Source organism: Marmota monax, unplaced genomic scaffold, assembly GCF_021218885.2.
Source record: "Marmota monax isolate L192 unplaced genomic scaffold, Marmota_monax_Labrador192_F-V1.1 WCK01_AAM20220418_F8-fsc00170, whole genome shotgun sequence".
NCBI classification, from domain to species: Eukaryota; Metazoa; Chordata; class Mammalia; order Rodentia; family Sciuridae; genus Marmota; species Marmota monax.
In genome coordinates this window covers 3611778-3755956 of record NW_026692395.1, presented here as the reverse complement: position 1 = coordinate 3755956, position 144179 = coordinate 3611778, and the positions used below count along the sequence as shown (strand labels likewise).

At 42.1% G+C, this 144179-nt stretch overlaps 3 protein-coding genes across 5 annotated transcripts; 2 read left to right on the top strand and 1 right to left on the bottom strand.

Annotated features, from left to right (window-relative positions):
• Positions 1–77115: 77115 nt before the first annotated feature.
• On the top strand, positions 77116–88374 carry Araf (A-Raf proto-oncogene, serine/threonine kinase). 2 transcript variants are annotated; one of them, XM_046442570.1, is made up of 16 exons: positions 77116–77241; positions 78966–79120; positions 79292–79395; positions 80302–80404; positions 80492–80646; positions 80758–80856; positions 82100–82241; positions 82345–82372; positions 82469–82614; positions 82717–82919; positions 85201–85377; positions 85477–85523; positions 86026–86144; positions 86369–86500; positions 87460–87594; positions 87796–88374. In XM_046442570.1, exons 2-16 carry the CDS (start codon positions 79025–79027, stop codon positions 87928–87930), a joined length of 1821 nt encoding a protein of 606 aa, XP_046298526.1. In that variant the 5' UTR covers positions 77116–77241; positions 78966–79024; the 3' UTR covers positions 87931–88374. The 2 variants fall into 2 exon arrangements, with proteins under 2 accessions (XP_046298526.1, XP_046298525.1); XM_046442569.1 differs by having other exon boundaries at positions 87727–88374.
• Syn1 (synapsin I) lies at positions 88372–140992 on the bottom strand. 2 transcript variants are annotated; one of them, XM_046442566.2, is made up of 13 exons: positions 140461–140992; positions 131187–131244; positions 130801–130892; positions 129724–129880; positions 129157–129246; positions 94388–94450; positions 93497–93639; positions 93330–93404; positions 93082–93184; positions 91589–91735; positions 91081–91168; positions 90393–90984; positions 88372–89464 (listed from the first exon to the last, which is right to left on the bottom strand). In XM_046442566.2, exons 1-13 carry the CDS (start codon positions 140832–140834, stop codon positions 89329–89331), a joined length of 2118 nt encoding a protein of 705 aa, XP_046298522.1. In that variant the 5' UTR covers positions 140835–140992; the 3' UTR covers positions 88372–89328. The 2 variants fall into 2 exon arrangements, with proteins under 2 accessions (XP_046298522.1, XP_046298523.1); XM_046442567.2 differs by having other exon boundaries at positions 88372–89426; positions 140461–140991.
• Positions 99404–103627, top strand: Timp1 (TIMP metallopeptidase inhibitor 1). The gene is made up of 6 exons (XM_046442571.1): positions 99404–99567; positions 100484–100612; positions 101778–101857; positions 102042–102168; positions 102421–102545; positions 103354–103627. Exons 2-6 carry the CDS (start codon positions 100492–100494, stop codon positions 103522–103524), a joined length of 624 nt encoding a protein of 207 aa, XP_046298527.1. The 5' UTR covers positions 99404–99567; positions 100484–100491; the 3' UTR covers positions 103525–103627.
• Positions 140993–144179: the final 3187 nt, after the last annotated feature.

The window sequence follows — 144179 nt, the reverse complement described above, 5'->3', positions numbered from 1 at the left end:
TAACAGCGGACATGCTTGAAAACAAGGTGTCTGCTGTCCCTGGGAGGACTTGCCTGCAAACGGGATGTTCTGCCAAGTGGGCTAGGAGGGCGCTGAGAAAAATTTTATTATCTGTTCTTAACAAAGAGCAGAGCTCAACATACTCCGGGCCGAGAATAGATTAGCCATGAGAAGCGGGTCACTTCTGATTAGAAAGTAAAACTTCTGTATGCTATGTTTAATTAGCTGAAAGACCTGATTTATTGCTGTTGGAAGGCTGACTTCTTTGTTCACAAGACTATAAAAAAATTGCTCGTACACAATAAAGGACTTTTTTTTCTGCTGCTGCTTTGCTTGCTCTGCTTCTTCTTTCTTTCCCCATGCTGACCTGCAATTACTGCAACAGTACAATGTTTAGAAAACCTGAACCTCCTAAATTAATCCTTTACTGTATGTTGATCTCCCAGGGCTTGCTCTCTGTCTCTTCTAGGACATGTTCCTGCACTAAGGAGAAACTGTTGAGAGTAAAACAAAACTTGAGCAAGATAAGATGCGGGGTGAGGGAGGGAAAAGGAGGGAGAGAGAAGTGCAAACAATTTTTAGCTTCTTTTTATTATGTTTTGTTTATTTGAACTTGGGATAGAACACAGGAGGCACTCAACCACTGAGCCACATCCCCAGCCCTATTTTGTATTTTATTTAGAGACAGGCTCTCACTGAGTTGCTTGGGGCCTCACTTTTTGCTGAGGTTGACTTTGAACTCACAATCCTCTTGCCTCAGCTTCTCAAGCCACTGGGACTACAAGCATGTGCCACCATGCTTGGCCCTAGCCCTTCTATGTATATTATTTTGACATAGTTTCTTGCTAAGTTGCTTAGGGCCTCACTAAGTTGCAGAGGCTGACTTTGAACTCCCAATCCTCCTGCCTCAGCCTCCCAAGCTGCTGAGATTACAGGCATGTTCCACTGCTCCCAGCCCTGTTATTTTTTAACAAAGAAAAATCATAAATATTTACGGTGTTAATAGAGATGGGAGGAAATCAGTAATTTTGGTATTCTCATATGATCAACATAACCCTTCTGACATCAGATTTTCCCAAAAATGACAGCTGTGTGTCCACTAGTTCAATTTCATTATGACACTATCTACCTGGAGATGTTATCTATGGTAGCCTGGGGAGCACGTTGTGTTTCTCAGTTCTTGTAATCTTACAGAAAAAAAAAATTCAGACAAGGCACAAAATGTAGTAAAAGCATACCAAATTTCATTAGGAAAGAAAGCACTCTCTAGAGGGAGTTAGAGAGTAGATCATCTCTAAAAGGAGAGAATGATGATGCACCCCCTCTTCTTTTTTTTTTTTGTACTAGGTATTGAACTCAGGGGCATTTAATCACTAAGTGACATCCTCAGCACCCCCCCCTCCTTTTTTTACATTTTATTTAGAGACAGTGTTTAACTGGGTTGCTTAGGGCCTTGCTAAATTGCTGAGGCTGGCTTTGAACTTGCAATCCACCTGCCTTGCCTAAGCCTCTCAAACTGCTGGGATTACAGGAGTGTGCCACCACGCCTGGCAGTATATCTTTTTGATTTGTTTTTTTTAAGATATACATGACAGTAGAGTGTATTTTGACATACATGGAGTGTGACTTATTCTAATTAGGATTCTATTCTTGTGGTTATACATGATATGGAGTTACACTGGTCATGTATTCATATGTGAACATAGGAAAGTTATGTCCAATTTATTCTACTATCTTTCCTATTCTCATCCTCCTCCCTTCCCTTCATTCCCCTTTGTTTACTCCAATGAACATCAATCCTTCTCCTCCCTATACTCCCTTATTATGGGTTAGTATCCACATATCAGAGAAAACTTTTGGCCATTTTTTGTTTTGTTTTGTTTTGTTTTTTGGGAGGGGGGAACTGGCTTATTTCACTTACCATGATATTCTCCAATTCCATCTGTTTACCGGCAAATGCCATCACTTCATTATTCTTTACAGCTGAGTAATATTCCATTGAGCATATGTACCTCATTTTCTTTATCCATTCATCTGTTGAAGGGCATCCAGATTAGTTCCATAGTTTAGCCATTATGAATTGAGTAGCTATAAACGTTGATGTGGCTGCATCACTGTAGTATGCTGATTTTAACTCCTTTGGGTGTAAACTGAGGAATGGGATAGCTGAATCAAATGGTGGTTCCATTCCAAGTTTTCCAAAGAATCTCCATACTGCTTTCCATAGTGGTTGAACCAATTTTCAGTCCCACCAGCAGTGTTTGAGAGTACCTTTCCCTCCACATCCTCACCAACACTTATTGTTTCTTGTATTCTTGATAATTGCCATTCTGACTAGAGTGAGGTGAAATCTTAGAGTAATTTTGATTTGTATTTCTCTAATTGCTAGAGATGTTGAATATTTTTTCATATATTCATTGATTGATTGTGTATCTTCTGTGAAAGGTCTGTTCAGCTTCTTGACCCATATATTGATTGGGTTATTTGTTTATTTGGGGTTTTTTTTGGTGTTAAGTTTTTGAGTTTCTTATGTATCTTGAAGATTAGTGCTCTATCTGGTGTGCATGTGGTAAAGATTTCTCCCATTCTGTAGAGTCACTCTTCACATTATTATTTCCTTTGCTGAGAAGAAGCTTTTTAGTTTGAATCCATCCCATTTATTGATTCTTGATTTTATTTCTTGTGCTTTAGTACTCATGTTAAGGAAGCCAGATCCTAAGCTGACAGGATGACGATTTGGGCCTGCTTTTTCTTCTATTAGGTGCAGGATCTCTAGTCTGATTCTTAGGTCCTTGATCCACTTTAAGTTGAGTTTTATACAAGGTGAAATATGGGGGTTTAATTTTCTTTTGCTACATATGGATTCCCAGTTTTCCCAGCACCATTGGTTGAAGAGGCTTTCTTTTCTCCAATGTATGTTTTTGGCACCATTGTCTAGTATGAGATAGACCCAGAATAGCCAAAGCAATCCTTAGCAAGAAGAGTGAAGCATGGGGCATCACAATACCAGACCTTAAACTATACTAAAGAGTTATAGTAACAAAAACAGCATGGTATTGGCACCAAAATAGACATGTAGACCAGTGGTACAGAATAGAAGACACAGAGACAAACCCACGTAGATGCAGTTATCCCATACTGGGCAATCTAAGATTTTTCTATCAAATTTTTCAACATTCTTCCAGCATCTATCTATTGTCCAATTACCCTATTTCAAAGCCATTCCTGCATTTTGGGGGTGTTTGTCCTTCTGGTACCAGACTCTGTATTAGTTTCCTATTGCTACTGTAACCAATAACCATGAAATTGGTGGGTCAAAACAACAGAAATTTATTTTATCCCAAGCTTGTTGCCATAAATCCAAAATCAGTATCAAGCGACCAGGATCAATGCGTTGTCAGGGCCACGTTCCCTCCAGGAGCTTGCCCCTTCTAGCTTCTGGTTGCTGCTGGGGTTTCTCTGCTTGTGACCACATCACTGTAATCTCTGCCTCTGGAGCCAGATTTTCTTCTGTTTTTCTATTTGTGTTATCTCCTTTACCTCCCTCACATAAAGACACTTGTGATTGCATTTAAGGCCCATCTGGATAATTCAGGATAACCTTTCATCACACCTGAAAAGTCCTCTTTTGCCACATGGTAATTTTCACATGTTTTAGGGGCTAGAACATAAATTTATTGGGGGTAGGGTTATTATTCAAATTACCTTAGCAAGAGAAGAGAAAGTCCAGATACAAGTAAGAGAACAGAGCCAAGGAAGCTCAGAAATAAACTTCAATAATTTCAGCACTATGCAAAAACAACAGAAGAGGGAGCTCTGACATTTGAGAAGCTACCCTGAATTCCAACCTCCTCCCAAAAGTCCAGAAAAACTAATTTGATATAAAGAAGAGCAACAAAAAATGTACAGAGAGCAAATCCTATATAATATTGATATTAGAATGAAAGAAAGGGGGGGTATAATACCATAGTTAGAGATAACAAAAGCATGGCAGAAACACATGCTTACAGAATAGATCAAAACTATAGCCAGCTCTCTCTCTCTCTTTTTTTTTTTGTACCAAGGATGGAACCCAGGGGCGCTTAACCACTGAGCCACATCCCCAGCCCTTTTTAAAATTTTTCTGTGGAGTACCAGTGATTGAACTCAGGGGCACTAGACCACTGGGCCACATCCCCAGTCCTATTTTGTATTTTATTTAGATACAGAGTCTTACTGACTCACTTAGCACCTTGCTTCTGCTGAGGCTGGCTTTGAATTTGCCATCATCCTGCCGCAGCCTCCCGAGCAGCTGGGACTACAGGCCTGCGCCACCACACCTGGCTCCTTTTTAAAAATATTTTATTATAGACAGTGTCTCGCTGAGTTTCTTAGGGCCTCGCTAAATTACTGAGGCTATGTTTGAACTCATGATCCTACTGCCTCAAGCTCCGGAGTCACTGGGATTACAGGTGTGTGCCACTGAACCTGGCTATTATAGCCAGCTCTTTTGAACAAGACATTAAGAAAATGATACAAGACAATGAAAGAATAATAAAAGTAAGAACTACTAGCTAGTACGGTGATATCTGCCTGTAACCCCAGCGACTCAGGAGGCTGAGGCAGGAAGACTGCAACTTCGTGGCCAACCTGGGCAATTTAGCAAGGCCCTCTCTCAAATGAGAAGTAAACAGGCTGGTAAAGTGTCCCTAGGTTTAATTCCTAGTACTGAAAAAAAAAAATAAAACAGTTCTGGAAAAACTCATAATTGATGATAGGTCACAGAAAATATTCATAAATAAAAGAAAAAATCATTCCAGAAGAGAAGACTAAATTACAAGAAACACAAAACAAATAAACACAACAACATAACACATTATGGCTTAAGAAATAGAAGGCATAGGAGTGAGGATGTGGCTCAGTTGTAGAGTGCCACCCAGCATGCACAAAGCCCTGGGTTTCATTCCCAGCACCACAAAAAAGGGCTGAATGGAGAAGGATTTGAGAGCAAAATAGAAATATCAAAGTTAGAAAAAAGAAGATCCAACTCATATACCATAGGAGTCAAGGACTAAAAGAAGAAAATAAACACCCAAAACTATAATTCAAGAAAACTTTCTGGAATTAAAAAAATAAAATTAAAAGTTGAAAATACATATTGAAAGAGTGCACCAGACTTCCTTCTGCTTTGGGCTAAGACAAAGTAACAGGAGCCAGATTTATCCTCTCACATAAAAAATGATAAAATATATGAAACAATGGTCTTCAAGACATTGAACATCACAAGGAAGAACAGCGATCCTTCAGAAAAGGGAAAAAGGTGAAGTGAGCCCTACAATGCCTCACTCTGAATAGGGATCCCAGAGAGAGCCCAGTGCTTCCTGAGTTAAAGAAGAACTGTGAGAGTCCAAGGAGACCAAGGTAATTGCAGTTCACAGGGTAGGGCACCCGGGAGAAGAGAGCTACATAGAGAATGAAAAGAGCTCCAGAGCTCTGTGTAGGGGCCCACTTGAATATTCAGTAGAGTACTCCCCATTTCATGCATGTGAGGACCCAAGGCTGGACAAAATAATCACCAGAAAGGATTAGACAGAATAATCCTTAGATTACACAGCTGGCTGGAAAGGGTTTCTGTTCCCAATACCTAGAAAAGAAAGCCTCATAATTGACAGGGAATTGAGGAGAGTACATAAAAGTCTTTTACCTCAGTAGTAGGGGAAATTAATGATTGACTGCCAGATGCCATGGTATACATCTGTAATGCTAGCGACTCTGGAAGTTGAGGCAGGAGACTTACAAGTTCAAGGTCAGGCACTGAAACTCAGCTAGATCCTGGCTCAAAATAAAAACAAAAAAGGGCTGGGGATGTAGCTCACTGGTAAAGGGCTTCTGGGTTCATTCTCAAGTACTAAGAAAAAAAGATTACCTCTAGATTAAAAGTTTCTCTGGCCCTGCCTAATAAAACTCAAAAAGCAGCATCTGAAGGGATCAAAATGTTTTCAGATCAATTAACTCTGTCTCAGAATAAAGCATAATGATATTTATAGGAATATCTAAATATCCAGCCCTAAGCAGGATAAAATTCATAATGGTTCATATTCAATCAAAAATAAACAGGCATGCAAAGAACCAGGAAAACCTTACCCAGGATTTGGAGAAAAATTAAAAATTCAAAACTGGCCCAGAAATGACACAGATTTTAGAATTAAGTTGAGAATATTAAAACAGTCATTATAACTCTATTCTGCATATTCAAAGTCTAAGAATATTAAGTTAGGAATATGGATGATTTTTCAAAGGTCCTATGAAATTGCATTGGATGGTATTAATTGCAGATTAGATGCTATAGATGAAAAGATTAGAGAATGTGAAGACATAGTTACAGAAACTATCTCAACTAAAATACAGAAGGAAAAAATGTACAGAGTATCAACTGTGGGACAAATTCAAGCTGCCTAATATGTATGTTGGTAGTTTCTCTGAGGGGTGAGAGAAACAGAAAAATAATTGATAGAGTATACCATATATCTGGGAACATTCGCCTAGAATGACCAAGAAGTCATGTTCTCATAAATTACTTGCAAATTAGATCACTGACAGCCAAGCATGGTGATCCATGCAAGTAATCCCAGTGACTTAAGAGACTAAAGCAGGAGGATCACAAATTCAATCACTATGCCTTAGCATAGTGTAATCCTGTTTCAGAAAAAGCAGACAATCTGAGGAAGCCTCACATGGATTCCTCTAGACTGTACCTTTTTCATTTGCTGATTCTGTTGCATATCCTTTAGCCATTATAAATCTTAGCTATGGATACAAATGTATCCCGAGTTCTAACAGTCCTTATAGAAAGCAAATCACTGAATATGGGGCGGTCTTGGGTTCCAGGGACACAGTGGTGGCAGTGGTACGATTCAAAAGGATGACCCCACCTCACTGAAATATGGCTACATTATTACTTTAAAAAATAAAGAAAAGAAAGAAAGAAGGGTGGGGATGAGAAATTCCTGGTGCTTGGGTGGGTAATCGAGTTACCTATGTTATAAAACAGAAACTAAGCTGTTTTAATCTCTTGTATGAGAGGTAAAAGTTATCTATAGAACTTGGGAGTTCTGGGATTGGTTCTAGCTCTGTTGCCCAGGCTGTCCTTGAACTCCTGGATTCAAGTAATCTTCCTGCTTCAGCACCCCCCAGTAGTTGGGACAACAGGCATACACTGGCCCTTACCTATGGAATTTGAAAATGGTAAACCCAGCAATGAGAGTTGGCCTGCTGGATTCCTTGGCTGCTTTTGGCCATGTTGGCTAATGAGAGAGAAAAATGCAGTTCAAATGATGACTTTGGTTTTTGTTCTCTTATCCAAGTGGAAGGAGAAATAGTCCAAATGTTCCTTCGACTTCCTATGAGCTAATAACAGTAAAATGATGAACCCAGCCTAATTCCCTCTTAAGATTGGGAGCCATTTCGCCACAAAGGCATGAAAAGTTAATTTTGGCTTTACTATAAATTACTGTGATTTCTAAACTTGCTTGGAATGCCTGCCCGTGCCTTGAACTCATCCATGCCTGGCTTTCCCTGACCAGATAGTAACCCTCTCTGAAACTTCAGTGGCACCTCATAAATCTGGCTTTCCCTGGCCAGATAATGACCCTCTCTGAAGCTCTAATGGCGCCTCATAAATTCTGATGTTGGGATCTAAATTTACTCCCTAAGTGCTGAACCATTTAGACCATCAACCAGCCTTTGTGTTATGCTTGTCAAAATTCTGTTATCTGTAAGTTCTCAAGACCCCCCTCCCTTTTTTGCAACTTTCTCTGCTATAAAGCTGCATTCTTAGAGAGCTGCAGGGCTGTCTTCTATTCCCATTGGTTTCAGGAGAGTCAGCCCCAGCTGGTTGGAATTACAGGCTTGCTTTAATTTGATTTCAATGGGAGTCGGTGGTATTTTTTTTGCATCATGGTTTAACAAAAAATGTGATTATAGTTGCTCTCTTCTCCTGGTTGGAGGGGAAAATGTAAAAAATTCCTGAAGGAGGGCTTTGGATGGAGCAAAAATGTTAAAAGCTTATTTATGTTGCTCTTCCCTCTAAGGGAAATAAAAAAATAGGGTAATCTCTTCCCAGGACTGAAGAAAGACTTCGGAAAAAAATTGGAGGAATTTTTTAAAAGGGGTGGGCAAACCATCAAAAATCAAAAACCTATTTATTGAACGAAGTGGCCAGCTGCTGTCGAAATCCTGGGTGCTGGTCAGTTATCCTAAGACACGAGGGACTGTCATCCTGTTCTCTAATTTGAAGGGGGCATCCCGGGCTGGGTAGGGGCGGTGAAGACACCTCTGGGGGACCAGGACCCTGCTCAGGTCTGTGGGTGCCTGCCATCAAAAGCTTCCTCTGCCTCCCCTCCCACTCTCTGGGGGACCCTTTTAAATATTCGATGCACTGAGGCAGTCCAGGGAAGGTCAAAGTTCTGAGTAGACTTGGCTCACATCCTGAGTGCCCAGGACACTGTTCAGAGCAAGCTGAGCCACATGGGCAGGTGGCCTGATTATCTGAAAATGTGTGCAGTAGCCATTCCCTTAACACTTAACAATCTTACAGACAAACAATTATAAAAGGAATGTAACCAAACACAATGCATTGGCCCCTTGGGAGTTATGAACCAGTAATCACAATCAGAAGATCTGAGAGTCAAGGACAGGCTATTTACAGCAGGCTGTCTGATCTTACTTTGGAGATTGGTATCAATGTTTATTTCCCTTTCAGAGTAGGCCTTCTTCCTATCTTATATTTTTTTGAAGGGGGTACAGGGGATTGAACTGGGCCACTGGACCACGGAGCCACACCCTCAGCCATATTTTGTATTTTATTTAGACAGAGTCTCACTGAGTTATTTAGTGCCTCACTTTTGCTGAGGCTGGCTTTGAACTCTCAAACATCCTGCCTCAGCCTCCCAAACCCATGTGCCACCATGCCCAGCTTCTTCCTGTCTTTGACCTGATGGTGGGCCCCAGACCCACCATGACTTTCCAACTTCACATCCTCAACTCAGGGAGTCACCTGGGCTCCACTTGGACTTCTCCTCCCTCCTCTGCAAAATGGAAACTTTCTCCAGGAAGTAAACTATGACAGTCCTAGGTTCACAGCCATAGTCATGCCATGAAACACTTCATTACCATTATTCTGAAAAGCTTTCTTTGCCCCTTTGCAGCCAATCCTGGTCTTTGGCAGCCATTGGTCTGCTATCACTATAGTTTTGTCTTCTGTGGAATTTCTATGAATGAAAATTTTGTACAGTATTTGATTATATTGTATCTGGGTTCTATCCTTCAGCATAAGGCTTTTGAGATTTACCTCTCTTTATCAGTAGTTTCTTTCTTTCTTTTTGCTTAGTATCCATTGCATGGATACATTGAAATTTGTTTATCTATTTGATGGACATTTGAGTCATTTCCATTTTGGGCTGCACTGGATATATTCATGCATGAAAGTCTTATGGATAAACGCCTAGAAAAAGAATTGCTTGGTTATACAGTGTTTGTTGAACCTTTTAAGAAATTGCTTAAGTTTTCCAAAGTAGTTATTCTATTTGTATTCCCACTAGCAGTGTCTAAGGGTTCTGGTGTTCCATATCCTTGCCAATACAGACATATCTTGTATTGCACTTTAGTGTATTTCATTTTGCACAAATTGAAGGTTTGTGGCAAGTTGAGCAAGTTGCTAGGTTGAACAAGTCTATCAGTACCATTTTTTCCCAACAATTAATATGATTGTTAGCATTTCTTAGCAATAAATTATTTTTAAATTAAGATACAATTTTTTAACTTAATACTGTCACACAGTTAATAGATTGCAATAGTTTTAACTTTCTTATGCACTGGAAAACAAAAAAAAAAAATCGTGTGACTCACATTATCGACATGTTTGTTTTATTGCAGAGATCTGCAACCAAACCCACAATATCTCTGATGTATACCTCAATTTGATATTGTCAGGCTTTTAAAATTTAACCATTCTAATTTGTAGTACTGGAGACTGAACCCAGGGTCACTCTGTCACTGGGCTACACCACTAGCCCTTTTTAATTTTTTTTTTTAATGTGGGACAAGGTCTGGATAAGTTGCCTAGTTTGGGTGAGCAAGTTGAGCCACATGGGCAGGTGGCCTGACTATCTGAAAATGCATGCAGTAGCCATTCCCCTAACACTTAACAATCTTACTGACAAACAAAAAGTATTATAAAAGGAATGTAACCAAACACAATGCATTGGCCCCTTGGGGATTGTGAACCAGTAAACACAATCAGAAGATCTGAGAGTGAAGGACAGGTTATTTACAACAGCTGTCTGAGTAAGTAGCAATCCTCCTACTTCAGCCTCCCCAGTAGCTGGATTAGAGGCATGTGCCACTGCATCTGGGTAAGTATTTTATTTTGATGAAGTCCAGTGTATCATTTTTTTTCTTGTAATGGTTTGTGTTCTTTGTGTCCTAAGAAATCTTTGCTTACCCAGATGTTGCAAAGGTAGGTCATTATGTCTTCCTCTAAAAAGTTTATAGTTTTTACTTTTATACTTTTATGTTAATGGTACATCTTGAGTTAACTTTGGTATACGGTATCAGTTAAGGATTGGAGTTCTTTTTTTCTCCCATATAGATATCAAGTTATTCTAGCACCATTGTTGGAAGACTAAATGCCTGGGCACTTTTGTTAAAACTCAGTTGCCCATATGTGTGTGGACCTATTTCTAGACCCTCAATTCTATTTCATAGGTCCATATGTCTATCCTTATGCCAATATCACATTGTCATGATTAGTGTAGCTACAGAGGAAATATTAAAATCAATAAGTGAAAATCCTCCAACTTAGTTTCTATTTTACAGAATTGTTTTGGCTTTTTTTCAGTTCTCTGCTTTACTATATAAATTTAAGAATTGTCTTCAATTTATACAAAAAAAAAGTCTGATGGGATTTTGATTGGGATTGCATCAAGTCTTTACATTAATTTGGGAAGAATTTATATTTTAGTATGGAGTCTTCCCAACCCATGAACATGTTATATATCTCCATTTTATTACTTATGTCTCCATTTATTTTCTTCAAGCAGTTTGTTTTTAGCTTTCAGTATGTAAGTCTTGCAAATATTTTTTTTAATTTACCCCTAGGTATTTTTTTTAGTTTTAATGTTATTGAAAATACTTTTTTTGAAATATATATATTTTAGTTTGGGATTAACCTTCATTTTTATTTATTTATATGCAGTACTGAGAATTGAACCCAGCACCTCACACATGCTAGGGAGACACTCTACCACTTAGCCACAACCTCAGTCCTAAAAATACTTTTAATATTCAATTCTTCATTGCTAGTATAGAGAAATCTAATTGTTTTTATTGACTTTATAGCCTGCAACTTGATAAACTCATTTATTAGTTCTAGTAACTTATTTTATAGATTTTAAAGAATTTTTTAACTTATACAATCATATTTTCTTCAAATAAAAACAGTTTTGTTTCTTTCCAAAAAATAAAACACTATATTTTGAATTTGGGGCTGTAGTTCAGAGGAAGAGCACTTGTCTAGCATGCATAAGGCTCTGGTTCAATCTCCAGCTTTGTATAAAACAAAAAACGCTGAGCACGGAAGCACACACCACTAATCCCAGCAACTCAAGAAACTGAGGCCAGAGGATCACAAGTTCAAGGCCAGCTTCAGCAACTCAGCAAAGCCCTGTCTCAAAATAAAAAATATAAAAAGGCTGGGTATGGTGGCCCTGATTTCAATATATGATATATATATCATGGCTGCATTGCAAGTTCAAAGCCAGCCTCAGCAACAGTGAAGCAAAAAGCAACTCAGTGAGACCCTGTCTCTAAATAAAATACAACATAGGGCTGGGGATGTGGCTCAGTGGTTGGTTGCACCTGGGTTAATCCCCAGTAACTCCCCCACACCAAAAAAAAAATATTTTCTACAGCTTGGTAGCTGCCTCTGCAACATGGCAGCCTTTCTTTTACACTGCAGCCTGTATGTCATGGCAGCTTAACATTAACCCTGTACATGCGGATTTTATAGCTAATGTTTGAAGAAAAAAGGAAAAATAATTTAGAGGCTTTGTACTTTGTGGCTATTCCATCTGGGTGTATAAGAAAAACTAATATAAAATGTTACATGCATCATTTCATCAGTGCAAAGTACAAAAGCCAGTATTAGCAGGTCAGAGAGTGTACTTGTTTTTTGGTGTCTGTGAGAAGATTGCAATTTTAACTCTTTGAGGATTGGAAACATAATTAAACTCCATAACTAATTTTTTTTCCATTGGAATCTCTGGGAAAAGGGAGAGAACAGGAAAAGAGAGGCAATCTCCAGGTAGAAATGCAATTTTGGAGTCTTCCAAAACAGCTTTTAGTCTGCTAATGTGCTTTTATTGACATGAATTGCCTGGTCCTGGTCCAGAGGGGCTGATGGTCTTCCAGCCTGTTGTACATCTCTTTTGAGTGCATCTGTTTAGACTCAAACTGACCAAATAAAAAAGGACTTTCTTTAAGAAAGTTTGGCTTGTCACTTGGACTTGGAACATGGCTGTCTGGCTCTTCCTTATCTCAGCTTTGCTTGTTGTTGAAGAAAAGCCACTATTGGTTTTTTTGTTGTTTATTTATTTATTTTGGTTTTTTCACTTATTATTTTTTTTAATGTGGTGCTGAGGATCTAACCGAGGGTCTTACACATGTGAGGCGAGTGCTCTACCACTCAGCCACAACCCCAGCACCTTCTTTTTTGTTTTTTTAAATCTTGAATTTACAGGTCCAATTTCCTGGCCTGAATCAGAGCTGAAGCCTGATACTGTTTTCTGTGCTGTTTCCGCCCCACCATAGGCTGCGGGGAATTGAAAACTCATTTCCAAGAATAGAACTCAGCTTAAGACAGCTCCTTTGGGGCCATAAACAAAGAAAATATGGATGATGACTGGGCTGTCTGGGTCACAGAAAATGCTGAGGCACTTATTCTCAAGAGACCATCTGAAATTGCACTGCTGAATGACTCTAGATTTCTGACACAGGCATAAATTGCATTCCTAATTTGTGATTCCTCATGAATGCTGTGGGTTGGGAGAGGACACATCACAGGGAATGTGAACCCTTCACCCACTCCCTGTGGATGGACCCACGTCCTCTCTTAGAGATGTCTCTTTGCTGATGACTCGTGTTCAGATTTCTGGATTAGTTGCAGTTTGTACTCACAGGCCAACTCTCTTCTGGTGCACACACCTTACTAGGTAGTTCTGTTGTTCAGTGCAGCTGTCCCCAGGAAAGGGTTGAATGTTTTTTCTAGGTTGCTCACTGAGTAAGTGAGCAGGACAAAAGGAATGGGAGGTTATGAAATTCCATTTAAAAAAAAATTCAAGAGTTCAGGATTCTTCCTGACTGATTCCTGAACATGATGTGTCTTTCTGGTTAAATTGCATAAAGACGTTTTCCTGGGAAAATATTTCTTGCTTTCTTGCACGCAACCCTCCCACTCTGATCTGGATGAGAGTAAAAGGATTGAGAAACGTGAAGTTATGATTACCAAATGAGACATGCTGCCTTTATAACAATGGAAAAAGAAGAAAACCCCTGGGAAGGTGCAGGGGGTAGAGAGAGGGCATTGATTACCTTCCCCCCCACCACCCCAGAACTACTTTTGGAAGTTTTCCTTTCTTCCTATAGAAAAATGGTTCATGCTTTCTTTCCATGCTTGTGAGCATTTTGAATTGAAACCAGCTGCTGAGCCTCCAGTCACCCCTGGCAGTGCAGACTAAGATAGCAAAGGTGGTACATGCTCCTTGGAACACAGAACACCTCCAGATGCCACCCACACTCATGAAAGTGATGGACTGGGCTGGGGATGTGGCTCAAGCGGTAGCGCGCTCGCCTGGCGTGCGTGCGGCCCGGGTTCAATCCTTAGCACCACACACAAACAAAGGCGTTGTGTCCGCCGAAAACTAAGAAATAAATAAATACTAAAATTCTCTCTCTCTCTGTTTCTATCTCTCTTTAAAAAAAAAAAAAGAAAGTGATGGACTGATGTTTTTGGATAATCCAAACTCATGGAACCCAATCACTTTCAGGTAGTCCCTCTGAAACCAAGAACCAAACTGAATTATTTGGATTGGACTGGGCAGGAGGCTCCACTGTGGTCCCTGTTAATCTGCACTGCCTAATCAATGTACATCCTGTGCAGGGTGTCCAAACAATTGTAAATTATTTATTTCCAGGGGTGTCACATGTGCCCTCTGAGGTTGCCCTTCAGTGTGAACCTGCATGTCCTAACCCAACCTCATCCTCCAAAGGCATTCAGGTCAGCTTCAACTTACTGGCCAGAGTTGGTCAGAGCCTGAATTGATGCTATGGGCCAATCCAAAAAGGGCTTAGTACAGAAATTTAAAGAGGAAGTCACCTGGCTTTCTAAGACAAACTTTTGTAGTTAATGGGATTTGTTTTCACTGGCTAAAGCCAGGACCCCTGGAGGGTATAACTGAGTTCAACACTGTAGGTTGGTCTCACCCTACTGCTGGGGGCTTACATATATTTTGCTGTAAAAATGCTTTGGCCTGGGCTGGGGATGTAGCTCAGTGGTAGAGTGCTTGCATCACACATGTGAGGTCCTGGGTTCAATCCTCAGCACCACATAACAATAGGTAAAATAAAGATATTGTGTTCATCTACAACTAATATATATATATATATATATATATATATATATATATATATATATATATATATTTTTTTTTTTTTTTTTAAAGATGCTTTGGCCTTCCGAGTGTAGTGGAGCCAGCCTGTAGTTGCAGCGACCTGGGAGGCTGAGGCAGTAGGATCATTTGAGCCTAGGAGTTCAAGGCCAGCCTGGGCAACATAGCAAAACCTCCCTACCCCTGCTACAAAAAAAAAAAAAAAAATGGTGCATTGGCCAGCGGCTAAGGCGTGGACTGTATAGAGGGGAACTAACAGCAGTCCTGTAATGGCTATCCTTTGCAAAGTCAGCCCTTAGCTGGCAGCTGGGATTTTGGATTTAGGGACTATTTTCAGCATCCTTTCACTGATAAGGATGACTCATTCTGTCTGAACTATGCAAAATGGTGGTTTATGCTGATCATCAGTTTTAATTCTGGGAATCTAAAATTTTGGTAAACACTAAGCAGAGGGTGCCTAGGGGCCAGACCCCAGTGAAACACTTGTGCACTGAACTATAATGGGAGTCCCTGGCATGAAGCACCATGTTGTTGCATTGTCATTGCTAGAAGAGTGCTCTGTGAGCCCTTCTGGGAGGGAGACAGCAGGAGGAAGCCTGTGTGGGCATCTCAAGACTCTGCCTGCACCTTTTTCCATATCATTTTGCCATAATAATCCTTAGCTATGAGTACAACTATACACTTAATGCTGTGAGTCCTAGAGAGTCACCAAAGGAGGTGTTCTTGCAAGCCCTGGACAAAATTGGATAATGTAAATGGGTAATTATGAGATACTCCAATCTTATCATGCCTAGTATCTTTCTTTTTCTCATTACTAGGAATTGTATCCCAGGGGTGCTCTATCACTAAGCTACATCCCCAGCCCTTTATTGTTATATATTTGAAACAGGGTCTCACTAAGTTGCCAATACTGTCCTTGAACTTGTGCCCAGCCCCCAACATCCTTGAGAACTGTCAGGGGCCATCATGAACAAGAATTGAGCACGAAGGAGCTCAGCATGTACCCTTAGCCTTAAGCAATGGAGGTGTGGAACTGGCTTGGCTCTCAATGCGAAAGCAGGTGGACCTCACCTTCCTTCAGCAAGGAATTACAGCCCTGGGAGTGGGCGTCCCCCAATAGGACTGGGCTACACCTCCATGAAACCCAATCCCTTGCCTCATTTGGGTGGAACTTTCTCGAGTGTCTTCCCTCCAATAAATAGGGCTTCAGGCATGCTCTCTTTTTTGCCAGCCTCCCTTGTTTCCCTTGTGGGAGCTAGGGCAGAGGAGCCATCACTGAACCCCACGAAAATGGTATTTTCTCTGTCTCTATGTGATCATTTGGTGCCAGCCCAATTCACCTGGAGTGACCCTGACTGATTTAGTCACATGTCATGGCAGAGAACCTATTTTTGGTGTGGAAGAAAGGAAATACAGATTCAGTTCACAGAATAGTGTAAGTTTTTTTAAAAAAAGAAAACTCACCAGATGTGGTGGTGCATAACTATAATCCCGACTACTTGGGAGGCTAAGGTAGGAGAATCATAAACTTCAAGGTTAGCTTGGGCAATTTAGTGAGTCTCTATCTCAAAATAAGAATTTTAATAAGGATGTGGATGTAGCTCAGTGGTAAAACACTTGCCTAGCATGTTTAAGATCCTAGGTACAATCCCAAGTACCACAAAAAGAAAAGAAAAACCCTACATTCCTCAATTTGAGTTGGAAATAACAGTATGAGCTCATGAAATAGTGTGTGTGTGTGTATGTGTGTGCACGCACTGCACATGCTCATGCATTTTCTAGCATTGTCTGCTGAAGAGGCCTAAAACAATGACTGACCAGATGGTAATTAACCCTGGCAACAAGATCATGACCTTGAAATACCATCTCCCACGGAAAAAAAATATGTTTCCTGGAGAAATGGCTGATTGGGGTCAGGGACTTGAAATATACAAGATGATCCTGGAATATCATAATAGCAGATTGAGAGGAAGCTGTCAAAACCTGCTAGGGTCATGTCAAAGCAACTCAGGAGCCAAATCTTGGAGTTTCTCACTGATTCTAAAAGAGAAAATTTGAGCTTCAAGAGGGTAATAATTGCAATTAGACCTAAACTCATCTAATATGTTTAAATACAATGATTTTTTTAAGCTAGTACCAGTTATTGAACCCAAGAGTGCTTAATCACTGAGCCACATCCCCAGCCCTTTTTATTTTTTATTTTGAGACAGGATCTCACTAGGTTGCTTAGAGCCTCACTAGGTTGCTTAGAGCCTCACTAAGTTGCTGAGGCTGGCTTTGAACCTGTAATCTTCCTGCCTCAGCTTTTCAAGCTGCTAAGATTACAGGCGTTTGCCACCATGCCCACCCACAATTATCTTTTTTAAAAATATATATTTATTTTGTTTATTTATTTTATGTGATGCTGAGGATCAAACTCAGTGCCTCACATGTGCAAAACAAGTGCTGTGCCACTGAGCCACAAGTCCAGCCCCCACAATGATCATTTAAGAAGTATTTACCTGAGCTGGGGTTGTAGCTCAATGGCAGAGCACTTGCCTAGTACATGTGAGGCACTGGGTTCAATCCTCAGCGCCACATAAAAATAAATAAAATAAAGGTATTGTGTCCATCTACAACTAAAAACAAATTTTATAAAAAGATGTTGTTACCTTTGGAGGATGATAGGGAACCAAACCATTTTCTTCAAAACTATTAAACAAAGGAAAAAGAATAAAACATTTATCCTGCCTTTCCTAAATGAACTGTAGCTTCAGTAACCAAATGATAGATGAACAAAAGCATCTTTATAAAAAGTGTTGTAATTAATTACTGAATAAGAATAATTAGAAATCATATATCACCATTTTGCAACCACCGATGGATTTAATGGATTTTCTAGGCATTGGATATCTCCACTTCTCATATCACAAAGAGTGATAATCAGACATTCTGTGCGCCCTGAGGAGAGGATATGCCACCACCTTTAGTCTTGATGAAGTAGTCAAGACTGAACTAGATCTGGCCTCTAAATCTAGTTGCCAATTTGCAGAAAACACAACAGAGTAGAGAGAAATACATTGCCCTGCACCACATACATGCAACCACCCAAATCCAGGCTGGAGGAAATCCAGACCTGAGTGACAATCTTGAAAGTAAGAGATTTAAAAACAAAAAAATTTGGGGGGGGGTGGTACTGGGAATTGAACTTGGGGGTGATTTACCACTGAGCCACATCCCCAACCCTTTTTTAAAATTTTGAGACAGGGCCTTACTAAATTGCTTAAGTCCTCACTAAATTGCTGAAGCTGGTCTTGAACTTGCAATCTTCTTGTCTCAGTCTCCTAAGCTTCTGGGATTTCAGGAGTGTGCCACTGCACCCAGCTGAAACATAACCATTTTTAATGGGCAAGACTTATCCAAAATGTTTAGGAATGCACACTTGAATGATGTAACTTGTAATGGTTAATTTGAATTGTCAACTTGATTGGATTAAGAGATGCCAAAGATTAAGGGGCTTATGCGTGTGTCAATGAGGGTGTGTCTAGGAATGATTGGCATGTGGGATAGACAACTGAAATGGAGACCCTCCCTAAGCAGGGGCAGCACTATCCAATAGGGTGATGGCTTGGATGGAAAAAAAGTTGGAAGAACAAGGAAGCAACAGCAGATGAAAGCTCAATTCTGTTTGAATGTGTTCTTGATTGCTACTCTGATTGTCTGAGGATATCAGACTCTCTCTTCTTCACTCATCCAAAACGGATTCTCCAGAAGCCTTCAGTCTTGGACTAGGGTAGCACTGTTGATACCTTTTGTTCTGGGGCTTCAGCCTCTTGGATTGTGCAGCTACTAGTTCTCCCAGCTCTTCAGTCTGCAGATGGCCATTGTGGACTTATAGCATAAGCCAACCTAACAAATTTCCCTTTTATAATTATAATTCCTGTTCTGTTCCTCTAGAGAACCCTGACTAATACATAAGAAATGCAAGGATAAATTATTATAAAGATAGGGTAATGATTGGTGGGTTGAAATTGGATGAGTACTATGGTTTGAATGTGTCCCTCAAAGTTCTTGTGTTGGAAACTTAATTCCCAACACAAAATTGTTGAGAGGTGAGACAACTAAAAGGTGATTAGGTCATGAAGGGTCTGCCCTCATGAATGAATTAATACCATTATCTCAGATATAAATTAGTTATGCAAGGAGTGTGTTCCTAATTAAAGAATGAGTTCATGGGTCCTCTTTACCCACCCCCACCCTGCTCCTGCTATTGTCCTTCTGCCTTCTACCATGAATGACATAGCAAGAAGGCCATCACCAGATGCTTGGACTTCTGAGTCTCTAAGACTGTGAGAAATAAAATTCTTTTCTTTATAAATTACCCCGTATCTGGCATTCTGTTACAGCAGCAGAAAATGTACTAAGGCAATGGAACTTCTTGGATGGCTGACAAAGTTCTTGATTACAGTGGTTGTTATAAGTGTGCTTGCCTTATAAGAACCTATTAAGCTAGGTTTTGGTATTATGTGGTTTTCTGTAGCTTTGTTTTATTTTACTTTAATAAAAATATTAAAGTCCTGCTGGGCACAGTGGCAAATCCCAACAACAAGGGAGGTTGAGGCAAATTCCTTGCAAATTCAAGGGAGCCTCAGCAATTTAGCAAGGCCCTAAGCAACTTAGGAAGACCCTGTCTCAGAAATAAAAAGGAGGTGGGGCTGGGGATGTAGCTTAGTGTTAAAGTGCCCTGAGTTAAACCCCCAGTAACCCCCCCCAAATAAATATATATATTAAAGTCCTGAGCTATTATTGGTTTTTCCCTCACAGTACAGAATAATTATCTTAAATGCCCAGTCTTCATATGCTTAGATTTAAATTTCATGCACATATTGCAAGAGTCATTGCTTAACACTGTTTTCCTCCTCCGAGATTTTTATTCTAAAATTGTCTCAGGTTCAGAACATCAGGGGTAACATTACATTCTTTTTCCAAAAAATACCTTTGCATTGACCAATAAAAATTTTCATACTTATCTTTAAGATGAGCTAAGTGAAAATGAAGCAACTTCTTCATATTCTCATACCTAAAATAAGAGAACTGGAATTGAAACTGTCCTTAACTTTCCCCAGAATTTCATTGGTATTTCCAGTATTTCATCATGACCGTCAATTCTACTGACCTTTGTATCTGCATTGTTCTGGCACAGTCACTTCTAGATACGTTTGCCAGTTAAATTTTAAAACATTAAGATGTTTTGTTTGTAATAAAAGGCACGTAACATAAAATTTACCATCTTAACCATTTTTAAGCATACAGTCCGGTCCTGTTAAATATTCATCTTGTACACTGAAACTCTATACTCATTCCATAACAAGTGCCATTTCCTTCTCCCCCAGCCCCAGGCAATCACTATTCTTTCTGTCTCTATGAATTTGACTACACTTGGTACTTCATAGAAGTGGAATCGTTTGGTTTTGGTCTTTCAGTGATTGGCTTATTTCACTTAGATTCATTCCAGTAAATGACTTAAAAATCCTTATAAATTGGAAAATTTCAAACATACAAAATAAGAGAGGAGTATAAAAAATTCTTATGAGCTATTACCTGATTCTAACAATGATCAACTTGCCATTTTTGTTTCATATGTTCCATAATTATTTTTTGTTAGGGTTTCCCCCAAAAATTTTACTATGAAAAATTTCAAACATACAGAGAAGCACAAAGAATTTTCCAGTTATTATTCAGTGTACCTGTCACCTCTATAATGAACATTTTGCCATATTTTCTGTCTATATTTTGCTTCATCTGTGTGACATTTTGCTACATTTTCTTACATCTGTCCATCTTTCCATCCCTCTATCCACCAATCCACCTTATTTATTGATGAATTTCAAAGTAAGTTGCAGATATCAGCATACCTTGCCCTTGCTAGAGTATTTCTAAGGAAATTCTTATTATTCTTTTATCATCATCATCATCATCATCATCATCATCATCATAACTGTGGATTGAACCCAGGGATGCTCTACCACTGAGAAATATCCCCAGTTCTCTCTCTCTCTCTCTCTCTCTCTCTCTCTCTCTCTCTCTTTTTTTAATTTTGAGATGGAGTTTTGCTGAATTGACCTCGAACTTGTGATCCTCCTGCCTCAATCTTTTGAGTAACTGGGATTACAGACAGGTGCCACCACACCTGGCCCACATATATTATTTCACTCATAAATACTTTAGTATAAGCTGGGTGGAGGCTGAGGAAGGAGGATCTTGAGTTCAAAGCCAGCCTCAGCAACTTAGTGAAGCTCTAAGCAATTTAGCGAGACGCTGTCTCTAAATAAAATACAAAAAAAAAGGAGGGGGATTGGGGATGTGGCTCAGTGGTTAAGTGCCCCTGGGTTTAATTCCCAGTATCAAAAATAAATAAGTACCTCAGTATATATCTTTAATAGATAAATACTATTTGTTTTAATGTAGCCACCAGCCATTATCACACCTGATAAAGTTAATAATTCCTTGATAATATCTCATATCCAACACATCTTGAATGTTTGTATGATGAGTGCTAAGTGATTAATCATGTGGACACTCGATTTCCAGGTGAGTCTCTGTAGGTTCCCTGGGCTAGACCTCTTAGCAAAAGCTGCAGGATGTTCCTTCTGACTCCAACACCTTTGATTGAGTCCACAGACCCCACCAAATTGGGAGAACCTGGGAAGGTTAGAGTTATTAGCAAGAGAGCTCCAGGGCTGAGGTCCAACATGAAATGGAAGCCAACAGTGACTCTCCCCAGAGATTCCTGGACCCAAAGAAATACAGTGACTCATGGGCAGTGAGGAGGAACCAAGGGGCAGTTCATCCTGGGAAAAGATACCTCTGAAAGGGCAGATGAGTCACAAGAACTGAAGCAGATCCTCTTGCTGGGAGTGAGCAACATGTACCTGCTATCATTTACATGGACAGAAATGAACAAGTTCCTGGTGAATAAGACATCAATGAAGAAATGTGTGCTCAAATTTATTGCTGAATTTCTTAACTGGGTGGATTGTTTTCTAGTTGTTGAGTTGTGAGAATACTTTTTATATATTCCTGAATTCCTCTGTTGCATGGGTGATTTGCAAATATTTTCCTCCAGTCTGCATTTTGTCTTCATTTTCTTTCTTTCTTTCCTTTTTTTGGTCCCAGCTGTGTTTATTGTCCAAGAAGAGCACATCACCATATCACCGTATTTTATTATACAATAAAGGAGGTAAATACATTATCATTTTCTTAAAAATATTATTGAGGTGAAATTTGCATAACAAATTAATCCTTTTAAATGGAACAATTCACTGGCATATAGTACAATCAAAATGTTATATATCCACGAACTTTACAAAACATTTCCATCACTACAAAGTAAACCCTTTACCCATTAAGTAGTTTCTCCTCATTTCTCCCTCTCCCTAGCCTCTGTCAGTTATTTGCATTCTGGTTCAATGGATTTGCTGATTCTGGGTATTTTGCATAAACGGAATCATACAACAGGTGATTATTTATTTATTTATTTATTTATTTTGATACCAGGGATTGAATCCAGGGCACTTTACTACTGAGTCACATCCCCAGGCCTTTATTTTTTTAATTATAGACAGGGTGTTTCACTAAGTTGCTTAAAGCCTTGATAAGTTGCTGCGGCTGGCCTCAAACTTGCAATCCTCCTGCCTCAGCCTCCTGAGCTGCTGGGATTACAGGAATATTCTACTGCATCCAGCAATAGGTGATCTTTTGTTTCTGGTTTATTTTACTTAGCACGATGTTTTTGAGATTCATTCATATTGCAGTGTGTAACAGTGTTTTGTTCCTTTTATAACTGAGTAACATTCCATTGTATAGATATATTACATTTTGTTTATCCATTCCTCTTTGGGTGTACGATTGGATTGCTTCTACTTTCTTGCTCTGGTGATAGTAATGCTATGAACATGCATTCACGTGAATGCCTGCCTTCAATTCCAATAGGTCTATACCTACAAGTAGAATTTTGGAGTCACATAGTAAGTCTGTTCAACATTTTGGGGACCTATCAAATAATTTTCCATAATAGCTAAAACCCCTTGCTATAACTTTTTATTTTCTGTTTTTTTAAAAATTATAGCTATTTGAGTGGGTGTGAAGTTCCACTTCATTGTGATTTGCTTTTCCCTGATGCTGTTGAGCATATTCTCATGTGCTTGTTTATCATTTTCATACCTTCTTTACCCATTTTATATATGTATGTATATGTGCATTTGATGGTACCAAGGATTGAATCTGGGAGCAATTTATCACTGATCTACATCCCCCAGTGTGTTTATTTTGAGAAAGGGTCTCACTAACTTGCTGAGGCCGGCCTCAAACTTGTGATCATTCTGCCTCAGCCTCCTGAGTCATTGGGATTACAGGTGTGTACCACCAAACCCAGTTTCTTTGCCCATTTTTTAAATTGAATTGTTTATAATTTTTATTGTTGAGCTATAAAAGTTCTTCATATATTTGGGGTTCTAGACTCTTATGGATATGATTTTCAAATGCTTTCTCTTATTCTGGAGGTTGTCTTTTAACTTTCTGACAATGTCCTTGATACACAAAAATGTTTAAATTTGTTCAAGTCTAACTTACCTATTTTTGCTTTGTTGCTCATGCTTTTGATGTCATATCTAAGAATTCATTGTCAAATCCAAATTCAAGAAGATTTACTCCTCTATTTTCTTCTAAGAATTTTATAGTTTTACATAAAGTTCCTGGAAGAAAACAGGGGAATAGCTTCTTGACATTGGTCTCTGCAATAATTTTTTTATGTGACATCAAAAGCACAGGCAACAAAAGCAAAGATAAACAAGTAGACTATATCAAACTAAAAAGCTTCTGCACTGCAAAGAAAATAATCAACAAAATGAAAAGATAATCTATGGAATGGTAAAAATATTTGCAAACCATGTATCTGATATGGGGTTATTTTATTCTTTAATCTATATTATTATTTTATATTAGTATTACTATATTTATATTATATATTATTATTTATGTGCATTTATCCTAAGGGCACTTAACCTCTGAACCACATCCCCAGCCCTTTTTAATATTTTATTTAGAGACAGAGTCTCACTGAGTTACTTGGGGTCCTCACTAAGTTGCTGAGGCTGGCTTTGAACTCAGGATCCTCCTGCCTCAGCCTCCCAAGCTGCTAAGATTACAAGCACTCCCCACCATACCCAGCTAATATAGGGTTAGTATAGAAAATATACAAAGTACTGAAGCAACTCAGTAGAAAAAATAAAATTAATCACCTGACTTTCAAAATGGGCAGGCTGAGGATACAGCTTAGTAATAGAACCCTTGCCTGGCATGCAAGGCACTGGCTTTATCCCAAGGACCGCTAAAAAAAAAAAAAGCAAAAGACCTAAATAGACATTGTTTTACTCAGCTTTTCCACCACTGTGACCAAAAGATCTGACAAGAGCAATTTTAGAGGAGGAAAAGATTATTTGGGGCTTACTGTTTCAGACATGTCAGTCCATAGATGGACAACTCTTGCTTTAGGCGCAAGATGTGGCAGAATATCATGACAGAAAGAAAGCATCTGGGGAGAAGGAACCAGGAAGCAGAGAGAAACAGCTCCACCTTAATTAAGGACAAACTATATACCCCAAAGCACACTTGCTCCTCCAGCCACACCCAACGTGGGTAGTTCCCAGTTAATCCCTATCAGGGGATTTATGTACTGATTAGGTTAAAATTCTCATAATCCAATCAGTTCACCTGTCTTGAGTTATCTCACACCTGAGCTTTGGAGGACATCTCATATCTAAACCATAACATATTTTTAAAAGAAGACATAAAAATGGCTAACATATAGGTAAAAGTGTCCAACATCTTTAATCATCAGGGGAATGCACGTCAAAACCACAATGAGATATCTTACCCCAGTCAGAATGGCTGTTCTCAAAAAGACAAAAATAAAAAAATGCTTTTTGAAAATGAGGAGAAGGGGGAACTCCCGTACATTGTTGGTGGGAATGTAGCCATTATGGAAAAACAGTTTGGAGATTTCTCAATACACTAGAAATATAACTACCATATGATTTAGCATAGAATAATGGAAATAATGTCAAAAAGATACCAGCATGCCTGTGTTTACTGCATCACTATTCACAATAGCCAAGATATGGAATCAACTTAGGCATCCATTGACTGATGAGTGGATAAATGGAAGACTATTCAAACATAAAAGAATGAAAACCTATCATTTGCAGCAACATGGATGGAACTGGAAATTGTTATGTTAAGTAAAAGAAGCCCTTTTTTAAGTAGAAAAAAACAAATAAAGCATGTTCTCACTTATCTGTAAAAGCTTCCAAAATTGATTTCATAGAAGTAGAGAGTAGAAGAGTGGTTACCAGAAGCTGGAAAGGGTGGACTAGATATGCAGAAAGGATGATTAATGGGTGTAGGTGTGCTGTTGAATATGAAGAATAACTTTTAATGTTTGATAGCACAGTAGGGTGACTATGTCTGATAACAATTAATTGCATATTTCAAAATAGCTTGTAGAATGGATTTTTAATATTCCCAACACTGAGGGCTGGGGATGTGGCTCAAGCAGTAGCGCACTCGCCTGGCATGCGTGCGGCCCAGGTTCGATCCTCAGCAACACATACAAACAAAGATGTTGTGTCCGCCAAATAAAAAATAAATATTAAAAAAAGAATATTCCCAACACAATGAAATTTTAAATGTCTGAAGGGATGGATATGCCAATTACTCTGATCTGATCTTTATATATTGTATATATGTGTTTAAATGTCATACTGTATCCCATAAATGTATACAATTATTATGTGGTCAATAAGTATTACTGGGCTGAAATTATGCATTACAGGGCCATACTCTCTCTGGAGTCTTTAAGGCAGAATTCATTTCTGGAATCTTCCAGTGTCTAGTGCCTGCTGACATTCATTAGCTATAACTTTATCACTCCAATCTCTGTCATTATGGTCACATTGCCTTCTCTCTCTCTCTCTCTCTCTCTCTCTCTCTCTCTCTGTGTGTGTGTGTGTGTGGGGGGGGTGTCAGATATTCCTCTGTCCTCTCTTGTAAGACATGAGATTGCATTTAGTGTCCATTCAGATAATACAGGATAATCTCCGAATCTCACGTTTATTAATTGATCCACATCTACAAAATCTTTACAGGGTAACAAATTCTAAGGATTAGATGTTGCTTTTTTCTTTCTGCTGGTACTGGGGATTTAATCCAGGGCATTGAGCATGTTGGGCAAGTGTTCTGCAGCTCAACTACATCCCCAGCCCTTTTTATTTTATTTTTTTATTTTGAGACAAGGTCTCACTAAATTGCTGAGGCTGGCCTCAAACTTGTGAATCAACCTGCCTTAGCTTCCAGAGTAGCTGGGATTACAGGTGTGAGCCACCACTGTTGAGAGCCACAGCAGAAGGGGCCCCAGCAAACTTTCAGACTGCCAGCTGATGATTGGCTCAAAGGGCCCCAGCAACATCTAGCTGATTGGCTCCTCTGCGGTGATGCTCATTGGGCTGTTTCCCCGCCCTTTCAGACTAGGGAGCTGCTCATTGGGGGACTTTTTTTGGCTCCGCCCATGCGACCCAGCCAGTCGGCCTCAAGAGAAGGAGGAGTGGGGGAGGTTGAGTGGCTTGTGGGAAGCCAGTGGTGGCAGTTGGGCTCTGAGGGTTTTTCCTGAGGAGCTGTTTTGTTTGGCATGTGTGGTTCTAAAAATAAAGTTAGTTTCTTTTGACAAGTGGCTCCTGAATTGTGCCCAGCCAGACTGCGGCACACCACACCTGCTCTGCTCTGCTGATAATTTCCAACTTTCCATTCATTTCAAGAATATCCCCTATTGTTCTTTTGGAGCATAAAAGTCTTTGACAAGTCTGACATCTGTGTCCTCTTGGAGTTGGCATCTACTGATTGTTTTCCCATGTAAGATTTTGAGATTTCCTTGGTTCTTCATATGTCAAGTAATTTTGGATTATATCCCCTAGAGTTTGAATTTTATCGGACTCTGGATCTTATTTATATTTTATATAAGATATTGATTTTTTAACTGGGCTATAATCCAATAATTACTAACTATTACTAATGTAAAAATCATCCCAATAATACATGTTAGGTACAGGCTGCCTATGGATGTGCGATGTCAATTCAGTTTTTGAAGCTTTCACAGCACTCTGCAGATGAGCCCTTTGAATGTACCACCCAGTGGCCAGTTCCTGATTTAGGTGGTGATCTACTCCTTAGTTCAAATCTCATACCCTCTGATATAGTCTTTAGTGTTATGTTAGATCCATGCAGATGCAGTTCATGGGTATACATGGGGAGGGGTTACACACAGCTTCATGTGATTGTTTTCCTGAATTCTTTCATTTCTGCAATGTCCCTGGCACTTACCTGCTCATTGTGGTCTGTCTTCTTTTCTTTTGTCACACACTTTTTACAATTTTGCCTTTTAATCAAGTAGTAAGATAATAGAGGGAAAGAGAACTTATAGGGGACCATCCCCATGTTTAGGGAACATAGGTTTCTCCAATCATAGAAAACAGTTAGTTCCAAGGCAGGTGTGGTGGCACATGTCTGTCATCCCATCTACTCAGGAGGCTGGGACAGGAGGATCTCGATTTCAAGTCCAATTTAGGGAGACCCAGTTTCAAAATTATAAAAAGGATGGAGCTCAGTGGTAGAATGGTAGAGTGCCCCCCGTGTTCAATCCCCAGTACCACCACCACCAAAAAAAAAAAAAAAGAACAATTCTCAGTTCCAAATTCTCTTATTTTAGGGACCTCTCCAGCCACTGCTGCTACAGCATGGCTGCAGTATTGCCTGGGTGGAAAACCAAAGCAAACAAAAGCAGGGACAACACAAACATCCCAAAGAATTTCACCTATGTTCTATGATCCATGATGGCCCTCTTTCTGCCCCTTAAAGCTGTGGTAGAGAATTTCTCTTGGAGCTCTTTCTATCTGTCAAGAAGATGTGTGCTCCCAGGACAGGAAAATCTGGGGAGAATAAAAATAGAACTCACAGATAATTTGGTCTCTTTTGTGATTTTGTAAATTTCCCCAACATGCCCACTAGCATTTCCTTTTCGGAGTCCTGAGGTAATTACTTCATTCCTTCTGTTTGGAAGTTTTAGCTGTATTCAGTGGGAGAGAGTAGAGTGTTGTACATGTTAATTGAAACCAGAACGTATCACAGTGGTTTGATACCAATAGGATTTTAACAAATTTTAATTTATAAATTTATAATTTAAAATTTATAGCCAGATAACTGTATCTACGCTGGCATGTTTCTCAGCTCTGCACCCCATTTTAGAGTGAGTGTGTGTGTGTGTGTGTGTGTGTGTTTTGCAGTGCTGGGGAACAAACCCAAGACCAAACCCTTATGCTAGGCAAGCACTCTACCACTGAGCTACACCCCCCAGCCCTCTGGGCTCTCTATTCATCAATCTGTTTATTCTTGATCACTTTAGCTTTGAAGTATAGTCTTGAAATAATGTAGCATCAGTCTTACTTATTCTTCAGCATTTTGTTGGCTATTCTGGGTCTTTTGCTGCTACATATGTATTTTAGAATCAGTCTGTTGATATCTATAAAATGACATTCTGGAATTTTGACTGGGTTTATAGATCGAGTTGGGAAGAACGTACATGTTAATTTTGAACATGAAATCAATAATATTGAACATGTTAACATGAATGTGGAATCCCTCTCCATTTATCTAGTCCTTTGATTTCTTTCATTAGAGTTTCAATTTTCCTCAAAGGAAACTTATACGTATCTTGTTAGGTTTATACCTAAAGTATATCATTTTTGGTGCTAATTTGAATTTTTAATTTCAAATTTCAATTGCTGATGTATAGGAAAGCAACCAATATTTGTATACTAACCTTGTCTCCTGCAAGTGTGCTGTAATTGCTTATTAGTTCCTGGAGTTTTTTTGTCAATTCTTTGGAATTTTGTATATAGAAAGTAATGTCATCCATGACCAAAGAAATACCCCTTTTTTCTATGTGCTGTTTGATTGGACATTTTCTATTTATGTATCTTTGTGTTCACTATTTCTTTCCTCTGTCTTCTCCATTACACTATTGAGTCCATTGAGTGAATTGTTAACTTTGGTTATTGTATTTTTCAGTTCTAAAAATTCCATTTGGTTCTTATCTATATCTTCTATTTATTTGGTGATACTTTTGTTTATCATTGTTGCAAAAGAGTTTGATATTTCTTTTTAAAAAATATTTTTAGTTGTAGATGGACACAATACCTTTATTTTGTTTATTTAGTTTTTTTAAGTGGTGCTGGGGATTGAACCCAGGGCCTCACACTTGCTAGGCAAGTGCTCTACCACTGAGCCACAACCCCAGCCCATGAAATTTCTTTTTTTAATATTTATTTTTAGTTGTAGGTGGACACAACATCTTTATTTTATTTTTATGTGGTGCTGAGGATCGAACCCAGCGCCCCGCACATGCCAGGTGAGCGCGTTACCGCGCCACATCCCCAGCCCCGAAATTTCTTATTTTTATAAGAATTGCTTTAAAGTGTTTGTCAGATAATTCCATCGTCTACAGCGTATTGTTATTGGCATTTGTTGATAGTCTTTTATATTTCAAGGTAATGTTACCATGGTTCTTCTATGGTGAGTAATTTGGGTCGTAATCCTTATCATATTATATAATATTAAAATTTTTATTGGTGCAGTATAATTATACATAATGTGGGATTAATTGTTATATATTTGTACATGCTTGAGTATGATATTATGAGACTCTTATTTCAGTTCTGAGAGATTGTTGGTATTTTTGTTTTAGTAGGCAATCAATGTAATTAGGTTCTGGTTTCAAGCTCCATCCCACCTTCTGTGAGCCACAGGTCCAATCAATGTCAGTTCAGGTTTCACATTCTTTGCAGTTTCCTTCAGAACTTTCTCTGGTGTATACCACTCATTGGTCAATCTGGAACATCGATGGTGGTCTGTCCTAGTCATTTTCAAAAACTTTGATGTAGTAATCAGGAATAATATCAAGCATGTGCAGACGGAAGATGAGCCCTGAAGTTCACAAATAATTTTATGGGGCTCTTTTACCAAGTTCTTCCCTTTTTTAATTATATTTTAAAATTTGTTCTAATTAGTTATCCATGACAGTAGAATGCATTTGGACACATTCAAACATAAATGGAGTGTAACTTCTCATTTGTCTGGTTGTACATGATGTAGTCACATTGGTCATGTAATCATATAGCACATATGGTCATAATGTCCGATTCATTCTACTATCATTCCTACTCCCCATGCCCTCTGCCCTCTTTTCATTCCTCTCTGTATAGTACAAAATACCTCTATTCTTCCCCCCAAGTTCTTCCCTTTAAGCAAGGATGTAGACCTCACCTTCCTGGAACCACAGCTCCAAAAGACTACAGAATATGTTTCTCCTCAGAGTTTTGGCTCCTATGAAGTCTTGTTTGGCCATTATCACTGCTGCCATGAAATTGCTTAAGGGCCTGAACACCAGATAAAATTAAAAAGAAAATAATGAGAGATTTCCATATTCTCTCTGTACATTGGGAGTTTTGTTTCCTTTTGCAGTGCTCGGATGGAATCCAGGGCCTCACATAGGCTAAGCAGGAGCAGATGCTCTACATATCCCCAGCCCCAGGCATTTTCTTTTCCCTCAAACCAGAACTAGAGGTCTTCTCCTGGATATCTCTTCCCCTGCCAACAGTGCTTTGCTTCTGGGTTCCTACCTGCATTAAGTTCAGGTGGAAGTATGGGGGCTGTAGCTCAGTAGTAGAGTGCTTGCCTGGCGTGCATGAGGCCCAGGTTCCATCTCCAGTAACAAACACACACACACACACACACACACACAGGTTCAGGCTGGAGAATATTTCAAGAATGCTACAAATTCTGGTCTTCTTTCCCAGTCCTCCTGCTACTGTATACTTTTTGGGTTTTGGTACTGGAGATTGAACTCAGGGATGCTTTACCCACTGAGCTACATCCTCAGCCCTTTTTCTTTTTTATTTTCAGACAGAGTCTCACTAAGTTGCTGAGGGTCTTGCTAAATTGCTGAAGCTAGCCTTGAACTTTCAATCCTCCTGCCTCAGCCACCGGGTTGCTTAGATTACAGGTAGGGACCATGGTGCCTGGCTGAACACTGGCTTTCTAGGGGTTACTCACTCCATGATTGTACACCTTTGTGCCAGCCTAAGATTTATCAGAGGTTGTGATCTAACATGTCAAGCCATGTTTGACTTGGGAACACAGTCAAACCTCAGGCCTTTTACTTACCACTGGCTTTTATTTATTACTGGGCTTGTTTGTGTCTCCCCTGTTGCATATGCAATTTCAGTAGATCAAGGGTAGCTGGGCACTAATTAGTGTCTGCTGTGATCTCTGCTACCCTTGCACATAGTCTCTAGTTTGCCCAAGATATTGGGAGAATTTATCAAGATCCCTATGGATATCTCACCTCCCAGGTATCTGCATTAAATTATCAGCAGATCAGTCTATCACTTGCCTCAAACAGCTTGCAAGGTCAGGTTAAGGACATTGCTTGCCCTCTGTATGGCTTGTTGCTGAGATAGTAACTGACCATGCTCCAATCATGCTAGCCATCTTCAGCAGCAGCAACAGCAGCAACAGTGAAGCTCATTCTCATGTCTTGTCCTCTCCTGCCATGGTTAAACAATACCACCAACAGAGCAGCAGGAAGGATGTGTTTCCATGCTAGGAACAATGACAACAAAACAAAAAAACAAAAAACAGCACAGACAGCACTGTTCTGAGCCAAAGGTGAGTAATTTTTGATGACTAAAACACTTCTCAGTTTGTAGTATGCATTTGGTGAAATCCCAGGATACTGAAACAGATGCTTTTGGCAGTTGCTTTTGGGGAGAGGTTTTGCCAACCTCATTCCTTCATCATGCCAGAAAGAGAGCTGCTTTGAGTTTTCTACAAGCAAAAATAATAGAAGAATGCAGTTTATCTGCTATCAGCCCCAAACTTCAATTTCAAATCAAGATAGTTTCTCTGTGGAGCCAACCTAGATGCCCTTCAGTAGATGAATGGATAAAAAATGTGGCATATATACATGATGGAATTTTACTCACTAAGCAATAAAAGAGAATAAAATCATGGCATTTGCAGGTAAATGGATGGCGTTGGAGAAGATAATGCTAAGTGAAGTTAGCCAATCCCAAAAAAACAAATACCAAATGTTTTCTCGGATATAAGGGAAGTGACTCATAGTGGAGTAGGGAGGGGGAGCACGGGAGGAATAAACAAACTCTAGATAGGGCAGAGGGGTGGGAGGGGAAGGGAGGGGGTATGGGGTTACAAATGATGGTGGAATGTGATGAACATCATTATCCAAAGTACATGTATGAAGACACAAATTATGAACACCTACAATCAGAGATATGAAAAATTGTGCTGTATATGTGTAAAAAGAATTGTAATGCATTCTGCTGTCATTTATTTTAAAAAATCAATTAAAAATAAAATAAAATCAAGACAGTTTCTGGGTGCAGTAGCACACGCCTGTAATCTCAGCAATTTGGGAGGCTGAGGCAGGAGGATTGCAAGTTCGAGGCCAGCCTCAGCAATTTAGTGACACCCTAAGGAACCCATTAGTAAGACTCTGTCTCAAAATACAAAATAAAAAGGTATGGGAATGTTGCTCAGTGGTAAAGTGCCTCTGGGTTCAATCCCCAGTACCCCCCACCCCTGCCTAAATCAAGACAGTCTGAAGGAGCAGCGTTTCTTGTCTTTTAACAGACATCCACAAAATGAAATCTCTACTGCCTGCTAATGGCATTAAGACTCTACACTTTCCCAGAAACACATACTCTTCCTGAATACCATACTCCACCATTTTTCTTCTTCTACATTCTAGAATTGAATTTCTAATTGAATTTCTATGACCTTCAACCTTTGGAAATCCATTCACTTCCCAAAATTGGGATATGTAGAGCAAAATGAACTACATAACTAGACCTAAAATGCTTTAAAAATCTGATTTTATCATTTTCAACTTCATTTTAAGTGTTTCCATTCTGAACTGTATTTCATTAATATCCCCAGTCTGAGATTCTCTATCATTATCAGATGAATTGAATCATTTATATTATGCATGATGCTTTGGCCTTATTTCTAGAGCAGTGAGTTTTAATAGGTGGCACCCCCTCAGGGATGTTTGGCAATGTCTGGAACATTTTTGGTTTTCACAATGAGAGAATGATGTTGCTGTTGGCATCTAATCAAGAGATCTAGGCCAGGGAGGTTGTTAAACAGCCTTCACTGCACAGTTTGGCCCCCACAAAAAAGAAGTTGTTCTAGTTTTTTTTTTTTTTGAACCCAGGGGCAGTTAACCACTGAGCCACATCCCCAGCCATATTTTGTTTTTTATTTAGAGGCAGGGTGTCTGTAAGTTGCTTAGGGTCTCACTAATTGCAGAGGCTGGCTTTGAACCCATGTTCCTCCTGCCTCAGCCTCCATGCCTCTGGGATTACAGGTGTATGTCACAGCCTGGTGATGTTTGGAAATTTTAAATTCTGTTTCTCAATTACTATCTCCTAGAGGTGCAATCATTGACATTGCTGAGTTGTGAATCACTGACCCACATCACACTCAGTAAATGATCTCCAGAGAGTGCTCTATTTGCTTACTTCCAAAGGCCCCTACTCACTGTATCACTGGCTCAGCAATACTTATTCCAGAATCTGGTGTTGATTAATAAATATCCATCCAGAATAACCACCATCTGTTGTCCTCCAGGAATTCCACTTTCTTGTCCCACAAACCCCTTAATAACTAATGCTTAATCACTAAGAGGCATAGATTTTCATAAAACTAAGGCCATGCTGGGCACCATGGTACACAGCTGTAATCCCAGCCACTTGGGAGACTGAGGCAGGAGGATCGCTAGTTTGAGGCCAGCTTCAGCAACTTAGTGAGACTCTGTCTCAAAATAAAAAATAAAAATGGGTGGAGATGAAGTTCAGTGGTAGTTAGAGTGTTCCTGGTATCAATTCCTAGTATCAGTTAAAAGGAAAAAAAACTAAGGCCATACAAACCACACAGAGCATAAGTCACTCTGCAGTCACTAGTCCCATAGCCCCTAACCACTGACCCTTGGAGCATCCACATCCTAAACACTCACCATCCACTACCTTGCAGCTTGGGACTTGTCACTTGCACTCTCACAATCAGAAAAAATGCTGAGCAAACCAAAAAACAACAACAGAGAATTGAGTTTACAGGACAAATTGATGTCCTGAAAACTGGAAATATGGACAAACACAGAGAATCGCAATTTACCAGGAATGGGTAGGAATAGTTTAACAAATAAACTACTGAAGTCTGAACTGCTCTCACCTGCTGGGCATGGAGTTCCTGGGTCCCCTCATCTCTGTGAAAACTTGGCATGATCCAGCTCTCCAATTTATGATAATCTAATGCATATGAATAATATAACATAGTTGTTTTAAATTGTAGCTCTCTAAATAGTAATGTGTTCAAACATCTTTTCATGTTTCCTAGCATTTCTTGAGAACTGCCTACCATACTTTGTGTCTAGATTACTACCAGAATCTCTATGTTTTTGTTGTGGCTATAGATTTACAAGAGTTCCTTGTATATATTAGATATAGCTCTTCTCCCAGTTTTTCAGGAGTCTATTAATTTTTATGGTTTCCTTAACAGAGCAGGCATCCTTCTATAATGTAGTGCTATTTATAAAAATGTTTGCCTATACTGCGCATTTGTGATTTTTCCTTAGATCCTTCTCCATCATCCCACCCTACCCTTGCCCTTTAAGTAGAGTTTTAAAATATAAATTTAGTTTGAATGTGTGTGGTACACATTAAAGACATATATGGAGCCTCAACATCCTACACCACCTCCCACCCCCATAAAGTCATTTGATGACAATAGTAGAGTCTTCCCCTATGTAGAAAATACCAGGCTTGTAGCAATAGTGGGTAGTCACAGTACAGGCATAATGGGGAATAGTTTTGTAGTGAGAACAGGATCACCATATCCCCTTTGGGCTCATCTCAGTTTGGATGATACACTAAGAAACAGGGATACATCCAGGATCTTCTCAATTCCCTTACATCCTTACCTAATTTTCAATGAGTTTGATTTCCTTTGTCTCTGGAGACAGAACCATGGTAACTTCTCTGTACTGACCTCCACAGATCCAGGACCACAGGGGAAATACCTTTGGAAACTGGGATTTGGATTTAAGGTGTAGCTCAGTGGTAGATCACCTCCCTAGCAGACAGGAGACCCTGAGTTTAATTTCATTTACTTGTTCTGATAATTCAAATAATAAAATGTGATATCTAATCATTGTAAAAGATTAGAAAGGAGAAAAGATCATCTTACAGTCCAATCTCCTTATCACTCTTGATGTTTTTGTGTATATATTTATAGTCGTGATATTCATCTAAAAACCCAACATTGTTCCAAAAATCTCTAGTGTTATTTTGAAGCCTGCTTTTAGAAGTGTTTAATTTTAGCCAGGCATGGTGGCACATGCCTGTAGTTCCAGAAACTCAGAAGGCTCAGACAGAAAGATCACAAGTTTGAGGCTAGCCTAAGCAACTTAGTGAGACTCTGTCTCAAAATTTTTAAAAAGGGCTGGGGTGGTACCTCAGTAGTTGAATACCCCTGGGTTCAATTCTGCCGGGGGAGCAAGAAAAAAGAGGGGAAAAAAGAAAAATATCAAGAAGTCAATGGGAGCCAGGTGCCATAGTTCATGCCTGTAATCCCAAGGACTCAGGAGGCTGAAGCAGGAGGATTCCATGTTCAAGGCCAGCCTGGGCAACTTAGCAAGATCCTTAGCACTTTAGCAACACCCTGTCTCAGAATGAAAAATAAAAGGGCTGGGGATGTGGCTCAGTGGTAGACCACCCCTGGGTTTAATCCCCAGTACCAAAAAAAGAAACAAACAAATAAATGTGGAAGAGCATAACAATGATCAGATATTAGATTCCTTCATTTAAGTAGATGGGCCTCAAAAATACCATTTCTTTCTTATCTTTGACAGTTAGAGAAATACCATGTGTTCCTCGTTCTTAAACACTTATTTCATATCCTAATATATTCTGGATCAGAACTTGATGTACAGTGAAATGGAGTGAAGAGAGAAGTGCTGGAGAGGACTGGGTCAGTGGGGTCAAGAATCAGGGTGGCCTGCGACATAGGGCACACATAGCCACAGACAATTACAGGAAGGAGGGAAAGTGGCAAATGTTGCTCCTATGTCACCACGTTTCCCTCTTCCCAACCACCAGTCTAATTGCTGAAGGCGGGGATCTGACAAGTCTCCTGCCCCGCTGCCAGGAACAGGAAGTAGTAGAGACCCAGCCCCTCCCTTTGGTCCCTGAGTCACTGCCAGATCCTGACTCATCCCTCCACTTAATCTAGTCACAGTGACCAGCGGAAAGAGAAAGGACACGTCAGATGCAGAGAACACAAGAGGACAGCACTTTCCTGGGGTGAAGAAGAGTGGGGGGAATCAAATCAGGAAGGGTAGCTTCCATTTCTGACCTATGGTTTCCCAGTTTATTTTACTGCCAGGTCCATCCCATCCCCAGGGAGCCCAGGTCTCCTCTGATCTCCGGTCCAGCAAGCAAGTGGGGGGAAAGGCTGCTTTCCCACCACCTTCAATGGGGTCAGCCCTGCTGTAGCCAGAGCTGGCTAAATCAAGTTCCTGGCAGAACAAGAGAGCACTCTTTCCCTTCCCCAGTCAGGGTAGAGTCAGTGTACACTTCACATTTGGACAGGAGAGGCCACATCTTCCTCCATATGATGCTGTCTGCCAAGTTTTTCCTTGTGCACCCCTGTGGAGAACATAAGAAAGCAGATCCCTCAATAGCCACTCTGGGCCCAATATAATCAAGTGGAAGTTACCTTCAGAGGCTGTAGCCTGGGTAGTGCCTAAAAGTGACTATAGAGTGTGCTATACACTTCAAAATTAATTGTGGAATTTAAAACTTTCTCTGTCAGTTTGCCAATATTTTCACTTAAACTGGTTGCTTTTTGGGGGGGTGGGTACTGGGGATTGAACCCAGGGCCATTGAGCCACATCTCCAGCCCCCTTTTTATATTTTATGTAAAGACAGGGTCTCACTGAGTTGCTTAGAGCCTCTCTAAATTACAGAGGCTGGCTTTGAACTTGCTATCCTCCTGCCTCAGCCTCCTGAGTAGCTGGGACTCTAGGCATATGACACCATGCCCAGCTAGATGGCAATTTAATGACTATTTCACAAAGATATATTGAGTACCAGACATGTTCATAGCACATGTTATCTGTGTGTCTCTTTATGTAAGTTCCATCTGCAATAACAAAAGCCTCTATCACATGGGTGTTCTTTGCTCCCCATTAGGGCACTTGAACTCCCCTGAGGTACCCAGGAGGATTTGGGAATGGAAAGTTGCCTTGTTTTTCTGATACATATACATTAGGGAAAACTGTAGTTGCTAGGAAATTACTGAGAAATTAGAGCCAAAATTTGCATGCTTCTAATGCATTTATCAATTCATTAAGATATCCAGAGATTCATAATTATTTTGAGTAGAGAAATGTCAGTAGGAGACTATTTCAAGAGGAGTATAGAGTAAGATTTTAGGTTTGGGGTGTTGGGGGGGCAAGGGGTGGGGCTTATTAAGGATAAGGGATTGCTGGACACAAGCAGAAGGGGAGCAGAGATGTATAGGTGTAGGCTGGTGACAGCTGAACATGGCTTTAGTGGGGAGCCCTCTTCAAGGCCTGCCCAGGCTCCCCTTCTCACTGCCACAGCCCAGGATGCAGGTTGCTTCCCTTTATTTGTAAAAAAAAAAAAAAAAAGCTTCACTTTACTTTAGTATGGATTCATGCATACTCTACAAATTGAAAAGATCTGGAAAAACATTTCCATACCTATAGAAAACTATTGTTCATATTTGGGGGTAGTTTTATTGTCATCCTTTTGTGTATGCAGTTGACATTTTTTTTCAAAGAGAGAGAGAGAGAATTTTAATATTTATTTTTTAGTTTTCAGCGAACATAACATCTTTGTTTGTATGTGGTGCTGAGGATCCAACCCGGGCCGCACGCATGCCAGGCGAGCGTGCTACCGCTTGAGCCACATCCCCAGCCCCTGCAGTTGACATTTTTATATGGAGCTCCATGTGTAGCCTGTATTTTCCCCTTTTTAATAGTATATGAAATTCATTTTCCCATGACGTTACAGGGTTGCTAAACAATATTTTAAACCGTTTCATTATATTTTTAGGGAGACTATCTGGGTTTTCTTAATTTCTTAGTTCAGACATTTCCCTTTGTACAAACAACACTTGGATTCAAATGTTTCCTTTTTTTCTTTTTCTTTCTTTTTTTTCTTTTTCTTTTTTCTTTTTTTTTTTCTTTTTTTTTTTTTTTTTTTTTTTTACAAATACTGGTTAGATAAACATCTTTAAACATCTATCTAGGGGCTGGGGTTGTGGATCAGAAGTAGAGCTGTCGCCTACCATGCATGAGGCATGGGTTCCATCTTCAGCACCACATAAAAATAAAGATATTGTGTTCACCTGTAACTAAAAAATAAATATTAAAAACGACCGATAGATCTATCTATCTATCTATCTATCTATCTATCATCTATCTCTCTATCAAGAAAAGTTGAGAATGGAGAACATGGAGGAGACTAGGAAAGACAAGGGAAGGCTACTCCGTCCTGTAGCAAACCCAGTCCCCGGTTGCGCAAATCAGCGACAACCACTGGGACTGTGGAGGAGGTGCGAGCCTGGAAGGGGCCCCGCCCTCGGACTGCGGACCTTGCGGAGGCGCCCTTGCCGCATTGGCGCTTGCCCTTGGCCTCCGGCGGTCTCTGGCGCCCCCTGCCGTTCATGCTGTAAACTGCGCCGATCCGCTTGCTCTTAGTTACCTCTCTGCCGCCGCCTGCTCCATTTTGCTTCTCCCTTCCTCTCCCCTCGCACCTCCCTCCTTTTCTTTTTTCCAGTCCTTCACGTTTTAATTCAGGTGTTCCAGCTCGAGGAGCTCCTTGCAGAACTAGCTGCTGTCGTTAGATCCAGGGGGAATAAGCAGGCGGAGAGGGGGCCCCCTGCGGGCGGGGACAACAGGAAATAGAGGGCCAGCTGGGCTCCAGGCACATCTAGGAGCTGTCGCCCCGCCCCGGCCGAAACTTTTTATTGGAGTTTCTGGTGTCATCCCCTATGGTCCTAGGAGGAAGGGCCAGAAACGATAGAACCTGGGTGCCGGAGGGTCGTGGACCCGCAGTCCCCTGGGGGTAGAGGAAGTGGAACTTGCCCCCTCCCCAGGACCCCAGAAATGCCGAAGAATGGCGCAGTGAGATGGCAGGACAACCGTTCAGGAGCAGAGAGAGAGCCTTGTTGGAACAGGAAGCAGCCACCTCCCCATGTCCTTTGCACCCTTTAGAGGTCTCTAGAGCTTGGGCTGCCTTGGACAGACACCCTGCACTCTCACCTACTTTCCATTGCTTTCCTCCTCTTCAGAATAAACTAAAATCTTATCAGGGTTTCTAGTCCCATAGCCTTCTCTTTGTCCAGTTCCCAGGCAGGATAAATCCAGGGAGCACCTCAGTGATCCTCCACAAACCGGTGCAAGGTCACCACAGTTAGGATCCACTTAGCATTCGACTCACCCACCCCATTTACCGTGCCTCTGCGTACTTCTATTTGCTTGGATCAGCCTGTCTACTCCTGCTGTCCCAGACTAAGAGCTGTCACCAGGGGTATTTTGAAGAAGTCCTGGGGCAACAGGGTCTTTGACAAAGAATTTCTAGATGTTTCAGATATTTTCATATATTTATTTAGGAAACAGAGGAATACACATCCAAGAGAGAATGTGGGTCACCTCAAGAGCAAGAGACATTTTGGAGGTGCTTGGGTTCTTTTAAAGGAAACTTGATGAAAGATGGGTATAGGAAAGTATGTGGGGATGATATCAGTCTGATGGTCACAAGATGGTTTATGGTGGTCTGGCAATTCTCAGGATCTTTAGATTGACATCTGATCAATAGATAACTTTGGGAGAGTGCCCTACATTATACTTTTCTGGGGAAGTACCCTATAATATAGAGTATCACCCTTTGCTCAATCTATTCTAAAAATGCATGTATTCGTAGGCCAATTAACAGTACTCAAGGCAATTTTCATTGGTGGATGAATTTCTAGTAACTTTAAGATGGTGAGTGAAGATCTGTAGGTTTTCCAGAAAGTTGGAATGACAGGCGTGAGAGAGAACTGGCTTGGGGGTGAAGTTATGAGGAGCTTTAGCACAAGGCTTTCTGATTAAAGTTAAGATTCTCCTTGTCCTTCCTTTTATATTTTTAACCTATTTTTTGTTTCTTTTTGCTTCTATATCAGGACTGAATGGCCTGACCCAAGACTTCCAGGAATGGTTTTCAGGCAGATGATGACCTCAACAGCCAGAAGTGAAAGCTAATTCCAGAACCCACCCAGCTGCTGTCCCTGAGACTCTACAGACCTCCAAGTAAAGTCAGTTCACCTGGAGGGCTTCCTGGAGGAGAAGAGAAGCTGGAAACACTGGAGCCAGTGATCCCCACGGGGACACTAATTCATTTCCATAGTTTTTATCTTAGAACCTAGACCACTGACTGAAGCTCTCAAAGTCTCAGGATCCACACACATTTTTCCCATTTATTCTTCTGTGTACATATCCATCATACATGAGCAGAGCTCCCTAGCAGTTGAGATGCAAAAGCTCAGGGGATGTTATGGTTTGGATATGAGGTGTCCCCCACAAACTGTTAATGCAGGCATATTCAGAGGTAACATGATTGGATTGCAAGAGCTGCAACCTAATCAGTCCATTCTAGTTTAAATGGACTGGGCAATAACTGTGGGCAAGTAGGATGTGTCTGAAGGAGGTGGGTCACTGGGGATGTGCCCTGGAAGAGTTCATCTTCCCTGCAGTCCCTTCCCCTCTCTGCTTCCTGGTGCAGTGAGTAGGACAGCTTCCCTCTGCCATACTCTTCCACCATGATGTCCTGCCTCATCTTAGACCCAGAGCAATGGACTTGGCCATCTATGGGCTGAGAAACCATGAGCTCTAAATAAACTTTCCCTTCTCTAAGTTGTTTTTATAAGGCATTTTGGTCACAGCAAAATTGGAGGAAGGAAGGAAGATTTTATTATAGCCAAATGCAGTTAGGGACGACAGGGGGTTGCTGGAATGAACCCTTTTCTACCCATCATAAAGGATTCTGGCCAACATTCCTATAACCAAAGAAAGGTTATTAAGATAAAAGCATAACAGGGGTGAGGATATAGCTCAGTTGGTAGAGTACTTGCCTCGCATGCATAAAGCCCTGGATTAAATCCTCAGCACACACACACACACACACACACAGAGAGAGAGAGAGAGAGAGAGAGAGAGAGAGAGAGAGAGAAGCATAACAGATTTCTTTGATCATAGTTTTACATGACATGGGAGCCTTTGGATTAAACCAATGACTCAGGGTAAATAATTCATTTTTATGCTTAGGTTTGATGAAACATGAACAACCATCCATATAGAAAGGTGATTGGACAGGGGGCTGGGGTTGTGGCTCAGTGTTAGAATGCGCACTTTGTGTGTGTGTGAGGCACTGGGTTCGATCCTCAGCACCACATAAAAATAAATAAAGGTATTGTATCTGTCTACAACTAAAAAATATTTTTAAAAAGAAAGGTTTTTGGACAAAAAAAAAGATATAAGCTAATGCTAATAGACTGATGGGAAACCCCAGCAAAGTTTATTCAAATTTTTCTTTGCTCCTCATTTGTAGCATGGCTTCCTTCTTGGTATGGGGTAGACTCCCTCTTGGATGAAGGTCTTAGTTTCTTTTTGGCCAGCTCCCCAGAAAGGTGAGATGAAATTAAAGTAATAACTCTAGTTTTTGTAGCTGGCTTTGAATAAAAGTGTCTTTAGTTCTTTTTAAATTTTTTTTAAATTTTATTATTTCTTTTAGTTACACATAACAGTAGAATCCTTTTTGATATAATTATACAAGCATGGAATATATCTTATTCTAATTAGGACCCCAGTCTTGTGGATGTACACAATAGTGAGATTTACTGTGGTGTATTCATATATGTATATAGGAAAATTTTGTCGAATTAATTCTTATCCCCCTTCCCTTCCTTTCATTCCCCTTTATCTACTCCACTGAACTTCTAATCTTCTCCTTCCCTCCTTATTGTGGGTTAACTTCCACACATCAAAGAAAACATTTGACCTTTGGCTTTTGGGAATTGGCTAATTTCACTTAGCATAATAGTCTCCAGATCCATCCATTTACTAGCAAATGTCATAGCCATTCTTTTTTATGGCTGAGTAATATCCCATTGTGTATATGTACCACATTTTCTTTATCCATTCATCTGTTGAAGGCCAGCTAGGTTAGCTCCATAGCTTAGCTATTGTGAATTATGCTGCTATAAACATTGATGTGGCTGCGTCATTGTAGTAGGCTGATTTTTAAGCCCTTTGGAAGGATCATTAGTTTCTATGGTCTGCCTTGAGAAAGAAGAATTCTAGTTTCTATGTTTTACCCCAAGGGAAGAATGAGGGGTGCTCTCACCCCTGAGAAGGTCCAGAGAAAGAGAGAAATTTTGCTTCAAAGGCTGCTTCTAGGCCTTCACTTTGGGGTATCATTTTTTGAGCCCCAAAAGAAGCACATGCAGGGGAAACTGGAGGCCCTGGGGAGAATTGACCAAGTCTACCAAAGGGACATTAAGAGGCTAGAAAATGTTGCTGCTAAGAGGTCCTCTTAGAATTTAAGGAGGTAAGGAGGGAATGTATTTGCCAAGAAGAGCTGGATTTTCTTGATAGAGAAAGCAAGTGTGGTTTGAAGTGGCCTCAGAGCATGTCCTAGCTGGTCCAGTCTAAAGCTGTTTCAGAGCAGGGAAGTTGGTAGAGGTGGACAGAAGCCAAGCATGTAGAGCCTCATGAGGATAGAGAAAACATTTACTCAGACTTGTGTTTGGCAGAGTTAACGACTGGCAGTGTGCACGGGGAACCCCAAGGGGAACAAGGTTGGGTTAAGGATAAGGGGACAAGCTGGGCATAGTGGCACACACCTGTAATCCCAGCAGTCGGGAGGCTGAGGCAGGAGGATCACAAGTTCGAAGCCAGCCTCAGCAACTTAGCGAGGCCCTAGACAACTCAGTGAGACCCTGTCTCTAAATTAAAAACAAAAAAGGCTGGGGATGTGTCTCAGTGGTTAAGCACCCCTGGGTTCAATCCCTGGTACCAAAAATAAAAATAAAAACAAATAAAGTTAAGGGGAGAGTTAAGACTACTGTTGGTTGTTGATCCCTCAAACAGAAAGTGATGATCTTTCTGCCTTTAGATGTCTGGTTTTCACCATGTTTCTCCCACAGTGAAATTCCATGACAATTTTTTTTGTACATTTGGCAGTTCTGGGGCTGCAAGCACTCTAGCACTGAGATTAACCACAGTCCCATGAAATTCCTAAATATTCTAGTGCTCCATTAATCTGAGGACGACTCATTTCTTCAAAAGTATTTGTTGGGGTTGTTTGTTTGTTTGTGGTACTGGGGATTAAACCTAGGGGTGCTTTACCACTAATTTACATCCTCAGCCCTTCTTTAAATTTTTTTTAGTTGTAGTTGGATTCAATACTTTTATTTTATTTATTTTTATATGGTGCTGAGGATCAAACCTAGCGCCTCACATGTGCTAGGTGAGCGCTGTACCACTGAGCCACAGCCATAGCCCCCTCAGCCCTTCTTATATTTTGTTTTTTCCTTGATTTGGGCATCTGCAGGTGGGGTAGCTCAGTGGTGGAGTGCTTGCCGAGCATAAGCAAGGCCCTGGGTTTAATTCCCAGTACTACAATACAATATAACAACTATTTACCTAGTATTTATGTTGTATCAGGTATTATAAGTCATCAAGAGATAATTTAAAGTAGACAGGGATGCTTGTGGATTCTATGCAAATGCTATGCATTTTATATAAGGGATTTGAGCATCAGAGAACTTTGACATCTGCAGGTGGGGGAAGATACCAAGGGATAACTGTACCCCCTTATAAACTTCTTGTGAACTTTGAATGAGATAAGCTAGAGAGAAACAGCCACAAGGGAGCTGGCTTAGAATAGGCATTAAATAAGTGTTATGTTGCCACCCTTCCCCTCTCTGAAGCAAGTTTGGTGAAAAAGCAGGCACGTGGGTGTTCTCTATGGAGTTAGGCCAAGATGAAGGCCTTGTTTCAGCTACTAAGACTAAGGCAGAACTGAGTTCATAGCCTAGTGTGGCTCAGAGAAGCCAAGAGGGTTTGACCCCTCTGTCTGCCAGGAACTCCATCATTATAACTCACTCTGGGCCTCCCTGAGCACATTGTGAAAGACCAAAGCCTGGGATAGGCTGGCACTTGAGGCCCTCCTTTCCTCTCACTGTAAAAAATCAGCCTGAAATTGGGCCAGTGTAGCAATGAGAATGGCTTCATTCTTGCCCTCTGTCCCTATTCACCACTCCCCAACCAAAAAGGAATACCCTCTGCACTCAACCCTTGTATATTCCCTGTCCCACTATCTCACATAGAAGGATGTAGGGACATTAATGTGACAATTTAGGTGCTCTAGGTGCTCTCCTAGCTCACAGATGAGACAATTTCACCCCCACACCATCAGCTCTGCAATGGTCACCCTGAATTCATGTTACTCTCTTGCCCCCAGGTCTAGGGTCTCATTGTCCCAGGGCTCAGTCTTCTGGAGCTCTAGAATCAGAGGGAGGGAACAGCATGCTACTCTGTGCCTGAAGGCTGTGTGGCCCAGGCCCAGGCCAAGACATGAATATCCAGTGAAACAGGATTTTGGAGTTGGGCTGGGGGTATGGCTTGGTTATAGAGTGTTTGCCCAGCATAGCAGGGTGCTGGGTTCTATCCCAACACTTGAAAACAATTTTTTTAATGTTAAAAGATTTCTCTATTTTTTCTCCCCCATTCCCAACTTGGCTACATGGATACAGCAGATGGATTACTGGGCCCAAGGGTATGACTCTCCTTAGGGTTTTGTTGTTGTTGTTTAACTGATAAATTTCTTTCTAAGCAAGTCAGTTGTTGTATGCTCCCAATCTGCATTACACTCCATCTTCAGTGCTGAGTGTCATTATTTTAAAAAATATAGCATTGAAGGAATAAGAATTAGTCAGTAGAAGAAAATGCAGGGGAGTTTTACAGCCAGAAAGAACAGCAGGAATCAAGGCCCTAGGACATGAACCAGCACCAGCTACAACAGATCCATGAAAAGGCTGAAAAGGAGTGTATGGCCATGGCATATGCCTGTAATGCCAGCTACTCTGGAGGTTAAGTCAGGAAGATCACAAGTTCCAGGTCAGCCTGAGCAACTTAGTGAGATCCTGTCTCAAAAATGAAAAATATAAAAATGAAAAGGGCTGGTAATGCAGCTCAGTGATAGAATACCATTGAGTTAAATTTACAGTACTGAAAAAGAAAGAAAAAGAAAAAGCTAAAATAGAGAGGGTGAGGCTCAAAAGATTGCCAGTTCAGAGAGGCCAGGAAAGGAACAGCATCAAACTCCACTTAAAGGGCTGGGGATATGGCTCAGTTGGTAGAGTGCTTGCCTCATGTACAAGGTCCTGGGTTCAATTCCCAGCACCACCTAAATAAATAAATAAATAAATAAATAAATAAATAAAACACTTCACTTAAAGAAGTTTAGAACAAAGCTGGGCATGATGGCACATTCATAGAATCCCAACAACTCTGGAGCCTAAGGCAGAAGGATTCCCAAGTTTTACCAATTTAATGAGACCCAGTCTCGAAATTAAAAAAAAAAAAGTGCTGAGGATGTAGCTCAGTGATAAGACCCCTCTGGGTTCAATCCTCAGTACCAAAAAAAAAAAAAAAAAAAAAAGCAGGAAAATCTATTTTGACACTCAGTCTCAGAGATCAGAGGTTACAGTCTGTGGTTGCTTGGCCCTGTTGCTTTGGGCCTGTGGCAATACTACATCATGGTAGGAGCATGTGGCCAAGGAGGCTGCTTGCTTCATGGAGGCTGAGAAGCAAAAGAGAGAGGAAAGGACCAGCATGCCAATATCCCCTTCACTGGCACACCTCCAGTGACCTAACTTCCTCCCAGTGACCTTCACCTCTTAAAGGTTTCACCACCTCTCAATAACACCAAAGACTAGGAACCAGACCTTTAACACATGGGCCTTTGGGGGACACTTCCAAAACTTATCAGCAAGCATGTAGGTAGAAGTTTAGAATACTGAGCAAGGGGGTAGTTGCATAAGGAAAGAAAGTAGAGAGAAGACAGAAGTCCAGGGAACCCCACATGTAAGGACTGTGCTAATATGATAAATTCTTCCAAAGAGAGCCAGGTGCAGTGGCACATGCCTGTAATCCCAGCGGCTCAGGAGGCTGAGGCAAAAGGATCAAGAGTTCAGAGCCAGCCTTAGGAACTTAGTGAGGCCCTAAGCAAATCAATGACACCCTGTCCCTAAATCAAATACAAAAAGGGGTGGAGATGTGGCTCAGTGATTGGGTGCCCCTGAGTTCAATCCTCAGTACCACCCCCCCAAAAAAATTCCAAGAAGGAGCTACATTCCATAGAAATGCTGGACCTATGAGTATAGGAACTCTGTCTAATTTGTTCACTGCTATGTACTCAACCATCTAGAACAGTACCTGGCACAGGCTAATGGTTTAAAAACTCTGATGAATAAAACATCAAATGAGCTACTCAGACAGGAGTGTGGAAAAGACAGGAACTAAATATCTAAGGAATCATGGGAGTGATTCTATCACCTTTACCATGCCTCACATCAAAAGATATCATTCTTGGGGCTGGGGGTGTGCCTCAGGGTCAGAGTTCTTTCCTTGTTTGTCCAAGGCCCTGTATTTGATTGTCAGCACCACAAAACAACAAAAGCAACAAAATATATGCACATATGTGTGTGTCACTCTTATAAACATATAAGAAAACATGTACAGAAAGTCCGTATTTAATAAATGAGCTATTTCACCAGAGGACACAGGAGACAAGAAGAAGGGATGGAAAAGGGGCAGGAGGGAAACTTTTGGAGTGAAATTTATGCTGTCTTGACTGTGGTGATCCCATCACTGAGGCATACATCATCAAACTTATAAAATAGCACATTTTATTTTTATTTAAAAAAAATTTATAACTTTATTTTGTTTATTGAATTGTTTATGTGATGCTAAGGATCAAACCCAGTGCCTCACATATGCAAGGCAATCACTCTACTGCTAAGCCCCAGCCCCAGCCCCAGCCCCACATTTTATTTATTTTTATTATTTTTTAAATTTTTTCTTAGTTGTTGACAGATCTTTATTTTATTTATACATGGTGCTGAGAATCAAACCGAGTGCCTCACACATGCCAGGCAAGTGCATTACCACTGAGCCACAGCAACAGCCCCCCACATTTTAAATATAAAGTAGTTCCCCATTATCTGCAGTTTAGCTTTCTATTGTCCTATCCACACAAAATCTGGTAAGATTGACTTCTTTCACTTAACAATATGCATCTAAGAATCCTTCATATCTTTCCATGAATCAATAGCTCATTTCTTTCTAGTGTTTAATAATATTCCATTGTCCAATTATTTGACATTCTGGGAATGGAAAAAATTTGGAGACAGTAAAAAGATCAGTGGTGGCCTGTGGTTGGGGAGGAGGGAGGGCTAAATAGGAGGGCACAGAGAATTTTAAGACATTGATACTACTTTGTATGGTACTATAATGGTGAATATATATCATTATACATTTATCCAAACACTGAGAGCAATTCCTAATGTAAACTGTGGACTTTGAGGGATAATGATGTGCCCATATAAGTCCATCAATTTTAAAAAAAATGCACCACTCTAGTTAGGGACATTGGCAATGGGGAAGGCTGTGCATGAACAGGGGGTAGATTGTTCTAAGTCAAGGCTGCCCCTCATGTTTCCTCTCTCTGCACACACCTGCTTGCTCTTCTGTACTCTGCCATGAATTGAAGCAGCACAAGGCCCTCACCAGATATGATTGACATATCTTAGACTTCCCAGCCTCCAGAACCATGAGCCAAAATAAACATATTTTTAAAATAAATTACCCAGTCTCAGGTATTCTGTTATCGCAGATCTGGGGGTCTCCTTTGAGTCAGATGGCTGAAAACCCCAGTGCTGGCAACCTCTGATTCCTTGAGAATTTTGTCACTGAAATCCCAGGAGGATCCAGGGGCAATGTGAAGCCATGATAATCTTGCTGGGAACAAAAGGCCTCAGCAACCCAAGCAGGTGCTTTTCTCCCTCCTTCTCTCCCTCAATACCTCCCATTGAGCCAGAGAACCACCTGCTGCATCTTCCAGGTATCCAAGAAAAATCAGTGCTGGACAGAGATTGAATGGAAAAAGAAATTTTTATCCCTTTATTTTATTTATTTATTTTTATGTGGTGCTGAGAATCGAACCCAGGGCCTCACACGTGCAAGGCAAGTGCTCTACCACTGAGCCACAACCCCAGCCCCAGGAAAAAGCATTTTATTCAGGACTACTGCAATAGGAGGAAAGAAACCTTAGTATAGAACTAGGTTAAATTTCAAGTACAACAGAGCAAGTGGGCATTTAGAGTATCAGAGCCCAGAACACAGCACCCCAAAAGTATGGTGCTTGGCACACTGGGTACTTGGAATTAAGGCAGGGGGTTCAGAAGCAAGGTCTTTTTGACCTTCTCCTGCCCTTCTCTCTCTTGCTCCCCTTTTTCCCCAAAATTAGGTCATTGAAATGAGAAGCCCTGTCCTTCAAAGCCAGCCATAAAAACCTAGAAACATCATTGGAATCTTCCTCCACCTTTCTGTATGGGAGCTGGCCATAAATTCTCTGACCTACCTTTGAAAGATAATAAGACCCTCATTCCAGAGGAGTCCTGCCTCATAGTATAGAGAAAGGAGTGCCACAGAATGCCAAGAGCAGCCTGAACAGACAGGCCTTGCTGAATTTCTCTTCTCAGGCCATGACATGAGATCATTCCTCTTTTTTGTACAACCCCATTTCTACAAGACTGTTCATGCTATATCTAACCTATTCATAAAAATGGACAGTTTTTCCTCAGTCTTTGGGTCTTCATTATGGAGGCTCCTATGTCACATAAAATTTTGATCAAGCTTGGGAGACTGAGGCAGGAGGATTGCAAAGTTCAAAGCCAGCTTCAGCAACTTAGCGAGGCCCTAAGCAACCAAACAAGATCCTGTCTCTAAATAAAAAAATATAAAAGGGCTGGAATATAGCTAAACACCCCTGGCAAGTTTTGCTAAAACTTTGATCAAATAAATTAGTATGCTTTCTCCTGTTAATATGTCTTTGTCACTTTTAGTTCAGACTTTATCGGCCCTCCTAGAAGTGTTGAGAAAACTCTTCCTCTTCTAAATTAGCCAAGGAACAGGGTAGGGTGCCTAGAGATAGAAAAATTTTAGAAGGAAACATGAGGAGGTAGGAGGGATTTTTGACTAAATGAACCTGGGTGGTAGTGAAGGATGAGGAACCTGATCAGAAATAGAGTGTTAGCTTTTTGTTGCTGTGACAAAATATCTAAGAAAATTAACTTAGATCTTCCCCCAGATTAACTTAAAGGAGGAAAGATTTATATTGGCTCATAGTTTCCAAGATTTTAGTCCACAGTTTGGTCAGTCACTTTGGGCCCTGTGGTAAGGCAGTACATCATGGCAGTGGGAGCATGTGGTGGAGGACACTGGTCACCTCACAGAGGCCAAGAAGCAAAGTGAGGTGTGGGGGAGGGTCTGGGGTCCCAGTATCTCCTTCAAAGGCACTCCCTCAATGACCTAACTCCCTTCCACTAGGCCCCACCTCCTAAAGGTTCTACCACTTCTCAACAGTGCCACAAACTGGCAACCAAGCCTTTAGCATTGGGGCCTCTTTGGTAACATTTAAGATCCAAACCACATGTGGGAATCAGATATGAAGGACGGAGCATTCTTGCTAGATTAACTAAGGAGGATTCTTTATAAGGAAGTGTACATATGGACTTTAGGAGAAGGTTCAGGAGCCTGACTTTGGTCAAGGGAAGAATCTTTGTCAGGGGCACGCTGTCTACGCACCCAGACCACTCTCCTGAGCTGAGCTTTGCCAGGAACTGCAACTCCTTTAGCCTGTCTCCTCATTTCTAAAATATAGATGATTATATGAGATCTCATGAGAGCTTAAAGGACAGGGCATAGATCCACTGCCCAGATGGTGGCTGGCACTTTCTAAGACTTCAGTACTGTCCTGTTCATGAACTATGAGGTAAGGGCTGACCGGCCCTCCTTGCAGCTCCCCTGATGCTCCAGACAAGCCCAACACCTGTCCCCAAGGGCAAAAGGACCAAGAAGGAAGGCTGTGCTGCCAGATGCACCCCAGGTCTTTCTCTGGGGACAGGTGGCACAAAAAAGAAGCACCCTCTGACTCGATAGGATGGGGACCCAGAGAGAGAAGAGTCTGCTAGAGTGCTGGAAGAAAAGGGCGAGGCTGCAAGAGAAAGGGGCTGGGATGGCGGGGGGCAAGACAGGGAAGGTGGTGGAGGAAAGGAAATTGGTGCCCAGGACGGGTGCAGGTGACAGCAGACCAGCAGGGTTGAGGTGGTGAAGGATCTTGGCTGTTCTAAGACACATCCCTTGGTTCTCCACACCAGGCAGTGACTTGACAGAATAGGAGAGTGTGACCTGTCACAGCAATCACACAAGCAGGCTCCTTGCTCATTAACAGAACTTACGCCTGCCCTGCAGAGCAAACTCAGATGCTCACTTGTTCAGCTCTGAGATCTTTCACAAACCCTCCCACTAGGTCAGCAGTTGGTCAAGTGTAAGCTCACTCCCCCTGGGGTGGGGCACAGGTGCTACAGAGATGAGTTTGCTGTGACTAGAGGTGCATCCAACTGTGTTTTTCATACACTATTAGGAAAAGTTGTGCTGCTTCCTGAGGGGCATGGAGTGAGTATCTGCTAACCCACATCATGATTTCTAAAAACTAGGAAAGATGCAAGGCTCTTCAGAGAAATGATTGATTCCAGGGTTGGAGTAGGGAAAAATAAAAACAAGCCTCAAACTTTTGTGCCAGAAAAGGATGTGCTCTAAAAACTACGGGGACATGTCAAAATGATTGAGGAGCCAGCTGCAAGGGCCTCACCCTGAGCCAAATCTGGACAGTTCAAGCATCAAAATAAACAATACCAAGAATCTGCCTGCACTGTGGCACACACTTGTAATCCCAGAGACTTGGGAGGCTAAGGCAAGAAAATCACAAGTTTGAGGCCAGCCCAGGCAACCTAGCAAGACCCTATCTCTAAAAATAAAAAGGACTGTGGCTGTAGCTCAGGGGTAGAGTACACTGGGTTCAATCTCCAGTACCAACAAATAAACAAACAAACAGAACTTCCCGCCTGGTCAGGATGGAGTAATCCATCTTCCAGACTCCTTCCTCTTACAATGAAAAATCCCTGGGGGCTGGGGATGTAGCTCAGTGGTAGAGCACTTGCCTAGCACGTGTGAAGCACTGGGTTCGATCCTCAGCACCACATAAAAATAAATAAATAAAGGTATTGTGTTCATTTACAACACACACACACACATACACACACACACATATATATGTTGGAACATATATATAATATGGAAACATATAATATAGATACATATATAATGGAAACATATATATACATAAATATGTACATATATGTATATATAAAAATCCCTGTATAGAACACAACCAACCAACATAAGAAGACTCTCTGAAAGGTGGGAAGGAGGAGGCCTGGGAACTTCAGGACTTGAGGAACAGCACAGCAATGAGTTCCTCAGCTCTGATTGCCTCCCTTATATCCTGGAAAAGGGGCTACAGAAGCCTCCAATCTAGAAATGCCCACAGGCACAGAGCAAGGGGGTGAGGAAAAGGTCCAAGGAATGCCTGTTCCATTTAGCCAAAGGGTCAGGAAAAGGCTGGCCTAGCAGAAAACCTTTGGGATAATAACAGCTCTACATTAGCCAAATACCAATGGAAAAATCAAACCCAAACTCACCACTCCATGGTTTTGAGTAGGGGCACAGGGAGCTGTGAGCTGAACATCCACCCCCATCAGGCATCAACAGACAACAAGGCAGTGTGAGTGTGTCTAATCAGTTTCCACATTCCTCTCACTTACATGTTCATGGATTGGAAGACAACATGGAAAACATGTTAGTTCTCCCCCCAGATTAATCTATAGGTTTAAATGCAATTCATGTGTGTGTGAGTGTGTGTGTGCGTGCTTGCACGGCTGGAAATTGAATCCATTACCTTATAATGAGACTAAGCACATAGCCTACCACTGAGCTGCACATCCCCAGCCCTAATGAAATTCTTATTAAAATGCCTGTAAAATATTTTGCATATTGGCTTTTTCTAAACTTTATATGGAAAGGCACAGGTCTTAAAATAACTAAAACAATCTTAAAAAAAAACAAGAGGAATTGCTGAACTTAATATTGAGGCTGACTACATAGCTATAGTAATCAAGACAGTGTGGTATGTTGTGGTATGGAAGAAGGGATAGACAATGGGTCAGTGGAATAAAATAAAGACCTAAAAATTTTTCCCATATGAATGTGACCAATTGATTTTTGGTAAAGATGCGAAAGCAATTCAGTGAAAGGAGAATTTTTTTAACAAATGATGTCAGAGCCCTATGACATCCTTCAGAAAGGAGAAACAAAAAAGGAACCTGGACCCAAATCACACTTTATATAAAAATTAACTCAAATGGACCATGGACTTAATTGTAAATAATAAAACAATAGCCAGGTATGGTGGCACCCACCTGTAATCCCAGCAATTTGGGAGGCTGAGGCAGGAGGATCGCCGGTTCAAAGCCACCCCCAGAAACTTAGCAAGGCCCTATGCAACTCAGCGAGACCCTGTCTCTAAATAAAAACAAATAAAAAGGGTTGGGGATGTGACTCAGTGGTTAAGTTCCCCAGTTCAATCCCTGGTACCAAAAAAAAAAAAAAAAAAGAGTCAAAAAGTGGAAACAACCTGTCTTCGGCAGGTGAATGAGTAAACTATGGGACATCTGTGTTGTGGAATATACTCAACAATACAAAGGAACAAAATGTTGATACATGCAACAACTTGATAAATCTTCAGGGAATTAAATTGAGTGGAAAAAGTCAAACTGAAAAGGTCATATGCTGTATTTTTTCCATTTATACAACTGTCTTGAAATGACAAAATTCTAGAGACAGCACAGATTGGTGTCTTGGTTAGGGACATGGAAGTGGAGGGGAGGTAAGGATAATGAGCATGGTTATAATAAGGGCAACAGGAGAAATTCTGGGGACTGTATCCATGGCACTATCCTGGCTGTGACATTTTACTGCAGTTCTGGAAAATGTCACTATCAGATGAAACTGGGGAAAGGTCACATAGGATTTCTCTGTGTTGTCTCTTACAGTTGGTGGAGCGGGGGGTGCTGGAGATTAAACTCGGGGCCTCAACCATACTAAGCTACACCTCCAACTTCCAAATTTTAATTTTTACATATGCACAGTTTTCCCAGGATGATTGTGCATCTGCTTTAGATCATGGGTACACAGTGATAACCAGAGGGTGATGAGCATAATGTGGGGTAGGATGGAATCTTCTTGAGACAGAAGAGGAGAACAATCAAGAGGGGTTGTTGAGAGCTATGTGGCCTGAGAGAGAATCTTGCTTGCCACATGCTTGTTCTGCAACCCTGGCTAACTAAATTCCTTCCTCCCTCCTTCTGTGCCTCAGCTTCCTCACCTGGAAAATGTGGGTGAGTTAATCTATGTATGTCACTTACTGCAGCACCTGACAAAAGCCAGCACTCAAGGCTTTGCTATCACAGTGATTCTTTTGTTTCCCCCAGGAAGGAGTGCTGAACCAGAAATGTTAGGTTGACATCTTCAAGTTATCTGTGAAGCCACATGGCATGAGGACTTACCTCATGAGAATTCCACTCTCCATGCTCTGGGGACTGCTAATTTATGCACAGTATTATGTACAATCATTTGTATGACTATTTAGAGTACCATTTTCTTCTTGTATTAATTCTTTCTTCATCTTTATCCTAATTTGTGTAATGAAGATAATATTACAAAATTCAAATTGAAATATAATAACTATAAAAAATTTTAACCCACAGAATGAAGTAGGGGACCATGAATTCATACTGATATATATAAACAAAAGAGTAAGTTGAAAATTTAATGAGGAAGAGGATATTTACCTGACCTCAAAGCCTCTCCACAAACTACTTGTGAATTACAAAAGGAAAAAGAGCAACTTAATGGTGGAGAAGCCTAGCATACCGGCTTTCATCAGGTAACCACAGTGAACGTCATTGCTAGTGGGACAAACTGAAATCAGAGGCCACCTGACCAGATGCACTGAGGACACAGCATGGCTTCTGTGACATCTCTGACAAATATAAATACCCAGAATCTAATCCTGAGGAAGCACCAGGCATGTCCAAATTAAGGGACATTCTATAAAATAACTGCCCTGTAATCTCCAAAAAGTTACAAAAGACCAAGAATGACAGAGGAACTCTAGCTATTGAGGAACACTAACGTGATGCCTGCTGAAGGCTAAATGGAATCCTGACCAGGATCCTTAGCTATACTGGACTCTAGTGGGACCATAGGTGAAACCTGAGTGGGTTCTGGCTGGTAGTCGTGTGGGTTTCTTGATTTTGCTGGTGTCCTGGGGTTAGGCAGAAGGTCTTTGCATGTAGAAAACACTGAAGCATTCAGAAAGATGGGGCAGCAGGCTGTCAACTTACTTTCAAGAGGCTTAGAAAAAAAATGGTGTTTTTACTACAGTTGCAACTTTTCTGTAAGCTTGACATAGTTTATTAAAATGAAACAAAAGAGGTGAGGGGTACAGCTCAGTGGTAGAGCACTTGCCTAATATGTGTGAAGCCCTGGGTTTAATATTTATTTATTTTTTTTTTATAGTTTTTCTCGGCAGACACAAGATCTTTGGTTTTTTTTTGTATGTGGTGCTGAGGATCGAACCCGGGCCACACGCATGCGAGGCAAGCGCGCTACAGCTTGAGCCATATCCCCAGCCCCATCTGGGTTTAATCCTTAGCACTGCAAAAGACAATTAATTAAATTACCTTTAAACTAAAAAAAACCCAAAATGAAACAAAATTCTTTCATCAAATGACACAATCAAAACAGTAAATGAAATTCTTAGAGGAGTCTTAGAGACCATCTTAGAGAAGATATTTTACACATATAATAGAGAAAGGATTAGTAACCAGAATATAAATATTATTAAGAGGAAAGATGGGCAAGAAATTTAAACAAGCAATTGAAAAAAGGAGCAAATAATCACATAAAGATTCTCAGCCTCATAATAAAACCTCATGGCTGGGAGTGTAGCTCAGTGGTAGGGCACTTGCCTAGCATGTACAAGGGACTAGGTTCAATCCCCAGCACTGTAAAATCAAAAGAACAAAATAAGAAAAACCTCATGAAGAACCCATACTGGTATTCATTATGTTATATATCCATTACTGAATATTTTCCAATACTTTGAAGTCTATTTAATGTGGAAGGAGTATTTTCCTCAGCATATATGCATCTATACACATATATGATTTATTATTAATAAATTCAATGTCTTATATGAGTAGATATAGCTGAAGTATCTAAGAATATATTAATCTTCATAATGATTCAAAACTGTTCAGCAATATTTTCCTGCCCAACAATTTTACCCAACAAATGGGTAAATACACTACAGTTAACTGCCTTCCATTGTGTTGGCTCAAAGTCAAAGAGCAAAATTTACTTTCCTTATGATGATGATATGATGATGATGACAACAATGATGAAGAAAAGATATGTTTCCCAAGCTGGTCTTGAACTCCTGGGCTCAAGCCATCCTCCTGCCTCAGCCTCCCAAATAGCTGGAGCTACAGATGCATGCCACTACACCCAGCTATACTATTGTTTTAAATGGCTCTTACCAACTTACAAGGAGGCAACGAAAGGATTTTTTTGCTTACCCACTTGGAGACTTTTTCTTTTCATTTGTGGTACTAGGGATTGAACTTGGGGGATGCTCTCCCACTGAACTGTATCTCCAGCCCTTTTTATTTTTGAGCCATGGTCTTGCTAAATAACCCAGGCTGGTCTCAAACTTTTGATTCTCCTGCCTCAGCCTCCCAAGTCACTGGGATTGTAGGTATGTTCCATTGCACAGATGACGGAGATCTTTTGATACCAAAATAGCATGTATCAGAATGTCAAGTTGCTGCACCTTTTCCCTATTCAAGTAATGTCCTGACATGATTCTATTTTTGATACTAATTAGATTAATTACCTGTTCTATGACCTTTTCTTCCACCTGTCACCACTTACAAAACTGCAGATATTTAAAGGGTTCTAAAATTGTTCTTCCATTAAAAGTTTCACCATCTCCCATATGTGCTATTTTCTTGAGAAATTAAAATAAATTTCAAATATTTCTACTGTACCCTAGCAGATACTTGGGGAAAAATAGAAAAACAAAACTTGATATTTATCTTACTTCTCACACCAAAAATATTCCACCTGGGTAGAAGCTTAAAATGTAAAACAAAAACCAAATCTAAATTAAAAATAACATAATTTGGAAATATTAAAGCAAAGGCAGGGGCTGGGGCTGGGGCTCAGTGGTAGCACATTTGCCAAACACATGCAGGGCCTCAGCACCACATAAAAATAAATTAATAAAATAAAGGTATTGTGTCCAACTACAGCTAAAAAAATAAATATTAAAAAAGGCAAATATTTTTATAATTGAAAAATTAGAAGTCATGAAAGAAAGGTAATTGTTGAACTAGGCCTGCTAAAAATTTAAGTGTATCTAGGCATGGTGGTGCAGGCCTGTAATCCCAGGGACTCTTGAGGCTGTATCAGGAGAAATCTTTGAAGCCAGCCTCAGCAACTTAGGGAGACCCTGTCACAAATTTTAAAAAACAAAAATTAATTTTTAAAAATTTAATTGCTACCAGGTACAATAGTGCATGCCTATAATCCCAGAAACTCAGGAGGCTGAGGCAGGAGGATTGCAAGTTTGAGGACAGCCTTGGCAATTTGGTGAAACCCTAAACAACTTAGCAAGAACTTGTCTCAAAATAAAACATAAAAAAGGGCTGGGGATGTGACTCAGCACTCCCCCTCAGATTCAGTCCCCTGTACCCAAAAATATTGTTTACATATGCTTATATGCAAGATATAAGTAATATACCAAGATAAATTTATACCAAGATAAATTTTTTTTAATGATGATATTAGTGAGTACTTATTCACTTGGCCACAAAATAATGGCATTTTCCCAAGTTTGTGCATTCCTTTTAATGAATGTATTAGTATCTCATTATATAGAAGTCTATACTGTGATATATTTAGTTTCTACTCTCTTGTCTTTTACTAGTATCTTAAATAAACAGGTTTTATGAGGAGCAAAGAATGAACTTACATCAACATTAGTATTGTCTTAAAATTCTTATCTAAGAATTTCAAGCTCCCAATCCAATGGCTTTATGACATTTTCTGCTCCAACATGTAGCTGGAGACAAGTGACTCAGAGAAGAAATGTGCCAAGTCACAGAACATATTTTACTCTACCCCAGATAGATACAAAGTTTAATATTTAAAAAATTCAGAGACTGGGGATGTGGCTCAGTGGTAGTGTGCTTGCTCTCCATGTATGAGGCCCTGGGTTCCTTCCCCAACATCTCAAAAAACAAAGATAAAAAAATTCAGCCTGGTGCTGTGGCACACACCTACTATCCCAGCAACTTGGGAGGCTGAGGCAGAACGATCTAAGTTTAAGGCAAGTCTGGGCAATTTAGGGAGACTCTGTCTCAAAATAAAAAATAAAAAGGACTGTGGATGTAGCTCAGTGGTAAAGTGCACCCTGGGTCCAATTCCTAGTACCCATAAAAAATAATCCACAAAAATTTATAAAGATTCTGAAGATAACAAAGTTATGGATGTTGAAAATTACATAGTTAGCCTTCCAGAGTGATGGGGAAAATACACCATTTTAGTCAGACACTTTTCAAAATAAACTTACATTCAATACATCTTAGGTATTGCAAAAAAGGAGGGGGAAATGAGATTTCTAATTTGATGGGCTAAAGATATCTTCCAAGCTGTTTCCAACTTGCATAGGAACTCAAATGAATACTTAGCTGTTTTCTTTGTTTCTCAGAATTTTGCCTTCTCCACAGCATTTTTCTTTCCAGAAAATTCCCTGGATGGAGTTTTGCACAGAGCCCAGCAGAGGGCCATTTATTCTGAGCCATAGTCATACATAGGAGACATTGTGGACAGCAATCAGCAAATCAGGAATGAAGACTTCTCTCCTCCCACACTCCACCCACAGGGCTATCAGGTTCCAGTTCCAGCTGGTCTGCTAAGGACAGATGGTGTCTGCACTTCCTTTTAGTCATAGAGGCGATAGAAGTGGTTTCTAAGAATAACCAGTGGCTCAGGAAAAGATTCCTGTTATGTGAATTAGCATGCAAGTATTTTATATTACAGCCTTTATTCCCCTGAGATTCCTATTCTTATTTTAAAATGTATTAAAAAGATAAAGAGATATATAAATGCTTAGAGAAAATATATCAAAAAGAAACACATCAGAATGGTAAACAATAATGATTACTAGAGAGACGCTGGCTAAATTTGTTACAGTTTTTATTTCCCAGAATTTTACACAGTTAGCATGTTCTTTTGTTTTGACTATCCTATTTTCAAGAAAATAAAATATAAAAGTTTTTTTTAAAAAAGGGGATTCCAAGTAAATACGTGCTTAAATAGCGGCAGAAAGATGTTATCCCTTTTCTCACTCATCATACGGATCATGAAAACACCCCCATAACAAGACAGGTTAACAAGAGAAAAGAATAATAAATGCATTTAATCAAAATCTTACGTAACATAGGAGCCTTGGGATTGAAAAACCCAGTGACCGGGAGTAAACTCTGTTTTCGTGCCTAGGCACAATGAAGAATGGACAACTGTGTAGAAATTTAATTGTACAAAAGAATATGATCTAATTATAATAGACTGCTCTAGTTTAAATTTGTGTGTATGTGTGTGTGTTTGTGTAGTATTGAACCATCTCTGTCACTGAGCTACATTTACAGGCCCTTTTAAAAAATTTTATTTTGAGACTGGGTCACACTAAGTTGTCCAGGCTGGCCTTGAACTTGTAATACTTGTGCCTCAGCCTCCTGAGTACCTGGGATTATAGGAATGCATCACCATGCCCAGTTTATAGTTTGGATTGTAAGTGTCCCACAAAGGCCCATGTGTTAAAGGCTTGGTCCCTACCTTAGTGTTATTGCAATATGGTAGAAACTTTAAGAAGTGGGCTGTAGTAGGAGTTTTTCCAGAAATTGGGGAGCATACCTTTGAAGGATATAGTGTGACCTTGTTGCTTCATCTTTCTCTCTTTGCTCCCTGGCCACCAAGAAGGGAGGGCTTCCTGTGCCAAGTGCTCTTACCATGATGTGCTGACTTGCCACATGTCCAAAAGCTTCCAAAACTGTGAGTCAAAGAAACCTTTCCTCTTTTTCAGTTGATTATCTCAGGTATATTTTTTACAATAACAGAAAGCTGACTAATATGTACACCAAATGGGGAAACCCAGCAAGGCTTCTCTGTCCAGATTCTTTCTGGCTTCTCCATGCAACATTATTGCCTCCCAGATACAGGACCCCTGAGGAATAAGGGTTTTATGATCCACTTTTAGGTAAAGTAGGTCAGAGAATTTGTGGCCAGCTCCTACATAGAAAGGCAGCAGAAGGTTAGAGTAATATTTCTAGGTTTTACAGTTTGCTTAGAGGAAGAAGAGTTCTAGTTTTTATGATTTGAGAGAAAGAGAAGCCAGAAATTTAGAGTAAGAAAAGGTCAGCAAGATCTTACTTCTGAAATCTTTTCAAATTCATTCAGCTCAAAGCACTCAGCATACCTGTGTACCATACTTTGTGATACTATGTTCCTAGCTGGGACAGTAGTAAGAAATTTCTTTTTAAGCAAACCCACACCAGGCACAGTGGTGCATACCTCTAATATCAGCAACTTGGGAAGTTGAGGCAGGAGGATCGCTAGTTCAAGGCTATCCTGGGTGACGTAACAAGACCCTGTCTCAAAGTAAAAAGACCAGGGATGTAGGTCAGTGGTACAGTACCACTGTGTTCAATCACCGATGACACAAAACAAAACAAAAATAAAAACTTAACATTGCACATATTAAATAAAAATGCTATTTATTTTACTATATTAAGAGTTTTATTCAAGAATGAAGAGACAAACCAAAGAATGTGAGAAATGAAGCTATTCTTATCCATAATGTAAAACTGCAAGTCAATATAAAATCAAGAACCCAATGAAAAAAGGGTGTATCAGTAACTCATAATTGAATAAATTGAAATGGTTTATTGCTGTGGTTTGGATGAAGTTTGTGTGTGTCCCTCAAGCCTTCTTGTGCTGAAATTTAATCGCCATTGTGAGGTATGAAGAAGGTAGATACAATGTGACTATGATATTTAGAGGTAGGGTTTTGGGATTAGGATTCAATTAAGTGATCAAGGTAGAGCCCCCATGATTGAATACTCATGGCTGTTATAATAAGATGGAAAGAGACCAGAAGAGATACACACACATTACCTGTCTCTGGCCATGTGATGCTACTTGATACTCTGGGAATTTACCAGCAGAAGATCCTCACCAGATGTGGCCTCTTGGCCTGGACCTCCATAACCACAAACCAAAATAAATAATTTTTTCTTATTACCCAGTGTCAGATATTTCATTATCCTAATGAAAACAAACAAATACAGCTAAATATATAATATGCAGCTAATATTATATATTTAGATCACATCTCAAGTTGCAAAATTTTAAGCTGGGCACAGTGGCACACACCTGTAATCCCAGCAGCTCAGGAGGCTGAGGTAGGAGAAACACATTTTTGAGGTCAGCCTCAGCAACTTAGTAAGACCCTTTCTCAAATTAAAAGTAAAATAAAATAAAAAGTACTGGGGATGTAGTTTTGTGCTAAAGCACCTCTGGGTTCAATCTCCAGTACAAAAAAAACAAAGCAAAACAGAAACTCTGGCCTACTGTGAAATGCATGCCTTTTGAATGAAGGAACAAATTTTTAAAAATATTTTAGTTGTAGATGGACACAATAACTTTATTTTATTTATTTAATTTTTATGTGGTGCTGAGGATCAAACCCAGTGCCTCACACACAGTAGGCAAGTGTGCTACCACTGAGCCACAATCCCAGTCCCAAGGAACAAATTATTTAATTCAGCTTAGATTTATGTTAGACTGTACAAATTCCAAGGCACTCAGACTGTTGGATTGCACCTGAAAATATAGCCACTGATTGTAAAAAAAAATGGTGCTCTAAAAATGTACAGATTTTTATCTGAATTAATATTCCATATTGAGCATAGTGGTCCATACCTATATTTCCAGCTACTCAAAAGGCTGAGGCAAAATAACAAATTTGATGTTGATCTAGGCAAAATAGGGAGATCTTGTCTCAAAACAAAATAAAAAGGGCTGGGGGTGTAGCTCAGGGGTAGAGAACTTGCCTAGCACATGTCAGGCCCTGGATCTAGCACCCAGTACTGCAAAACAAAACAAAACTCACACTTAGAAAAAAAATAGTTTTCTTTGTCTTAGTCTTTTTGTTTCTTATACTTTTGTATGACTCAAATTTTAAGATTTATCTGTACATAAACATTTGATAACAAAGTATCTTTCTGAAATAGAAATGATTAGGGCAATATAAATGACTAAATCTCTATTGAGATCTTTCAATAATGCCACTAGAAGGCCTGAACCTTAGGGGATTTGGGGGTAAAGTAAAGGCTTCTAGTTTTAATAATTGCTGATTTTAAGAGCCTTGAAAAGTTTAAGATAGAAAATAACTTGCAAGACTAGGAAGGGTAGCACATGCCCGTGACTCTGGAGGATGAGGCAGGAGGATCTCAAGTTTGAGGCCAGCCTCAGCAATTTAGTGAGGCCCTAGGCAACTTAGCAAGACCCTTTCTCAAAATAAAAAGTGTGTGGGGAGGACTGGGGATGTTGCTCAGTGGTTAAGCACTCCTGGGTTCAATCCCCAGTACAAAAAAAAAAAAAAAAGAAAAAGAAAGAAAGAAAATGAAAAAGTGAGAGAGCTATAGAGATGGACAGTCACAATGAAGATCAATTGTGCAATGCATAATGTTTCAAAGACAGATCACATATATGACATGGGTCCTAGAAGATCATAATGAAGCTGAAAAATTCCTACGGCCTAGTGATGTAGCTGTCAAAATGTCCTAGTGCAATGTTTTACTCGTGCTTTTGGTGATATTGATATAAACAAATCTACTGCACTGCCAGTTGGAAAAAAGTATAGGACACACAATTATGTATAGTACATAAGGCTTACTAATGATAATCAATGACTCTGTTCCTAGTTTATGTATTTACCATACTGTAGTGAACTATTTACCATTAGTTTAGAGCGTAGGCCTAATTACACTAAAACAATTTCCTGTAAAGCATCGTACATTGGCAGCAGCCTCAGACATCTCAAGTTTACTGCTTCCTTCGATTGCAACATTTTCTCTTGTGCTTAATTTAATCTCATGGTTTTTTTTTTCACCATGGCTCAGGGAATGACAGGCTATTCTACACACACACACGCACACACACACATCATATAACCTAGGTGTGTAGTAGGCTATAGCTAGGTTTGTGTATATGTACCCTATGGTGTTCATACAGTGATGACCCCCTCTTAATGACATATTTTCTCAGAACTTCTCCCTGTCGTTAATCAAAGAGTAATTGTTACTAGGTAATGATGGGCTACACAGAAAGGATCTTAAAAGTCAAAGATCTAGCTAGGCTTATTGGTTCATACCTGTAATCCCAGCAACTTGAGATGCTGAGGCAGGGTGATAACAAGTTCAAGGCCAGCCTAGGCACCTTGGCAAGATCCAAAATAAAAAAGAGCAGGGTTGTGTAGCTTAGTGGCAGAGCACTTGCCTAGCATGGGTGAGGCCCTGGATTCAATCCCTAGTACTGCAAAAAAGAAAAAAAATATATATATAGGGCTCCCATGAGAATTGGCATTTCCTGAAGAGCAATATTAGTACTGTTAGGCCCCTGGACTGTTTTTTTTTCCAGTACTGGGGATTAAACCCAGGGCTTCACCATGCTAGGCAAGTGCTCTATCACTGAGCTATAGCCTAGCCTACGGGTACCCTAACTTTTGGGTTTCCTTTTTTGTACCAGGGATTGAACCCAGGGGCTCTTAATGGCTGAGCCACATCCCAAGCCCTTTTAAATATTTTATTTAGAGACAGGGTCTCACTGAGTTGCTTAGTGCCTTGCTAAGTTGCTGAGGCTGGCTTTGAACTCACAATCCTCCTGTCTCAGCCTCCTAAGTCACTGAAACAAAAAATTCGAAAAGAAATTCACCCTTCTGTGGCATTTTTTTAAAGGAGTCTCACTTTGTTGCCCAGGCTGGCCCCAAACTGCTGAGCTCTAGTGATACTCTGCCTCAGCCTCCTGAGTAACTGGGACTCCAAGCCTCCATCACTATGCCTGACTCTGCAGAATTCTTAATAGTTTCAGCAACATATATATTTTAGTATCAAAGTTCTTCTAATATTATAATATAAATGACAGTATTTTAGGAGCAAGATTGAGAATAAAGGAGTAGACATAAATTTCAGAAGCTAAGATAGGAAACATGGATCTAGGTCCCTTCATTCTGTCCCTGGAACATTTGGTCCCTTCATCCTTGTTGTCAGTAAGTGAAGGGGATTTCTTTATCCTTGCCTTCTCAACCTCATCTTTTCTAGCTTGTGCCTGTACTGACACTAACTTTGAACACTCCACTCTACATTATTACCACAAAGCATCTCTTTTTCCTTCTGTATTAAAAAAAAGGAGCTAGGCACAGAGGTACATGCCTGTAATCTCAGCAGCACAAGAGGCTGAGGCAGAAGGATCACAAGTTCAAAGCCAGCCTCAGCAATTCAGTGAAGCCTTAAGCACCTTAAGCACCTTAGCAAGATCCTGTATCAAAATAAAAATTAGGGCTGGGGATGTGGCTCAGTAGTTAAGTGCCCCTGGGTTCAATCCCTGGTACCCATCCCCCCGCAAAAAAAAAAAAAAGTGCTCATGAGCTGGAATATTTACACTTCAAAATTAAACATCATCTGTAAAACATAAAGGTTTTCAAGTAAGTATGTATTTTTTAAGAGATTTCCCAAAGGAACACTGGGGAAAAAAAAGACATTTTGAATATTGTCCATCCACTCCCCTCACTTTTTAGTCTGTTTTGCATTGCTATAAAAAATACCCTAGGCTGGGTACTTTATAAATAAAAGGGGTTTGTGTGGCTCATGATTCTGGTGGCTGGAAAATTCAAACAATGTGGTATCAGCATCTCGGTCAATTCTCCCTGGCTTTGTCACAACATGGTAAAGAAGTAGAGAGGAAAATGCCCAGGTATAGAAGCCAGGCATGTAGGGTGCCTTTGCTTTATGATGTCTCACTCTTGGGATAAGTAACACAGTCCTTCAAGAATATTAGTCGCTTGGGGCTGGGGCTGTAGCTCAGCAGCAGAGTGCTTGCCTAGCATGCATGAGGCACTGGGTTCCATCCTTAGCACCACATAAAAATAAACAAATAAGATAAAGGCATTCTGTCTATCCACAACTACAAAAAAAAAGTTTTTTAAATTATTTTTTTAAGAGAGAGGGAGATTCAAGTGGGTTATGAACTCCCATAACCCACTTGAATCAAACTGTGAAATATGATATATCAAGAACTATGTAATGTTTTGAACAACCAACAATAAAAATTTAAAAAAAGAGAGAGAGGGAGAGAGAAAGAGAGAGAGAATTTTTTAATATTTATTTTTTAGTTTTCAGCGGACACATCATCTTTGTTTGTATGTGGTGCTGAGGATCGAACCCGGGCTGCACGCATGCCAGGCGAGCGTGCTACCGCTTGAGCCACATCCCCAGCCCCTCCAAAACGTTTTTTTTAAAAAATATTAGTCTCATGTACAACCACAAAAATAGGATCTTAATTAGAACAAGTTATATTCCATGTATGTATAATATGACAAAATACACTATATTGGGCTGGGGTTGTATCTCAGTGGTAGAGCACTTGCCTAGCACATGTGAGGCACTGGGTTCAGTCCTCAGCACCATGTAAAAATAAACAAATAGGGCTGGGGATGTGGCTCAAGCAGTAGCGTGCTCGCCTGGCATGCGTGTGGCCCGGGTTCAATCCTCAGCACCACATACAAAGAAAGATGTTGTGTTTGCCGAAAACTAAAAAATAAATATTAAAAAAATCTCTCTCTTTTTTAAAAAAATAAATAAAAATAAACAAATAAAATAAAGGTATGTGGGCTGGGGGTATAGCTCAGTTGGTAGAGTGTTTGCCTCACAGGCACAAAGCCCTGGGTTCAGTCCCCAGGACCACACACTAAAAGATAAATAAATAAAGGCATTGTGTTCATCTACAACTACAAAAAAATTAAAAATGCTCTCTACTGTCATATATATGTATTAGTTCTTTCTGAGAGTGGAGCCCCCATAACCTAAACACTTTCCACCAGACTCTTTATTTCCTAAAGATCTACCATGTCAATACTGTTACATTAGAGACCAAGCTTCTGCCACATGAACCTTTAGGAGACAAACCATAGTTCAAACTGTAGCACTAATACCATCTTTGATCATGGAGTTATTGAGTATATGAATCTGAGAGCAAATGGTTGTGTACTCTACAGGAAAGAAATGTTTCCAGATCCAATCCTTGAATGAAAAATGTGGTATATTCATCAGCTAGGGTTACCATAATGAAATGCACAGACTGGATGGCTTAAACATCTCAAGTTGTTTTTCTAACCATTCTGGAGGCTAGAAGTCCAAGATCAAAGTGCTAGTGAGGTAGATGTCATTCTGAAGCCTTGCCTCTTGGATTTTAGGCAGCCACCACCTTGCTGTATGCTCATCTAACCTTTTTGTGTGTATGCTGAGAGAGAGTAGGAGCTCTCTGATGTCTGTCCTTCTGAGGACACTAATCCATTTGATCAGTACCCCACCTTAAGAGCTTATTAAACCTTAATTGCCTCTTTAGAGGACTCATTTCCAAATATAGCTATACTGCAAGTTAGAGCTTCCACATTTTGGTTCTCTCTCTCTCTGAATCTAGGGGTATTTTACCACTGAACTACATATACAGCCTTTTTAAAATTTTCAGACAGGGTCTCACTAAGTTGCTTAGGGCAACTTCCTTCCTTCCTTCCATACTGGAGAGTGAACCCAGGGCCTCACACAAGCTAGGCAAACTCTCTACCACTGAGCTACCTCCCTAGCCTTTTAAATTTTGAGACAAGTTCTCACTAAGTTGATCAGGCTGGCCTCAAACTTGCCATCCTCTTGCCTCAGCCTCCTGAGTAGCTGGGATTACAAGCATGTGCCACTACATCTGGTTGGTTAAATTTCCTTACCTCTCTCCAAGGCCTCTCTTCCCGTTTTACGCATGGCCACCTTCTCATTATATCCTCACGTGGACCTTTTTTCTGCATGCACATATTTGTGGTGTTTCTTCCTTTTCTAATGAGGACATCAATCTTATTGGATTAGAGGCCCACCATTATGACCTCAATTAACTTGAATTAACTTTTAAAGGTCCTATCCTCAAATACAGTCATTGGGGATTAGGACCTCAGTATATGTTTTTTAGAGGAACACAATTTAGTCCATAACAAACACTACTAACCAATGCTGGCTGAGTTGGGTAATTCAGGCCACCAGGATTGCTAAAACATCTGTCAATTCTGGGAACTTAGCTTTCCAAAATGAAACTACCTTTAATATTGGATTCTTTGGGGGTGTTTAATCTCTTGCAATTCCATTAATGTCCTTGAACTTGGATCATACAACAAATTCTGTCAAGGGATATAGATTTTTGCTTTGATACTTTAATAATATCAATGGTGATCATGGTCATGGCAGGAATAGCTATTACCACACAATCATTATGCTTCAGGCATTGTGCAAAGTTTGATATAGATTAGTCCTATGAGAGTGGAAAGTTATGATCCTTTCCCTGCCCATTGTAAAGAGTCATGGCTCGGGGCTGGGGTTGTAGCTCAGTGGTATATCACCATTACATGAGTGAGGCCCTAAGTTCAATCCCCACAACACACACATGATTTTAAAAAGGGATCATGGCAAACAGCCCTTTAACAAAATAAAATAATTTAAAAAACTAAGACAGATTAACAAGAACAAAGCACAACAAATTAATCTGATGTTAGTTTTACATGATCCAGGACCCTTCAGGCTGAAAACCCAATGACTCAGGGTAAGCGATCCATTTTTTTATTTATTTATTTAATTACTTTTAGTTTTCGGCAGATACAACACGTTCTTTTGTATGTGGTGCTGAGGATCGAACCCGGGCTGCACGCATGCCAGGCGAGCGCGTTACCGCTTGAGCCACATCCCCAGCCCTAGCGATCCATTTTTTTAAAAGATATTTATTTTTTAGTTGTAGTTGTCAATACCTTTATTTTATTTATTTTTATGTGGTGCTGAGAATTGAACCCAGGGCCTCGAATGTGCTGGGCAAGTGCTCTACTGCTGAGCCACAACCCCAGCCCCAAGCAATCCATTTTAATGATTAGATTTGATGAAGCATGGACAGTTGTGTAGAAACATGATTGGACAAAAAGGATGGATGGATGGGGAAAACTCAGTAAGACCTGATATTCCTTTGTGGCCTCTCTGTGTAGTGTATCTTCCTCCCAGGTATAGGGCATGAACCCTGTGGAATAAAGGTCTTATGATAAAGTAGGTCAGAGAATTTCTTCATGGCCAACTCTTACACAAATGCAGGAGAAGGTAGACTATTTCTGGGTTTTATGGATTTGAGGGTTTTAGTTTCTGTGCCTTGCCTTAGTAGAGAATGAGGGTGGGAGATAAGAGGATAAAAGAAGATCAGAGAGAAACTTTGCTTGTGAGACCTTCACTTTGGGGCATCATTTTCTTACCCCCAACAGTTCATACAAATTTATAACACTATAGTGAAAATATTCTCAAAAATATTAAAGATGATGGGTTTGGAGATATGGCTCAGTGGTAGAGCATTTGCCTAGCACGTTCAAGGCCCTGATTTTGATCCCCAGCAACACACACACACACACACACACACACACACATATACACAAACAATTAAAAATAAAGTAACTGAGACACTGAGAGGGTAGGCAACTTGTCCAGGGTCATACATGGCAAAACACACTCTTCCTAAATGAATGCTCAAGTATTAAGGTATTCTGGGTAACTGCAGAATAGACTTTCATGTACCACAAGATGTATACAACATTTATATAGGTGGCACAAAAAAACTGTTAGAAATTATTTTTATATGGAAAATATTATAAATAGATACTGTATCAATAACAATATAGAAAAGACCTCATGTAGTTAATTTATCCAGAAAATTATCTGGAGTATGTTTGTCTGAAATCCCACTTGCAATCATTTTAGAAATCGAATAGGTATTTGTTAAATATGTGAGATGTAAACCAACAGATGTTAAACTATTTTTTTTCAGCTAAGACAGGTGGTGAAACCCACTGTGGGTTGGTGTATGCATACTTGAAATAAATGTGTTAACCTGAAGAAATTTGTTACAAAAATGCATTTCTAATCAAAACCAAAAGTACACATTTCAGAATCACTTGCTTTGGGGAAATTAATTTTTGGTTCTTTGTTTAATTGATTAATTATGATTTTAAAATAATGGCTCAGTGTACTGAATTGCAATCTCTATCAAGAGAGCTACCAGAAAGAACCAGAGGTCTCTGTCGATGGTCAAATCCTCTCAAAGATTGTCTCCACTGCTCCGTGTTTGTAGGTTTATATTGATCTCTTTGCTTGATTATTAAATGTTTTCATAATTCAAATTTTTCTCATGGGTGGGTTATGCATCTCAGTGGTAGAGCACATGTTTTGCTTATGCAAGGTCCTGGGCTCCATCCCTAGGACCAGAGTTAAAAAGTAAAAATAAGCTGGGGTATGGTGGCACTTGCCTGTAATCTCAGGGGCTCAGGAGACTGAGGCCAGAGGATTCCAAGTTCAAAGCCAGCCTCAGAAACTTAGTAAGGCCCTAAGCAACTCAGTGAGACCCTGTCTCCAAATAAAATAAATAAAGATATTGTGTTCATAAAATAATAAAAATAATTAAAAATATAAAAAGGGGCTGGGGATATGACTCAGTTGTTAAGCAACTCTGGATTCAATACCGGTACCAAAATCATCATCATCATCATACCAAATTATGTGCTCACAGAGTAAATCTTTTTTTTTTTTGGTACCAGGAATTGAACTCAGGGGCACATCACCAACTGAGCCATATCTGCAGCCCTATTTTGTATTTTATTTAGAGACAGGGTCTCACTGAATTGCTTAGTGCCTCACTGTTGCTGAGGCTGGCTTTGAACTCTTGATCCTCCTGCCTCAGCCTCCCGAGCCTCTCTGCAACTGGCAGAGAGAGTAAACTTTTAATAATAAAATTATAAGGCTGTTATTTGTTTTAATTATTTTTTTCCACTCATCTGATCCTTGGGTTTGGAAATTGAACATATAAAACCTGCATTTCGGGGGCTAGGGTTGTAGCTCATTAGTAGAGCACTTGCCTAGCACGTTTGGGGCACTGGGTTCAATCCTCAGCACCACATAAAAATTAATAAAATAAAGTTATGTAAAATACAAATAAAAAAACCCTAGACTCTTGTTTAATTTTGTGAAAATATGAAGGTTCTGTATATAACATGTAATGAACTTTTGAAACTTTTAAAACAAAAGAACCCTGTCTGTTGGTTTAATAGTTCAATTTCGAACACAGCAAATTCAAAATACTAATCAATGCATTTCGTTAAGATTTTAGCCTGTTGACTGGAGAGGCTGAGGCAGGGGCAAGGCTCTAAGCAAATTAGCAAGACCCTGTCTCAAAATAAAATAAATAAATAAGTGAAAAGGTCCCAGGATGTGACTCAGTGGCTAAGCACTCCTGTCAATTTCCAGTACCAAAAGAAAAAAAGACCTCTTTAATAAGGAAAATTAAAGTTAAAAGTCATGGTTGGGTTCATTTGCAAATGTTCTACACTTCTAGCCCCAGGGTCGCATATTTTAAAAATCTCTTCAAGGAATATCCAGAAGTGGAAAATTCCATACCCCCCTCTTCATTAAGGCTTTAGACAGAGCAGTTACAGTTGCCTTACCACTAATTAAAAAGTAACATTAACTCGCTGGTTTGTAGCAGGCTCAAGCTTGCAGCACTGCCCATTGGCTGGGACGGTCCCAAAGCTCACCTCCTGTGCATAGTTATTGGTCTGTCAGTGGACTCAGAGCTCAAGTACAGCCTATCAATGTCCGTGATATCCCAAGCCTGCCTTCCATTGCGCTGTCATTGGTTGATCTAGCTGCCAATCAGGGGCCTGGCGCGGAGCCAGGCTCCCTGAATGGCTGCGTTGGTCCAGTGTAGATTGTTCGGGTCGCCGAGTCAGGCCTGTGGTTTGTGCCTCAGGGAAATGTGTATGCGCAGTTATCCTCTCTGAAATGAATAGGGAGAAGACAGGAGGTGATGCTGTGGGGTCTGGGAAATGGCGCTCTTGGAAGAAGTCCTCTAGCACGCAGGACTGCTGAGGTTGATCCGAGTTTCCTTAAGGAGGTGCCCTTGGGCTGCTCCATTTAAAAACACTTATCAAACTTGAATTCCTGGAGCACTCTCTCCGTCCCTTTAATTGGGGCAGCCTGAACCTCAGTTTTCCTCAACTGTCAAATGGGTTGCATTACAACAGCAGTTGGTGGACATTTCGGATTTAAATTTTCTTTCAGACATGTTTCTGAGAATTTCAAATTAACAATAGTTAAAAAAAAAAAAAAACAGAAATTATCTGGGCGTGGTGGCTCATACCTGTAATCCCAGCAGCTCCTGAGGCTGAGGCTGAGGCAGGAGGACCATGAGTTTAAACCCAGCCTCAGCAATTTAGTGAGGCCCTGAGCAGCTCAGTAAGACCCTGTCTCCAAATAAAATACAAAAAAAAGGGCTGGGGATGTGGCCAGTGGTTGAGTGCCACTAAATTCAATCCTTAGTTTAAACACACACACACACACACACACACAAAAAAAAAAAAAAAAAAAAAAACAGCAACCACTTCTTTTAAATATTTGAAAAGTTTTAGGTGGATAATTAGGAGGGAGAGATTGGAAAACCAGTCAGCCTGTTTGGGTTTTCATTTTGGTTTTAATACAGATGGCCTCCAACTTAGATGGTTCAATTTAAGAGTTTTCATCTTTAAGACGGTGCAAAAGAAATATGCATTCAGTAGAAACTGAACTTTTCTTGTATTTTGTTGTTTTCGTTGGTACTGGTGATTGAACCCATGGGGCATTTTACCACTGAGCTACATCCCCGGCTCTTTTAAATTTTTAAAATTTGGAGACAGCGTCTCTCTAAATTGCTGAGGCTGGCCTAAAACTTGTAATCCTCCTGCCTCACCCTCCTGAGTTGCTGGGATCACAGGCATGCACCAGTATGCCTGATGTAAGGGTTTTAATGTGATGATGAAGATGCTGATGATAAAACCCATGTCACCTTAAAAGGCCTTCATGTCTTGACAGGTACTTGCAGGGTCCTTGGCTGATGTCTTGCCATTGTGAGGGGGTTGGAGTGAATCTATAAGATAAAGGACTGCCCTTGAGTCAGCTGTGCCCCTCAACCCTTCCATCCTATCTCTACCTTCCCTCCCTTTAGCCCCCTCTACAGCACATGGGCAATGAGCTTTGGAGAGGATTTTACTCATCTTTTTGTAAATATTGGGCAAGAGTCAGAAGTCTATCTTCAAATACTGCCTAGAAATTAAAATTTTAAAACAAATTCAGTCATATTTAAGTGATTTAAAGTTAGAAATATACCCCCCCCCCGCACACTTGGAGCCCCTCACTGAACTCCAACAGCAGTTGTTTCCTAACCTTGAATGGTACTGAGGTCGCCCTGCACTGGGACATGGGGATTCATGGGTCTGGGCATTCAATTTCAGAAAAAATATTTTTATGAAAGTTTCTAACCTATAAGAATTTGCCAGGGCTGGGGATGTGGCTCAAGCGGTAGCGCGCTCGCCTGGCATGCGTGCGGCCCGGGTTCGATCCTCAGCACCACATACAAACAAAGATGTTGTGTCCGCCGAAAAACTAAAAAAATAAATATTTAAAAAAAAAAAAAAAAGAATTTGCCAGAAATCAAAATGTTTAGAATTATGTTTGAAGCCACTTTTTGCCATGCATTTTTATTGAGGTTTATTTTATAAACAGTAAAAATGTATACCCATTTTCAGCATAGAGTTCAATGAGTTTTGATAAATACATACAGAACATTCCACTCAACTCCAAAAATTCCTTCATGTCTTAGTCTGTTCTCTGTTACTAAAATAGTACACCTAGGGCTGGGTAATTTATAAAGAAGTTTATTTTGGCTCATGGTTCTGAAGGTCAGGAAGTTCAAGAGCACTGTGCTGGCATCTGCTTGGCTTCTGGTGAGGGCCTCATGGTCCACAGCAGAGGGGAGGAAGGTGGGTGGAGAAGAAGGGAGGTGAAAAGGGGGCCAGATGCTTTATAACAACTGATTCTCAAGATCAAGAAAGACATTCATCCCTCTTACAGGCTCCACGTCCCAACACCCCTACATGGAAAACCAAATTTCACCATTGGTGAAGGCGATCCCCCACTCACTGTCTTGACAGGGTCACAGTGAGAAAAAGTGCTGGCAAAGCCGCTCTCCCACTGTCTTGACAGGGTCACAGTGAGGATGAATGCTGGCAAAGCCACGCTTGGTTGGTGGGAAACCGAAACCATGAGACCTTTTTTTATGTAATTGGGACTTTTCATTTTCATGCTTATGATCCTGACAGGAGGTATGAGCATGTTAAATGCCAAACAAATTAAATTTCAGATGGCTAGAACATAACAGGTAGTTCATGCCTTGGAGGCTATTCTACTACCCCTCAGCATATCAAGGACAAAGTAGAAGGCTGTTCTTCTATCTCAGTACATTGAGGACAAATCTGATAATGGACAACAATCATCCTCTGAAAGGTCATGAAAATTTTAGGCACCACATTGATTATATCAACTAGAACCCAAGCCCATATTTCCGGCCTCTTAGAAAACCTAATCATTATGCTTATTTTACAAAGTTCATCACATGCAGTCTCATTTTTGATTAAGGAAAGTTATATTATACACTTAGGAAAGTTAAAACATATAAAGATATATTCTTCTCTTTTTATAAACCCCTTTTTTACTTTACATAGGGATATATGATGAGCATAGTTAATATTGGTGGAAAGTGGATTCATGTTTAGAACTTACTTTCTATTGAGAAAGATTATAAAGATATGAGAACTAGTGCACCTTGACTGAGAAACAAAGAAACTCTTTGAGAAAGCAGCTCAACCAGTTTTATGAGAATAAATTTAGGAATTAATTAAAATAGCTTTATAGACAGTTTTAGAATAATGTTAGAAATATTATTTTATTTAGATTCTTAAGTTTAGAAATTCTTAAGTTTTTAGTTGTATGGGTTTCTGATATGTTTTAAGAATGATTTATAAACTTTAGGATGTTTTAAGTATAAGATTTAAGGGGACTTTTTTAGATGGGAATTTTAGATTAGAAATAAGGTACAAGTATACTTTAAACTTAAAGGTTAATGATTGGTTAGGAGACTTAGAGTCTGGTTACGTAGTTTGGCATTAGTTAATAAGAAAATAACATATCTTGGGGAAAATAGTAAATCTTGGGAAAATCTGAAAAATGTAAATTAGTGACATATTTTATTAATGATTCTGTACTTTTAATAATTAAATAACTAAAGGTCATATCCTGGAAAAATATAAATTAATGTTACATTTTTTTGTACCCCCAGTCATGGTTAAGGAAATGTCATGTCTTGGCAAAGTTTTAAATTATATAATCAATGACATATTCTGAATCTATAATAATGAGAAGAATTGTAATAAAAGATGACCCAGAGAAAGCTGCATTAGAGCTCTCTCTCTGGAGAGTGCTCCAACGGAACGACTCCTGTCTCATCTTTTCGCCAACGCCACTCATCCTTCAGGACTCCCTGGACCCCAGCACACCATGATTTTGGGTGGCGAAAAACCACATCCAGACCACACCAATGTTCTTCATATTCTCCCCCCAAGACAGAAAGTAATCTGATTCCCTTCTCTTTAGATTCGTTTTGTCTGGTGTAGAATTTCATACAGCAGAATTTCTCTTTTGTGTCTGGCTTCTTTCCCTCCACATTAGGTCTAAGAGATTCATCTACACTGTTCCATCATTCGTTCCCTTTCATTGCTGAGCAGTATTCCTTTATCTCTGTCAGTTCTTTTGTTAGATACCTAGGCTGTTTCCAGGTTTTTTTCTAATATGAAGAAAGCTAACTGAACATTTATGTAGAAGCTTTGGTGCAAACATTTTGCAGCAGCATCCTGTGGCTAGCACATCAGAACCTACTTTGTGCACCTCTTTTCGACTCTGGTTTAGTGATGTCATATTGGTAGCTTGAAATAGCCACGGTGGGAATCTAAATGCCACAACTAAAAAATGCTACAAGAAAGAGCTCCTTTTCTTTCCTGCTAACATCAGCATACCACTGGACATATGTTTTCAATTCTCTGAATTAAATACCTAGAAGCCATATTGCTGGGTTACATGGTGGGTTTATATTGAACTTTATACAAAGGTGACAAACTGTTTCCTAAGAGGTTGTACCATTTTACACTCCTGATATACGAAATGCTTCAGTTGCTCCACATTCTCTTCAATCCATGGTATTGTCATTCTTTTTAATTTTAGACATTAAATGGTGAAGATCTGAACAAAAAGGGGGAGGTGGGAAATAGAAATTATACGAAGGCCTGGTAAGTAGAACTTCTAAACTTCTGTTTGTTTCTTCTTCTTTTTTTTTTTTTGGCTTGGGATTGAAACCAGGGGAACTTACCCACTGAGCCACATCCCCAGCCCTTTTATAGTTTATTTAGAGACAGAGTCTCACTGAGTTATTTAGGGCCTCACTAAGTTGTGAGGCTGGCTTGGAACTCAAAATCCTCCTTGCCTTTAAGTCTCCTGAGCCACTGGGATTACAGATGTGTGCCACCGCACCTGGTTTCTATTTCTTTTAATAGAAAAAGTACTCAGTGAAGCAAGTTGAGGCCTCCTTACCTAGTGACCTTTCTCTCTTCTTTCTCATCTGGAGCCAGGCACATGGATGAAACTCCTAAGGAGACAAGGAGATAGGGATATTGTTTATATTGTTTGCATTTCAAAGAGATGGCTCCAATGTTCTTAAGGAATCAAAAAGGGATGCTAAATCTTTAAACAAGAGAATGTTATCACTTCAAAGACAAAAGGCCATTCAAATCATTGGGGAAATAATTAAAAACGAAATCTCCTGCCAATCCAGTAAAGACTCTCCACAAAGACAGAAAAAAAAATGAAAAATTTCATTAATGTATAAGCATTAAACTAGGCTGTGATTTGTATCACAAGAAATCTGATAAGACATTTCTTTTTTTTTGGGGGGGGGGACTGCTGGGGATAGAAGTCAGAGGCACTTGACCACTGAGCTACATCCCCAGTCCTATTTTTGTATTATATTTAGAGAGAGATTCTCACTGAGTTGCTTAGGACCTCGCTAAATTGCTGAGGCTGGCTTTGAACTCACAATTCTCCTGTCTTGGCCTCCTGAGTCACTGGGATCACAGGCATGTGCCACTATGCCAGGCCTGCTAAGACATTTCAAAGACAGAAAGAAATGTCATGCTTTTATGTAGCCAGGCAGATATACATGTTTTCAAAATAACTAATAACTTGTCCTCAAGTAAGAAACTTGACAACACCGTTTGGGACACAGAGTTCATCCCAAATTCAACTGGGATTGCAACCTGTTAATTAATTTCCTTTATCCAAAGGAAAACTAAGACTCTTATCTCTATGACATTTGGATAACAACTTGGAGCTAGGCATGGAGGCTGAAATTCCCTCAGAGGCAGGGAGATAGGGATGTTACTTTCATTGTTTACATTTCAAGTAGATGCCTCCAAGGCTCTTACGAAAACACAATTGTCTTTATCCAAAGGAAAACTAAGATTTATATCTCTATGACAACAACTTGGAGGCAGGAATACAGAACACAATTCCCAGAGAGAGGGAGATAGGGATATTATTTTCATTCTAAACCTTTCAAAGAAATGGCTACAAGGCCCTTAAGGAAAACACTCTGCAACTGTAAAACTGGCAAGACACCTACTTAGCTTTTAAAATGATTTACATACGTCTCAAACGGTCAGAGAAAAATTTATAATTTTTTTCTGAAGTAAATGATCGAAGAAAAGATGGGCAGGGAGGGGTCTTTTTAAAATGTTTCTTTCAGTTGTTGATGGACCTTTATTTTATTTATTTACATACTGTGCTAAGGATCAAACCCAGTGCCTCATACATACTAGGCAAGTGCTCTACCACTGAGCCACAACCCGAGCCTGGTCTTTCTTGATACCAGGAAATAGTTAACTTTCAATTTTTTTATTTATCCTACAACACCACCACACATTGACTGCTACAGTGCTCCATTCCAGATCCACGTTTCCCTCTTCACCTATCTTTCAAAATCCTCATCAATCCCTTTACTAAAGGAAGCATCCCAGAACTACTGTTCTGGTCACCTCTCCAAGGGCCAGACCCCCAGCCCCCAGTCACTCCAGAGGAACCACTGTTATCAAAGGCTATGACTAGTTTCCTAGAGCTGCTAAACATTGCACATCATTTTGGTCTGATTTCAACCCATTTCAAAGACAGTAAAACTGAGACACAGGAAAATCCTAAAAAGATGCTCAGGGTACTACCCCCAAATTGCATTTAAGGATTTCAACGCTTAGACTCCTAACCGCTAAGGACAGCCTCAAATGGCCGGGGTGTGTGTGTGTGTGGGGGGGGGGGAAACCTTCGTTATTCCAGGGCACAATCGAGGGTGAAAACCCTTCGCACGCAGTTCTCGCCCAACTGCGCCTGCGCGAGTCAGAGCGTGCGAGTTTGCCCCAGACACTGACGTTACAGGCCGCCCCTCCTAATCCGGAACACGACCAACATTCCGCTGGTCCTGCCTTGACGGGCGTGGTCACAATCCAATAAAAATGGAGGGCTGAGTCCCTCTGAGCCAATGGCAAAAGTTTGAGGGGAGGTGGAGGCGGAATGTGAGAGGAAACAAGAAGACAGGCCCAAGATGGAGGCGGTGGCGGCAGTAGCGGCGTGACAGGTGAGGGCGGGCCCGGTAGATTTCGTTTCTGGAGCGGCCGCCAGGCACAGGCACGGAGCCCGGACCAAAAGCTCAGCTCCAGGATGGCTGCGCCTGTACTCAGGCGCCCCCCGCCCGGAACTGGAGGAGTGGTTTGACCCGGGGCGAGACCATCATCAACAGCGGGGGCGGGGTGGGTAGACAGGAATAGGCGGGCAAGGCTGTGGGATGGTTTCGCCTGCAGCGAGTGCCCGCGCGCCTGCGCAGAGCCCGAAAATCTTCGGGAGGCGGGACCAGGCCAGAATGGGGTCTGGATCGTGAGTGTGTGGTTTCCAGATTCAGTCTTGAACTCCTTAGAGTGACTGATAATTTTCTTACTGACTCCAGAGACTTGGTGGAGATGCCCCCTCGCTCCTTGGCTTCCTTATTCTGGATCAATGTTTATACCCCTAGGGATATACCTGAGTATTCCATTACCCCTCTTTCACCTTCCCAAACTCCTTCCGTGATCCACCACAGAATTTACGCCAGTAATCTGTTTGTGACCCCTCATTTGTTGTCAGGGGGAATTTTGGAGACTCCCCACCCCGACCTTACCTCCATTTTCTCAAATCTACACCATTATTTTCCCTATACCAAATGTCTGGTGAGCCACCATTACCAATCCCGTTTGGCCCAATGTGTGGTGACTCCCATTATCCACCCTTCTCCCCATTACAGTCCCTAGTGACTCCTATTACATCTGTCCAGCATACTGTCTGGTGACCTCCATTAAGCACCTATCACAATGTTTGTGATCCTGCCATCAACTTTATACCCCAGGGCTTAGGGACACCCATAATACCTTTATTTTCCCAAATTAAGGGCAATATCTGATAATCCTCCCATTTCCTTTCCTCCCCCTGTGACTGCTCCTTCACCACAGTGGTCACCCCCTTCTCCATTAAAAGACCAGGACAGCCTGTTCATGCCCATTATGTAACTGACACCCCCAGTGCAGTGCATGCTGACTTCCCCATTAGTCCCTGGCACAAAGTCTTGTATACTCCTGTATCTTCCAGGACAGTGTGTGCTGCTTCTCATTGTGTCCCTGCTGCCTCTCTGCTGCAGTGAGTTTGGAGATCTTGTCACCCAAGAATGAGACAAACAGCAGGAGAGTCTAAGCAGAGGAGGGACTGAGTAGACTTCAGATGTTAACAGGATCCTTAGGCTGTTATATGGAAATTAGGCTGCAGAGGACAGTGGGAATCTGGAGATGGAATATTTTTTTATGGTACTGGGAATTAAACCTAGCGGCACTTTACCACTGAATTGCCTCCCTAGTTCTTTTGCTTTGTATTTTAAGACAGGGTCTCACTAAATTGTTGAGGCTAGCATCAAACTCGAGATACCCCTGCCTCAGCCTTCTGACTCATGGAAATTGCAGGCATACACCACTATGCCAGGCTAGAGATGAAATTTTTATGTATTTATTTGCAGTGCTAGGGATTGAAACCCAGGACACTCTGCCACTGAGACATATCCCTGGTCCTTTATTAATTTTTAATTTTGAGACATGGTCTTGCTAAATTGCTGAGTCTGACCTTAAACTTGCAGTTTTCGTGTCTCAGCCTCCTGATTCACTGGGATTGTAGGCATGGACCACGGTACTGGGCTAGAGATGGAATTTTATTTTATTCCCTGATACTTTGCTTTTAGAATCATTGTTTGACCTCTGAAATTCTCCTCTGTTTACTCTCTCCTAGGAGCCTCATGGCACCTGCCCAGCCTCACCTCAGACCATCTTGACAAAGTCTTAGGCTCCATGGAGCCGCCACGGGGCCCCCCTGCCAACGGGGCTGAGCCGTCCCGGGCAGTGGGCACTGTCAAAGTGTACCTGCCCAACAAGCAACGCACAGTGGTGAGTCACAGAGGTGAAACTCTTAGGGGTTGTGGATGGACCCAGTTATAAGTTTTCAGATTGGCAGGGTGACAAGGGCTTGGGAGTGGCCATTGCAGAGGAATGGGATTATCAGCTGGGGCTGTTTCTGTTGGGCACTGAGGGCCTCTGCCTCTGCATACACACATACAGGTGACTGTCCGGGATGGCATGAGTGTCTACGACTCGCTAGACAAGGCCCTCAAGGTGCGAGGCCTCAATCAGGATTGCTGCGTGGTCTACAGACTCATCAAAGGGTAAGTGTGGCAGTAATAATAAGTAAGTGTGGGTGAGCATAGTGGCACACACATGTAACCTCAGCAACTCAGGAGGCCAAGGCAGAAGGATCACAAGTTTGAGGCCAACCTGGGCAACTTAGCAAGACCCTATCTTATAATAAAAATTAAAAAGGGCTGGGATGGTACCTTAGTGACAGAGTTACTTGCCTAGCGTGTGCAAGACCCAAAGTGTGATACTCAGTACCACAAAAAAGTGACTCCCATGCCACCTACTTGTTCTCCCCAGAGTCATCCCTTTCCTTCTTCACTCTGTTGTGAAGCTTTGCATTAGTTCACTTAACCTATAAGCTTATCCATCTTTTATGTCATTACTTCATTAGTTCATTGACCTGGAAAGTCTGCAACTCATCTTCTTGGCCCCAAGTCCTCACCCTGCAGTCACCTCCTTGCAGAGTTCATCTTTTTGCTTTTTCACAATTTCATGAACTCATGAGCTTTCTCCTTCCTCAGCTTCTCCATTTGCTGCTGAGTTGGGCTTTATTGACTTTCCATAGATTCCCCTGTTCTGGGGTTCCTTAATTTTTTATCCTGTTCATACATTGCATTTTATATTTTTAACTCCTTATCAGCCCCTTTCCCAGGCTGGCTTGGCACTTCTTAGATAGTCTCATTTGCCTCTTACCTTGTAATTAAGACAATAGACCCTTCACACAATCTCCTGGTGGCCCCTGGCAAGTCACTTTCTCCCTCTAATCCTATGTCCCTATCTGTAAAATGGGGACAAGGATAGTGACTAATTTAATGAGAATTAAACATGCCAGATATTAGTCCATGGATCTGGGGCTTGGAGGGACTTTGGGGGCTTCCCTGCCTCCCATGATCCCTACCCACCTTCCTACTCATTGCTCTCCATGTCCCCTGCAGGCGAAAGACAGTCACTGCCTGGGACACAGCCATCGCCCCCCTGGATGGTGAGGAACTCATTGTGGAGGTCCTCGAGGATGTGCCGCTAACCATGCACAATTTTGTGAGTGAAGCGTGGACAGAAGCGGCAGGCCATGGGGGTGGGAAGGGCCCTTGACCGGGCCTCAATTTCCCTGCTGTGTGGAAACAGGTACGGAAGACATTCTTCAGCCTGGCGTTCTGTGACTTCTGCCTTAAGTTTCTGTTCCATGGCTTCCGCTGCCAAACCTGTGGCTACAAGTTCCACCAGCATTGTTCCTCCAAGGTTCCCACAGTCTGTGTTGACATGAGTACCAACCGCCGACCGTGAGCCTGGCCTGGGGTGGTTGGGGGAATGGGGAGGGCAGAGACCAGCCATAAGGCCCTTGTAGACAGCTTATCCGTGTTTTCTTGTTTTACACCCTGAATGCCCTCAAGGATCTACCACAGTGTCCAAGATTTGTCTGGAGGCTCCAGGCAGCATGAGGCTCCCTCAAACTGCCCCCCAAATGAGCTGCTAACCCCCCAGGGTCCCAGGTAGGAATACCTTAGGGGCACTGGGGGAGAAAAAAATCTGGGGGGTCCCTGCAGATCACAGACCATGCTTTTATTCATTTATTTACTTGACAAACATTTATTGAGCATCTACAAGAGTAAAGGTATGGAGCTATGGGATCTTGGGCAATTTATCTAATCTCTCTAGGTGTCAGTTTTCCCATCTGTTAAAAGGGAATGATACTTTTTACCACACAAGGCTCTAGTGAGGATTCAGTGAGGTAAAATGTGTAGAGTGTTTAGAGAATTACCTGTTATAGAATAAATAATAATTTATTATTATTAATTATGAACATATAAGCAGCTAACTACTACACTCATTCTTCCAGCATAACCTTGTGCAAACCTTTCCATTTTGAAATACATATTACTTATCATAAATTACTTTCCTTTGGTTTTTTTATATTAAGTATTAAAATGATACATATATAGATGTATATAATATATAGATGTGTATTTTATAATGTTCATACTTAATATGGTTTATTTTTATTATGTGTTGTATTATGGAATATTTTTCTATATATAAAACACCATATATTTTTTATAATACATAAAAGGGTAAGTTTAATTTGGGATATATGTGGATTAATCACCTCTGAATTTCAGAATAGTGAAAGAAACATTAGAAAATCTTTTCATAACATTATAATTTGTATAATCCACATATGGTATATGACATGTTACATGATGATATGTTTTACAACATTACCGTTGTAATACAAGGTATATTATACAATACATGTTTGAATATTATATGTCATTATGATATATAATTATGAAATTCATATCTTACCTTTTTCCCTACATCTTTGTCCCTCACTGTCCCTCGTTTAGGCCTTCAGTGTCACCTTCTTTGAGAAGCCTCCCCTGACACCCCCGGGACACTTTCTGTCCTCTTATTTTGTTCTCTTTTTCCCATTCTTGCTCCTATCACCTGTGAGCTCATTATATATTTCTTTATCTTGATTCCTCTCTTCCTCTGCTGGAATATTGGCTCCACAAGGGCATTTATTTGTTTTGTTCACAGTTTTATCACTTACACCTAGAATGGTTATCTGGTACGTGGCAGGCACTCACTGGGTGTTTCTTGAACAAACAAATGCCAGTATAACCAGTTGGCATTTGCTCTGAATGAGCCAAAGGCATGTTTGGGGTGGCAGGGGTGGGCTCCCTGGGTTTTCTGCTTCATTCCATAGCAACTTCACAGCCTTTTTCCTGTCAGCCCCTGCACTCAGCACCATGACCGGGAGCACTTCCCCTTCCCTGCCTCAGCCAACGCCCCCCTGCAGCGCATCCGCTCCACATCCACTCCCAACGTCCACATGGTCAGCACCACAGCTCCCATGGACTCCAGCCTCATGCAGGTGGGTAGCAAGGGGGGGCACTGGAGGAGCATGGTGCAGGGGTTGAGAGCCATTTCTATTGGCCTCCACATGCTCACCTTGATTTCTGTCCCCCATCTTTCAGCTCACTGGCCAGAGTTTCGGCACCAATGGTGAGAGCCCACCCACCCCACTCCATGCTTACACTCTGTGCCTTCTCTGCCCTGCTGCCCCACTTGCCTCCACTCACATCCTCTCCACAACTGCAGCTGCTGGTAGTAGAGGTGGTGGTGATGGAGGCCCGCGGGGGAGCCCCAACCCATCCAGTGTGTCCTCGGGGAGGAAGTCCCCACATTCCAAGTCACCTTCAGAGCAGCGGGAGCGGAAGTCCTTGGCTGATGAAAAGAAGAAAGTGGTACACTCAAGGGGGAATCTTGGGAAGGGGGCACTGCAGGCTGAGTGACATGGGCTGAAGGGTGTGGGCAGGCCCCTCAGATGATGCCCATCTGGCCCACAGAAGAACCTCGGGTACCGGGACTCAGGCTATTACTGGGAGGTGCCACCCAGTGAGGTGCAGCTGCTGAAGAGAATTGGGACGGGCTCCTTTGGAACCGTGTTTCGCGGGAGGTGGCATGGTGATGTGGCCGTGAAGGTGCTCAAGGTAGCCCAACCCACTGCTGAGCAGGCCCAGGCCTTCAAGAACGAGATGCAGGTGCTCAGGTGAGGTTCTCATGTTTGTGTGGATGGGGTGGTGGGGAGGGGCATGGCAGGTATGGCCTTGGTTCGTCTCTGGGAAAAAGCCATGCTTGGGGTACTTCTTGGATGTCATCTACATTTATGTCATATTGGAACCATAGTCAGAAGTCATTTCTCTCTGAAGGATGTCCCTTTTCCCTTTGGTAAATGGCCATGTTTAGATGGCCTCCATAATTAGAAAAAAATATATACCTTTAGATGACCTCTGATGATGCTGATATCAGCATGGATATTAATTAATGGCTCTGCTTCCAAATTTGAGTCTTCTCATGTGCCTACCTTGAACTGGGCCTGGGATAGGCTTTCATTGCCATGGTCATGGGCATGGAGGTGAAGAGCATAATGTTAAGTAACAGTAGCTCCAGGAAAGCTCATGGCTTTCCTTCCTCACTGTTGTGTAGAACCATTCATGTTATATTTATTGTGTTGCAGGCTTGGTTTTGTTTTTATTTTTTATTTTTTCGTACCTGGATTGAACCCAGGGGCACTTAACCACTGAGCCACATCCCCAGCCCTTTTTATTTTTTGAGACAGGGTCTTGCTAAGTTGCTGAGCCTGGTTTTGAACTTGCCATCTTCCTGCCTCAGCCTCCTGATCCGCTGGGATTACAGGCGTGTGCACCCAGCCACAGGCTTGCTATTAATTATCGTAATGCCTTGATGCAAAGAACAATATTGTTAATTATAATCATAACCATAATTTAATCATTAAGATTATAATTGCTATGATTAATGTCTATTAACATATTGAATTTATGCTGAGAAACTCAGGTGTTCTCTTTTTGTGCTACAGTTATTACATAGCATAGTACTATATGCCTGTGTTCTATATAAGCAGAATGGTATACATTTTGTGTGTGTGTGTGTGTGTATGTGTGTGTGTGGTGCTGTTGATGGAATGCCAGATATACACCCTGCCAATGAGCTACACCTCCAGCCCCCAGGACTATATAGTTTCTGCTGCTCCTCAGAATGTCAGTATGCTCTTCCCCTCTGTCAAATGGACACAATTATAACACAATTATGTTATAGAGTTGATATTATCATAATTACTTGTTCTGTATTAATATTTATGCTGACAATGGTTGGCACAGTAAGAAAACTTTTATTCTTATTTCCTCTCTGTGAAATGGCAGTGATTGGAGCATGTGGTAATTTTATAGACTTACCATTATTAAGAATTGTCAGCTGGACTGGGGATGTAGTTCAGTTGGTAGAGTGCTTGCCTCACATGCACAAGGCCCTGGGTTCTACCCCAGGACCACACAAAAAAATAAATTAATTAATTTAATTAAATGCAGTACTGTTTAAAAAAAAGAATCCTCAGCTGGGCACAGTGATGCATACCTGTAATCCCAGCAGCTCAGCAGGCTGAGGCAGGAGGATCTCGAGTTCAAAGCCAGTGTCAGCAACTTAGTGAGGCCCTGAGCAACTCAGTGAGACCCTGTCTCTAAATAAAATGTAAAAAAGGGGTGGGGACATGGCTCAGGGGTTATGTGCCCCTGGGTTCAATCCCCAGTACCAAAAAGAATCTTTTTGTGCTCTATTTTTCTCCCTGTCATGATCAAAATTTCAGAGCATCATCAAAGTTATTTGTGTTTGTTTTGCCATTTTTAGTTAATACTTTGATAAGGAATGAAACTTTTCTCATAAATTAGGGTAAAATGATTTGTGCCTGGTAGAGTTTCTGTGAGATAGACCCAGGTACACAGGAACAATGACAACAAGGACAGTGATGTTTTCAGAGTGCTTACTATGTGGTCAGCCCTGTTCTAAAGCACCTTACAGGTTGTTTACTCACTCATCTATCCCCATATCCCTATAAGTTAGCCACTGTAATGATCTCAGTTTTACAGTTAAGGAATGTGAGGACCAGAGAGGTTAAATGTCTTCCCCATGGTTGCACAGCGAGGAACTGGTGAAGCCTAGATTTGAACTCAGGACATGAATCTATACTCCAAGCTCTACCTCTAAGCCTCTCACAGTGATTAATCACTCTTACAATGATTAGATACTATTAATCTAATAATATCTGCCTGTCTGTGGGCTGGGATTGGGGTGGGACATTACACAGGGGGAAGGCTATAAGCATTACATGATACCCATATTTTAGCCCTGCATTTGTCAATATAATGATGTCATGTCAATGAGGAAGGTTGTTATTCCACTTTTTCATTTGTAAAATGGTCACAGTGACAGTTGTTCTTTGTCTTCCCCACCCCTAAAACTCCCCTTTCTACCTGCAGGAAGACACGGCATGTCAACATCTTGCTGTTCATGGGCTTCATGACCCGGCCAGGATTTGCCATCATCACACAGTGGTGTGAGGGCTCCAGCCTCTACCACCACCTGCATGTGGCTGACACACGCTTCGACATGGTCCAGCTAATTGACGTTGCCAGGCAGACTGCCCAGGGCATGGAGTGAGCCTTTTGCCTTGGGGACTGAGGAGGGGCAGTGGGGAGAAGGGTGGAGGAGGTAAGTAGCCTCCAGCTAACTCACCGTCTACCTCTACCCCACAGCTACCTCCATGCCAAGAACATCATCCACCGAGACCTCAAGTCTAATAGTATCTGCCTGTCTGTGGGCTGGGATTGGGGTGGGACATTACACAGGCGGAAGGCTTAAGGGGATGGCTCTTGTGTGGGCATTTCTGAGGATGAATGGGGAAGAGTACACGTTGCCTGGCTCCTTGTTGGATATCAGAACTGTGGCTGGTAAGGGGGCCTTAATGGGGTGCCCTTGGTTAGGAGTCAGAGGTGTGGCTGGTTTTGGTACTACTCTTGGGGACTGTGGTCCGGTTGGGGATGTAGCAGTTGTGAATATTATAGGGAGTTTCTGACCAGGGTTATAGATATGGTGGGTTTGGGTGCCATTCAAGGGGCTTTTTGGTTAAGAGTCGCAGTGGGACCAAGTGTAGAGGGCATTAATTATGCATAATTTTATGATATTGGGGGCTTCTGGTCAGGGTCAGAAAAATCACTAATACCAGACATTAATGATAACCTTCCAGTCAGGGTGATTGATAGGCTTGACTATTGGAAATCTGTAGTGGCCCTTGACCCCAGTGGACATCTTCCTGCATGAGGGGCTCACAGTGAAGATAGGCGACTTTGGCTTGGCCACAGTGAAGACAAGATGGAGTGGGGCCCAACCCTTGGAGCAGCCCTCAGGCTCCGTGCTTTGGATGGTGAGTTGGGTCAGGCTGGATGGGGAGGGGCATAGGGAGACACGTGTTCCTAGATTGGGACATATGGAGCCAAACAGAGACAGGGATGCCTGTGACAGTGTGGGTGTTATGTTTCACCTTGTGGGGGTAGCTCCAAGTTGTGCCAGTGTGGCCAGCCAGATGTGGAACTATGGGCCACATCTGCTGTCCCTCATGCTTTCCCTGCCCCATCTGGCCTATTAAAGGCGGCTGAGGTGATCCGTATGCAGGACCCAAACCCCTACAGTTTCCAGTCGGACGTCTATGCCTACGGGGTTGTGCTCTATGAGCTCATGACAGGCTCACTACCTTACAGTCACATTGGCAGCCGTGACCAGGTAAGCCCTACACATTACCCATGGTTTCCCTCTGTCCTTCACACCCCATATCCCTTGCTCTGCCCAAAGAATGGTACACTTCACCCAGAAACCTAGAATTTTCTGGAATGAGAACTCCAAGAGTTAATCCCATAAGGAATCCTATGCCAACTTCCCTCCTTCCCCTACATCCACAACCTCTGGGACAAAAGCCTTAAAGCCCAGAGTCCTCTGAATCTTGTACCCAGAATGCTGTAGACCCCAAGATTCTCAGAAGCCTTCCAGAGATTTCCTAGGCATCTACAGTCTTCTCTGGATACTCAAAATACTACAGGTTCCCAAAACCCAGAATTCCATTTCTCTGAGAAATAAAATCCCCCATGCTTCCAGAATATTCACAAATACTCAAAATCACCCAGACTTTGAATATCTGTCAGGCTCTGGGGCCCTGGTACCCATAATTTTGTAGGCCCCAGGATCTCATAGTTCTTTGGGTTCAGGGCCTAGAACCTCCCAGGCCCTCAGGAACCCAGAATCCTCTGACTCCTAACCAAGGGCACCCCATTAAGGCCCCCTTACCAGCCAAGTGTCTGGGAGAAGGTTTAAGGGGAATACTCAGAGTCCTGCAGAAAATGTGGACTCAGACATTTAGGTCCCAGACTTCCATGGAAATATAAGTTTCCCCAGATTCAGAACTGCATGTTTCCCCAAGGCTCGGTACTTTCTAGGTTCTAAGCCCCCTAGACAACTGTGGACTTAGTCCTATATACCTACAATCCTCAACAACCCCAAACTTAAATTTTTCTATTTTGTAGGCAGAGAAACCTCCCAAGTCTTCAGAGACTCATAATTTTCTGGGCCTTAATACCTGGAGCCCCCCTATTCCCCAAAAATGAGCTTTCCACATCACTCAAGACCCCAAATTCTCTGCATCTAACAGCTCAAACCCTAAAACTACCCCATTCCTGCCCCTCCCTCAGATCATCTTCATGGTAGGCCGTGGCTATCTGTCTCCGGACCTCAGCAAAATCTCCAGTAACTGCCCCAAGGCCATGCGGCGCCTGCTGTCTGACTGCCTCAAGTTCCAGCGGGAGGAGCGGCCCCTCTTCCCCCAGGTGAGCTGGGTAGGAGGGCTGGATACCTTGATAGGGGGACTCCAAGGCAGAGAGAGAGTGGGGATGGAGGCAGATGTGAATGTGAATTGTGTCAGAGTTCAGATACACTGTGTGTGTGTGTTTCCCCATTAGGCTGGGGCCTGGGGTGTTGGGGTGCCCACGGAGCTCCAGACACTCCTCCTCATCCCCACCTGCCCCCAGATCCTGGCCACGATTGAGCTGCTGCAACGGTCACTCCCCAAGATTGAGCGGAGTGCCTCTGAACCCTCCTTGCACCGCACCCAGGCTGATGAGTTGCCTGCCTGCCTCCTCAGCGCAGCCCGCCTTGTGCCTTAGGCCCTGCCCCCAGCCACCGGGGAGCCCACCTCAGTCTGCCACGCCATGGAGTCCTGCCCACCAGCCAGTGTTCCATCTCTGTCTTGATACTGCCTCAGGATCCCCCATCTCTCACCCTGGGAGATGGTGGTGATCCCCTTGAGCTCTTCAGTTCCTCTGGAATTGGGGGACCCCCCCCAGAGACTGAGACCCCTGCCTCTTCCATAATTTGGTTTACTCTTGGCTTTGGGGAATACTTCTAAATTTGGGGTGCACCTCCATCTCCACTAGCTGGACTTTGTGGCAGGGATTCCACTTAGAACCTCTCTGGAATTTGTGCCTAATGTGCCTTCACTGGATTTTGGGGTTCCCCAGCACCCCATATGGATTTGGGGGTCTTCTGTGTCTCCCCTGCCAGTCAAGGACTCCCCTCTTTCTTCACCAAGAAGCACAGAATTCTGCTGGGCCTTTGCTTGTTTATTTTGCTTCCCGACTCTTCTCTGGGGTTCAGAGCCGCTGAGGGGAGGAAATCCAGGCAAGGAGTGGAGGTTGGGGGGAGGTGCAGACCACACAAACAGCGTCACTGCACGCATCACCACAGGCGGCACGATGAACGAGGACCACATATGCCAAGCACGGCACAAGAGGAGGCCACGTCAGTCACAGACACAGACATCACGGCAAAGGTGGGGAAGTGGGAGACCATTGGCCTTCCCTGTGCAAAGGATTCTGGGTGGAGGGGTGGAGTTTGCATATTTAAAGACAGCTGTCAGAGGCAGGAAACTTGGGAGGGGGGGTCCCTGGGGGAACCGAGGGGTCCTAGAAGTGAGAGGAGCTCCCAGTGTGTTGAATGATGTTGAGGAGAAGAGGGTGAAGGGAGATTTTTATGGAACTCTGGTGGGTAGCATTTGAAGATGTGGGTCTCCAGAGAGATGGGAGATCCATGGAGAGGCTTTTAAAGGTAGGGATTTCTCGGAATTGGAAAATTTTGATGAGGAACACGGTGTGCTGGAGAGATTTAGGACCAGGAATAGGTTTTTCCAGGAGTTTCTGGACTCAAGGAGGGCATTCAGTGGTGTTAGGGCCAGAAACAGGTTGCCTGGTATTTGGGAGCTTCCAGGAAGGAAATATTCTTTGGGTTACTGGGAGTGGAGGTCTTAAGGAATTTGGAGGTTCTAAAACAGTAGATCTTGAGGTGACCAGGAGCAGGATTCTAATAGGACTTAGGGATCCCAAACGTGAGAACTGGATTTAGGACCAGGTGTCACAAGGAACTTAGGCATCTTGAGGAATGATAAGTGGGGTGTTGGAGAACCAGGAGAGGAGTTCTCAAGGAATTTAGAGATTCCAAAAGTGAATAATGGATTCAGGGCCCAGAGAGGGTTTGCCCAGGGATTTGGGGATTCTCAGGGTGGGGTGTCAGTCGGAGAAGAGGCTGGCGAAAGACTTCCTCAGGCTGCGGATGGTCTCAGCTTTCACCTCGTCCTGGCTAAGGCTGGGCCTGGGCGGGGCTGGCTCTGGAAGGTTGAAGGCATTGGTCAGAGACTGGGATTTGCTAGAGAGAGACAAGGTGGAGGCGTGGGAGGAAGGGGGGAAGAGGAAGGGGAGGAGGGGAGAGAAACACAATGTTACCCCAGGCCCGGCCCCAGCCCTGCCCCTCTGATCCTGGGGCTGTGCCTCTGACCTTCCCCCCCCACCACCTCGGGCCGGAACCCTGATGGATTCTTGAGGCTGGGAGGACTTGTGGGGTGGGCGGAGCCCAGGGCCAGGGAGTTGGGATGTGGGGCCAGCTGGGAAGACTTAGATGCAAGGTGTGGAAGTGTGGGATTGGTGAGAGGAGTCATGGGCTGAATCATATCTTTGAATTTTTAGGCTAGTTTGATATGAAAGGGGAGATGAGGTTTTAAGGCTAGGGGGAAGGGTTTGGATTGGACCAGAAGAAGCAAAGAGAATGGTGTGATGATTTGGGAGGATACTGAGGTAGGCCAAAAGGATTTGTGGTGGACCAGAAACGAGCCCATACTTTAGGGGAAAGCCTGAGGCTCTACTGCTGAGTGAAATGATACAAGGACTATGAGTCAGCCACGAGGTGTTTTAGGGATGGGTTGGGGGGAAGAGGCAGGGAGTTTGGCAGGGAAGTCTGAGTTGAGCTGGAAAGAGATTCGCTAGGCAGGGAAGTGCTCAAAATGGGTCTGCCAGGCGCCTGGGTTGGGCCAAGGACCTGGAATGGGGACTTTCCCAGGGCCTGTTGGGAGGAATCTGAACTGAAAGAATTTCTCTGGGATTCTGGCACCAAATCCCTGGAATGGAGACAAAAGGATCTGGGATGGAGGGGAGGAGTGAAAGCCTGGGGGAGGGGTTTGGCTTCAGCTCCCACAGAATAGGTCCACGGTCTGAGGAGCATGGGAACTAGGGCTGCCCTACTGGGGCCAGAGCCCGCTTTGTGAGCAGCAAGGCGAAGGCTGCTGTAGGAGTCCCCTTACTTGAGCTGGGGGTGAGGGGGTCCCCCGGCAGCGGCGGTGGCAGGTGGCGGCACGTCCTGGCTGGGTTTCTGGGCCAGCTGTGGTTTGGCAGGACGTCCAGCGGGACCTGGGCCGCTGGGCCTGGGCTGCTGCGTGGTGGGTGGCCCAGTGCGGGGTCCAGGACCTGCCTGGCTGGCCTGGCGTGTAGGACCAGCAGGGCCTGGGGGTTTCTGGGGAGGGCCTTGGCGCTGCGGCCCACCGGGTGGGGCCCCTGAGGCCTTTGGTGGAGCTGGACCAGAGACAGATGTTTGGCGGGTAGCCTGTGGGGGGCCTGCCTGGCGCTGGGGAGATGGGGAGGCAGGTGGGCGGGCTGCTGGAGGCGCCCCAGGGCCTCCTGCCACTGGCCGGGATTGGCGGCCTTGACCCTGGGTCATCTGTGTGGCCTGGGATGCGGGCTGCTGGGGTGCGGATGTGGGACTTGGTAGGCGCTGAGGCAGAGGGCTGCCAGCTGGGGGTCCAAGGCCTGAAAGGTGCTGCTGGCCCTGTGGTGGAGGGCGCTGTTGCAGTGGGGGTCCCTGGCGCTGGGGCCCTGGGCCAGGCTGTGGAGGGCCACCTAGGGGACAGAGAGAGAAGGCACATATGAGAGGGAGCAGTGAAAGGTGGGGTCTACTTGAGACCAGAGGGGCTGAGAAAGCCTGCCCTCACTTACCCTGGGGCGGAGGTCGCTGCTGAGCTGGAGGCCCTGCAGGCTGCTGGGAGGTCTGGCGGCCCAAGGGCAGGGCCCCTGGGGATGGAGTCTACGGCAGAGGAATGGAGAAGACAGGTTAAACATAGTTACCAACCTATGGAGTACCGGCCAAGTCAGGGTGACATGGGTTCCCTCTTTGCTGGGTGTTGCCCCATTTGTGGCCAGATGAGGAGATATGGGGTTTTGAGGCTCCCACCCCATACTCAGGGTAGAGAAGCACTCAGGGAAGTCAGGGTAGCAGTGATTTATCATTTTTTAAAACAACTGGCAGTTGTAGCCACATGTGCATTAAGGTGATGCTAGTTGAACCTCTGGTTATAAAGTTTTAATTCCTACACAATTGCCAGCCTCTGCCATCTTAACAAAACTGATTATGCTCTGCCATCTTAGCCTACTGATTATGGGTTCAGTGGGGTATCTTGACTAAGGGCTGGCCTCCCTGCCAGTAGCTCAATGCCAAGGGCCTTACCTGGCTGTGGGAGCCCCTGCCAGGGGAGGCATCCCTCTGCCGCTGCCGGGGCAGGGCCTGAGCCATCTTGTTGACCACGAGTTCCACGATGAGCTGCTTATCTTCATCCTGGTGGTCACCTATAAGAGGCATGGAGGATCCCACCACCTGGGAGATGAAAAGGGATCCAGTGAGTGGCGAGGCAGAAAGTGCATGTGAGGTGACAGTGAGAATACTTTTGCTCGGCAAAAGCAAGGCACTGCAAGGAAGTGAGCTCCAGTTTCTAAGTGGCCTTGATTATTCCCTGTGAGGAGGGCTTGTCTGTTATGAGGCACCTGACAGCTTCCTAGGTACATTAGAGCAGGGTCTGCAAATCAGGGCCCTTGGGCCAAATCTGGCCTGGCGTGCTGCCTGTTTTTGTATGGGCTGTGAGCCAAGGATGGTACCAGGGATTGAAGCCAGGGGCACTTAACCACTGAGCCACACCCCCCCAGCCCTTTTTTATATTTAAAAATTTTTTTTTAGTTGTAGATGAACATAATACCTTATTTTATTATATTTATGTGGTGCTGAGGATCGAACCCAGTGCCTCACTCATGATAGGCAAGCACTCAGCCACTGAACTACAACCCCAGTCCCTCCCCAGCCCTTTTAAAATTTTATTTAGAGACAGGATCTCGCTGAGTTAATTAGGGTCTTGCAAAGTTGCTGAGGCTGGCTTTGAACTCGCGATCCTCCTGCCTCAGCCTCCCGAGCCGCTAGGATTATAGGTGTGCGCCACCTCACCCGGCCTGATATCTTTTAATGGTTGAAAAAAATGAAAAGATTTGATGACATGTAAAAAATAAGAAATTTAAATTTCAGTGTCCATAAACAAATTTTGGACACAAATACATACATTGTATCCCATCATCACACTTAAGGTGTTTACATATTGTCTTTGGCTGCTTTTGCAGAGTTGTGTCATTGCAATAGACCGTGTGGCCAACAAAGTCCAAAATATATACTGTCTGGTTCTTTACAGAAAATGTTTGCCAGTCCCCACTTTATAGTTTGCTAGGTGCTTTGTCTTTTACAACATGCTTCAGCATTGGCCCAGTTTCACAGAACAATTTCAAGGTAACTAAGTGCTTTGCCATTCATCAAGATGTCTTGATTCACTGAGCACTTTCTAGTTTAATACGTTTTACCATTCACCAAGGATGTCCAAGTTCACAGAGCAGGTTAGTTTTGGGTTTTTTTTGGTTGGTTTTATGGTGCTGGGGATGGCCCATGACCTTGTGCATGCTCCACAAGCACTCCACCACTGACCTACAAACCCCGACCCCAGCTTAGAGTTTAAGTGTTTTGACATTTGCTAGGGATGTCCCAGTTCACAAGGTATTTTACAGTTTACCAAACACATTGTCATTTGCTGAGGACTTTCGGAGCTGCGGAGTGCTTCACAGTTCTGTGTGTTGATGCTATGGATGTGTTCCTCACTCTGTGCCCCACTGATCTCTGGGTGCTCCCACCTCAATGATGTGATCCCTTCCGTCCTTTCCATGCAGTGCTTCCACCGCGCAGATGTCCAGTCCCCCAAAGATCTCCGAGCATGTATCCACCCACAGCTTGTACCTGCCAAGAAGAGGGGCAGGGCAGCCTATCAGCGCTTTGCTCAGGTGGCCACACTCCTGCCCTCCGTCCCCTCCCCCACCCCTCCCCTCTCCACCCCTCCCCCTCCCCCACCCCACCCCCCCTCCTCTGAGTTCAGGTGCCCCACCTGTCAGACATGGCGATCTGCTCAAGCATCGCAGAGCCTGTGTTGGTCTTCCAGTTCCCTGACACTGACGTCCTCCTGGAGGACAAGAGAAGAGAGAGTCAGGGGGTCTCTGGGCTGCATGGGACAGAGCAGGGGACCCCTTCCTGAGCGCCCATCTCTCCACTCACATGTAAGCTTTGTAGTTCTGCCCAATCTTCTGGACACGCACATCATATTTGGCATCAATGAAGGGCTCAGCAGTGGCATATGTCTTGGTCAGCGCCACAACACTTGCAATGTCCTGAAAGTCGTGCTGGTTGTCCACTTTGACCTATGGGCATAGGGGTGGGGATCAGGACAGCAGTGGGGAGTGGGTGCTCCTGGAGTGGTGTGTACACATGACACACAGTACATAAAAATTAGGTGGGCACTCTAAGGCACTCAAGCATGCATAATTGTGGGTCTCCTGTTTTGTCCATGGGCACAAACACAGAGTTGGGTATATACAACTCTATGAGCAAAAAACCCCCACTAAATTGACCATTTTAAATGGGTAAGTTCTAAGGCATGTGAATTCTTAATAAAGCTGTAAAAAAAATCCTTTGTGTCCATACAGTATGCACATATGGGCAGCCAGACACAGACCTGGTTGTATACACAATATACAAACATAGAAGCGGGACACACTCAAACTTACAAATTACAAGTCTGCTTATACACACACAGACAAAATCAGCTGGATGGCAAGCATACTGGACCCCAAGACCCTGGAACATAAAAAATGACATGGTGCATATTCAGCACAGAGACATGCATATCCACGCAGATACAGTGCTGGAGATGCTAGCATGGTAACAGGACGTACAAAATTGGCTGAACACACATTAAAAAAATAGGCTAACAAAATAGTTGAATATGAGAAAGCAAAAATCTAAATACATGAAGACATCCCAGGACACACTGTCAAACTTACTGGTGTGCACAGAGCTCACGAAGACATACCTACAAGACCACAGTGCCAGGAGCATTCACAGCAGATACGTGCACACCACGAGCACACACCCCAGCTGGAAACTCACCTTGCCCATTCCCGAGTGTGCATGCCCCATCTTCACAACCACAGGGTACGTTGTGCTGCTAAGCTGGAGGGGACAAAGGCAGAAGAGCCATGGTCAGGGAAGGAGTGCCAACCACCAAGAGTGAGTTGGTGTTCAGCAACCCCATCCAGCATGAGCCACAGTATGAGCATTCTGCAGAAAAGGTGGGTTAGACCCAGTTGGGCAGCAGCTGGGAGTCACACAGCATCTCCAAGCCCAGATTCAAACCCAGTCCTGCCTGCCTGTCCCTCCCTCCACCCACTAAGTCCCACACTTCCTGCCCCTGGTTTCCCAGGGCAAGGCATGGGATGAGGGTGGGGGACTTTCCCAGAAAAGAGAAAGTTTGTTTTTATAGTGGATGGATGACAGTGAGGTGAGTGTGCATGTGTGTATGGGGGTGTGGTGGTTAGCATGTAGCAATCGGACCTCTCAGCCAAGCATTGTATGTAAGCCTCATCCACACACGTACACAACTTACGGGACACACAAACCTTCAGACTTGATCTACCCAGCCAAACCCAGAGATGCTCAAGCATGTTGAGAAGACCAACCAACGTATGCCCAAAGCACACCTAACTCCGGGGCTGCAGAGACCCACATAGTCATTCCCCACAAGGCCATTCTGCCATCCAGGGGCTCAAAACATGGACAGAAGCCAGTACTCCTGGACTCAAACACACATCAGCTCCCTTGCCCAAACCTGACTGACAGAGAGATGCACAGATCCTTTGGGTCACTCATACAATACAGAGGCTCACACAATTTTTCAGGCACATGCAACAGAACTGGGCATATATTCAACACTTACAGGCACACATGGAACACTCCTAGTCACATGCACAACCAATAGAAGGATCTACACAACAAACAGGAGGTGCATACACTTCTAGGTCTTCACATAACCAGAGCTCCATAACATAGACCCATGCCACACTCTGGGGCACACAAAAAGTATATCAAGACACACACACACACACACAACATGCCTTGCCATATGTGAAACACAGATGTATGCACAATCAGAGATATCCACAACTCTCCTAAGTTTACAGACAACACTGCTGGGCATTCGCACACACATTTAGGCACCACAGCACATGGGCACTTGTGCAGGGCCCCTGCCTCCTGCTGACAGGGTAGAGATGGCATTCCCGGAGGGGCTGCTGGGGCGGTGGTGGTTCCCAGTTCCCGACAGGCACAGGAAGCTGGCAGACTCAGGGTGACCAATTGACCTTCAGGCTTTACCCTCCCTCTGCACCCCTCCTTCCTCATTTCTCAAATGACTGGCGTCACTGGAGGGGGGGAGGGGGACTCAGGCATGGTGTTGAGACTGCGGATGGGGGGTGGGGTGAGAGGAATCCTCCAGGCATCATGCCAGAGAAACAATCAGACGCATGTGTGACACTCTACTCAGGCAGACGCATAGCACACACCAGTGGACGATGCATTCATGATTGCATACGTGACCTACAACTCCCAGAAGCAAACAGCAAAAAAATAATCAGGCACACCTGACTCTCAGGGATGGGCTTACAACACACAGAGGGGCACACATGCAACTCCCAGCAGCAGAAACATAGCAGAGAGCTGTGTGCGCACATGCGTAACCAGCTCCGCTTGCCAAGGTTTCTAGGTCTTTTTCATAAACCGTCCTTGCTTCCCCTGGACCTGAGCCTGAACACAATGCTGTGGATATGTGTAAGTATGTGCCCTTTCAGGTACACACTGCAGGGGACTTTGGATCCCTAGATTTGAATCTTTCTTTCTTTCTTTCTTCTTTTTTTTTTTGTACCAGACATTGAACCCAAGGGTGCTTTACCATGGAAACACATCCTCTGCCCTTTGTAAATATTTTTTTTCATTTTGTTTTAGAGACAGTGTCTCACTGAGTTGCTAATTGCCTTGATAAGTTGTTGAGGCTGGCTTTGAAATCGTGACCCTCCTGCCTCAGCCTCCCATGCCACTGGGATTACAGGCATGTGCCACTTAGAGTCTTGCTCTGTTGCTCAGGCTGGTCTTGAACTCCCGGACTCGTTTGATCCTCCTAGCTGGGTGCAGTGGTACACAACTGTAAACCCAGCTACTCAGAAGGCTGAGGCAGAAGGATGGCAAGTTCAAGGCCAGCCTCAACAACTTAGGGAGAGGGCTGGGGATGTGGTTCAAGCAGTAGCGCGCTCGCCTGGCATGCGTGTGGCCCGGGTTTGATCCTCAGCACCACATACAAACAAAGATGTTGTGTCCGCCGAAAACTAAAAAATAAATATTAAAATTCTCTCTCTCTCTCTCTCTCTAAAAAAAAAAAAACAGTTTAGGGAGATCAGAGTTGGGGCTGTAGATCACTGGTAGAGCACCCCTGGGTTCAATCTCCAGTAACACAAAAACCAAAAACAAAAAAATCAAGGGATCCTCCTTTCCACCTTAGCCTCCCCAGTAGCTGGGACTTTCAGGCAGGCACCAATGGGCCCAGCTTCCATACTTGAATCTTGGCCTCTCCTCTGCCTAAGGCCATTTGACATCCCAGATAGTTTGGTTAACCCTTCTGGGACTCAGTTTCTTGTTGTGTACAATGGGCACAATCAGACCAAGCACTTGGTACATTGTGGGGATCATCCCTTGTATACATGACAACTGGTCCCTTTGGGCCACCATACCTCTCCAACTCCCCAGATGGTCACAGATCCAGACACCCCTCTGTGAAACCCACATCCACCCCATTTCAAACCTGTGCAATAACCCAGATCCATACAACTCCTCAGAAGTAAATAGTCGGCAAAACTGAGTGCTGACTCAGATTTCAGAGATAAAGAGTTGGCGTCAGAAGCAGGGTCAGTGAGGAACCAAGACAGGACTTTCCCTGTCTTCACTTCTCCCTCAATCCTGCCATGGAGTTACTCAGACCCCTGTCTCATTTACTCTCACTCCCCGACTTTCACAATCAGCTTCTACAAATTTTTGGTTTTCTTTCCTTCCTCCTTTTATTGTCCCTCCAATGTAGTCATTTCTTCACCCTCATTCCTGGGCAGATGGCTCGACCCCTATTGTGTCTCAGTTTCCTCATTGTGTAATGAGTATATGAACCGTATCTAGGGGATGTCGGGAAGAGTATCAGCTAGCATTAATGAACAAGGAGGTGGGTCACGGGGACTGATTGAAAGAGATAATGTACATACAATGGCTTCAGAGCACCGCTCATGCACGGTAAACACTCCGTAAGTGCTGATAGTGGTTTGCATTGTGTTGTTGTGGTTATTGAGCTAATCTCCCTAAGTTAACCAAACTTAATTAGCAAGGAGGTAGCAGACAGTGAATGAGATAATTTACACTAAATCCAAAGCCCACAGTACACAGTAAGTACTCTGTAGGAGGCTGCTGTCATCATCCTCTCACCATTATTGGTCTATCCTCCCTAAATTGACCAAGAATGTTCATCAGCCCTCAGAACCCTCCCCAGGACACCCGGGAATATTCCTGCATCATTGGGAAGCTGGTGGGCAGGGGTTGCCTCATTCCACCCCCCACCAGGGGTGTGGAACAGTTAGTGGGGTAGGGGCAGGGCAGGATGGGGTGGGGAACGGGTTTTTACTGACTCACTAACTTCTTTCACCACCATTCACTCAACCCCCCTCCTAATGCTCTCTGATGCTCACCAGCACCATTCCCTGCCTTCCAGTACTGTGCCATACTTGGGTTGGGATCCCAGAGTCACTGAGCCTAGATTCAAACCCAGCCATGCCTTGTCTCCACTACCTTTATGTCTCATATTTCCTCATTTGTAAAAAGGGAATCCTACTTGTTTCCACCTTCAAGGCTTGTTGTGAGCTTGAAGTGAGATAAATAACTATGCTGATTGCCTGGTACAGAGTCAGTGCTATATAAATGCTATTTGCCTGAGTATGTGCTTTTATTTGTTTTTGTGTTTTTTATTTGATTTGCGGCACTGGGGATGCAACATAGGGATTCATGTGTGCTAAAACTGTTTTGCCACTGAGCTACACCCTGTCTTGTCTTGTTCATGTGTTTTTTGAGAAAGGTTCTAACCCAGGCTGTGGCTCCATGCCGCCTGGTTCCAGTCTCAGTTCTACCACGTATTAACTCTATGTTCTTGTATAAGTCACATAAATCTTTTTTAAATTTTATTTATTTATTTTTGGTGGTGGTAGTGGTTCTAGGGATTGAACCCAGAGATGCTTTAACACTGAGCTACGTCTACTTTTTTTAAAATTTTTTTTTAGTTATAGATGGACACAATACCTTTATTTTTATGTGGTGCTAAGGATGGAACCCAGTGCCTCACACGTTCGTGCTAGGCAGGTACTCTACCACTGAGCTACAGCCCCAAACTCTCCACGTCCTTTTTATTTATTTTATTTTTTAAAAATGTTTTTATTAGTTATTGATGGACCTTTATTTATTTATGTGGTGCTGAGACTCAAACCCAGGGTCTCGCACATGCTAAGCAAGCGCTCTACCACTGAGCCACAACCCCAGCCCCTTACTTATTTATTTTATTTTGAGCCAGGACCTTGCTTGTTCGAGCCTCTATCTTAAGATCCTCGTGCTTCAGCCTCCAGGATCACTGGAATTACAAGCATATGCTACCATGCCTGGGAAGTCACGTAACCTCTTGGTGCCTCACTTTCCTCACTTTGTGTTTCTCCCCATTCGCTTGCCTTATCTCCCTCCACCGCTTCTGCTTAATTTGTCCCCTGTCCACCCCCTCACCAGAACGTCAGACACACCAGGAATGGAAGGGGGTTTTATGGGCTCGGCACACAGTTGATGCACAATGTTGAAAGAATGAAATAAGTCGGGCTTCGGCCGTGGGGAATTTGGGAGATGTGGGTGATTGGAGAGAACTGGGCGATTTCAGGGACTTGGCGGACTGTCGCCTCTCCTAGGAGGCCGCTAGGCAGGAATGCTCACGACGTGGAGCTGGGGGAGGGGTGCGGCGGGCGTGGCGGGCGGGAGGAGCGGGCGGGCAGAGGAGGGTGGCTCTTTGGGCTGCCCTGCTCTGATGGTGGGCGGATGAGTAATAACATCCAGGAAGCCTGCAGGCCTGTGATTTCCTCGCCAACCCCGCCCCTCGCGTGGTGGACATTTATCCTCTACCGCTCAGGCCCTGCCGCCATCGCCGCAGACCCAGCGCCTAGAGATACAGCGAGGTAAGCGGAGATCCGTCTGTCCTGGTGGGGCTGGGGCTGGGCCCGACTGGATCCTGTCCGTGTGCTGGCTGCTGACCTTTCTACTCGGGTGCCAGATACTCTGCCTGGCCTGCGAGTACCAGGACCCTGTGCTGGTTGGGGATGAGAGGGGCCACGGAAAGGGGGCATCTGGAATTCTGCCCCCCAAACCGGCACTCCAAACTCCCTTGAACCCCTGGCATCCACCCCCAGCTTCCCCAAACCCATGACCCCCTAATACCACAAAGTCTCCCCAGCCTTCCAACTCCCTGGGATCCACTCATTGCCCCACTAAGTCCCCCACTCCAAACCTCTGCATTCCCTAAACTCTCCCTATCCCCAAACTCCTCCTTCCCCAAACACCTAAATCTCAAAACTTCCTCTGCCCTCACATCCCCCAAGTACCTCCATCACCTTTAGCCCCCCACCACTTCCCCTAACCCATTGGACTCCCAAATTCCCCCAGCTCCCTAAAACCCAACCTCCTCCCAATTCAACTCTTTAAAATCCCCAGCCACCTATATCTCAATATGCATAACCCCTGACCTCCCCTAAACTCTTCTAGACCACAATATCCAAATTTCTCCCCACCAAACTTTTCAGCTTCCAGACTTTCCCAACCCCCTTAAATCCTCAAACTTCCCAGGCCTCTTATTCACCAAATGACAACCTCAAAATTCCCCAACTCAATCCCCTAAATCACTTGAACTCCACAAATTCCTAAACTCTCCCAACTCTAAATCCCCACACTCCTCTGTGCTCCCCAACTCTCTTAAGATCCCCAAACTTCCCAACATCTCAGGCCCAAATCCCAGTCCCATAATTCTCCCTCCCCAGGCTGCCAGGGGTCAGCAGATCAGCTGGGCTGGGGGCCACCTGACGCTTCTCTCCCCTACAGAAACTACCATGGCCCCTTTTGTACCCCTGGCCTCTGGCATCCTGTTGTTGCTGTCACTAATAGCCCCCAGCTGGGCCTGCACCTGTGCCCCACCCCACCCACAGACAGCTTTCTGCAACTCCGATGTTGGTGAGTTTGACCCCTTCTCTACCCACACACTCTGCTTAGCTTTCCCTCTCAGTCCAGAGGATCTCACAATGGTGGTTAACTCTAGAACAATTCAGCTCACCCCTGCCTATCTCTGTTGTGGCCACAATAGCATCCTGATTTCCATGGGTACATCATGTCCAAACACCTCAGCCTTTGTGCTGGCTGCTCCTTCCACTGGTACACCCTTCCCCTCAGGTATCCAAGTGGATGACTGCCCCAAAAGTCACCTTCTGGGGTGGATTTACCTGAACATCCTGATTAAAATGTTAGCTCTTGCCCCCTAGTCCTGATCCTCTGTTAAAGACAGATTATTCAGGACCATCCCAGTAGGTAAGGGACCATGGCAAGGGAATTTTGCAGAAGGGAAATAGATTGGTTTCAACTCCCAATATAGCATGGGTAAATGGGAATCTATAGCCAATGATCAATTTAGAGGTCAGTTAATGGAACATCACTAAGAGAAAACATCAGGAGTAAGGGAGTGGACTTCTGACCTAACAATGTTCTTGCTGAAGACAGGCCAGTGTGATCAGACATCATGGGGGGATGGGGGAAGAATGAGGAACCCCCATCAGATATTGAGGGGAGTTAAATGAAGGTGGGGTAAACTGACTTAGCAGGGTTCTTTCCTTAAACTGAATCTTACAAGAAAGTGAACAGATGGGCCTGGGAGAACATTCAGGAACCTGACTCAAGTTTGGTCAAGCAAAGAATCTTTGTCACCTCTTTACCCAGCTCTGTAATTCCCAATTGCCCTTAACATCTTCTAATTCCACAAATTTATTTATTTTGTTTCTTTTTAATCTGTCTCCTAGGTAGAATGTGAAGGGACTTCAGTGTTTTGTTCACTGTTGTATCTTTAAAGCCTTGAACAGTGCCTGACATGCAGTAGGCAATCTGAAATATTTGTTGGGTGCATGAACAGATGAATATACAAATGAAAAAGGCTTAAAGTAGTGCCTGATGAAGATTAGAACTTCAATACATAGATGAATCAACTAACAGATGTATAAATCACTTAGCATGCTGTCTGGCACTCATTAATCCCTATTTGTATCTGTGCTTTACTGGTATTAATATGATGATGATTTTTTTTGGTTAATGCTGTTCCTTTGACTCCTTTCCTTCCCCTCCTCTCCTGCAGTCATAAGAGCCAAGTTTATGGGGCTCCCAGAAGTCAATCAGGACATGGCTTACCAGCGTTATGAGATCAAGATGACAAAGGTATCCCCCTGCCCCCTCCCTAGCAGTCCCCAACATCTTCCTCCTCCTCAAAACAGAAGCCTCCTGCCACAGCGGGTTGGTGAGGAAATTGTGATCTGGGGAATTAGGTAGATGACTTCAGGGAAGAACGAGGAGTGGGAGGATTATGTCAGTAAAAGAGACTCTTCCCCTCATCCATCAACAGATGTTCAAAGGCTTCCAGGCCTTGGGGCCTGCCGCTGACATCCGGTTCCTCTACACCCCCGCTATGGAGAGCGTCTGCGGATACTTCCACAACTCCCAGAACCGCAGCGAGGAGTTTCTCATCGCGGGTGAGGCTCCACCCCTTCGCCCTGGGCCACACCAACCCGTTCTCAGAAGCTGCCCAGCAACCGGGTGGGGGTGAGGCTTTGAAAGGAATGGTCTCAGTTGAAATTGGGACCGCCCCAATTTCAGCCTATCAGAAGGCTGAGACTTTGCCTAGTTGGGGGGTCTGTATGCCCAGGGCGCCAATCAGATGTTGTCCTGTCTCCTGACCGAGCCAATCAAAAGCTGCCTGTTGGTTCCCCCCCCCTCCCTCCCAGGACAACTGCAGAATAAGCTCTTGCACATCACCACCTGCAGTTTCGTGGCTCCCTGGACCAGTCTGAGCCCAGCTCAGCGCAAGGGCTTCACCAAGACCTACAGTGCTGGCTGCGAGGCATGCACAGTGAGTGCCTGAGCTCTGCCTTCCACTGGGACATTGTTCTTGGGGTTCTTTCCCAAACCGTGGGCTCATTTCTTGCCCCCTCCACTGGCTATTCCTTGTCCTTATATCTGCTTCCCAAACCCATGAGCTGTCCCTGCTCTCTCTTGCTATTTCCCCAAACCTGAGATTGCTCCCTTGGAAATTCTGGTTTATCCTCTGCCCTGTGTCTGATAACCTTGGGACTGCCTGCTCCTTGACGTCTTTACCTGCCCCTCTAACTCTCCCTGGTGACTATTCTGTAATCCCACTTCCAGTTCCCGACCCCTGGGATATATATATTTTTTTTACTTCCCTAGAACATCTCCAACAACCCAAAGTGTTGTTTTCCATACCTACCAACTCTCCCCAGCACATCTCATTCTTGCCTTGCAGTTGACTGATCTACTCGCCAGGTGCATTACATTGACCTGGCTATTCTAAGACTGTTCCTTGATACCCCCGGATGTCCTGTGATCCCAACGACTGAGAGGCCCTACTACCTATCTTACGCTTAAATTCCCTGCACACCTGCTCTTCCCTACTACTGCCAGTTGTTCCTTGCCCCATGGGAAAATTCCCCAGTCTGCCTGACTGATCCCAAGCGACTATTTCCTAACCACTTTTCTAGTACAATGATCCTTTCACTGGCTTCCTGTTCCCCCAAGGGGAGGGTCTCTTCCTGGGTCTCTCCAGCAGCTCAAGATTGCAAGGCGAAGAGGGGAATGTTCTCCACAGGAGGGAGGAGGAGAAGGAGAAGCCCTCAAAGGTGAACCTCTCTCCTCTCTTTCAGGTGTTTGCCTGTTCATCCATTCCCTGCAAACTGGAGAAAGACACTCAGTGCTTGTGGACAGACCAGCTCCTCGATGGCTCTGAGAAAGGATTCCAGAGCCGTAACCTGGCGTGCCTGCCCCGGGAGCCAGGGGTGTGTACCTGGCAGTCCCTACGATTCCGGATGGCCTGAAGCCTGCCTCCAGTGGAAGCTGAAGCCCACATGGTGTTTGCCCCCTTCCAACTCCCAACTTTTTTTTCTCCAAGATGATGAAATAAAGAGCTACCACTCAGCAGACACTGTCTCTGTAGTGCTTGGGAACAAACCCATGTTAGTGATGAACTGGTGGGGGTACCCTGGGACCAATGAGGCAGGGAGGGATGCAAGATGTTGGGTTTGGGGCTGGAGGTGTAGCTCAGGGGAAGGGTGCTTGCTTAACATGCACAGGCCCTGGATTCCACACTTAGCAAAAAAAGAAAATGTTGGGGTTTTATATTTTACATAAAAGTTTATGTATTAGTAATAATATATTTTTTTGGTACTGGGGATTAAACCCAGGGGCTCTTAACCACTGAGCCACATCTTCAACCCTTTTCATATTTTATTTGAGACAGGGTCTCACTACGTTGTTTAGGGCCTCACTAAGTTGCTGAGGCTGGCTTTGAACATGTAATCCTCCTACCCCAGCCTCCTGAGTCACTGGGATTACAGGCATGTGTGACAGCTTCTGGCAATAATCTCAACATTGGCCTTAGAACTGCTGATCTGCAACATCAGTAATAGTTATTTAATGTGCATAAACAATTCCAACTTAATAAATAGTTTCTCTACTCAACACTTTAAAATATTTTACTATAATGATTTCTAATTCCTATTTGCCCAGGACTCTCTAGTTAATAAGTTATCCCACAGCTGTAAATTCCCCTATTCACAAATCTCAGCAGTTCACAAACTCCTTGACAAAAGCCCAATCAATTGGAAAAAGCTCTCAGGCATTCTCCTGATGTTTGTTCAGTAGGATTCCCCACCCAAACCTTTGTCATGTCCCCACCCTTAGGCTTTGTAGTATAAATCTGTCTTGAGTAAAAGGGTCCCCCACTGTAACCCAGCCAGGGAAGAAGGGGTAGCCCTGGCCCTCCATCCATGGCCTGCAGAAGATTCCTTACTTAGGGGTTATTTGGGGTATAGAAGAGGTTGGATGGAGAGAAGGTATGATCCTGAAATCTCCAAGCTTTGTTCTAATCTCCCCTCCCTTTTCCTCCTCTCTATACTCTTCTGACCAACTCTGGAGGAAACTGTGACAGCAATTTAGTGCAGGTAGAGTTCATAATCTGGAACAACCAGATATATCAGCCCATAACCTCTACACTCCTTCCCCATGCAGCTGTCTCCTCATCTAAACAGGTCTCTGGACCTGACTCTCACTTTTCTGGCTCATCTTCCTACATAGAACCTGGGTCTTGGTGGTGCATGCCTGTAATCCCAGTGACTCAGGAAGCAGAAGCAGGAGGATCTAATTTTGAGCAGCATCAGCAACTTAGCAAGACCCTATCTGAAAAGGGGTGAGGATATAGCTCAGTTGTGCCCTTGGGTTCAATCCCTAGCACTGCAAAAAAAAAAAAAATGAAACAAATCAAAAAACTGAGTGAGAGACCCTCCAAACACTCCCTTCCTAGGTCTCCTTGTTCCTGCAGTTGGGCCTAGGCTCTGCTAAGCCCTTCCCAGTCCTTGCATCCCGCCTATAGTATCCAAAGGGAGGCCATAGGAGTCAGAATTTCAGATTGGGGCAAACACTCAGTGGAACACCCAAGTTGGCCCTTGAAAAAGGTGATAAGTTATCCCACAGTTGTGAATTCCTCTATTCACAAATCTCAGCAGTTGATAAACTCATTGACAATGGACTATCAATTGGCAAACAGCTCTCAGGCACTGTCCTGATGCTTGTCCAGTGAGGATTCCTGACCCAAACCTTTGTCACTGTCCCCACCCTTAGGTGAATGGGGAAAATATGTCTTCTTTGGTGAAAAAAAAATCCCCCCCTCAAATTCTCTCCCATCCAACTACATGTTGCTCCTACCAATAAGAATGCGAGTCTTGGGTTGGGGGCATGCAGCTCAGTGGTAGAGTACTTGCTTAGGATGCGCAAGACCCTGGATTCAATCACCAGTAGTGAAAAAAAAAAAAAACAGGTCTCCTCTAGGGTATCCTGAGTCACCAAGCATGGGCCCCTCTGTCCTCTGTGGTCCTGCTGCAGAGATTTCTATACTCGTAGGAGGTTACCTAGGCCCAAATTATGCACTGGATCAGGATGGGCAGATTTTAAATACCCACTTGCCTTGGGAGGGAACATCCATTGCAGTAACAATATCTGTGTCTCCCCAGGGGATTGGCCCCCAGTCTACTAAAAGGAGCAAACAGCAGCCTTTGCTGAATGATGTAACTCCAAGGGAAAGGCCTGGGTCCTGTTTTGGCCCTAGTGACCTTGTTGCTGACAGTGAGACTTCAATAGCTCCTGATAATTCACTAAACCTTAGTACCAACTCCCTGCACTTTTGAGTTGCTCTATGATTTCAGGGCTCATTCTTTGAGCCCTCAGCTATCCTAGCCCTGGGGAGGAAGGTGCAGTAGAAGGTGGCAGGGGAAGGATAGAACCCAGTGTGGTGATCATTCTGATAGCCAGTTTACCCCACAGATGGGTCCTGTACCCAGACCCAGTCCAGCATGGACACGGCTGACTAGTACTTCAGTGTACATGGAGACCAGAACAGCATACAAGGCTACCTCCTCAAGAGAACTGGCACAAGCTCCTGGCAGGATCTGCAGTCCTGGGATAATCACACCCCCACCACCCTTCTAGAAAATCCATTAAAGTGAACAGCCCCCAAGCATTCAGTGTGTCTCTGTGTGAATCTTTTTGGAGACTATGATGGCCAAGAGGAAGTGTGGAGGAGTCACAGTAATATGAGGTGTGCAGCATGAGATCTAGCTCAGGGTAACTTGGGGACTGGCCCTTCCCTTACCTGAGCCTCAGTCTTCCTGCTTAAAAAATGGGAATCACAGCCCAGTGCAGTGGCACATGCCTGTAATCCCAGTGGCTTGGGAGGCTGAGGCAGGAAGATCTCAAGTTCAAAGCCAGCCTCATCAAAAGCAAGGCTCTAAGTAACTCAGTGAGACCCTGTCTCTAAATAAAATAAAAAATAGGGCTGGGGATGTGGCTCAGTGGTAAGTGCCCCTGAGTTCAATCTCTCTGGAACCAAAAAAAAAAAAAAGGGTATCACCAATCCCCAAAAAACCAAAGGCCAAATGTTCTCTCTGATATGCAGATACTAATACCCAATAAGGGGGTGGAGGGAAGAATACAAGTTCATTGGATTAAACAAAGGGGAATGAACAGAAGGGAGGGGGGATGGGAATAGGAAAGACAATGGAATGAATCAGACATAACTTTCCTATGTTCATATATGAATACACGACCAGTGTAATTCCACTTCCTCTACAACCACAAGAATGGGAAGTGATACTCCATGTATGTATAATATGTCAAAATACATTCTATTGTCATGCATATCTAAAAAGAACAAATAAAAATGGGCATCACTTCTCTACCCAGAGTCCTTCAGAGGTTGAAGGATGATTATGAGGAGTATTTGCCCTTGAATATTTTTCAGGGTTCCATCCTGAGCACCACACATGTGCAAACAACAGACAAACAAACAATCTCTCATAACAAAAACTTAATGTGAAATATTACTGATAGTGACTTAATTTCTAGACAGGCAGTGTAGTATACTGATTAAGACCATGAACCCTGGGCTAGGGATGTAGCTCAGTTGGTAGAGTGCTTGCCTCACATGCACAAGGCCCTTGATTCAATCCCCAGCACCACAAACAACAACAAAAAGCCATGAACCCAGGAGGTTGGTCATCTGCACTTAAATCCTGTCCCTGCCATGTCCTAGCTCTACGTCCTTGGGGAAACCATATTGCCATTCTATGCCTCAGTTACCACATCTGTAAAATAGGGATAAAGAGTGTGTCCAACTCATAGTGACAATGTGCTTATTAAATGAGATCATATAGCAGTTATAAGTAGTATTTATAGTAAGTATAAATTAATATGTAACTTTAGTAGTGATAATTTTTTTTTGTGGTGGTGGGTATTGAGCCTAAGGGCACTCTACTCTGAGCTATAGCCCCAGCCCCTTTTTTACACTTTTTTTCTTCTTTTTTGGTACCGGGGATTGAACCCAGGAACACTTAAACACTGAGCCATATCCCCAGACCTTTTTCATATTTTATTTAGAGACAGGGTCTCACTGACTTGCTAAGTGCCTTGTTAAATTGCTGAGGCTGGCTTTGAACTTGCAATCTTCCTACCTCAGCCTCCCAAGTTGCTGGGATTACATGCATGTGCCACCACACCCAGGTCCTTTCTTACTTCTATTTTGAGACAAGATTTCACTACATTGCTGAGGCTGGCCTCAAACTTACAATCTCCTACCTTAATTTACCAAGTCACTGGGATTACAGATGTGTGCCCCAATGATAATTCTTATCAGTATTGCTTATTACAATATTACAAATAATATTTGATATTAGAAATAGTATATAGGGGCTGGGGATGTGGCTCAAGCGGTAGCGCGCTCCCCTGGCATGCGCAGGGCGCTGGGTTCGATCCTCAGCACCACATAAAAATAAAATAAAGATGTTGTGTCCACTGAATACTGAAAAATAAATATTAAAAAAATTCTCTCTCTCTCTCAAAAAAGAAATAGTATATAAAACTGAAAATAAGGTATATTAGTAGCAACAATTTGATGCACTCTAGAAATCTTAGTTTAACTTACACCCATAGCACAAGAATTAATAACAAGAATCAACAAATGGGACTTACTTAAACTAAAAAGTTTTTTCTCAGCAAGAGAAACAATAAGAGAGGTAAATAGGGAGCCTACATCATGGGAACAAATTTTTACTCCTCACACTTCAGATAGAGCCCTAATATCCAGAGTATACAAAGAACTCAAAAAATTAAACAATAAGATAACAAATAACCCAATCAACAAATGGGCCAAGGACCTGAACAGACACTTCTCAGAGGAGGACATACAATCAATCAACAAGTACATGAAAAAATGCTCACCATCTCTAGCAGTCAGAGAAATGCAAATCAAAACCACCTTAAGATACCATCTCACTCCAATAAGATTGGCAGCCATTATGAAGTCAAACAACAACAAGTGCTGGAGAGGATGTGGGGAAAAGGGTACTCTTGTACATTGCTGGTGGGACTGCAAATTGGTGCGGCCAATTTGGAAAGCAGTATGGAGATTCCTGGGAAAGCTGGGAATGGAACCACCATTTGACCCAGCTATTGCCCTTCTCGGACTATTCCCTGAAGACCTTAAAAGAGCGTACTACAGGGATACTGCCACATCGATGTTCATAGCAGCACAATTCCCAATAGCTAGACTGTGGAACCAACCCAGATGCCCTTCAATAGATGAACGGATAAAAAAAAATGTGGCATTTATACACAATGGAGTATTACTCTGCACTAAAAAATGACAAAATCATGGAATTTGCAAGGGAAATGGATGGCATTAGAGCACATTATGCTAAGTGAAGCTAGCCAATCCCTAAAAAACAAATGCCAAATGTCTTCTTTGATATAATGAGAGCAACTAAGAACAGAGCAGGGTGGAAGAGCAGGAGGAAAAGGTTAACATTAAACAGAGACATGAGGTGGGAGGGAAAGGGAGAGAAAAGGGAAATTGCATGGAAATGGAAGGAGACCCTCATTGTTACACAAAATTACATATAAGAGGTTGTGAGGGGAATGGGAAAAAAAAACAAGGAGAGAAATGAATTACAGTAGATGGGGTAGGAAGAGAAGATGGGAGGGGAGGGGAGGGGGGATAGTAGAGGATAGGAAAGGTAGCAGAATACAACAGTTACTAATATGGCATTATGTAAAAATGTGGATGTGTAACCGATGTGATTCTGCAATCTGTATTTGGGGTAAAAATGGGAGTTCATAACCAACTTGAATCTAATGTATGAAATATGAAATGTCAAGAGCTTTGTAATGTTTTGAACAACCAATAAAAAAAGATAATAAGAAAAAAAAATACCTTACAATCATGATAATCTTGAGATGTTACAAATATTTAATATGCTCATTTGAAATATTATTATTCTTATTATGATGGCTGCATAATGCTTTCCAGGGTGCATTTCCCTCCACCGACAAATATCAACATTTTCAAAGACATCTGAGAAAACCTATCTCCCACCCTATGATAATGTTCCCCACTATGCAGTCCTCATTGTGGACAAATCCCTCCTTTTATAAATCTCTACTGTTGTCAAGACTACAGATAACAAATCTCTAAGCCCTTGGTAAATCCTTCCTTTGATTAGTCCCCTCTCCTCACTGAGACAAATTCCCTCTTCACAAATACCCCACTAAGAAATATCTTCTTATTCATAAATATTGCATTGCCATCTCCCCATTGATCTCCCCTACTGACAAATCTTCTCATTCACAACTATCCAGCAGGAATCTATTGCCTGCTGATGACCCCAGCCACAAATACCTCTGTTCATAACTATCCACCCATCAGCATTGCACCAGTTGAAAAATCTCTCTACTCGTGAATATTTTTTTTCATGAATATTTTTCTATGAAATAATTCCCACTGACAGGCTCTACTGGCAAATCTTCCCATTCACTCATTTTGACCCACGGCATGTCTCTCCATTGTTCAGTAGGAATGATAAATTCCCCCATTCATACCTGCCCAGCAAAAGGCTCCATTGATGAGCCCTCTCATCAGTGTCAAGTCTTTCCATTTAGAAATTTTCACTATTGATATTTGTATAATCGATAAGCCTGTTTTAGAAAATCTATTCAGCCTATCACAGTGGTGCATGCCTATAATCCCAGTGATTTGGGAGACTGAGGCAGGTACAAGTTTGAGGCCAGATCAGGCTATTTATCAAGGACATAAGAAACTCTGAGTGACCCTGACTCAAAAATTAAAGCATAAAATAAAAATAGCTGGTGATGTGGCTCAGTGGTAAAATGCCCCTGGGTTCAATTCCTAGTGTCAAAATAATAATAAATATATAAAATAAAACTTTTTCTATTCAGAAAAACCTACCTATCCATATATTCTTTATCAATTGCCCCTTCATCCTTAAATAATTCCATTTGGAAAATATTCCTGCTAGAAGAGCTCCCAACACACTACCCCATATGGTGAGCCATCTCTGGCCACTACCCAGTGACAGATGGAGAGGTCAATTTATATAAGACCTGCCTTTCCTTTTTATTAATTGTGAATGACACCAATATCTCACTATTCAGCTCTGATACCTTCTATGCCAGTAGACGTGCTAAAAATCAGAGAACCAACCCTGATTACACGTAGAACCTCAACTAAAGAAATGGATAGGGCACAAGTTCCTTCTGGATGTAGGGGTGAAGCCTTAGCATTTTGTTTTGGTATGGAGGGTTGACCTCAGGAGAGTTTTACCACTTTCCGTTTCCAGCCCATTTTTTCAAATATTTATTTTTAGTTGTAGATGGACATAACACTTTTATTTCACTTATGCATTTTTATGTGGTGCTGAGGATCAAACCTAGGGCCTCACATGTGCAAGGCAAGTGCTCTACCACTGAGCCACAACCCAGCCCCTCCAGCCCATTTTTGAAAAATATTTTTTAGATGTTAATGAACCTTTATTTTATTCATTTATCTGTGTGTGGTGCTGAGAATCAAACCCCGTGCCTCACACATGCTAGGCAAGTGCTCTACCACTGAGCCACAACTGCAGCTCAAATTCAGCCCATTTTTTATTTTTAATTTTGAGACAGGGTCTCACTAAGTTGCTGAGGTTAGCCTTGAACTTGCAACCCTCCTGCCTCAGCCTCTTTAGTCATTGGGATTATAGGCATGTGCCAATGTACCTGACTAAGCCTGAGTTTTTTTTTGTTTTTTTTTTTTTTAAAGGAAGATTGATTGAAAGTCGGTTTAAGAAGCTGTTAGAGCCCAGATATATTCCCAATTACCAATTCCCTGCTCCAGTAGAAGGCTAGAGCTACTAGCCCCTGAGAGGGTAAAAGGGGGCTGGTTCATGTGGGCAGGAATGCCTTAGCTGTACCTCCCAATGTTGACTGAGCTTGGACCTCCTGCTAAGCCTTTGTGGAGAGCTACACCTCTGACCTAAGGAGGTGAGTCTCCAGACTCAGTGTGCTTTCTCCCCAACACACCCTGGGGGCCTCCCCCTAACCATAGGAGAGCAATATTGTTAGATAGATCCTCCCAAAATACTCTCATGATTGGGGGTGACATGGACCATGGACATGTATTGCTTCAATCCCCCATCCTCATGTCCTGCATGCCCCTGCTATGAATCGTATTTTCCTTCTGGCCCCTGCTTTGTACCTGACTCTAAGACCACTCTTGGGCAGTGAAAAGTGCAATTCTTGTGAAGTGCAGGTTTTCATCCCTTGAAGAGACTGGAGGGGATAGAGGTCATGCCTCACTGACACCACACAGCATTATGAGTTCAAAATCACCAGGGTTGGGGGATAGCTCAGTGGTAGAGTGCTTACCTAGCACGCCTGAGGCCCTGGGTTCCATTCCTAGCACTAAAACCCAAACCAAACAAAACCAAAAGCTACTGATAGGACTCAGACCCTAACCCTTAAAACCATAAATGCTTCTCAGTCCCAGTGTCCTCCCCTGTTGTTTCCCCCTCACAGTCTCTAACCAAGGCCTGAATCTCTTATTGATAGAAACACCCCCAAATAAAGAGCAGTATTGTTTTATATGTGTTTGTGCATGCGTGTGTGTGTGTGTGTGTGTGTGTGTGTGTGTGTGTGAGAGAGAGAGAGAATATCTACCAAGAACAACTGCAGTAACACCCATGAAGAGAGGTTCCTTTAGGAATTTCTCACTGCCAGTCACTCAACCTATCCTCACCCTGTATGAACTCCCTCTGAACCAGCCCAGAAAAAAAGAATTTCCATCTCTGGAGGATTCTTGTCACCAGGTGCCCTAGCGAAGGTTACTGTACCTCCAATTTCAGTGGACCGCAGCTAATTCTGTTCCCAACCAACAATGTCCTGAATCTTTGAAATTGGCCCCTTGGGGATCACAGTGTGTCCTAGTCAAGGGACATCTGGTCACATCTTAACTGACCCTCAGGGTATGACCTCTGTCTCCTGCAGACTCTTCAGGGGATGAACACCTGACCTTTACAAGATGCAAGAATGTGTCCTTGGAAGGGTCTCAAGGAGAAGCATAAAGAGGGATTCCTGAATAGCCACAGGAAAGGATGCAACTGGGCCTCAGTGGGCCCCTCAATGTTCCTGCAGTCACAGGTATCCCCTGGCTGCTCCAGCTCATCCCCGTTCTCTCTACTGCCTGCTTCCATTTGCTGTTCCCTGCTTCCTCTTCGTTTTTCTGGCTCCCTGCACCCTGCTTCTCCTGCATGGCCCCTACCCTGCTCCTGCTCCAGTTCTCTATTCCCCACTCCTTGTTCCATCTCTGTTTGTGATTCCCCTTTGTTATTCCCTGTGTGGTTTCACTGTTCCCTGGCCCCTCTGCTTGGCCTTAGTGCCTGATGCCCTTATGACAACAGCATGTGAAGCAGTGCCATGCCTAAATTGCTTCCAGGGGCTTGGCCATTTCCCAGAATCCCAGTCTTGCACAGTGCCCAGAGCGGCATGTGCTTCTCTGAGCACTGGCAAAAAGAACATGAGGGACTGGGGCTGTAGCTCAGCGGTTGAGCGCTTGCCTCACATGTGTGAAGCACTGAGTTCAATCTTCAGGACCACATTAAAAATAAAAAAAAAAAATAAAATAAATATATTGTGTCCATCTACAACTAAAAAAAATATTAAAAAAAAAGAAGGCTGGGGTTGTCGCTCAGTGGTAGAGCACTCGCCTAGCACTTGTGAGGCCCTGGGTTCGATCCTCAGCACCACATGAAAATAAATACACAAAATAAAGGTATTGTGTACAACTAAAAAATGAACATTAAAAAAAAAAAGAACAAGAAACATGAACTTGCCTGCCTTCCTTCGTGATCCGACATCTGCTACTGAGCCTTCACATGCAATGACTTCCTGCCTTGGACATAGACTTCTATTTAACCACAGTGAGCTCGAGACTCTCCACCTTCCTCAGACTTAAATCTCTCTGACGCCATCAACCACACAACTGCCACACCACCAGGAGTCTCCTGAAGACCACCAGCTTCTAACTGTGCTGCAGTTATGTTCAGGTACTGTTTCTTGATCTGGGTACAGGTGACAGAGTGTGTTCATGATGAAAATTCAACAAGCTGTACACTTAGGATAGGTCCCCTTTTCTGAATTTGTCATATCTCAATAAAACTAGCCACTCAAAAGAAATTTCCAGAGCTGGGGTGTGGCTCAGTGATGGAGTGCTTGCCTAGTATGTACAAGGCCCTGAGTTCCATCTCCAGTATTGCAAAAGTAATTAATTAATTAATCAGTTAATTGTTTTCCCAACTTATGAAAGACTATTTAAAAAATTGCCAGGCGTGCTGCCCTTGCTTTAATACCAGCTACTTGTGAGGCTGAGGCAGAAGGATTGCAAGCTCAAGGCAAACCTCAGTAACTCCTCAAAATTAAATTTTTGAAAAAGGGCTGGGGGTATAGCTCAGTGGTAGAACACTCTTGAGTTCCATCCCCAATATGGTGCGTGTGCATGCACATGCACACACATATACACACCCACAGAGAAAAGAAAAAAGTAACATCCCACCCCATTGACAGATATCCCATGCACCTCTTTCTAGCTCTTCACTCACTCCTTCCCTGTCCCCTTCACACAATTTTCACATCCTTGACCCTGTTGATTCTCACCTTTGGTCAATGGATGCTTTCCTTTCTTTATTTCTTTTCTTTTCTTACTTTTTTTTTTTTGTACCAGGGATTGAACCCAGGGGTGCTTAACTGCTAAGCTACATCCACAGTCCTTTTTATTGTTTTATTTTGGGACAGGGTCCCACCAGGTTGTTAAGGCTGGCTTTGAACTTGACATCCTCCCACCTCAGTCTCCTGAGTCATGAGAAATACAGGCGTGTGTCACCACAACTGGCTGCATCTTTTCTTTCTTTCCTCCACAGGGAGCAGGACTCCTGGGTCCAGAGAAGGGACTGGAACCAGAGAGGCCTTGGAATTGGATACCATCTGCTACATTGTGAGCCCTCCGTAAATATTGCCTGCACCATAAATCACCTGATTTGAGATGGCAAGGGAAGGGGATTCCCTATTCCCAGAGAAGCCCCCACCCCTGGTCTGCATGACAAGATTGATGTGAGCAGATCACTATGCTAAGAGAGTTGTGGTGAAGAGAAGTTAACCTGTGTTTAACAGGATAGTTCCACATCTCCCCTGTTCATTGGTGACTATTTAGACACAACAGAGCTGAGCACCCCCCAGAGGATTCCTAGTAGCCTGCAACCTGGATAGAAATAGATGGACTATCAGAGTCCCAATATGTGACTCTCATCACAAGATGGAGACTGGGTGACCTTCCCAACAAAGCTTCAAAGTACAGGATGGAGGAAGACTGCTTCTACAAATTCAGACCCAGATTTCATCCCTCCATGACTCATTGTAGGGCAGGAGATGAAAGGGGAGAGGTGGTGGCAAGCTGGCTTGCAGGGAGTATAACATCCTTGCCATTTCCTACCATTAACTCTGTCCTTTTTTCCCAGACTCAGAAGTCCTGCTCTCTCTGTCCCTGACAAAAATAGCCTGTTCATAAGTATAGAACAGCCAAGAGGTATAACTGCCCTATCAGATTCAAGACTTAATGAGAAAATGTTATCAGGATGGTGTCGCATTAGTATAGGTATGGAAAAAGTGACCAGTGGAACAGAAAAGAAAGTACAGAGCCTTCCATACACATATTTGAATTTTTTTTTATATAATAGAGGTGGCATACATGCTCAGTAAAGAAAAAAGGATTACCTATAAGGAAAAATATGAACAGTATTCATACTTAGCTGCTCTGGTTTAGATATGATTTGAGTATATCCCCAAAGTTCCAAGCTTCCAAGCTTGGTCACAGTGTGGCAATGTTACAGTGTGGAACCTTTAAGACGTGGGGCATTGTGAAAGGTGGTTAGGTGACTGGGGATGCAGCCCTTAGAAGGGATTAAAGTTGTTCTAATGGGACTCCAGCTAGCTCTCTCAAGAGTGAGTTGTTATAAAATGAGTGCTCCTGGCTAGGGAAATAGTTCAGTTGGTAGAGTGTTTGCCTCACATGCACAAGGCCCTGGGTTCAATCCTCAGCAACACACACACACACACACACACACACACACACACACATGATCCTCGTCCCCAAATCCCTCTGGCTTCCTGACTTTTGTGTGATCTCTCCCTCATGCAAGCATTGTTACCATGATGACATCTACCATGTTGTGATATAGCCAGAAGACCCTCACCAGAGCTGGTGCCATGCTCTTGAATCTCCATAACAGTAAGATAAATAAACCTCTTTTCTTTATAAAATACCCAGTCTCAGTTATTTTGGTATACTACACAAAACAGACTAAGTCACAACCTTACACCGTATGTGAAAATCAATTTCATATGAATGAAGAATTTAAATATCACATATAAATATTTACTAAAACATTCCTCTTTTCCCTAATAACTTAAGTTGACACTTTAATCATATAGTAAATTTCCAAATGTTACATAGATCTATATCTGGACATCAAAATTTTGTCCCTTAAATCTGTCAGTCTGTTTATGTGTTAGCATCATACTGATTAAATTATAAAGACTTCATGATGTGCTTGGTGACAGAACTGTTAGACTCCCTGTAGGTTGGTAGGGTTAGTTTCCTCCCATTGCTCATCTTTCTCAGGGTTTTCCTAATTATTCTGACATGGTGGCTTTTCTATATGAATCTTACTATTAACCTGACTAACTCCAGATAAAAGTAGTATGTGTATATTGGGGAATCATATTACATTTTTAAATTAAATACAGATCTGAGGAGGTGAACTGACATCTTTATGATGTCAATTCCTTCTAGCCAGGAATACAGAATGTCTTTCCATTTCCTTTTCTTTTTGCGGGGACAGGTACTGGGGATTGAGTATAGGGTTGCTTAGCCACAGAACTATGCCCCAGCCCTTTTTTATTTTTAATTTTGAGACACAGTCTCACTACATTGCTTAAGGCCTCGCTAGATTGCTGAGGCTGGCTTTGAACTTTCAATCCTTCTGGCTCAGCCTCCAAAGTGGCTGGGATTATAGGCATGTACCACTATACCCACTCCATTTTATTAAATCTTCCTTTACATCTTTCAGGAGTGTTTAAAACTTTTCCTCATATAATTTTGCACATTCCTTGGGAAATAATACTGAAATATTGGGGGTAGATACTGCAGACTGAATGCAGGGGCACTTAACCACTGAGCTACATCCCCAACCTTTTTTATTTTTTATTTTAACACAAGGTTTCCTTAAGTTGCTTAGGGCCTCACTAAGTTACTGAGACTGGCCTTGAACTTGCTGGGATTACAAGCTTGAGCCACCATACCTGGCATACTAAAATATTTTATGCTGGGATCAATCCCAGGAGCATTCTGTCACTGAGCTACATCCCAAGCCCTTTTTATTTTATTTTTAGAACAGGTCTTGTTAGCTGGGCACAGTGGAGTATGCCTGTAATCCCAGTGGCTCAGGAAGTTGAGGCAGGAGGATCGCAAGTTCAAAGCCAGCCTCAGCAAAAGCAAAGTGCTAAGCAACTCAGTGAGACCCTGTCTCTAAATAAAATACAAAATAGGGCTAGAGATGTGGCTCAGTGGTTGAGTGCCCCTGAGTTCAATCCCTGGTACCAAAAAAAAAGAAAGAAAAAAAAAGAAAAGAAAAAGAAAGAAAGGAAGGAAGGAAGGAAGAAAGAAAGAAAGAAAGAAAAGGTCTTGCTAAATTGCCTGGGTTGGCCTCAAACTTCTGATCCTCCTACTCCAACCTTCCAAGTTGCTAGGATTATAGCACTATGCCCAGCTTTTGTTGTTATTGTAAATAATGTTTTCTCTTCCATTATATCTTCTATTTGGCTATTTGTGTATTTGAAAACTACTGATTTGTCTATGTTGATTTTTATAATTTTTTGATTGTTTGAATTAGCTTTTTTATTGGTTCTCTGGGGGATTTCTAGGTATACTATCATGTCATCTATAAGTGCAGACATTTTATGTCCTCTTCATCCATTCTTATGCCTATAATTATTTTTCCTAGTTTAACTGCATTGGCTCAATACCTCCAGGACAATATTAAAAAGGAAATGCCTTCAGTCTTATCTAAAGTCTTATTTTCGAGTTGAGATATACAAATTTATCATGTTAATGTGGTATCAATTGATTTCTAGTTTTGAATGCTTATATCAGAATGAATGTTGAATTTTAGCCAAGTGTGACGGCACATGCCTATAATCCCAGCTACTCAGGAGGCGGAGGCAGAAAGATTGCAAATGCAAGGCCAACCTGAGCAGCTCAGTGAGATCTTGTCTTAAAATAAAATTTAAAGAGGGGCTGGGGATGAAGTTCAGTGATAAGATTGCTTGCCTAGGATGTACAAGGCCCTGTGTTCAATCCTTAGTACTGGGGGGGGGGGAAGGATGGATACTGAATTTTGTCACTTTTCAAATATCTATAGAAATAACCATATGATTTTCCTCTTAGATCTATAAATATGTTGTATTATATTAATGTATTACCTAGAATGAACCATTTCTGTATTTTCATAAGGAAATTCTCTTGGTCATGCTATATTATTTTCTCCATCTTAAAAATAACTATATTATTTTCTTAATGTGGTTTTGAATTTGTTTGCTAATATTTTATTTAGGATTTTTGCATTAATATTCATGGGTGAAATGGTCCATGTTTTTCTGTCTGTTACAATTGCTCCAGAAAATAACATGTAAGTTTCTCCTCATTTTCTATTCTTTGGAACAATTTATATGGCATTGAAATAAAGGGGTCTTTAACCAGTGAATATATTGATCATGATGGAGGGTAGGGTTTGGTAGAATTCCCTTGTGAAACTATTTGGGCCTGATGGGTTTTTTATGGGGCAGTTCCTTAATAACTTACTCTATTTCCATTTTTTTCCAGTGCTGAGGATTGAACTACAGCCTCACACATGCTAGGCAAATGTTCTACTACTAAACTAAATCTCGAGCTCTCCATACCTTTGCAAGAAGCTTAATAAACAACAGTCCTGTAATTCTGGTGAAAACCAGCAGCCTAGTGTTAAATAAAAATGATAGGTGGCAATTGTTTTGAACTAAGCTCTTGCACTAGGCTCCAATAGACTAGGTTGAAAAATCAAAATGGCGTCACTCACACTAAAGCTTTCCATCATCAAACCAAGACTAAGATGCTAGCTGATCTTCCAAGAAATCAGGAGAGAGAACCAAATTTCACACAGACAGGTCTCAGGTGGCATAATGATGAAGTTCCCTTTGTATTTTGTACAGGAGATTTAACCCATGGGTGCTTTACTACTCAGCTACAGCCCCAGCCCTTTAAAAAAATTTTTTTTGTAGTTGAAATGGACAGCATGCCTTTATTTTATTTGTTTATTTTTTTATGTGGGGCTAAGGATTGAACCCAGTGCCTCATGTGCTAGGCAAGCACTCTGTCACTGACCCCAGTCCCACCCAGCTCTTTTTATTTTTATGTGTGTGCCATCACGCCCAGCCCCCTCTGTTTTAATCTCTACAAAAAGTAACCTGAAGTAACCTGATATTAACCAATTAGTTATTTTTCTATTGTTCTGTGTCCCTTTTAAAATAAAGTAATTTTGGAATGACCTATCCAAATTTTTTCTTTGTTTCTCCTTTCTTTAGCCTTTCATGATCTATAAGACTAATCTTCTCTGCACAGCTCATCAGAACACTTACTCTACTGTATAGGAAGAAGCTGACTGCTTCTAGAATTACAAATAAAGCCAATTACAGCTCTTTAGACTAAATTGCTGCAATTTTGTCTTTTGATACTAGAAACCACTGGATGAGATAGAACAGGGTTGGATTTCCTCCAAAGCCTCATTCCAAGAGAAGTGTCTGACCTTGAAGCTCTGCACAAGGAGAGAGTGAAGGCTAATGCAAAGTTGTAAATAGCCTGACCGAGAATTAAAGGCATGCCTCAACATGCACACCGAGCTCATTAACAAAGGCTGGTGTTCCAGATATTTAAAGAAATGTCTCACCAATCATTAGCTAACCACTAAGCTAATGGAGCTGAGCCTTCAATGGCCACACAAAGAATACAGACTTTAAAGAATTAATTCAGGAAAGTCACTGAAAAAGGGAAGCAAAAACAAACCCTGAGGAGGAAAGAGAATCTTTGCCTCATTATTAAATTATTATTATATTTTTAGTTGTAAGTGCACACAATACCTTTATTTTATGTTTATACAGTGCTGAGGACTGAAGCCAGTGCCTCATGCATGCTAGGCAAGTGCTCTACCACTGAGCCACAACCCTAGCCCCCACATTATATTATTAAAAGGTCTAGTTTTAAACAAAAACTTTTTTTTTGATCCAGGGATTGAACCTGAGTGCTTACCACTAAGCCACATCCCCGGCACTTTTTATATTTCATTGAGAGGCAGGGTCTCACTGAGTTGCTTAGGGCCTAAGCCAAGTTGCTGATGCTGGCTTAGAACTTGCAATCCCCCTGCCTCAGCCTCCCAAGTCAGTGGGATTACAGGCATGCAACATCACGCCTAGCTAAACAAAAAATTTTGAGACATGCAAAGAAACAAAGTATGGCCCAAACAGAGGGGAAATTTTCATCAATAGTTACTACCACTGAAGAAGCTCAGATGTTGGACTTAATAAATGGAATATAAATCAGTGATTTTAAATATTTTCAAAGAAATAAAAGAAAGTGTATCCAATGAACTAAAGGAATGTATGACTGTTGTCCTAATAAATAAAACAATATCAATAAATAGATGCAAGTTATGTGAAAAATTCACTAGAGGAATTCAACAGTGGATTTGAGGTGTCTGAGAAAAGAATCAATGAACCTGAAGAAAGGTCAGTTGAGATTATCCAATCTGAGGAACAGAAAATAATAAACAAAATGAACAGAGCCTTAGGAGCCTGTGGAATACCATAAAGCATATCACCAAGCACATAATGGGAGTCCCAAAAGGAGAGGTGGGAGAGAAAGAAAGGCACAAGAAAGAATATTTGAAGGAATAGTGGCTTGAAACCTCCAAACTTGATGAAAAACAATGATCCATGCATTCAAGAAGCTCTCTGAACTCCAAGTAGGATAAATTCAAAGAAACATCACTTAGACATATCATGAACAAACTAATGAAAGATAAAGACAAAAAGAGAATCTTCAAAATAGTAAGAAAGTAGTTAGTCATTGTGCCCTCATCATTATTAGCAGCTGATATCTCATCAGAAACTTTGAGCTGGGTCCTGTAATCCTTGCTACTCAGGAGGCTGATGCAGGAGTACTACAAGTTCAAGGCCAGTCTCAGCTGCTTGGTGAGACCTTGTCTAAAATTAAAAGAAAAAGGACTGTGGTAAAGTACCTCTGGGTTCATTGCCAAGTATTGCAAAACAAACAAAAACAAAAAAGGGTTGGGAATATAGCTTAGTGGTACAATGCTTCCCCAGCATGTATGAGGTCCTGGGTTCAAGATAGGGTCTTGCTAATTTGCAGAGGCTGGCCTTAAACTTGCAATCCTTCTGCCTCAGCCTCTCAAGTAGCTGGAATTTCAGGTGTGTGCCAACATACCTAAACTTTTTCCTGATTTAAAAGGCAACTACGTAAGTTGCAATTACATCATGTGTTCATGAGCACACAATATGTAAAAATGTCATTTGTATGATGGTAGTAGCAAACAAAGGGACATGAGATAAAGCTACGTAAGAGCAACATGTTTTTTATTATTGAAATTAATTTGGTATTACTTCTAACTACAGTGGTATAAATTTGAATGTCAATTATAATCTCCAGGGAAACCACTAAAAATAATTTACTATTTATTTACTTGCAGTGCTGGGACTAAACTCAGGACCTTGCACATGCGAGGCATAAAAATAACTAAGAAGAAAAACAGAAAAGTGTTGGGTGTGGTGGTACACACCTGTAATCCCAGCAGCTCAGGAGGCTGAGACAGGAGTATGGCAAGTTGAGGCCAGCCTCATCAATTTAGCAAGACCTTAAGCAATTTAGTGAAACCCTGTCTCAAAATTTAAAAAACCAATAATAAAATAAAAAGGGGCTGGAGATGTAGCCCAGAGGTAAAGTGCTTCTTGGTTAAATCTCTACTAGCAAAATAATAATAATGACAATAATAATAAGAAAGAAATGACAAAATAATTAAAATTATACTAGAAAAAACTTATTTTACACAAAAGAAGGCATTAATGAAGGATTAAAGAAATACAAAATACATAGGAAACAAAAGAGAAATATCAAAATGGAAAACATGCTCATCAAACATAAAGCTGAAGGGTGTAGGTCAGTGGTATATTGCTTGCTTACCTAGCATGTGCAAGCCCTTGGGTTCAATCCCCAGTACCACAAAAGAAAAAAAAATGTTTGTAAACATAAATTCTACCATTTCAGCAATTACATTAAATGTAAATAAATTAAGCATTCCAATTAAAAAAGCAGAGACATGCAGAATGGATGAAAGACATGACCCAACTATATGCTATCAATAGGAGACTCTTTTTTTAAATTTATTTTTCAGTTTTCGGTGGACACAACATCTTTATTTTATTTTTATGTGGTGCTGAGGATCGAACCCAGCGCCCCGCACATGCCAGGCGAGTGTGCTACCGCTTGAGCCACATCCCCAGCCCAATAGGAGACTCTTTTTAGATTCAAAGACACAAATAAGTTCAAAGGGAATGGATGTTAAACGATTTACCATTCAAAGAGTAACCAAAAGATAGCTAGAATGCTCATACTAATGTCAGATCAAATAGACTTTAAATCAGAATTTTTTACTAGAGATAGAAAAAGGGTATTTTATAACAATAAAAGTGTAAATCCACTGAGAAGCCATGACAATAAACGCAATGCACCTAACAAGAGAGACCTCAAATACATTAAATTGAATACATTAATCCAATAACAATAGAGACTTCAATGCCCCACTTTAAAAAAATATGTGAAAGAACAAGACATAAGATTAACAAAGAAAGACTTGAACATGCTATAAACCAACTAGATGTAATAACAAACATCTATAGAGCACCTTACAACAGCAGAGTATACATTCTCTTCACATGAATATGGAACATTCTCCAGACAGTCTATATGTTAAGACAGAAAACAAATCTCAATACATGTAAAAGAACTGATTTCTGCATTTCTACACAGCAAAGGAAACAATCAACAAAATAAAATGATGCTGAGTGTGGTGATTGTATGCCTGTAAATCCAGCAACTTGGGAGGATGGGGCAGGAAGATCACATATTTGAGGCCAGTCTCAGCAACTTAGTGAGACCCTGTCTCTGGGGATACAGCTGAGGGGTAAAGGACCTGAAAATAATAGTAAAATAAAATAACATAGAGACCTATGGATTGGGGAAAAAAAAAACATTTGCAAACCAAATATATGAAAAAGGTCCAATGTCCAAAATTTATAAAGAACTCATACAATCCAATAAATAGAAAAGCAAATAACCCAATTAAAAACATGAGCATGGCTGGGGCTGTAGCTCAGTGGCAGAGTGCTTGCCTAGCATGTGGAAGGCAGTGGGTTCAATTCTCAGCACTACATATAAAATTTTTAAAAAAGAGGTAACATTTGTCTTAACAAAACAAAGGGTCTGGGGATATGTTCAGTGGCTCAATGTGAAAGCACTGGAATTATACAGAATATTTGTGACCAAATGAAATGAAATTAGAAATCAATAACAGAAGAAAATGTGGGAATCCACAAATATGTAGAAAACAACCACCACACTCCTAAATATCAATGGATCAAAGAAAAAAATCACAAGGAAAATTAGAAGATATTTGAAATGAATGAAAACACAACCTACTAAAACTTACAGGATGCAGGTAACATGGTGTTTAGGGGAGATTCATAATTATGGACTTATGAAGGATTTATGATGATTCATCTTATAATTTTTCAACTTTACAATATGAAACTGACAAATATTCAGTAGAAACTTTATTTCAAATTTTGAATTTTGATTTTTTCTCTGGGCTAACAATATGTGGGCAGCAGCAGTGAGCCACAGCTCCCAGTCAGTTATGTAATCAAAAGGATAAATACCTGGTACTCTACAGTGAACTATGTTGCCAGCATTTTTTGATATTTTGTTTTGTGTTTTTGCATCTTATCATACCTACATACAAGATACACATGAGATATCCAATACTTTCTTATAAAATAAGCTTTGTGTTAGATGATAGTACCCATCTGTAGGCTAAGGTAAGTATTCTGAGCGTGTGTAAGATAGGCTAGGTTACCTATAGTGTCAGGTAGGCAAGGTGTGTTGTATGTATTTTTGACTTATTATATTTTCAAATTACCATGGGTTTATTGGTAGGTAACCCTGTATGTATTAAGAGGGATCACCTGTATTTATTTACTTATTTATTTTTAAAATTTTTATTGTTGGTTGTTCAAAACATTACATAGTTCTTGATATATCATATTTCACACTTTGATTCAAGTGGGTTATGAACTCCCATTTTTACCCCGTATACAGATTGCAGAATCACATCAGTTACACATCCATTGATTTACATATTGCCATACTAGTGTCTGTTGTATTCTGCTGCCTTTCCTATCCTCTACTATCCCCTACCTGTATTTAAAAAGAAGAAAAATATCAAATAAATAACCTAATCTTTCATCTTAAGAAATGAGGGAAAGAAGAGCAAACTAAATCCAAAACAAACAGAAGGAAACAATGAAGATTGGGGTGGAAAAAAATGAAAGAGAGAACAGAAAAACTATAGAGAAAATTATTAAAACGAAAATTGGTTGTTTGAAAAGATCAACAAAATTTACAAATTTCTAGACTAGAAAAATGATTAAAAATTCTACTAAAATAAAAAATAAAAGGAGCCGTGGTTGTAATTCAGTGGTAGAGCACTTGCCTGGCATGTGTGAGGAACTGGGTTTCATCCTCAGCACCACATAAAAATAAATAAATGAGATAAACGTATTGTACCCATCTACAACTAAAAATTTAAAAAAAGAATAAAGGAGGATATTACTACTGACCTTACAGGGGAAAAGAAAAGGATTATAAGAGTATACTATGAACAATTGTATGCCAACAAATAAAGAAAACCTATTTCGAAATAGACAAATTCCTAGGAAGACACAAACTACCAAAAGTGACTGAAGAAGAATGGAAAATCTGAATAGATTTGTAACAAGTGATGAGACTGAATTAGAATAGAATAGAAAAGGAAGAAACTCTGTATTTAAAAAGAAGAAAAATTTCAATAAATAACCTAATCTTTTTTTTTATTGGTTGTTCAAAACATTACAAAGCTTATGACATATCATCTTTCATACATTTGATTCAAGTGAGTTATGGAAAGGCAGCAGAATACAACAGTCACAAATATGGCATTATGTAAAAATGTGAATGTGTAACTGATGTGATTCTGCAATTTGTATTTGGGGTAAAAATGGGAGTTCATAACTCACTAATCTTTCATCTTAAGAAATGAGGGAAAGAAGAGCAAACTAAATCCAAATTCTTTCTTTGAGAGTAATATTATCCAGATACCAAAACCAAAGATATTATTAGAAAAGAAAATTACAAGTCAATATCATATATGAATATGGATACACATGATCCTCAACAAAATACTAACTGAATCCCACAACACATAAAAAGGATTTATACCATGAACAAGTGAGATTTAGTCTAGAAATGCTAATATCTACACCCAGACACATGATTAACAAGCTCATGAAACTATCAACTTCCATGAAAATCAATTAACATAATCCATAGTATTAAAAAAGGACAAAATAACATGATCATGTCAACAAACACAGAATTTGACAAAGTCCTCATGATAAAAACAACCAAGTAGGAATAGAAGAGGGACTTCATCAACATTTACCAATTACTATATGCCAGATTCACTGTTCTTAGCACTTTACATTAATTTGTAATTTAATTTTTACATAATTCTTTGAGGCAGGAATTATTATGACCTACATTTCCTAGACAGGTAAACTGAGGCATCAGGCGTTTAATTAAATTTTTCTATGTTACGTAGCTAATAAATTGTGGAGGAAACATTTCCAAATCTGGCTACAGAGTCTATGCTGTTAACCACATTCTGCTGTACTGTCTCTCAGAGAATGATAAATGATAATAATGATAAATAATTTGGATTTCCTTAGAATAAATGATTTAATTCTTATTGTAAGTAAATTTAATTCATAACACTGTTAATATATATCAACAACCATAAAATGCATTAGAGATAAAGATTGTAATATTAGTAGCAATGTGGGTAATGTTAAGTTAATGGTGATTACTTACTCGCAATTTAAGTCAGAAAATTGGTAATAATTATTTACAGAAGTAAACACAATTTATCACATTGGTAAAACCTTGCAAATTAATTGTAAACTTTGATGGTATTAGTAACAATGGTTCAATTTTTATTTGTTACTACAATTTGATTTATAACTACAGTACTCAAAATTTATAATATTAATCAGAACTTTAATATTAGTAATTATTTATAATAGCAATTGGATGTTAACATTAGGAAGATGATATAATTCAAAATATAGATAATCATGATTTTTTTATTTATTTATTTATTTTTGGTGGTACTGGAGGTTTCATCCTGGGGTTCTTTACCACTGAGCAATACTCTAAACCCTTTTTATTTTGAGACAGGGTTTTATTAAGTTGCAGAGGCTGGTCTTGAATTTGGGATCCTTCTGCCTCAACCTTCCATGTATTTGGAATTACAGGCATGTGCCACGACACACACCCTCATGGTATTTATTAGAAATCTTTCTTTTTGCACTGCCAGAAATCGGACCCAGGGCCTCATACTTGTTATTCAAGTGCTCTACCCTAAATTACATCTCCAGCCCTTATGTTAGTAATCTTAATTTGTAACATTAGCCACAATCTGTATCTTACAAATACGATCTGTATTTTACATTGTTTGTACTAATTGTTTGATTTATTTTAGTAATTATAGCTTAATTTACAACACAAGAACTAATAATTTATACTGATAAACTTAATTGGTAATACTTGTAATAAATTATAAGATCCGAAGTTAGATTTGATATTAGTAATAACAATTTACTTTATATTACTGAACAAAGAATACTAGAAAACTGATGCTTGTAAATCTTTTTTTTTTTTTTTTGGTACTAGGGATTGAATCCATGGGCACCTAACCACCGAGCCACATCCCCAGTCCTATTTTGTATTTTGTTTAGAGACAAGGTCTCACTGAGTTACTGAATTACTCAGTTCCTCGCCATTTCTGAGGCTGGCTTTGAACTTACAATCCTCCTGCTTCAGCCTCCGAGTGGATTCCAGGCATGCACCACTGGCTCCTTTTTTTTTTTTTTTAATCCACTTTGAGTTGATTTTTGTGCATGGTGAGAGATAGGGGTTTGGTTTCATTTTGCTGCATATGGATTTCCAGTTCTCCCAGCACCATTTGTTGAAGGGCTATCTTTTCTCCAATGTGTGTTTTTGGTGCCTTTGTCTAGTATGAGATAAACTGTATTTATGTAGGTTTGTTTCTGTGTCTTCTATTATGTACCATTGGTCTACATGTCTATTTTGGTGCCAGTACCATGCTGTTTTTGTAACTATAGATTTGTAGTATAGTTTAAGATTTGGTATTGTGATGTTTCCTGCTTCATTCTTCTTGCTAAGGATTGCTTTGGCTATTCTGGGTCTCTTATTTTTCCAGATGAATTTCATGATTGCTTTTTCTATATTTATAAGGAATGACATTGGGATTTTAATTGGAATTGCATTGAGTCTGTACAGCACTTTGGGTAGTATGGCCATTTTGAAAATATTAATTCTGCCTATCCAGGAGCATGAGAGATCTTTCCATTGTGAAGTTGCTTAGGGCCTCACTATGTTGTTGAGGCTGGCTTTGAATTTGTGATTTTCCTGCCTCAGCCTCCATAGTCGCTGGAATTATAGGCATGCACCACCATACCTGGCTATAATTTGTATTAGAACATAATTTGTACACACACACACACACACGCACAAACACACATTTTGAACTACTGGGGATTGAAATCAGGGACACTCTATCTCTGAGCTACATCCCCAGGCCTTTCTACTTTTGGGGACAGGGTCTTACTAAGTTACCCAGGCTGGACTTGAACTTGCAATCCTCCTGCCTCAGCCTCCTGAGTCACTGACATTAAAAGCATCCATCACTGTGCCTCCATATCATAATTTATAATATTATTAATAATCTGTAGTAAAACCAATAATTTCTGGTGATACTTGTAATTATGATGCTATGATTATTTAATGAGAGTTATAATTTAATTCTTCAGATTCATACACAAAATTTATATTGGTAACAAAAATTCATAATATAATGATAATTTATAATATTAGTCATTATAATTTATGATATTAATAGCCAACAATTTATTTCTATTTGTAAACAATTTAATTTTTAAATTTTTTTTAGTTGTAGATGAACACAATATCTTTATTTTATTTATTTTTTTATGTGGTGCTGAGGATAGAACCCAGTGCCTCACACATGTGAGGCAAGTGTTCAACCACTGAGCTACATCCCAGCCCCTAAACAATTTAATTTATAATATTGTTGCTGATTTTTTTACAATCTTTTAAAAAAATATTTTAGTTGTTGACAGACCTTGTTTTTTTTATTATTTATTTATATATTTATTTATTTTTATGTGGTGCTGAGAATCAAACCCAGTGCCTCACACATGCTATGTAAGTGCTCTTCCACTGAGTTACAATCCCAGTCCACTTTTTTTTACAATCTGAATTTGAAATATGGGTAAAATTTTTATCAAGAGGAACCCCTGATAATGGTAGTAACAATTACTTGATTTCTGTATGTGATGTAATCTGATTTCATTACATTAATTCTGTTAATTTACATTAGAAATCAATTTTTAATACTGACAAGAATAGATAATGTGAGCATCAGGATTTGATAAACATTGGAATTAATGATTTATTTCACATTTGTAACCATTAGGAAATTCATGGGTCAGGTTGAGCATCCCTAACCCATAAATCTGAAATCTGAAATGTTTCAAAATCTAAATCTTTCTGAGCTCTCATATGATACCACAAGTGAAATATTCCATACCACAAGTGAATATTTCCATGAATATTCCATATTCCGAACCTCATGTGATGGGTTTCAGTCAAAAAACAGGCTCATGAAAAATATTGCATGAAATTACCTTCAAACTATGTGGATAAGATATATCTGAAATATAAATGAATTTTGTATTTAGACTTGAGCCCCATCCCCAAGATATCTCATTATGCATATATAAATATTTCAAAATTCAAAAATAATCTGAAACACTTCCGAGCATTTGATAAGTGACACTCAGCCTGCATTAATAGACCCATCACAAAGGAACTTCACACCTCCACATACTTGCAATAGTGGCTCTCTCTGATATCATACCGTTGATAATGCACCCATTGATAATATTGCAGTAGCTCTGGATCTTTTCCTTCTTGCCCACTCTACTTCCCCTTGACTTACCATTTCTTTGTGATTGGGGTAGAAGGTCTGATCTATCAGAGGGAACTCCTCTGTTCCCAGTTTCTTGTGCAGTCGAACCATCTGGGCAAACTATGAGAATCAGGAGACATGAGTCAGAGACATGGATCCTTCACTGGAAGGGTGTCTCCAAGCTGGAACCCCAAGTACTACAGTCTGGATCTGCAATGTAATCTAGAGGCTCACACTATTGGGAAGTGGTGGTAACTTTGATAGACAAGGCCTTGAGGAAGATTTTAAGTCATTGGGTGCATATTTAAGGGAACAGCTTAGTTCTGCCATGCTCTTCCTCCATGATGTGCTCCCCCACTACAGGATGAAAGCAACAGGACCAATCCATCATGAACTGAAGCCTCTAAAACTGGTAGCTAAAACAAACCTTTTGACTTCATAAGTTGATTCTCTCAGGAATTTGTTATAGTAATGGAAAGATGACTAACACTAAGCTTTTAAATGTCCTCAATTCCCATAAGCCATAGCGTGGCTTCAAGTTCCCATATCCATGCATGAGCTATTTTCTCTGCCAGTAGCATCCTTCCTGTCACTTACCACCCAGGGCTTGTCACAGAAGTTGTAGACAGAATGCAAAGAATTAACGCTGGGTATTCCAGCATACTGCAGCCCAATGACCAAACTGCGGTAGTCTCCATTGCGTGCCATGCTGAAGGCATGCTGGCGGATCAGTACAAAGTCTGGTTTCAGAGACCTGTGGGAGGGGCAGTGGAAGGAGAATCATGGTCCATTCAGAAGCTCCCTACAACCCTTGAGACTGAATTTCTAAATCTTTACAACTGCCAGAAATTGTAAAGTGGTTTCTTACCTCTGCACACATGCACAAGCTGTTTCTTCTGCCTGGAGCAGAGTTTCTACCTTTTTCCCATCTGTGATCCTTTTCTACCTGCTGCCCTCCCCAAGGTCAGCTTGCAGCTTACCCATTCATCTTTGGCACCCCCTGGTCACAGTCTCTCTCTATACCAGCTGTCCTCAAAGTATACTGCCCAGAATAGATTCCAGCCTCAGGGACTGTGCTGTGCCTGAAACATTACCTCCCCCTACCCAGATATCTGCATGAATCACTCCTTTACCTCCTCAGGTCTTTCCTCAACTGCCTTTATATGCCACTGGGCCACCCTATCCAAACTGAAAACCCCACCCCCATTCAACAATCCCTATTTGTGCTTTACTGCTCTGTTTTTTTCTTAGCACTACATTTTCTTATTTCTTTGTTTATTTTGTCTGTCACATAGTAGACTGAAAATATCATGAGGGCAGAAGATTTTTGTCTTTTTTTTTTTTCATTCTCTGCTAGGTCCACAGCATGTAGAACAACTCTTGGCACACAGAAGTTGCTCCATAAATATTTGCCAAATGTAAAGACCTGAGAATGGCACCTGGCAGGCAATAAATGCTTAACAAATTTTTTGTTGGATGCATATTTGAAAAGTTTGGCATGTAGCCTGCTAGGATTCTTGGCTCTTTTTCAGAAGAAAAGAAAAGCTAACTCCCCACATTTCATGCCTAAATTCTTGCTCACAGAAGAATGGGTAGGGAGATGGGTTTTTTCCCTCAACACTAAGGGAGTCCATATACCTCTCCCATGACACCAAGGTCCCTTTTAATACTCACCGCACAACTTTTACCCCATTCCGCAGAACTTCCATATCCACAGAGAATCCACCATTAGCATGAGCCACAAGGTTGAGATCAGAGAATTCAGCCTGGAAAGGAAAGAAAATTGGTGATTCACCCACGTCATACAAAAATGACTACCCATGCAGGGTGCAGTGGCACATGCCTGTAATCCCAGAGACTCAGGAGGCTGAAACTCATCACAAACTTAAGGCCAGCCTCAGCAACTTGCAAGATCCTGTCTCAAAATAAAAAAAAAAAATGTCTGGGGATGTAGCTTAGTGGTAGAGTGATCCTAGGTTCAATCTCCAGTGCAAAAAGAAAAAAACCACTCAGTTCACAGTATAGATAGTTGAACCCCAAGTCTATCTGCCCCAACTTACCTGTTCTACTTTTATGTCAATTTCTCCATGGATCTTTTTCCCTTTGAAGTATTTTGCCCTAAGAGGAAAACAGAAGAGCACATCTGTTAATGCTGGCATCTTAGAAAGAAAGACATGATCCAGGCTTGTCCCTTGACCCCTTTGCCCCTTCAGTGTCACTACAGAAACCATAAAGTGCTTGAAATACTTTGAAAAAATTAGCAGTGCTTTGTGAACAATAAAGTCTCCTATTATCCTTATGGAGGTGTTTAAATGTCAAAGAATGTTTCAAATTGTAAAATACTTTCTTAAACCATAAGAGAACAGGTATTTTCCAAAATATCATCTGCTCATCACACTGCTATTGTACATGTTCTTGAGAAGTTTTGCAAAATGAATAGTGCTATGCCAATTATAACAGTCTTGGAATTTGGATTGAGGTTTTTGTAAGTGGCAAAGAACCTCAGAGTATATCTATATAAAGTGTGCCTATGGTTGTTTATATTTCAGTCTGAGTATGTCTCAGTGCCTATGTTTGCTTGTGAGGCCTGAAGCATCTCTCTGTTCTCTGGCCCTTTCCCAAGGAGGAGCACCTTGACCATGGATGTTATGTGCTGTGAAGGACACAACAGCCATGGATGTACAGCTGCATCTGAAAAGGAGCAGCAGATTGAGTGGTGCAGGCTGGGGGTGGTTCTAAAGAAGCTGTAGCCAGCAATGATGGTGGGTAGGGAGAAATGCAGCTGAGGATGAGGGGAAGTCATGGGAAGGAGGAGGAGCAGCAGCAGCAGAGGCACATCACAAACTGCTATGTCATTGTCACCAGCCCCATCCCAGCTGAGCCCAGTTTCTAGTGGCTTCTTTCCCTACGCCCAAGATTCCTACCTGACAGGCCTCTCCACAGATGAAAGCTCATCTGCAAATAGGTTTCTCATAGAAGGGGGATGAGGAGAGGAGACACACTCAGGACCACTGGTCACTGGCATGTGTACAGTCAGGTCTCTGACACATATACACTTGCATAAATGAGAACTGACTTTCACTAGAGACCCCAAGTACAGCTATTTCCTTTTCCTTTCTGTGCCTCTGAATCTTTCTGTTTCCTTCAGTCTGTTTCTGTCTCATATACACATCTTCACCAACACTCTCCCCTTCACAAGTATTGAAAATAATTTCTCTCAGATCTGCACATCTTTCATCTATAAATGGATGGCTAGTGTAAACAATAAGTGTATATCACTGGTTTTCAAGCTTTTCTGACCATACATGTGCTGGATATTGTGGTGTTCTGCTCAGGCCTCCTCTTCAGGGCCAAGATATCTTGAATATCAGTTGCTGACAGCTCGTGGCTTTGTCCCCACAGGGAACAGTCTTCTGTCACAGGGTGTGTTGGTTAAGCTTAGACCTATTTCTGAGGGCAGCCCTTAGCCAAATTCTGGTCTCTGAGGGGGTACAAAGCCTAGCCTTCTTGCCTCATTTTGGACCAGCTCTGAAGGGCCATTCTGGCTCCAGAGCCCTTTCTCTGCCAGGGATCAGCTGAAGCCTCTGATTCAATCACATGGTGGCTCAGCCTTAAGTTTCACTGAATTCTATGTTTCTCACAGATGCAGAGCCCAAAACACCACATGCAAATCTCCACCTCAGGGTCTATTTCCAGGAATCCAATCTAAAGCAGTGGGCCAGAGAAGTCAAACTCCAAAGAAAACTCTAATAGGATTCTGGAGCTGGGTCAGCATAAATGGGAACTGACATATACTATAGACGTTAGTGATGGGAGTTGGATCACAGATAGCCCCTGATATGATATAGTCACACAAATACTTTGCAGCAGGTCTAATCTGCATTCCAAGTCAGATGCCATTTAGGCCATAAGTAGATCTTCTGAGATTAGAAATGTTAGTAATGGGAAGAGAGGCTGTGTAACCTATTCTCCTATGAGGAGGATGATAGCACAGGACCCTAAGGTTTGGAAGCAGCAGTGACTTTTCCTGATGATGGTCTGTAATAGGAATCTGGTGGAAAGTAGAGAACCAATTGGTGAAATATCCCTGGTACTTGAGAGATATGATGGAAATTAACCAGATTGGGATGACTGATAAATACCATTGATTAGCTGCAGAAATATCTGATATGCTCAGGATGAATAATCACCAATTCTAGGCAAAATGTGAAAGCTAGAGGATCTCCCTGACTACATTTAAGGAAACCTTAATCTGCAGCCAGAGTAGACAGAGGAGAGGACCAGGCTCAAGATTTAATTCTAGGGCTGGGGTTGTGGCTCAGTGGTAGAGCGCTCACCTAGCATATGTGAGGCACCACTGGGTTTGATCCTCAGCACCACATATAAATAAATAAATAAAATAAAGGTATCATGTCCATCTACAACTAAAAATTAAAAATTAAAAAAAGGTTTAATTCTAAGTGTGGAAGACCTTCAGAGAAGGTTAAATTTTCAGACTTAGCAATCTTAGGACAGGAGTGGGACCCTGAGGCTTGGGATGGAGATATATGAGCAGCTAAAGTTAAACACCTTGAACTCAAAGACTCACCTGAACTCATTATGCCTGGAGAAGCAGCTCACATCCCCATGTGAGAATATGGACCTTCTCTCTGCTTAAACATGCCTTATAAGTCATTGCCATCCCTCTCAGAATCTACCCCCACTTCCCTTCCTGCAAAAAAGATCAATAACAAGGTCCTGCTCAAAGTGTGTCACCTGGATTCAAGGACCCACCCTGTGGTCACTTCCCCAGTTCACAAATGCATAATTGGAATGGCATGTTTAGTAGTTGCTGGAACTCCTATATGGGTTACTTGGCCTGTGAGGTAAGAACAATTGTAGTAGGTGTGAATGGAAGTTTCTGAAATGGGACACACCTGCATGCCCCAATCAAATCAGAAAATTGGGGCTGTAACTCAATGGTAAAGCACTTGTCTAGTGTGCATGAGACCCTGAGTTTGATCCTCAGCACCATCAAAAAATAAATAAATAAAACAAATAAACAGTAAATCAAATGCAAAGCTATATGCATCTAGGGATGATGGCCACTCAGAAAGATCTAGGCAATGCAGGAGTGGTGGTTCCATCTTATCTACCTTAACCAGTTTGGTCCTAGAGGAGGCTGGATGGATGTGAAGACTGCTGCAAGTACATCCAGGTAATATCTCTGATTGTAGTTGTTGTACTGGACATGCTATCATTGCTACAGTAGATAAGTAAGACCTCAGTTATATCACTGATTTGCTGAATGCATTCTTTTCAATTCTAATTAGAGGATCAGAAACAGTTCATATGTGGGACTGACAAAAATATTCACTGATGGTCTTGCCATAGGGCTATGTTATCTTTCTCACCCTGTGTCACAATATAGGCAAAAGAACCTGGACCATCTGGACATCCCACAGACTATCACACTGGACAATTATATCAATTACATCATAGTGATTATGCAAGATGAGCAAGATATGGTTAGAATATTGTCGTGATAAGACACATGTGCCCCAGATTTCAGGAGAAAAACCTTACAAAGTCTCATTAGTAAAATTTTTGTGGATTCACCGGTCCAAAGCATGCCAGGGTAATCCCTCCAAAGGATAGGATATATCATTTAATCTTGCAACTTCCACCACGAAGAGCAAAGCAAAATACCCAGTATACCTCCATCAGTTCTGGAAGCAGCACATTCCATACCTGAAAATAAATATTACTCTTTCCTATGTTTTTGGTGACATGTAAGGTTGCCAGCTATGAGTGGGGCCCAGAACACAGAAGGGATCTGCAGCAGGTGCAGTCTATGGTGCAAGAAGTCCTGCCACTTAGGCCATATGATCTGGCAGATCTTACAATACTGGAGGTGTCACTAGTGAGGAAAAATGTGTGGAGACTATGAGAAACCCAAATGGGAGGCCCTTGGGGTTCTGGAGCTAGGCCATACCATCTGCAGCAAAGAATTATATGCCTTTGAGAAAAAATCCTACTGCAGAACTGAGCTCTGATAAATAATGCTTGACCATGGGGTACCAAGTGACTATGCATCAGGAGCCCATTATGGGCTGGGTTCTTCTAGGCACACCATATAAAAAGGTCAAATGGGCCCAGCAGCTAGGATTGACCCCATGCAAGACCAAGAAATCTGCATGAGCAGGGAACCCAGATCCCTACCTCTTCCACAATTGTTATGCTGATGCCTCCTTCAGCTAAGGGACTCCTTACAACAAGCTAATGAATGATGGAAAAGCTTATGCTTGGTCTTCAAATGGATTATCTCAGTCTGTTGGTGGAAGCCCCACTTTGAATAAAAGACAATGGCAGTGATCCTAATGGTAGATCTTTGGGCTGCCCACTTGTCACTTTTTGCGAAAAGAGAAATGGCTCAAGATTAGAATACATATATTTGTTTTTGTGCAATGGTGAATGGCTTGGCTGGTTGCTCAGAGGCCTGAAAGGAAAAGGTTGGAAGATCAGGACAAGGAAGTGTGGGGCATAGAAATGTGGGTGGACATATGGAAGTGGGCAAAAAGGGAGGAGAGAAGATCTTTTTATTGTGTGTTAACACCCACCAGGCAGAATCCACCATGGAAGTAGCACTAGGCAACCAGGTAGACAGGATGAGTCAGCCAGATGATGTCAGCCAGCCTCTCTAATCAGCCGCCCCAGTGCTAGCAGATGGGCACACAAATGAAGTGGCAATAGCAGCAGAGAAGTAAGCTATGTGTGGGACCAACAGCATTACAGCTGAGTGTCCAATCTGCCAGCAACAGAGATCAACATTGAGTCTCTGATATGACACCATCCCTCAAGAAGACCAACCAGATACCTGGGGGAAAGCTGACTACATTAAGCCCCTTCCACCCTGGAAAGAATAGTGATCTATTTTTGACTGGAATATTCTATGTATGGTTTGCCTGTTCTGACTAAAGGACTTCAGCCAGCATCACTGTCCAAGGGCTTACACAATGTTTGACCCAGCAGCATGGGATCCCACATAAACATTGCATCAAACCAAAGGACACATATTACAGCAAAGTAAAGAAATGCAAAAGTGGCCTGTGATGCCAGGCATGGTGTCACATGCCTGTAATTTCAACTACTTGGGAGGGTGAGGCAGGAGGATTGCAAGTTCTGAGGCCAGCTGGGGCAACTTGGTGAGACCTTGTCTCAAAATAAAAAATAAAAAAGGGCTGGGGAAGTAGCTCAGTGGTAGAATACTTTGCTACCATGTTTGAAGGTCTGGGTTCCACTCCCAGTACTGCAAAAAGAAAAATTAAAAAGTGGACTGTGACCATGGAATCAACGGATGAGCTTATTTATATACCAACCACCCAGAAGCCACTGGCCTGATAGAATGACATTGCTTGTTGCAGTCATAGCTAACATAGCTAAGACCCTATCTTGGGGTTGATACCATACAAGAGTCGGTACCATCCTCCCAAACACAGTAAATTCGAAATCAGTGTCCACTATATGTGCTGTGTTCCTAATAGGTAGAGTACATGAGTCTGGGAACTCGAGGTTAAAGTAGGAGTGGCCCAGCTTACCATCAATCCCAGTGATCCACTTTTGGAATGTGTGCTTCCTGTTCCCTCAGGGCTCTGCAAGGTTAGAGGTCCTGCTTCTCCAAGGGGGAACACTGCTACCAGGGGACACAGCAAGAATCCCATTAAACTCTAAGTTATAATTACCACCTGGGCACTTCAGGTTTCTCATGTCGAGTGAAGAGACGTCACTCTCTGGCAGAGTGACATGACCTTGATTGTTATGAGGAGATAGGGCTTCTGGTACATATTGGGGACAGGGAGGAGAATGTTTGACACCCAGGCAATGCACTTGGGTATCTGTTAATACTCCTTGCTCAACTTTAATGGTAAGTGGACAAATAGAGCAGCCAGAGCCTTAGAAGTGGGCGAGGACACAAGGCCCAGGTATCCCTCAAAGATGAGGGAATGGATCACCGATCAAATGAGCCTCTGAGACCAACAGAGATGCTAAGTGAAGGGTCTGCTTCCAGGGAAGTCTATCTAAGAAAAGAAGCCACAATAAGAAATATAGTTTATATAGCTCACTATATACACATTTACATAATAATCCATGAAACACACACATATATATTATATAAGACATATGTTACACAGAAAATAGAACTTGGGCTATGTCTTATATAATTTATAACACACAAAATGTTGTATATTATATTTTATGTGTATATGTCTCTAGAATGTATAGTAGAATGAATATGAGTATACATATATAATTCAAATAAAATTCCAGTAAAGAATTACCTTACCATGTGCAATGTAGTTTTATATCTCCTATTCTGTTTTATTCCATTTCGTGAAGAAAAATATACACATATAGATGTATTATACACCATAAAGTCATTATATAACATGTGCATTATATAGTATATGTCATATATCTTATTGGAATAATAGTTTTATTAAACAGCTCCACTTATTATGTGTAACATACTCTGTTATTTTCTACCTTCGTTTATCCTCCTTCATGAAGAAAGTGACATTCTGCTCTTAAGCCAATATGTGACCCACAGTTTGAAAAATACTAGACTAAATTGTCTCTAAAAGGGAGAGATGTCTCAACTCAGATGTTGCAATTTTAAACCATGCAGGAATTGAGACTCAGGAAGAAACAAGATTGGTGAAGTTTCAGGGAAGGTGTCAGACTGTACTGAGGTGTGCATTTGTTATAAAGTTTTCAAAGCTCCTCCTTTTCCAGGTTGAAATCCCCGAAGCTTTCACAGTTCTGAAAGTCTGCAAGTTGGTGTTTCAGGGCTCTGTTCCCACGCTGAGCATCTAGTAGACACTAAATAAATATTTGCTAGAAGACTGGAAGAAAATATTGGAGGAACTGTTAGGATAAAGAGGGGCTTCTGGGATGCAGAATAGAAAGGAAGGCTCTTGCACTGAATTCAGCAGGTGCTGGCTGGACAAATTAGAAGAAAAAAATAGAAAACATTGGAGTTGTTATGGAAAGGGGAAAGGACTTGTCAGTATTTAGTAGATAATAAATGTTTGATGGAATGCAGGAAAAAGCGATAAGGAACCTGTCTGGAAGGTCAAAGAGGAGAAAGGAAGTCTAAAGAAGGGGGTTACCAGAATCCAACAGGGGCCTCATTAATGTTTGTTGACTTCAATGGAGCAAATTTAGCCAGGAGGATAGCACCTTGGGGAATGGACGTTTGTGAAGGAATTATCTCATGCGCTCAATAAATGCTTTATAATGTAGATGGAGAAAAGACTGAAGCAGTCTGCTGCAGGATGGACATGCGTTTATTTGAACAGAATACAGAAAGAGATTAATAAATGCTTTCTGGGTTAATAGGAGGGGAGCACAGCTGGGAAGATGGCTAGGTGGAGGAGGGAATATAGTCAGAACAGATGGGAAATAATACACATCATGAGCTTTCAGGACTGTGTAGTGTGAAAGGCAGCATAGAGATTGTTAAAGGGGGGATTAGGACCACAGAGGGGGAGGAGAATATGGGGCTCTTCCGAGTATCCAATAAGTGCTCATTAAATGATTGTGGGGTTGAATGCAGGAAAAGCTATAGTGAAGCCAACAAGTGGTTGGGATTAGAAGTAAGGGGAGCTGAAGGAGGGTTCTTCCTAGAATACAGTAGTGCTTAATAAGTGCTTCTCGCATTTTGACACATGGAAAGTATGCAATAAATATCTGTAGAACAAATAAGAAAGGCTGTAGGGTAAGGGGTCCTAGGGGGAAGGGTGATCTAAATAGTAAACAGATGGTACTCAATAAATTTAGGCTGAAGTAGATACTTGGAGAATGCGCTCTTGAGGTAGGGGCAGAAAATTCCAGAGACTTGGAAAACAGATATTGAGAATGACTCATAGAGTAGGTGCTCCAGTAAATGTTTACTGGCTTAGATTGACTAAAAGCCCCTTTGGTTTGAACTTAAGACTGGGAGGGGGAATTCTAGGGGTATTGAATGGAATGGGAAGATGTAACCCTTATAAAATGGGCTCTGGATTTACTGAAGGAAAATACCTCAGGGAGAAGGCTTATGATTGGGGCAGGTTCTCCTAGTGGTAATGGAGGGGAATATACTCCCTGTATGCCATAGGCATTGCATATGTGCTCCCTGGCTCCACTGCAAGAAAAAGACTCTGGGGGAAGAGGCATGAACATACAGAAGGCACCTCATAAATGCTCATTGGCCTGTGTGGAGAGGTCTAAGGTTGGGTCATGCAAAAGGTGCTCAACACATGCTGTGAGAAACCACTGAAGGAAAAGGCATTGGGGAAAGGATTTGGAGATAGGGCTCACACTGCAGCAGGTAGTTGATCAAAGCTAGATGTATTCACCAAAGGAAAGTCCTCTAAAGAAGTAGTTTGCTAATGGGGGTGGGGATACAGGAAGCACTCAATAAATACTTTCTAGATTAATTGTAGGAAAAGATGTTTAGGAAAGAATCTGATGATGAGTCACATAGAGAAGGCTCAAAAAATGCTCATGGAATTCACTGGAAGAAAGTGATTTGTTTGAGAGAGGCCTTGGGGGATGGGACATACATCAGGCACTTAATAAATGTTTTCTAAATCCTTTGGAGAAAATATGTCCCCTTGGAGAGAGGCCCTGGAGTTGGGGCATACAGAAGGCATTCAATCAAGGTTCACAGGATCCATTAAAGGCAAAGTCTTGGTGAAGAGCTGGAGTGGAATAAACAGCAGGCACATCCATCAGTATTTACCAAATGGTTTAAAAGGTCTCTGAGGAGGGGGCCAGGGGAGACACATTTCACTGACTGTATACATGCTCATAAGACCTGTTAGAAAGAAGGTCTGAGGGCAAGGGTTGAGAAAACAGTGTATGGTAATAGGCTCTCAAAAAATGCTCACAAAATTCATTGAGGTCAAAGGCCTTAGCGAAGGACTCTTGGGTGAGGCATACTGCAGGTACTCCATAAATACTTACAAGATTCATTAGAGGACTCGGCCTTCAGGGCAAGAATGGGGCAGGGGTGGCAGGGCACATTTGGCTCTTGAAGTCTCACAGGATCTACTGAAGTCAAAGACTTTTGGGAGAAGGATTGAGGAAGACGTACACGACAGGCAAAGATAATTGCCCCCTGAATCCATCGAGAAGATTTTGGGAAGGCAAGGGCAGGACATACAGGAAGCGCCCAGCATAGTAATTTACAGGAAAATAATTTGGGTGAGGGGTCAGGTGCCAGGCACATAAGCGGCGCTCGATAATTGCTCGTTCACCGTGGAACTATCTGGGGACCCAGGCCCACGGGGAGGCGCGTCAGTGGCTTACCAGTCTGTGTGCGGCTCGTCGATGACCAGCAGCACCCTGGCGGCGGCGCCCCCGCGACCTGCGCCCCCAGAGCCGCCGCCCACCTGCTCGCTGAAGGTGGCGGCCGCAGCTGCTGTGGTCTGCTTGACCGCGTTGGACAGCGATGAGAAGAAGCCACCGCCCCCCGAGGACCCGGGACTAGGGGCTGCCGGAGAGGCCACAGGGGCAGCTGTGGAGGACCTTTCGGCTGTGGCAGTCACGGAACCGGGCGTGGCTCCCGGGCTAGCAGCAGAGGGCGGCGGGGGCGGCTGCGGGCGCTGCAGGTCTGTCATGTACCCATTCGGCAGATTGGCCATGAAGTTGCTGTCCGACAGGCGGCGCCGCAGGTAGTTCATGGCTGCGGCTTGGGGCAGGGGGGTCCTAGGGGCAGTCTGATCAGGACCCGCGGGGGCGGACCTCACGGGGCCCAGGAGCACTGCTGCGCTCTCAGGCACGACGCGACTCCTCTGCTGCCCGCCGCAGACTGAGGCAGCGCTGAGTCGCCGCCGCCGCAGCGCGGATGGTCGCGCCCGTGACTCCCTATCTCGCGCCTCGCGTGGTGCAGTCCGGCTGGACCCACGGCGGCGCGGACGGGACCAAAACGACTGGGAAGGGGAGTTTGTAGCGGAGCGGCGACTGACGTCAGCGCGCCTTCAGTGCTGGGGCGGTGGTGGAGCGCGCCGGCAGGCGGGGGCGAAGGCGCTGTCCGCGGTGCTGAAGCTGGCATTGCGCACGCGCCACGCCGCATCCTGTTTCCCCTCCCCCTTCCAGTAGGGGATGCGCAATTTGGGGAGTGGGGGTGGGGTACTTGTCCGGAGGGTCGGGGTCGTCCGGCACGCACACCCCCAACCACCTCATCCTGTTTCTTGCATCCACTTGCACTCATATACAAGAACCTCACCCCACCCCAAATACTGGGCTTTTCCAGTGTTGATATTCACGAGGTAAGGTATTTGGGGGGTGGGTGTGGAGTCACACTGGGAGACATAAAAGTAGAGATATAACCCCCTCAGCGAGGAGTGAGGTCACACGCAGTGTCCCGCGCGGAGATCAATCTCCCATGTCCATACAGTCTTAGCTATGCAGAGAGAAGGGCATGGAGGCAGTGTAAACAGCACCAGACAAGTGGAGGTGGAGACTTGGGCAATGTACATACCCTTGCCTCCAGTGGCCAAGGGTCTGGAGTCACACAGGAATGACACACACAAAAGTAAAGGAACACGGGGACATGTTCAGACAGAGAACACATACCCATTTAAGTATACAGACATAAACTCGGTGTAACTAACACATGAGCATGTTGAGTACACACATGCATACATACATGGACAACATGCTGACACACAGAGACCTGGAAAAGCTCACACAAGCGTGGACACCCAGAGAAAATATGTACCCACAGATGATCATGGAGACACCAAGATATGCAACACAGACATATTCCTTGTAGCACTAGCCTTGATGCATGTTTGCTCTCCCATTCCCACATACAACACTCAGTCTACATGCCCCATCTCTCTTCTCTAGACACAGCTCAAACCTGGTGTCATTAGTGTCCATGATTGTCTTCCCCTGCACTTGAAAAGTTTCCACAGAGGCAGGATGCCAAATAATATCTGCACATGAGCAAATGAGATTTAGGAGCCCTTCTGTCAAACCTGTAAGATCCTGACTTCAATAAAAACAAATGTTTGTTGACTGACTGTATCCAAACCTCACAACAATCCTATGGTGGATAATATAATTTCCATTTTACAGATAAGGGAATCCAAGAACTCCAGGTTATTCCCAAAGGGTCATGTTCAGTTTACCATCTCTATATATTTTTTAATATTTTATTTTTTTGTTATAATTGGACACAATATCTATTTTTTTATTAATTTACTTTTATGTGGTGCTGAGGATTGAATTCAGGGTCTCACATGTGCTAGGCGTGCACTCTACCGCTGAACCACAACCCCAGCCCTCATCTATATATATTTTTTTAAAGAATGTGCCAGGAAGCTGGGCATTGTGGAGCTTGTCTGTAATCCAAGAGACTCAGGAGGCTGAGGCAGGAGGATTGCAAGTTTAAAGCCAGCCTCAGCAATTTAGTGAGACCCTGTCTCAAAAATAAAAGGGCTTAGGGATGTAGCTCAGTGGTAGAGTGCCCTTGGGGTCAATTCCCAGTATGGGTGGTGGGGAGTGGAGGAAGATAGAACAGCCAATGCCTGTATGACTAGAACAAAATGAGGGGGTTTATGGTAGGGGACAAGATCAGAGAGGTTAGCAGGGACCATATTGTATAGGGCCTTAACGTACTGAGCAATGATAATGGATCAGATGAGGTGGCAGAAGATAATCCAAGTAGGCAGATTTGGAGTCTTTTGCCTGGGGGATTTTCAGGTTAATCATTCACTTATTCATTTGTTCATTCTGCTTCATCCATCACTGACCTAAGACCAATAGTGTGGGAACTGGAGTCACAGTGCTTGAGTTCAAGACAGATTTTCACCATATGGTTGGGAAAGTGACTAAATCCCTGACATTTTTTTTCTATCATAAAAAGGTGATGATCACCCGCAATCTCTGTACTTTAGCATGTGCTGTAACCTCTGCTAGGAATGCCCTCTCCCTTTCTCCCTCTCTCAGGGGACTGCCTTTGGCCAGTTTCCAGGAACCACCCACTCAGATTCCATCTCTTCTTCCCTAGGCTCCCACAGTCCCCAAGTTAGACATCACCTAAATCATCCTTTTTACTGTCTCTGACGTCCCAGCCATCTTCAGTCCCATTTCCAGGCCTTTTCTTTGGCTGGTCTTCCCTCCTCCCTCCAGGATGCACTCTTGGCATTCCAAATGGGAACTGCCCACAAATTGGTTTCTTTGAATATTTTGAAATATGTGCTTCCACTGCTAATAAAAAAAAAAGCTATGTAGGGCCTGTGATGACCTCTCTGGGGAAGAGGAGCAGTTGCAGGTCTCTAGACCTCTCTGGCTCTTTTAGGCCTAAATTTTGGCTCCTTAGGACTGTCTTCAAGCTATGCCTCTTCCTAGGGACCTGGTTCCCAGGTTCCTGGTATTTGTAGCCTCCAGGTGATTTAATTGCTAGTAATATTTTGTAGACTGTTTTGTGGGAGATGTAGATTTCCCCCCAGGAGTATTTCAACTCCTGGAGGCAGAGAGGTAAGGCTTCTCTACATTGTCTCCATCTTCTTCAGCAGGAATGAGCATACGGAAAGGCCAAGAATGATTTTCCTCGTTGTTAATTAGGAACACATCTATACATACATATCTATGCCACCTTAATGTGCGTGCACACACACACAAACACACACACACACACGCTCTATTTCACAGTTAAGACACATGCACAGTTGTAACCTCACACCATTCATATATATTCAATACATTCTTAATTCTTGCACAACTCCATAGGTCTATAGCATATAGACACACAAAGATATGTACCTCATAATGCACCCACAGAGCTGCCATTTTCTTATACACACATCTCTCTCTCACCTTGTAGTAGCCACCAGAAACCCTCACTTTGACTTAGTCTTGCCAAAATGACCAAGTACTCACTGACTTGTCTTCACTTCAACCCATCCATTAGCCCATTTTACATAATGGGAAGTCCATCCAGAGAAGTCAGATAAGGGTGCTGACAAAGACTCCAGATGTCTCAAATCTCGCACCTGACACTTCACACACAGAGGGGT

Excerpts from the sequence above, each read along its gene's own strand:
- Syn1 (XM_046442566.2), bottom strand. The coding sequence starts at position 140,834 with ATGAACTACCTGCGGCGCCGCCTGTCGGACAGCAACTTCATGGCCAAT. Across the intron at positions 129,881-130,800 it reads AATGGGGTAAAAGTTGTGCG|GTCTCTGAAACCAGACTTTG; the intron begins GTGAGTATTAAA and ends CCCCTCCCACAG. Across the intron at positions 93,405-93,496 it reads CAGAACTACAAAGCTTACAT|GAGGACGTCAGTGTCAGGGA; the intron begins GTGAGTGGAGAG and ends CTTGTCCTCCAG.
- Araf (XM_046442569.1), top strand. The coding sequence starts at position 79,025 with ATGGAGCCGCCACGGGGCCCCCCTGCCAACGGGGCTGAGCCGTCCCGG. Across the intron at positions 80,647-80,757 it reads ATGAGTACCAACCGCCGACC|GATCTACCACAGTGTCCAAG; the intron begins GTGAGCCTGGCC and ends AATGCCCTCAAG. Across the intron at positions 86,501-87,459 it reads ACATTGGCAGCCGTGACCAG|ATCATCTTCATGGTAGGCCG; the intron begins GTAAGCCCTACA and ends CCCCTCCCTCAG.
- Timp1 (XM_046442571.1), top strand. The coding sequence starts at position 100,492 with ATGGCCCCTTTTGTACCCCTGGCCTCTGGCATCCTGTTGTTGCTGTCA. Across the intron at positions 100,613-101,777 it reads TTTCTGCAACTCCGATGTTG|TCATAAGAGCCAAGTTTATG; the intron begins GTGAGTTTGACC and ends CCTCTCCTGCAG. Across the intron at positions 102,546-103,353 it reads CTGGCTGCGAGGCATGCACA|GTGTTTGCCTGTTCATCCAT; the intron begins GTGAGTGCCTGA and ends CCTCTCTTTCAG.